We start from the raw sequence: 144179 nt of genomic DNA on the forward strand, positions 1-144179 counted from the left end.
AGGTTCCACGTTAACATCAGGAAGAACTTCTTTACTGTAAGAGTGACAGAGCACTGGGACAGGTTGCCCAGGGAGGTTGTGGAGTCTCCTACGTTGGAGATATTCAAGGCCCGCCTGGACAAGTTCCTGTGTGATGTACTCTAGGTTACCCTGCTCTTGCAGGGGGGTTGGACTAGATGATCTTTTGAGGTCACTTCCAACCCTTGGGATTCTGTGATTCTGTGATTACATCATTCAGTCCTAAAGACATCAAAACTAGTCACCCCATTGCAGGTATAATAACTGACATTTATCCAGAGTATAATTGATAAAGGCATTCATTTTTTACAATAAAAACTCCAAGAGTTGTAAGATTTTTAAGTAACTCATTACATTATCTTTTAAAAACATGAGATTAATTCTTACTTAGAAAATATGTTGAGTTTCAGTCATAAGCATAGCAGGAACCAGTCTCTCCTACATGAGGATTACTTGATGTAATTTTAAATAATGTGAACAGATTGAACTTCTCAGTATAAAGCAGTTTTCTGATATCACAATGTGTTTTGTTGCTATACCTTTCTCTATTGTTTACAGTACTTTACAATGATTTTTTAAAATATTTAACAAAACTGAATATGGTATTCCATTACTGGACACAACTGTGTTGTAAACACAATTCCTTCTTCAACTCATTACTGCTTTATCTATATAATCTCTAAATCCAGATATAGATTGTTTTTTTCCATAATATCCACGCTGGCAACCCTTTCCAGAATGTTTGTCGAGCCTTTTTTACATATGGCAAAAGAAAATTTGGAGAATTGAGAAAAGGAAGAAGTGGAAATTCAGAAATTCTGGAGAAGCAATCCATGTCTGTGTGACTGGTCATGAGAAATAGAAGTACTTCTTAAGAAAAAAATGAGCAACTGTTCAGGCTGGCAGCATAAACCAATCAGAGTGAAGAATCAGCTAAATGAAACAACCGTGACTAGTGAGGGTAGTGAGGGTAGACCATGCAGAGCTCTGGCTAGCATTTGAGCCTTCTGCATCATACTGATAGCTATCTATCAATATGCTATAGGAAAAGAAAGCTACAGAGAGGAAATACAAATATGATCAAAGCAGCTAGGAAAATATTCCTTATATGGGCTTAGAGTTAAAAAAGGGTTCCACAAAGACAGCTGGGAGATGATGGGAAGATAGACATTGGCAGGAGGGGAACACAACTAGCATTAGTGAACTTTGTGAAAGTGAGTTGTTGGCCTTTGCCTAGTTTCCAATTCCACAGCTGCTCAATGTCAGTTTCTTTAAGAAACACTTTCATGGTTTTACAGGAAAAGGTCAACTGGGTGGATGTAAAGCTAGCACTAGGACTCTCTGGTAAGGATGAAGAATTAGACAAAGTTGTGGAGCATTAATAGCAAGTCTGAGCTACTTTTATCATCATATATGCTATCTTCTCTGCAAAGCTTTTAAGCTTTTCACCTCCAAGGTTATTAAGCTTTCCAACACGATTAGTATCCAGTCAAAGTTCAAAAAGAAGTTTAATCCTGAATAATAAACATAAAATTAGACATCCTGCAAAGTAATTAGTACCTTTCCATTTGTCCTCCTATATAGAGCATGTTATTGCCCAGAAGGTGGATTTGTGTGTTTAATTCAGTTTTACAAGGAAGACTGATGGCAGACACTTTATTGCTTAGATTGTTATGTATTCAAAGACTTAAACTTTTTATTAACTTGCAATAGCTAATACAATTATGAAAATTACATTCTTCAAGTACCAAAGATAGTTTCACTTTATTTTTCTGTAAAAAATATTTTCGATCTACTGCATTAAAATCGGATGAAATGCAGCAACTTGAGACATACTACAATCCTTATGTAACTAAAGCTACAGTGAAGCCTTTAGGTTTAAGATATTTGCAGCACATTAGAATTTTTATTTTTACACTTACTTACTATAAATCAAGCTAATTAACTTTTTATAATATATTAGTTATTAGCACAGATGTATTTTTTTAAATCATATTGACAATTGTCTAAAAGCCATTGCTAAATGTTGCTCTACATTTACTTGTGTAGTGATTTCTGTAACTTGCTTTTTAAGCCCATATTAAATTATACTCCCTTCATTACTTCAGTCTCAAGCTTCTGTTGGTATGAGATGATCTCAGATATAAACTTGACAATGTACATTAGATTTCCATTGTAGCTATAAAGGAATAACTTTTTCTACACTTATGAGAGCCTGGCAGTCACTAATGTATTTCAGAATTGACTAGGTAATTTGTTCTCTCCATCTAAAAGCATCGGAATACAGGGGTAAGCATTTAGTGAGAGGAAACCATTAAAATGAATGGGAAATCTTATTTTATAAAACCAATGAGGAGATGCTTTCCAGATTCCTACTGCAATTCCTTTCATTTCATTTCAATCTAAATCAAAGCCTTTAATAAGTAATTTAACTATTAATCTTAACATTGTCTTTTCTGGGCTTATTTTTTTCTTTTTTTTTTTTTTTAAGGTCTATAAATACCTGTGTGCAACCATCCTGGTATAAAAAGAGAGACAGAAAAAAATTGATGAAAACATGCATCAGATATTTTTACTTTTTTTTTTTCTTCTGTAAGGGAAGAGTTCTAATCTGTGGCATTTGAATAAAAAGATGGGGGGGGGCAAACCAGTGTTTTTCTTTTTTAAAAAAAAGAATATATTTCCTGTTTCCTTTTTATAATCAAATTATCAATAGACAGAAAATGTAATTCACTGAACATCTGCTGTTCTTCTCTTAGATCAAATTGTTTAAATAGAGAAAATGACTCTGTATGAAGCAAAGCAGGGGGAGCAGGTGCTGATGAGCAGAAATAGCTTTTCAAGAAAACTGGATTTCTAGATGGGCAACTCTTCTTGCCTCCTTCTTCTCTGTTTGTCAACTTCAATAGGAGACAAACGGGTTTACTGGATTGCAATTTGGGTTGCATTTAGCTTTAAAGCACAGACCAGGACTTTGTGCTTCAGAAATTCTTTGCTTAAGGACAATGCCTGTGCATAACTAATGTACTCAGTAGTTATTGTAACTAGAAACTCTCTCAACACACTTCATACCAAATATATGGAATTATAGTGTATGTATACTCATTTGCAAGCATGAAAAAGACTAATGTTATAGGCCTGTTTGTGCTTTCTATTTACAGTGGCACATAATCGAGATAATTACATTGCTGATGTCTAAATACCTAATCCTGATACTGAATTTCCCAGGGTTATGCGTCCAGCAAACAGAAACTGTCTGAAAGCTTTAGCTTAAAGATCTTAAACTTAGTCCAGTCACAAAAGGGTCAGATATTCCATCCCCACTTTGGGGAGATTACTGCAGTCCAGATATACCATGGAAAATGGCATCCCAGGCCAACAGTGCCCAGTGTGACATGAGAAAGCAGACACATGTACCAGAATTTCAAGGTCATTCTATCTGCAAGTCTCAGTGTTGTTCATACTTGGGGTGTTCTGATTTACTCTGTTCCTAACAGACGGAGAACCACCTCCTTTCCTTCGTGATAATATTCTTTGGCAGAGTAGTAGACAACATATTAGTGCATTAATATTTATATTTGATAGCCTTACTTAAAGTACATCTTTGTGAACACTGTTCAGACTTGCATCCAGAAAATATTTTTAATTTAATTCCAGTTCTTTCTTAGAATATAAACACTTCTCTTTCTACAATGTTCATAAGTTTCATGAATACAAGACCTTTTTCACCTCTGACATTCCTTGTTTTAATACATTTATCATTATGAAGAAAATTAAATATGGCTTACCATATGCTAGGTGCCAGCTATAGACTGAGAATGTCCTCATGTCCCACACAGGCATATTTTAAAACAATGATCTAAGGAAGAACCTTGCAAGCTCTAGACCTGAAGCTCAGTGTTCATGACTGAACTTTCTAGCTGAAATTTAGCTGTCTTTACTCAATACCACAAATGAAGCCCTGATCTTGCTTTACATCATCTTTTTCCAGTTTGCAAAACTATATCCCTAATTTTAACGATGGGCTTTTTCTCCTTAAATAGGCAAGAATTAGTCAAAAATTAAAATCATTGCTGCAGGACAGGATATGTTGTATTGTGTTAAACAAGGGAGATGAAGCTTTAGCTGTGCCTTTTCACATCACTCGTGAAACCTATGTTACAAGTCTCCTACAGTTATAAAAAACAATTTTATGTTTCATTTATCTGATTGTAGATGTTCAGAGGCTTATACAGACTTATCAACTTCTCTATCAAAGGTTCTGCAAGAACTTGTTAAAAAAGGGTGTTGGTATTGTATACATTAAAGCGTTTTCTCATTTAATAACAATGAACATGACAGCCAGCTATGGTTATGCAAACAAAACTCACAGCTTCGTTTCGTAATACTTTCCTTTGGCTGTTACTGAGATCAAATAATAGCTGCTTCTCAAATGATTTTTCTACCCTTTGTTTTGCTATGTGTATCGATACTAAATGATTCTATTACCTTTTACCTCACTTCATGTTGCTGTCACACAAGGCCTTAGTCTTCCTGGAAGGAGTAAGTGTTCTTACCTACTTCCTGCTAGTACTTTTTAGTGCTGTATAAATAAAATAATGCTAAAAGAAAGACCAAAACTATGTTTGTTTTTTTTTCTTGCATACATTGTATTTAGAATAGGACAACAGGTACCAAAGAAACAAAAGCAAGGAACTCTGAAGTATCATCTAATTCAGTCCACTCTCCCAAGACCTAACCAACCATCTATAAAAATATTCTTGATGTATATTATTATAACCTGTTTTGGGGAGTTGTCAATGACATAAATTTTATCTTTGCTAGTAAACAGTCCCATTGTTTAGGTATTTCTAACATTTAACAAATTTTCCTGCTTCCTGACTTGCTGCTTTTCAACTATTTTTTAGTTCTCAGGGTCCTCCTTCTTGCCCTTTTTGAAGACTGGGGTAACATTTGCCTTCTGTCCATCCTCAGGCACCACACCTGATTGCCATGACCTTTCAAAGATGATCAAGGATGGCCCAGCAACAATGTCTGCCAGCTCCCTTAGAACTCATGGATGCATCCAATCAGAGCCCACAGACTTGTGGATGTCAGGTTTGTCTAAATGTCTTTTAACTCAGTTCTCCTCAACCAAGAGAAAGACTTCCATTCTCCAGATCTTTTCCCTGGTTCCTTGGGACAGGGATTACTGAGGGTTTGCCTTGAATTGAAGACTGAAGCAAAGGTGGCATTCAGTGTCTCTGCCTGATGAAGTATGGGACATCACTGCTTCTTGAGAAACACAAAGACCTAACGGTCAGACAGCCACATGTGCAACACCACTTGCACTGACAAAGACCACACCACCACACCTGCCCCTTCTATTGACAGTTTTCTAAAACCCTAATGTCTCCTATCCCCAACCACTCCACAGTAAGACATGACATGAGAAAGGACTGAGAACACCAGGGATGGTTTTTCCTGACCACTTGCAGACTGGGATGACTGGAGGCCCAAATGTGGCCCTTCCCTTACTTCTTTCTACTCAATAACAGGTTCAGGTTAAGTAGGATGATGCAAATACATGGAATTCATGCAAAATGAATCTTGGTGAGTAGATTGCAGTAACTACTTTTGTATGAGGGCAAAAAGATATTAGAAGCTGAAAAAACTGATGGCATGTAAGCTCTGTTTCAGGAACACCCACTAAATGAATCATTGAACAGGTCTGGCAGCCAGGAGATGGAAAAGCAGCAACAGGCTGGCAGAGGCAGCAAGCTTCAGGCACATCTCCTTGCCCTCCACCTTGCCCCACCACTCCCTGCTTGCCACCAGCTCCAAAGCAGAAATCCAGACCTGGCCCAGCAGGACCTGGGGCACAGGGACCACCTGGCTCTTCCTCCTGGTAGCTAAATATGCCACATCCCCAGCCACTAGCAGGCAAATGCGAGACATGCTGTCCAAACACAAAGGATGCTGTCAGTCACTTATTCTGTCAATGGCTACCCACATCCAATGGCAGTTTCCAATGGCAGTGGATGTAACCACACTATGTTCTCCAAAACAAGATAAGACAAGGGGTAGTGGGTTCAAACTGAAACAGAGGAGATTCAGGTTGGGTATAAGGAAGAAATTCTTTACTGTGAGGGTGGTGAGGTGCTGGAACAGGTTGTCCGGAGAAGCTGCATATGCCCCATCCCTGGCAGGGTTCATGGCCAGGTTGGATGGGGCTTTGAGCAACCTGGTTTAGTGGAAGGTGTCCCTGCCCACGGCAGGGGGGTTGGAACTGGATGATCTTTTGGTTCTTTACAACCCAAACCCATTTTTAACAATGAGGGTGGTGAAACGCTGGCACAGGTTGCCCAGAGAGGTGGAAGATGTCCCATCCCTGAAAACATTCAAGGTCAGGTTGGATCTGGCCTCTGAGCAACCTGATCTAGTTGAAGATGTCCCTGCTCATTGCAAAGTGGTTAGACTAGATGACCTTTAAAGGTCCCTTCTAACACAAACTGTTCTATGATTCTTTATTCTGCACAAGAGAAAAAGGTTCAGAAACGATGCATCTCCCCTCTGTTTCCTTATGAGTCCTTAAAGAAAATCTGCTCATATTTATGTTATTATAGTCGTATGAGACATTCCAAGTGTCTTTTTTTCTTGGTCAATTAAATAATAAAGAGACTAAAGTCTTGCTACTGCCTGTGCTGCTTAAACACTGAGGATATTTTAGATTCTCATATAGTTTTCCCATTTGTGTTTTCCTATTATATTTATCCACAGCTCCCCTGCGTCTTAGTCCTGTTTACACATCTGCCTAGTTAATATTGATTATTAACTGGGTGTTACTGGAAACTGATAATCTTAGTTTAAAGCCATCCTCTCATGTTCAGCTGATTTGTGGTGAAAGGTGTTATTTTTCTTCTTCATGATATGACCTCTGTCTATGCTTTTTTTCTTTGATTGTCACTCTTTACTAAGAGAACCAAAACCATTCTCAGCACCATAATCTAAGAAGTCATACATTCATGCTCTATGTTGTGCTTGTCTGCTCCTGGACCTTTTTAATCTCTCACCAGGGGCGGTGATTAGTAAATGGTGATTAGTAACTAGTCCCGCTCGGCCAAGAAGCTGGGTCACTTTCTGAGGGTGAGCAGCAATGGTCCTCCTAGCCATTTATCCTTGTTACTGCTTTGCCATCATTTACACTTTGTTGATTATGTTATGTACTCTTGAATGCTTTCCAATCTACCTTATGCTATTGGTATTTTTACCCCTGCTTCCTGAGAGATTTGAGTAGGAGGCATGTTAGACAGTTTTATATTCTCAGTTTTCATTAATAGAAACCTTTGCTATTAGTGTCCAAAAGCAGACAGAAAATGAAAATTGAGAATAGGTGGGGAGGAAGGGGAAAGAATCACTCCTCTGTGAGGATTCTGTGTTTTAGCAAAGAAAATCTTTGTCATCATTGGCTATGGTGCTGAACATACACTTTGGCTTTTTTCATCTCTGTAGACTTTTCTTTATATTCTTTCCCAAAGCTCCTTTATTGCTCATAGTTTCTCTCCCACTATCTGCTAATATGCTTATGTTTAAGATCTTTTTTTCTTACATCAAGCCCTGTATTTTTGTTAGGTATCACAAATAACCAGAAACAGTGATGACAGCCAGTTGCACCTTGTAGCTGTTCTACAAATGAGTATTATGTCATAATGTGCAGTCATAAGGGAAGAAAAGGGAGAATTAAATTTCAGAGAACACTTGTATTTATTATTTCATAACTTTTGAGCACTGACTTTGTCACCTTAGCTATTAACAAAATTTATAAGTCCAATTGAAACCACTGCTCTCAGTTAATAAAATCTCGTTCTTTTACTGCACAGTGGCTTCGATTACCTTAGAGACAGCAGGTTTTTTTTCTTCTTGAATGCACAAAGATTTGTTCAAATCTTCATCTTTGAACTTGTTTATCCATATAAGGATCATTTCCTTTTGTATTTTCTGACATCTGCCTTCCTCAATTTATTCTAAGCACAGAGATATATTTTTACTACCATTATGACAGTCCTATGCCTACTCAGAATTCTCCATTGAATAAAATTCAAGCTGCTGCTTCTGAGCATCAAGGTTTTACTCCTCCCTACTAATTTAGTGTCCTGAAAGTTATTCAGCCATACCTTAAGACACCTCCTGCTCTTCCAGAAATGCAACATTTGATTACAGATCTTTCTGTTTTCTACAGTTCCAGTTAAGAGAAAAAAAAAATTGAGTTCTTTTAAATTCATCTAACTCATTACAACACCTTTAAAGGTGTTCTTTAAAGAATCCATCAATGTTTTCCTTAAGGCTCATCACATCTTTAAGGAAACAGACAACTCAGAAATGGTAAAGGGCAGTCACATCATTCTTTTGTCCTGTACATATAAAGACAACATATAAAAATAAATATAATCATATATTTATTAATTTATTTGTGTTCTCTAGCTTTTATATATTACATCTTTTTCAGTTTTTTGAGGTTTCTGCAAATACCATTTACTGGAATACCAACTATATATCAAAGCTAAAATACAAAAGTCACAGATAATATGCACTTAGGAATTCCAATACGTTTGTCAATAATGAATTATTATAAAAACCTTATAAGTAAAGTATATCGAACATACTGAAATAAATGCCAATTGTTCCAGCTTCATTAGAATTATCAGAATCTGATCCAAATTAAAATAATTGCAATAAATGTGGAGGAGTAAACATAGAAACAAGATACTTTTCAAGATGTGCTGTATGTCTGAAAGACACCATGTTTAAAAAATTGTATGTGAGAGATCTGGTAGCAAAAATGCTAGCACATTTTAGGTTTCACACAGAGAAGGATTAAGACAGGGAATTAAAAGTTACTTTACCATTACTGTGATGACACTACATGTGGAATAATATGTATGTTAGAAAAATAAAAACATGAACAAACTGGAGAACTATCGACTTTTAAAGTCCTTCAAGCAGGAAGATTTGTAAGTCTTGTAAGAATAAATTAATGGAGCTTTTTTATTCTTTCTTTTTCTTTACTAAGAGCTGGTTAGAGAAAAAGACTATTATTCACAGTTATTCTTTATGTCTAAATGCTTGGAAACAAAACCACAGCTATTATAAATCTGTGCAGTTTACTTGGAAACAGAGTAGCTATGCTGATTTATATAAGTGGAGGACAACGAACCAAGAAGAGAAGCAAAATTTAAGTTGATAAAAGGATGCAGTAAGAGAATTTTAGTAGAGTATAATTAAAAAACCCTGTGAAGAAGAGCAGACTCCAGAAAGAACTGGAACAACGGAGACCACTGTGAATAGAAAAGTGAAAGTGTTATAAATTGTAATTCTTCATGACACAGATGAAGACCATCATCAATGTGACTGTGGCTTTATTTTCCTATTTCAAACTTGTGGGATCAAACTAAAAGATTGAATTAGAAGACTTTAAGAGCATGATGTGTTTTTCTTTCTTTTACACTCATTTTTAGATTGTAATAAACAACACAGATTTGTGGATCCCGGAATTATTATTCCAACGCTTAACCAGACAATAACAGATGAAAAACACAATGAAAATATTTTAAAATCTCACTAGACTGCATCTGATACCTGTAAGAAGTGTTCTGCAGCAGCAGTATTGTTTGCAGCAACCTGAATTCTGACGCATACTAAAAGGAAGGCACTCTCCTCTTGTGACAGCCATGTCATTTAGTCATTTATATTGTACTGCATATGTATTATGTTCTTTTTGATATGCTGCCATTCCAGCTGGCAGACTCACGAGTTTGGAAGGCATCCTCTCTTTCATTCACTTACTTTCTTTCCCTTCTGCCATTGTAAACTATAACTGTTCCTTACAAAAAGGAATAGATGCAACAGAAGAGACTGAGACGGTTCCTCTATGCTGCCACACAAGCACAGACTTCCAGCTCACATTTGAGTTCGAAATCTCTCATTGTGTGCACTCTTCATGCATTGAAACTGACTGTGGGCTCAATGCTCGCATTAGCCAGCTGGCTCAGCAGTAAGGAGAGCCTTACCCCAGAGCGCTTGACAGACTGGGTCACAGGAAGATGTGGGAACTGAATTCAGGTGCACCACATCCTTGCCCTTAAGCAAGAAGATGGTGGAGGTGCCACTGTATGCAGGGCTAAATTCAAGAGGTTTGTTCTGCAAACCCATAATGAGCTGGACTATGCAGAGAAGAAGTGCAGAGGGACACTTTGACGGATGATATCAGGTGAGCAGAGCTACTCAGTCCTGTCAAGAGTGTGGAAGTTCTAAAGGACTCATACCCAAGACCCTCATTCAGGACAGAGGGGAAATTAATCACACACGGTTTATAATCCAAATTTTTAACCAGCGGGTGATGATGGTTATGTGCCTACTAGGAGAGTACTTGGGCTAGTACTCACATTTTTGTGAACCTCTAGGTGAGTGTAAAAGGAAAAACGGGAAGCAGGACCTATGGACTGGCACTGGGACAAGTTGAGATCTACAGCTACAATTGAGGGAGTGTGGCACAGAGAGACAGGAACTTTTGAGGGCTGGAAATAAGACAGGCACAATGCTCTGAAAGTAGTGGGAACAGGGCAAGATGTGGTGGTGACTAGGAAGGTCATCTGAGGAGTTGAAGAAGGGTTGGTGAGGAGGAATGATGTAGAGTCCAGAGGGTAAGACTATATATGGAAGACAATTGTAAGGAAGAAATAAGAAGATGAGAAGAAAGAGAGAAAGAAGGAAATAGAGCTGACTGTAAAAGAAAAAATGGGACTGGGAAGTGAAATCAGTGGTGGGAAAGAGATAGGAATGGTCCTTGCTTCATCTTAGAGAACGCACAATAAAGAAAAGAGATCATGCTTTGAATGAATGAGCAGAAACATAAGTATTCACAAGACATCTTTTCTGAAAGCCTGCATCAAAGCTGGCACAGCATGGGTCTCACTCAGCTTAAACCTACTAATGCTTAAAATTGAAATATTTAGGTTTAATCTTACAAGTTTTCCATAATCAGAATTTCTAAAAGTCACTAACAAAACAGATGTACAAATTCTCTGTTTGTTATTAATAAATGACTGTATTGTGTAGTTCTTATTAAAAATCTATTTAATATGTTTATACAGAAACCACAAAAGCCAGAATGTAGCACAATCTGTTTTGATATACTCTTGGCCAGAGTTAAATAAAATCCCATAATGAAGTGGTTCAGTTCTAGCAATGCAACTCTGATGACTATAAAAGAAATGTTAGTATGCATCTTAAAGGTTTCATTTAGTTTTGCTACAAAATGCATAGCTCTATGTTAGCAGCATGGTAACAGAGGTAGAAATAAACCTTGCCTTAATCTCTCAGATGGCTGAAGGAGAGATGCATATTTATAAGCACTTTTACAGTTTTCTGTCCCTGAAGTCATTTCCAGAGAGGAAAAGCTGAGGATGATTATATTATTCTTCCCACTGCTAATAGGTGTAACTTCCTCCTCCTCTGATATCTGGAGGATATATATAATATATTTTGTCATCTCTGTCTTACGAGGAAGGAACTGAAGTAATTCCTTACGCTGACAACATCAGGAATCTTGGTCTGCCCTCCCCAGAAGATAGTTAGGGACAGAAGCTGTTAAAACTCACCTCAGGCATCTGCACGTATCTGAAAGGAAAGACCTATTTTATTCCTATCTAAATCTATTTATAAAGTTAGATCTTTGGTTTTAAAATTATAATTCTGTTTTTAAGAAGTAAATTGTAGAACTGGCATTATGCTTCTGATTTTATGTGTCATATCTGTTCAGTTTGCAAATAATAAATGTTCTTGTAATTATGCCAGCCTTGCATACTCAGTCTGAAATGTCACACTGTGGGCTTTCTAATGTGTACGTCAAAGAACTGGTGGAAACACAATTTGAAGACTAACTTCAAATATATCCACTGAAATGTGTTTGGCAGGCTTAAGACTAGACCTAGAGATTCCAGTGACAAACTTTACATCTAAATCCCAGCATTTTCAGTAGAATATATAGGTTTAAATAATCCATGAATTTAATAGTGGAACATGATTTTTCTTTTTTGGTCATGATACACAAGATAAATTTTAAATGTGTGTGTCTGTACCCCTTAGGATCCAGTTAGATCTCAATATGCTTGTCCAAGTGTCCAGAATAAATGCAGAAAATAGCCTGACATACAACACAGGCAGCAGCCCACTGGTGTGAAAGATGAGCAGGCTGTAGACAAGAATCAGAATATACCTAGCCACAGTCACAAGATCCAGTGCAAAACACTGTACTTTGTATGTCAGAGATGCCCTGCCAGATTGTTGCTGGTACTCTTTAACACTGTCTTAGCTGTCCTCACACAGCACTGCAGTCTGGGGTATGATTCAATCCATAGCCCCTAAGTAAAAGTACTTAGAATCATAGGAAAACAACATGTGAAGAGGGGAAGAAATGACAAAATGTAATATATTTTATGATTCTATCTTCAAATTTTCATCACTGAATTTAAAAACCGGATACATAATTTGCACAGCAAAACCTATGAAAACAGGTAAAAATTGGCTTTGACATTAAAATAAACATTATTTTCTAATATGCAGAGGTTATATGCATTAAGTGTCCTGTTTTTACAGTCTAATTCTAATTACAAATCTCTCCAGCATCAGTTTCCAGGACTCTGTATTTCTGTGAGTTATACAAATAATAAAATATCGCCAGTATCTTAAACAAATATGTAAACCAACATAACTAATGTCAATGTAATTCTACAGTAACATTAGGAAATCCAGAACCGCAATTTAAGAACAAGCTTTTAAGCTTAATTAGAAGAAAAAAAAACCCATGATGAGCATTTTGCAACACTGCATCTCATTATGTTCACAGTGCCATTCATTGTTACTGAGATTTTTCAGTGCTGTCTATCCCTCTCTCTCTATGATAATAGACATCACAGATAGGGAGGGATCTCTGCCTATGACATCACCAAAACAAAAACGAAGCCCAGCTCACTAGCAAGATTGATCACACAATTATCTGCTGTAAAAATGCTATAATAACCAAGCTCTCCTTTTTCACCCATTTTTCACTCCCCATAATGTCAGGAGTAACAATTCTTATCTATCAGGCTCCTGTCTACCAAGTCTACCCCAAAACTCTCTGCATAGCACTGCAGCCCCCTTCCTCTGAGGCTGTTTCCTCTAAATCACCGTACCACTTCCCAAATTCCTCCTGCCTGCCACATAAATCCCACACACCATGCCCTTGCCTGGGAGGGTCTCTACTTGTCCTCATCTCTAGCAGAGATCTATCTAGTGAAACCTCTGACACCAGGGATGCAGCTCCCAGTGGCAAAAGACAAGGGCTTCTCAGGAGACCACTGAGGACACCAGCCACCTCCACCACCTACTGACAGGTGAGGTTACTGTGGGGTTACTGCTACCTCCTGCAGGATGCTTGGCCAGGCCAGGGAATTGCAAGATGCTGAAACAATTCTTTCTTCTCAGACGAATTAGACAAAAAAATTCCTGGTGAGGTTACCTGTATTAACACAACAACATGAAAAAGATGTGACTACTATCTAGTACCTCATGTTTGTTAGAATTTAGAATTCTTTTGTGTGATTTGTAAAATATCATTCCTCTTCTGTCAGTTTTGCCCCACTTCTGAAATGAAATTAAATATAATAATGTTAAGAGATTTGAAGTTTTTAATGCATCTCCTCACTAGCTTCCTTCATTTAACACCTAAGAAGTACCAGGGAGGTAACTGAACACAAAATCTTTCATTTCTGGCACCATACTACAACCAAAAGTGCTGTAGAGCATTAAGATGTATTTGGAATAAATAATCAAGTTAATAAAGCTAAAATGTTTCAAATGCTTGTCATAGACATCTTGACAGCAAACTGGCCTCTTATGTGAATTTTATATCCTAAAACCAGGAGACTGGACTATTAACAGAAAAAGAGAAGGAAGGAAGATACCAGTAGAACCAAAGATCTATGTCTATTTTCACCACTTACAAAGATACAATCCAAAATGTTTGGGAGTGGGAGCAGTCAAAATCAAAGAGCAGTCATGCAGACACATACATCAGACGTTAATGAGCTTGAACATAGGCTTATTATTTAACAGCTCCATATTTCAACCTGTGACACTGTACAGCCAACAGTACTTTGAATACAACAAGCTTACATCCTTTTCTTCAGTTTCTAGAATGTTCTTTGGCTTTCATTCACAACTCTACTAAGAGCAAGGGCAACATGCACTATTACTCCTTCAGTGTTGACCTTCGCAAGGGAATAGTGGGAAGAAAGAAGATTTGGTAAACACGTCTTTCAAACATTGCTCTGTTGTTGACAAGTAGGCTCTGATCCAACATGGTCTGGCCACTGAAACTGGGGGCATAAAAAAATAACCTTTTCTAAATTATTCTAAAAAGAAAAGGGACAGATTCAATAAGCTGAAGTAAAACTCAGAGAACTGCCATATGCAATTACAAAGATAGCACATGACTGGAAATAAGAGATTTGATATTTGCTCCCTGAACTTCCCATCTTAGCTAACAGTATTTGTAGACCACACAATCATGCTTTGGCTCCACTTTCTGAAGTAAGTTGTGGGATAGTCTCTCTGGTAAATAGGGAGTTAGCCTAGTGTGGCATGAAAAGACATGAGTTCCAGACTTGGCAGCTAGATACATAACATCCTAGGCAAAAAATGTGAAGATTTCATAATCATCTGAATTGCACAATTTCTGGTGGTTTTCTCATAGATTGCTCTTTCATTGAAAGAAAATGTTTTTATGTTTTCTTTCCTAAAACTATAATACGCAGTGTAAACTGCTGTAGTGCCAATCCCTTCACCCAGATTTAGTTAAAAATGTCTTCTGCCAACCGCAGATACAGGAAAAATAATTGTGGTGTTTCAGTGAATATATCAGTACTAGCAAGGTTGTGAGAGAATATGGAAATTGGGAAAATTTCAGTTTTATTAAGCAGGTAGGAAAAACTGTAACTGAACACAAGATACTTTTGAAAGCTCTTGCTTATTCACCTCCTCTTTTTTCAAAAAAAAAAAAAAAGCTGTTTCTCTACCCTTCAAAATACAGTTTTCTACCACAGTCACTGCAGCAAGTATTTTTTGTTGTTTCAGCTCTCATCCTTTGTAGCAACTGCCGTTAAGGATGGATAAATGATGCCTCGGAAGATAGAAGTAAGAAATCTCAAAGGTTTTACTAATGCCCATTGTCACAAAGATCTAGCTAACGGTGAAGTCAAAGTATATGTATGTTGGATATAGCTTCAGAAACTTCTGCTTTTGCTGTTTTCTCCTCTGTCCTTGCCATCAGTAACCATTTTTTCTAACTCCATGGTGACCTGAGATCTAGCCCAGCAGAAAACTAATACCTCAAAGATAAAAATGCAATATCCTTTTGTCAGCTTTGTGAACTGACCTTTTGCAGAGTCAGATGACTACAAGTGCTGAGACGAAGGAGTGGAGCATGGAGCTGGAGAGCATGAATGGTAGGGTCCTAGCAATGCCAGTACAGATTAGCTTTAAAGCTATGTTGCAGCCTTATTCTCCTGCTTGAACTCCTCTGAATGAAATGTCTAAACCAGTTTAACTTGGACTAAATATTCTACCTTTTTTCCCTTTCTTGGGCTGTACAGTGATTTTTAAGCAAAAGTTCCAGGTGGGCTGAAGAAGGCTTGTTAAAAATGTGCAGTCATGTTTTGATTAGCTGAAGAACAAGTTTTTTAGATCAATAGTACTAGGAGAATATTAACACACCTACATGGATTGATCGTACTGTGCTATGCACTTGGAACATATTTGGGAAAAAGATGTGCAGTTTACCTTTTAAAGAAAAATAACAGAGGTTATTAATTCTGTAAAACATCAAGCAAAACAAGATGGTGTACTCTGTACCCTACGTTCAGTCAACCAGTGAATCACACCCCATATTAGCAAAAAGAGTCAGAGATGGCCAGCACTTCTAATACAACTGTTCTCTGGTTCATTAGGGACAATAATGAAAATTGCTGTTTAGGTGCTTCCTAGCATAAATTCAGCAGGTGATTTCACCAAGTCAATTATGGGAGATAGAGAAGGTTTATAAGGAGACTGTAAGGATAGATATAATCGATCCATTTGAAAAAATGTACACTCTATCTTATGTACTTTTAAAACATGTTACTAATTATGTTAAAACAAAATTAGATTGAATGCAATGGGATAAAAGGGCTATAATTGTGTTTTAAAGAGTCTCATGAAGATTCCTTCAAGTTAGGTGAATCCCTAGGGTCCAAGCAGCCTGTCTTATTCTGCTCTTCTGACATTCATTAGCATATGGCTGTGCCTAGACATAGGCAGGATGCTTCTGAAACACAGCCTAACAAGACATACTAAAGCATTTTAAAAATAATTGCCCATGTGCTTCACTCACACTCTTAAACACAGATAGACACTGATGCACTGAACAGTAGATTGCAATACATAGAACCATTTAGCCTGTCTCCAGCCTGGAGCATAAAGAGAAGCTCGGTTCCAAAACAAAGAATTCTAGGAGAGCTTTTAGGGGAAATAATGGTACAAAAGAAACTGAATAAAAAAAAATGTGTTATTTTAACTTCTGGAGGTATATTCTGTTTCAATTCATCTCAGGTGTCTTCATAATGATCTTACTGACAAAGAACAACTCTGGGGAAGTGACCATAATATGCTTTAAAACATTGGCAGCAGCAACAACAGAAAAAAAAAAAGTAATTAAAATTGTGGTCAACTCCAGAAAGAAGAATTACCTAAGAATAATGAAGCCTGTTAAGAATATGCTAAAAAGAGTAGCTAGAAGATGATAAGCTGACTAAAGGAAAAAAATCTCTGCCAGCAGCATGAGCACATTTTAGAGACTTAACTGAAGGTAAAAAGGATATGCATACTTCCTGTCATGAAAGCTTTGAGAAAAGCTAAAGGAAACCAGCATGGCTAAACAACAGTGCAAGAAAGGTTAGTAAATATAAGAAGGCAAGTTTGAAAAAGTTGAAGTGGTGCCCAAATATGGAAACTAAAGAGGATGAAAACTTTGGCAGGTTAAACTTAAAAACACAATAAAAACACACTAAACAACAGAATTTTTTTCAAAGATATCAGCACAGGAAGCCTGTCAGGGAGTCCAAAGAGCCAGCAGATATTCAAAGGATAAAAGAAGCATCCAGGGAAGACAAGGCCATACAAAAGAAATAAAAGTAATCCTCTATTTTTTGCATTCACTCTGGATGTCATGCAAAGGCTCTCAGGCCAGAAACCTCCTTTACTGGGAGCTCTGTACAGGAGCTGACTCAAATGCAGTGGAAAAGGCTAAGGAAGAAATAGATAAAATTAATTATAACAGCTGGGATCAGATGTCATTCGCCAAGAAACTCAAGGATAAAAAAGCTCAGGCAGTAAGTGTGATGTGCAACCTTCGAATTTGAAAAGCCTGTAGACTGGAAAGGAACAGATATGATGCCAGTTTTTAAAACGGGTTCCAGAACAGACCCAGTGAGCTAGGGACTTGTAAGCTTATTGTCTGCACTTGACAAATTGGTGGTAATTACAGCAAAGAACAGAATCTGCAGGCACATGAACAAATATTATATACTGAAAAAGAGCTCAAAGCATTATTGGGAAGGAAGGCTGTTAAAGGAAGTAACAATCTTGTCTACAGAGGACATAAATCTTGTGCTGGTTTTGGCTGGCGTATATGTAATTTTCTTCATAGTAGCTAGTACCGGTCTCTGCTTTGGATTTGCCCTGGAAACGGTGTTGACAATTCAGGGATGTTTTAGGTATCACTGAGCAGCAGCTACACAGGGTCAAGACCTTTTCTGCTCCGCATACTGCCTCACCAATGAATAGCTTGGGGTTGAACAAGAAATGAGGAGGGGACTGTCATGGGTTCAGCCGTAGCAGTCATTTTTCTCCTTCTTGTAGCTGGTGCAGTGCTGTGTTTTGAGTTATGGGCTGGGAATAGTTGCTTGATAGTGAGCACGTTTTGAGGGTGTTTTTGTTCAAGGCCTTTGTTTTTGTTCAAGTGCCTTTTGTTCAAGGCACGTGCTCTGCCGGAGAGGAGGGGAGGCTGGGAGGAAGGAGAGACAGGACACCTGACCCAGGCTAGGCAATGAGGTATTCCATACCATAGCACGTGATGCCCAGGATGCAACTGGGAGAGAGAGAGCGGGAGGGGGGGAGCTCGGGAGGAAAATGGAGGAAGGAGCACGTGGTGCTCGGCCGGGCAGGGTGGAGTGAGTTATGGGTCGGTGGCTGGTGGGGTGTTGTATTCTTTTCGCTTGTTATTGGCTGTATCATTATTATTTGTAGTGGTAATGGCGATAGTGATTTTGTGTTATGCCTTAGCAATTAAACCGTTCTTATCTCAATCCATGAGGGCTACATTCTTTGGATTTTCCTTCCTAACTCTCAGGGAGTTGGGGGACTTGGCTTAAACCACGACAGGGACACAGCCAGGACAGCTGACTCCAGCTGACCAAAGGAATATTTCACATCATATGGTGTCATGCTTAGCAATAAGGCTATGGGAGGTTGGCTGGGGCAGGGTGCTGCTCAGGGACTGGTTGATTGGCTGTACTCAATTGTTTCCATTTACATAATTTGACTTTCTTGGGGTTTATTTCTCTCTGTTATCTTCCTCTTCATTACATTATTCATGTTCATTATTATCTTTGCTTTTTTATATTAATTATTAAACTGTCTTTATCTTAACCTACAAGTTTTCTCACTTTTACCCTTCCATTTCTCTTCCCCCCTCTCCCGTTGTGGGGTAATGAGTGATGCTTAGTTGCCATCTGGGGTCAAACCATGCCAGAGCTGCTGTAGTCTACCTGGATTTCTAAAGAGCATCCAAGAGGGTGCTTCATTAAATGTTCTTATGGGGACTTAGAATAAGAGAGAACATTTGCTCATGAATTAGACAGGATAAAAATAGGAAACACTAGATTAGATTAATTTGATCCCTGGAAGATGGTTTACATGTATGCATGCTGGGACTGTGCTGCTTGAAGTTTTAGAAAATAGCAAGGTGACAGTGTTTCCTGTGACTATTACATTATTCAGTGATAGTAAAGATAAGCATCAGCTATGAAGTGCAGAAGAAAAGCATAAGACATAGTGGCTGGATGTTAAAATGGTAGAGTTGAGGCTATTCATCCTGAAGAAGAGGCAGAAGTAGCAGCCTTTCAGTATCTGATGGGGGCCTACAAGGATGCTGGAGAGGGACTCTTCATCAGGGATTGTAAAGATAGGACAAGGGGTAATGGGTTTAGATATAAGGAAGAAGTTCTTTACTGTTAGGATGGTGAGGCACTGGAATGGGTTGCCCAAAGAAATTGTGAAGGCTCCATCCCTGGCAATGTTCAAGGCCAGGCTGGAAAGAACCTTGGGCGACATGGTATGAGGTGAGGTGTCCCTGCCCATGGCAGGGAGGTTGGAACTGGGTGATCTTAATGTCCTTTCCAACTGTAACTTTTCTATGATTCTATGATTCTATAAGATTCGGTGAAGATAAATGTAAAGTGCTCGCAAAGAGAAAACAAAAATGCTAATGGACCTGTACCCCACCTTTGTATGAAACTGATCAGAAAATACTCCAGTGCCACTCCAAAAAGAGCAAGGAAAGGAAGGAGTAAAAGCAAATTAACAATAATGCAGATGTTATACAATCTAACTCAGGAACGTGTGATTTTGATCTCCTGGGAAAGTACAGGAAGGGGAAAGTAAAGTAGGAAAGCAAGCACTTACTGAAAGAAACCTTATCAAACACTCATTTAGTCTGTGACACAAAGAAAAGAGGAGGAACGGCTTTTGCTTCATTAGGCGCAACTGAAGCAGAAATTAATCATATGAGAGGTGGAACACAAGAAAAGGCACATCAGAAAGAACTGGTATAAAGGAACAACAGAAGTGCATGGGGTAAATCAAGTGCTATTGTTACGACATTGAGAAGTAGCAGGTGAAGAGAGCTGGATGAGAATAGAAAGGAGTTAACAGGAGTGCTAAAAGACAAAGCAGCATGTCATTAAAGGAAGGCCAACAGAGGACTGCCAAGTTTGAATCCTGGAACTCCCAATCCTACAGAAAATTGGCTGTGCAGAATAAAAGCTGGAATGGGCAAATAGTCAGGAGCTGTGTAGAAACTTCAGGTCTGACTGATATTAAGAATATGCCATTTTTTCTGCCATTTCAGGATTTCTGCCATTTTGCACGGAAAGGTAATTCAGTCAGACTTGATAAGGTGCAATATATTAACTTACCTGATTTGGGTTCTCTTGATTGGCTCTCTGTTCAAAGTAACCTGGGCTGGTGAGTGCCTAGAAGAATATGTTTTGTCACAGAAATTGTTGCACTGAGTGATGAACCTTCTTGGCCTTTCCTGGCTGAAGGCTGTAGTCTCCAGGAATGCTAACAGCATAGCTTGGGTACTCTGTGGTACATGCAATGATGTGATTTGCATTCACATCTTGAAGAACATACATACTGCTGAAAGTAGTATATATGCTCTTCACATACCTACCTTCAGCATAGAGAAAAAGAAGAAATAGCTTCTTCTCCTCACATCATACCAGAAAGTAGACATTTCTGTACACACATATGGTTTTTACAGGAAGGACAATCAACAGTATTGCATCCAGAGTTACTCCAACCCAATACAGGCTGGATTAAATCAAAACCCAGCAGTCTTTATTTTGTTGGTACCTGCAGTACTATTAATTAAGGAACTTTTTTTTGTAGACTGATAGTCACACACATAAACATGATTCAGACATATGTGGCTTAGCTCATGAGCCCAATCAATTCAAATTTGTTTTACTGAAGTTGACTATTTTCTCAAATATTTAATACCTTCTTGATATGTATGAAAATAGCTATTAAAATGTTTTGAAGTGCAAAATCTTAACATATTCTGTAAAGTCATTACTCTGCCTTATGGGTCTCACTTAAATGTAAAATATGCAGTACTGTAAATGGCAATACTGTATAGACTTGCTTAGGAAAAGAAAGGCTTCTGGTCTTGTCAAACACAGCACTCTTACTCCTTGCTGTTTCTGAGCTCTAATGACATTTAAAAATTCAGGAATCAGTGCCTTGTCAAAAATTTAGGTCAGCATTTATATTTCAAGTTTGTAGCTATTTCTTTTTCTCTACGCTGAGTAATTATCTTGCTTAAATGCCTTTTAAAAATCATGAAGCCTTTAAAAGATCTATCAAATCTGAGTTTGTGTAAAAAAGAAATTATATAAAACAATGTTAGAGTATTAACTTATTCTACTTAGAATTTAGCTATAAAGCTATATAGTTCTTTTTCTAGAGTGCAATTTCTCTGAAGTCGTTCTATTAGTCTAGTGGTACTTTAAAAATTTAAAGAGTTGTCTTAGATATCACCTAGAACTCTACTGAGAATTACAATAGGCAACAAGTAGCACTCCAGCAGTTTCACCCACTTTCTTAATGTGGTCCTCATGATTGTGTATCCCATTCTGGTACCACTTTTACTAATTTATGAATGTCAGCAACATCAAAGAGTTCTTCACAGCAAAAGGAAGGGTAAGTATTCACCTAAAAATGAAGTCTTATGTTTAAGGAGTTTATATTCAGGTGCACACTTGCACTATGGGGCCATGTAGTGGAAACTGTTAGCAGTAAATTCATCAGCTTCTTCACAGACTCAAAAATTACATTACTTTATATAAATCTACAGAGATAAGGTTCAAATAGAGAAAGCAATAATGCATTAGAATACATCTGTCTCCTATCTTCCAACAATTAGTTGTTCATAGATAGTATTCATGTTCTTTTGATCATTTTACAAAAAAAAACACAGGATGTTAAGTCAAAATCAGTGAAGGACGCTTAAGAGCAGTATCTCTTTTCCCCAAATTATTGACTTTTCTAAGGACACAGTGCGATTTTTCCATTGAAATAGATTGTGAAAAGGTTTTGATAAGCTGTCAAATCACTATGAAGTTGTCATCAAAAAGATCCATTTAGAGGAAACACCATTTGCTGGGCTATAGTCACGTCACCGGTTGAAATTTTATGACATATGTGATACATGACATTACAATGTGAGTTTTTTTCATCTGTGTGTAGACTGTAATGATGAAAATTATATAAAACATTCTATATATAAAAATATAAAATGTATAACATATACAACCTATATGCATATATAACATTTTTAATATGTAATATATGTATTTATATAATGACATGAATTATATAAAACATTCAAAACGGGAAAAACTTTCAAATACAGCAAACAATGCCTAATTAAATACATAGCATAGTATGAGAAATAAGTGGGAAGACAGTGAAAGCATCTGGAATTCATTCACTGGATAAAGCAGAAAATCAAATCAAACATGAAAAAAGTTAAAAAGTTAAGTGTGATTTTATTCTTCCTTCATTTGTAGGTTTTTTTTGGCAGGGGGAGGCTGGTCTATAAGGGGTATGCCATGAGAATTTTGTAAAATAATTGTTATATCAAAAATAATGTAAGTGAAAAATTCTATTTGTTTGTTCTGCATACGCTTAATGTATTTGAATAACATTAAATATAATAACATTAAATGTAATTACCTTCTAGATAAGGACACAAAAATTACATTATTCGTATAACTATTTAGGAGAGAAAAACCAGAGCTATTCAGAAACCAAGGTGCAGAGCTTAATTATCCAGTAAATGAAAATATTATCTTAAAACTTATTGTCTTTTATATTGTGACATGGATTTCTTCACTTCCAACACTTTGAGCTCAACCAATAAGCAAGATTCAAAAGGTACATAAAGTCTATGCCCTGGAGCTTTTTATGCCCAGTGGCAAATTCAAGAACTGATCAAAGTTAGAGCTCCAACTGTGCAATGAAGGAAAAGTGTCTAAAAATGCATCTGTTTTGTGGACTGCTTTTTGTTTCCCAGGAAATGATGGCATGAAGCATGCATTCCCACCAAACAACTCTATAAAACATAAGCCTCTAGGTGTTCCCATGGACATAATCTACCACATACTGTTTAGCCTCTTTTCCTTTTAGCTCTGGGCTAGTTCCATGGAAAGTCTTAAGAGCTCATAAATCTCTCTTCAGGCAACTAAAGCTACATTTTGCATGAACATGATATTCTGCAAACAAAAACAGATTGGCAGACTGAAGCTGCTGATGGCCCTACATCCACATTATGCATTTTTCAGGACTTGTCCTTCTTACTAGATCTAGTCTGATGCCTTGATATGAACATCTTCATCATGCATGTGATTCAAATCTACCCCAAGGATGCTCAGTGGTTTAGACCCCCACTGTGTATTACAGCACATCTGTATATTCCTTGAGAAAAGCTCCTGTCTTAGTTTCACACAGAAAGGTACTACACAGACAGATGCACATAAGTTGCTCTAGAACACAGTAAATGTGAATTGTGGGCATGACTGAGAAATTCAAAACTACATTACTGCACTGAACCAACAAATTCAGACACATGAAGCCTACATCTAATACAGGACTGTCAATGGTCTTTTCATCTAGCTATACACCAGTTCTGTAGATAAACACTAGCTTAAGATTTTAGCTGTGCAAATGAAACCAGATTCTACCTTTATCTTCAGAGCTCAAAATTTACCTTCATATGAGAAATGGACATATGCTATAGACACTGCCCTTCTGGAGGGTGCAGGCAGAACCCTGCTGAAAGGGCTGGTGTGTCTGCAATGCAATCATCTCCAGGGGAGGCAAAGGGGAGTGGGTTTATGGCAGGAATCCACGCTACATGTTCCTCTTCCCACTGCTGGACCTCCCCATTATTTGCATGGCCTCCCCTCCAGCACAGAGGGGACAGGGTAGAAGTGAGTGATCAAGCAATTGCAGGATCATCCCTGCAAGCAGCTATGTCTGCCTGTTAGTGAAACAAGAAAAGTCACTTGGTCCTGTCTAATGACAATGTCTGGAACATCACTTCGCTGTAGCAAGTCATGGTACTTTTGCTCCTGTTATCTCCAGGCATCTAGCCCTATAACAACTCAAAGGGTGTTGCCTGTTCTCCCTAACTTACTGCGTGATATAATTCCATGCTTCTTGGACTACAGAAGTCAACCTGCAGAGAGTTGTCTGTGCTATGGAAATAAGGCACAGGCTGAGTTAATCTGGGGTACAAATGGTCCTGGCAAAGCAGGATCAACATGGAGACTGGGAGGACAATTTAAATGGCGTAAAAGGTAATGAAGTGAGAGCCTCAAATCTCTGGGTCAGGCAGTTCAATTTGTGTTAACAGGCAGTAAGTATTGTTGGGCAGATATCACTGCCACTGTGAAAGAAAACAGTGTGATAAAGGCCAGCTGATAAAATGATTGCAACTGGAAGACTGGATAGAATGAAAGGTAAGGGGAGGGAAAGAGAGCATGGTCATAGAGCAGCTTTGTCTCTTACATTGACTACAATGTTTAGACAAACTTACAATTTATCTGTGAATCTCTTTCCAGGTCAACTGCCCTAACATTTTGTCACTCACAGCCTTATTTAGACAGTAACAAGACAAACACCAAACTGTCTTTCTTAGTATATGACTCCCCCTATTCCTCAGTGCAAAGTTAGCTTAGCACTTACGGGTTTAACCTTGGCTGCAATGAAATTGGAGAAGGTCTCAGAACAAAAGAAAAAAGCGAGAACATTGTTAGTCCCGTCAAAGTGCTTAACATTGGCCTAAACTATTTTTAAAGCAGTTGTTTAAATTTTAAAGCAGTAAGGGATTAAGAACAACACAGGCATTTCTTGTCTCCCTTGTATGTAAGTAATTTTAAAGGTCAAGTGCGGCTTTTTTGGTCCTAAAAAAAAGCCCTCTGCATTTTTGAAAGCTAAAAAACATAGGTCAAATAATCAGTGAATGTAAATTAGCAGAGCTCTATCATAGTCAATGCAGGAGGCCAATTTACACTGGCTGCAGTTCTGGCTGCTGTTTTGTAAAATTCCGTGAGAAAAAGATTACAGTGTCTTTAAAGAAATATAACCTGAAAGAGGAGATGCAGATTACCCTGTTTGAGTCTCTGCCAGAAAGAATGAACTCATAAGTATCATAAATCAAGACAACGAAAACAGGCAGTTAAAGTCCAGTTCTCGCGAGGACCAGGTATACTGTTCCTTTAGGTTTGCAATAGGAAAGCAGGCTGTGCATGCAAGAGCTCTCTCCTGAGGAAGCACAAAGAGCACCATAGCTTGAGGATGCCATTCCATTAATTCCAGGAAACCTCCTGACTTAACAGTCATTAGAAAAGAATCACACATGCCTCTGACACAACAGTTCTCTCAAAAGGTTTTAGAAGCCCTGTTGGTATCCCTTGGATAGAAGTAACAAGTCAGTAGCATGGAGGTCCCAAGAAATCAATCAGGATTTTCCTAAAGCTGACTTTAGAATATGACACTAATCACACTGTTTTCATCAAAACTTCTAACAGTGTTTCTTCTGGGGTATGAGGGGAGGTTTCTGAGTTGGAAAATATAAAATAAATAAAAGAACGTTGTAATTCACCTCTGAGGTGTCTTTTCACTGATTCTTGCCATAATAATGAAAAAAGAGCAGTGGTATTCCAGAGTTGCTCTTTCAGATCTGCAGCTAGTGCAAATCTGAAAGCTGCTTAAGACCTGATCCAAATGCCAATCAAATAAACGATAATACCTGATCACTACAGCAAACAAAATCAATATTATTAACCTAATCCTGCTTGGAGGATTTACTTCCATGGAAGGCAAGGAAGTAAATTTTCAGTGGGAACAGCCTCAAATAGTAGTATTTAATTTAAAATTCCTCATGAATAAAGCATCTTGAAAGATGGTATGAACAAAATTAATTGCTCCTTATTATAAAATTTTGCCATTAAAATCAGGCTTCTAATCATTTTCCCAGTGCTTCATAAGAAGACATTTGCAGCTCTAGGAGAAGGATTTCTGAATCTTCCTTTTCTTCTCTGCTCCCATGCTGTAATTAGTGCAGTTTAAAGAGCATATTCATGTGAGAACACTTTATTTTCTAAATATGGACAACTGATATGTTCGGATGATTATTTTTTTTGAGTGAATTTCTGACATGATCATTCTCAGGAGGTCTGGTATTACAGGCTTAAGTGAAAAGAAACATGTTTTCTTTCACCTTTTCTTTCCCATTTCAGTGCACATAACAGGTAGGTTGTAGTAAGATTTTAACCTACTTCTATACCAGAACTGAGTTTTAATCATAATTCAAGGATCTAACCCAATAATTTTTTATGTGATTACTCTTAATAAAAGCTGAATAGTAGCAGAATAGTTACATAAGCATTACTCCCCATTAATTAAAGTTGAAAAGTATAGAAACAAATACCCATCCTCCATTCCTTGCTGTCTGAGAGGTTTCTAATTCCAAATTTAACAACAAGTAGGGCTAGAGATTAACCTGGTCTGTAGCCCATATATGACAAGTCTTTCCTACTAGATAAGCACTCTGAAATAAGCATAAGGCTGGGTACTGGAATTTAGGCCACCCTAATATAAGCCCTCAATAGAATTATTTAAAATGTCAGTTTTAGTATTTTGCATTTTAAAATCTCAATTTCTACACCAGGATCAAAGTATAGGATTCAAAATTAAAAAACAAAAGAGATGAATATCAACATACAGGCAAGACTTAAAATGCATTGATTTAATAGTCTTTTGCAAAAGAGCACTCTTTTCATGCTCAGGAAACATTTCAAACTGCATTTGACACACAAAGCAATTAATTCCTTTGGGTACATTTATGTTATCATATTCTGTTCTTGGACACCTGCTGTGGTAAAAATGCTCCTTGTTTCAAAAACTGTAAAATGGCATTCAGCTTTGCTTCATGAGGATACCTTTTATAAGGTGACTACTTTCCTCTTCTTGTCTGCTTTTACTCTGTTCAAAAACACTAATAAATCTCTGTGATAATTAACATACTTTAACTTTTTTGTTTGTAGTGAGTGATGCATACTTAGAGACTAGATTAAATATTATATATACACACACAGGGAGGGAAACTATGTTCTGGGCAAAGCATCTTTATTATCTCTGCTCCCACAAGAAACACTAATAAAAAGTGTCACTATATAAGGAACCTCCAGAATTACAAAGCTTGAGTTATCTTTTTAAACCATAGGCAGAGATTACAGCTGTTCTGGCCTGCATTTTCCAGCCTGTGAAATACTAAAGCCAATGCTACCCTGCTTTTATTAAAATATCTTTAGGATGGAAAAGCAAGGACTAAGAAATGCAAAATTCATGTTTAATTGTGCATTGGTCAATCAGGACATTTTATCTCTCTATACATCTGTCCCACACATTAAATGAAAGGAACAACAGTAGATGGATATGTAATATTAGACATTCAATACAATTAATTCATCAAATACATGTAAGTGGCTTCAGCAGACACAGTATATGTACCATTAATTAAATTCTGGAACATTAATACAATACTGTCTAACGGTAACACTTTCTGTAGAGAATTATTTATCTGGTTTTTTTAAAGGAGGAGGGGGTAGAGAATTTTCTTACTAGTAAATCACGTGCCACGTCCAAGGAAAATCCCTAAAGTCAATATTCCAGCACACAAGCAGATCTGAGCTTGAGCTGCCAGTCTCATTTGAATAGCTAGCAGCTAAGGCTGGCTTCTATTCCATGGCAGAAAATGAGCCACTGCCACTACCATTCCAGAAACCCAAGTCCATCCTGTTTCCTTTTCTTTCCCATCATTAGAAGCTTGTGCTTTGCTGAGTTTGGAAAGCAAAGACAATATACTTATGTTTCTTCTTCATCTTCCACTTCCCAATATCATGGCCCTTAAAGCTCCAGGGCACTTAAAGTTCTGCATGTACCTCTGCAGAGCAGAACAGATTCACTTTCAGGTTGTTCATATTCAGCTAGTATTTTAGCAGGTAGTTAAAGTTTTCCTGGGGAATACAAGTTCAAGAAAAGAAACTACATTTTTTGCAGTTTCTAATTTAGACAAACTAAAAGAGCTTCATAAGACTAAGGAAAACACATTTTCCCAGCTAAATTTTCGTAGCAGCCTTAGAGGAGGTATTTGAATATTTAACACAGATACAAGAAAAATGCAAAATGAAAATGGAACATATTAAGCAACCAGGCTGTTTCCAGCTTCCTGTATAATTATTATAAACCTGCTTCCACTCATCCTGTGGATGTTCTGTATGTCTGGAGACAGAGAGGAGCCTTCTTTCAGAATGCAAATTCCCCTTGTATATAATTCTTTTTCTGACAAGTAAGAAACCTAAAGACCTAAAGTGGTTACTGGACACTTATGTGGGCCCAGAATTCCAGAACTGAATGCTGCCATTTGTCTTTTCCTAATTACCATGAATTCTTCCTTTGTGCTTTCAATGGAGATTGGATTAACGCAGCTATTCTGTTTAAAAACCAAACCTCAGCATCGCCACTTGCAGTGCTCTAGTAGCTAAATTTATAGTATCTTATCTTGCTGAGGAATCTTTACTGTGTTCCAGGAGCATTTGTTAATGTCAGCACAGCCACTGAAATGGCACAAGTTCATTACATTGTTATTGTATATACAGCATAACAAAAAACTAAACAGAAGGTCAAATTCTGATCATGTGACTATGTATATAAATCATGAATGTTTCCACGGAGTAAAGTGAAATTGTTGGAATAGCTGGCCAAAGACCTAATTTATTATTGTGACACACACAGGAATAGCAATTAGACATAAATATATGGATATACAAGCAGTGAATAGAATATGCAATACTATATCTTTGTACATTTACATTTCTCTTAAAAAGAAATGGGAAAAGATCAAGAATACAAAGGTTTTTCATTAGTTTACCATGCAAAAAAAAAATCCAATACAGGTCCTGAACTGCCTGAAATAACTTCAGAGGGCTAAAGGAATCTTTCAATAGGATGATTATATTTTGCTTTAACACACTTAGTTTTGCAACTTTTTTTCAATACTCCACTTACCCCAGGAAACCTGGCAATTGCGAATACAGATTTCTTAGAAGTGAGTGCAGTCCTTTTGAATCCTATGCTTTGGCCAATAGTTGGTGCAGGGTTTGTGAAATGAACAGAGGTGAGACCCATTACTAAATCTGTCCCAGAACATTCCCCCCTCTTCCCATACTCCCCCTTCCCCCTCCCTGGGTCAGAGATAGAATCAGTTTCCAAGCCTCTTCTTAGTTCTTCTGTTCTTAGTACCCTTCCAACCTCTCAGGGGACTGAAATAGGCATGACTGCTTGAAGATATCTGAACATGTCTGAAACATCCAAAGCCTGACACGTCATACCTCTGCTAGACAAAAGGAAAGCACACGGAGAAGAGTTCTAGGCTGCTGAGTATCTAGATTACCTTATAGCACTAGCAAAAGATCAGTCACTCTTACTATCAATGTATGGGCATTTCCACACGTTTTGAAAGGTGACTTTTTGTTGGCAGTATTGTTTTATAAAAAGACAAGATATTCTCAGCTCCTTCCAATATTATATATTCCATTTGTAGCTTACCTTTACTATATAATGAGGTCTTTTTCCTGAATCACAGCATGGCAACATATGACTTATGAAGAACTTACAAAACCTACTGATCCTTATAGTAATGAAGAGATGTGCCAATACCTTGTTCAGGCCAGAGAAAAATCTCTTTGTCCTCCTCTGCTTTGTGTCACCCACTACACCCCACATAAAAGTCACATCAGGAGGTTCTATTGCCAAAAGAAAAACCGGGAGGTTATAAAGGCAGCAATGGCTGAGTGGGAAATGTTTCTTATCATTGTAGAGACACATCACATATCTGTCTACAGGGGCATACTTGAGTATTCATTTGTTAGGGAAACCAGAGATGAAAGAATTTCATGCACTAGCATACACTAGACAGTTATGATCACTAGGCCTCTTCTGACAGGACAGCAAGAGGTGGCCTTGGTCTCCAGGTCTTGTTCACTTGCTATTCTCTCCTACAACCACAACATATCACTCCCTCCATACAATGACTTAACTCCATGTAGTTATGATTTCTTCCCCATGCTCCTATCAGAAGGCCAATCCAGAACATCAGTCCTGTGTGGTTTCCTTGATTCCAGGTTAAGCTGTCTGCCAGCCAGTTTTATATCTACATATCCTTGTGTGTATATTATTACCTTATTCCTGCTTTACCTTTATATCCTTGACCTGCACAGAATCACAGAATCACAGGATCCCAAGGGTTAGAAGGGACCTCGAAAGATCATCTAGTCCAACCCCCCTGCAAGGGCAGAGATAAACCATGTCTTAGCCTCTGGCCTACCACACCAAGTAAACCAAGATATTTTTATCCTTTTTCCACAAAAAAAAAAGACACTCCATTCTCCAAAATAAGCCTTCTTTTCTGGTGTTCAAAATGAATAACCTCTTCTTAAGCCAGGGTTAACAGAACTCTTAATCCATTCTTAAAGGTGAGAATTTAGGAGGGCCTCATGCTTTGAAACTTCTCTATCGCTGCAGGCTGTATAGTGGACTAACTACCGTATCTACCTTTTCCACAGCTATAAGTGCCTCTAAAATATTTAAAAGCATAGTTGATCTTGTTTTATTTCATTTACTTCTTTTCACTGAAAAAGTCTTACCTCAAATACTAAGGAAACCCACTGTTTCTCACATTTGTGATTCCTGCCTTTGAGAACTAGATTTAATGTTTCATTTTACAAAGAAAATTAATGCATTGAGAAAGTAAATGTGTTAGAGAAGATGAAGCAGACAGCCCAAATCTGTCTATTTGTCACTAGCTGCAGCATACAGCTGTAGAGCTCCAGGATCACACGCTGCCAAGGGAACAGCAACCAATTTCAGGGCCAGGGCCAGGAAGCAAGAAGTTGGCAAGGATACACTCCTCCTTCTCCTGTACAGACAAACAGACGGAAGGGGGATGGCTAGGGCTCAGTCTAAGAGAGGAGGAGGAGGAAGGGCCATTCAAGCACAGACAGCCAAAGCCCCTGGGGAAAGACTGACATTACAGGCAGTAGAATTTGTTGATAGCGATTTTTATCAGCTGGCTTCTGTCAGATTTAACCACATCATTTCCAGTACCAGCCAGAATTGTGCTGTCCACATCACTATATAAGCTTGGCTCCTGTCTGCCAGAACAAACACACCTTTTTTCAGCCTCTTTTCCACTAGGTAAAATATGATAAAAGATAGAGAATGGAATGTATCTAAGTCATGGCATGGTTTTCCTACACATAGGCACTGAGAAGGTCAAATTATTAATCTAGAGAAAGGTAAGCAGATATGTGTAAGATATGCAACAAATAATGAAGCACCAAAAATGTACTGATTGCTCTTTTGGAAGTTCTACAATAATTAAAGAACACAAGGTAAATAGTTGATATTGAAAGGCAGTTTGTTAAAAAAAAAAACAAAACAACATAGCTTATGAAATTGATAGCAATACAATAATTGAGGAATAACTTCAGAAAAATCAAGTAAGACTAAAATTAAATGGATAACAAAAATATCTGCATTACAGTTTTTCTTTCTCTTGCTTTCCTAATGCTTTCAGAAATAACCATTCACTGAACCTAGGACTAAGGGAGAAAATATGGCAAGTCATCCTTCTGAAACAGCTGAGAATGATAACTGTTAGACAGTATTGCATGATGAAAAGAAAAATGAAAGTCATTAAGCATAATGCTTCAAAGCTGGAAACTGCGGAAAGAGTTGTCATATGAATCTCTCCTTCTAAAAACAATACTTTGAAATTATGTTACTTCATAAATGAAAGCAGACTGACCTGCATTTCCTTTTCATAACTAGTCTTCAAAATTAGTGAATGACTTCATAGGTTGACTATATTCAGTGGAAATTGTCACTGTTTACAAAAACTTAAGGAAAAAGAACAGGAAAATACATCATCCTTTCACTGTGTACAGGTGGCACCTTTTTGATGTTCAGTAGAAGAGTGATGTAGTGGTTAACCTCACATGAAACTGATCTGAGGAATGACTCAGGCTTATGTATGTGTCACAGCTCTCCATTTTGGACTATTTCCAAAATTGGGAGGCTGGAGGAAATCTCTTCCCATTTCTTGATTATCTATCCTTCCAGAGCTCAGGGCTTGTGAGTGGATTAGTACTGCCTTCTTAATGAAACTGCAAATCAAAGCAAAACAGTTTAATTCTGTGTTATGCAAGTAAACACATAGTAAAGTAAACTGAACAGTCAGCTTGGGGGATTTAAACTATTGCACAAATCTAATATCAAACATTTCTCATCATTCTAACTGGGACTCCAGTTCTGAACAGGGCCTTTCTCTACAGCTGCACTGAAAATACCCGAGTCACACTGAGACTTTTTACATGGGGAAAAATCATTAGCTTTCTATCTTTCCTGTTTATCTTTAAAGGGATATCTATAGCAAATCCATGATCTCCACGATCTCCTCACTGCTGGTATCCCCATCCTTTCTTCTTCAGTGGTTCAAAAGATTTAGCTGAGTTTTACTCCACAAGAGCAGACAGTTTCATAATGCACCATAAGCACTTTTTGGCACAGGTGAGAGATCTCATTCCCCTGATGAGCTGCAGGACCAGAGAACCTTCTAGTCAAGAAAAGAATACTTAAACATGAGGTCATTTATTTGTTTTCCCTTTTTATCATGTTAATAGAATGCTTTGATTGCTTTTCCAAACCTCTAAAGGGAGGAAATTCCAGAGTTATGGTTGACTTTTACTGCACAGGTGCTGTGGTTGGGCATTTCCTGAACACCTGTTTAACCAAACCTTTCCACCACCACACCCCCAGTATAATTTGCAAATACTATTTTTAGTGTGTGCATTACAAGAGACAATCCAAACCACAGCTTTAGGCCTGAACCCATTCTCTGGCCCCAGGGTAAGGGGCAGAAGATGGTTTGCATCCACACAGCAGAACTCTTCTTTCCCCAGAAGAGGGGAAAAAAATGCCTGCTGGAAATAGGTCCTGGCTTGTACTCCTCCTCTGGCTGAGCTCAGACCTGTAGAACATCAGTAAATTGGACCAAAACCATGCCAAACCGAGTGCTAAAAATTAAACTCCAGAGACCATTGCAAGCAAATCACAAAATCATAGAATAGTTAGAGTTGGAAAGGACCTTAAGATCATCAAGTTCCAGTCCCCCTGCCACAGGCAGGGACACCTCACACTAAACCATGGCACCCAAGGCTCTGTCCAACCTGGCCTTGAACACTGCCAGGGATGGGGCATTCACAGGTTCCTTGGGCAACCCATTCCAGTGCCTCACCAACCTCACAGTAAAGAACTTTCTCCTTACATCCAATCTGAACTCCCCCTGTTTAAGTTTCAATCCGTTACCCCTTGTCCTATCACTGCAGTCCCTAATGAATAGTCCCTCCCCAACATCCCTATAAGCCCCCTTTCAGATACGGGAAGGTGGCTACGAGGTCTCCCCTCAGCCTTCTCTTCTCCAGGCTGAACAGCCCCAACTTTCTCAGCCTGTCTTCATTTGGGAGGTGCTCCAGTCCCCTGATTGTCCTTGTGGCCTCCTCTGGACTTGTTCCAACAGTTCCATTTTATGTTGAGGACAAGCTGGTCACGCTCCTTTTGATGCAGCCCAGGATACGGTTGCTTTCTGGGCTGTGAGCACACACTGAAGCTGGCTCATGTTCATTTTCTCATTGACCAACACCCCAAAGTCCTTCTCCACAGGGCTGCTCTGAATCTCTTCTCTGCCCAACCTGTAGCTGTGCCTGGGATTGCTCCCACCCAGGTGTAGGACCTTGCACTTGGCATGGTTAAACTTCATGAGGTTGGCATCAGCCCACCTCACAGGCATGTCAAGGTCCCTCTGGATGACATTCCTTCTCTCCAGCTCAACTGAACCACACAGCTTGGTGTCATTGCCAAACTTGCTGAGGGCGCACTCAATCCCACTGTCCATGTCACTGGCACGGATGTTGAACAAGACCAGTCCCAACACCGATCCCTGAGGGACACCACTCATTACTGGTCTCCAACTGGACATTGAGTCATTGACCACAATTCTTTGCGTGCAGCCATCAGCCAGTTCTTTATCCACCGAGTGCTCCTCCTATCAAGTTGATGTCTCTCCAATTTAGAGACAAAGATGTTGTGTGGGACAGTGTCGAATGCTTTGCACAAGTCCAGGTAGATGACGTCAACTGCTCCACCCCTGTCCATCAGTTCCATCCTTGATCCCATGCTTCTGTTTTAAGTGTACTTATTGCCAGTAGGCTGGGCAGAAGGATCAAAAAGCAGGGAATAAATAAAGAAAATAAAGAGCTATTTATGGTAAAGGATAACTTTGGCCCAAGAACAAACATGCATAAATTAACAATGAATATATTAGACTTCAAATTAAATGAAGGTTTCCAACTATGAGGTGCGTCAAATTTCCATAGAAAAGCAGGGGCAAGAAACTTGACTCTATGCTGAAAATGGATAAACTTTCAAAAGGACTGAATAATAGCTTCTCTTAATGACAGGGGTCTCAGCCTAGGAAGTACTTTTACTTCTACCTAAGTTTTAGTCCTTCCTATACTCTTAATGCAATCAGACGTCATCAAATAAAAAGGAATAATATAACATGGCTCTAGAGCCACTGTACCTGATACTGTATCTCTCCCTTTCTTCAGACTAAATGCATGATACAAAAAAAAAATCACAATTTTTCATTGAACAGAAGCAGTTACAGTTTCCCCTGTAAAGACTGAATATATATATCCAATCCCACTTACACAGTGTTTTGTTTCCAAATGAACCCATTTTATCCTTAAACTCTCTACAGCTGTAATTACTGTGAATAAGCTAGGGATGTAATTACTGTGCATAAGCTGACATGGACTAGTGCAAATCAAGAGATGCAGGCAACACATCTGGGAAGTGAGATATTTATTTCTCAGGCATTTATCACTTCTAAATTACTGGACTCAAAGTATGAATATAACAAGGCACTACTTAAGTGTGGTAAAAAAGATAAGTTAACAGAATTGTTCAAGCAAAGTAAAATGTTTTTTTTTTTGAGTTGGTGTAACTACAAATGCATTAGGATACACAAACTGATCTCATGACTGGCGAAGAAAAATATTTTAGATATAATAAACAGCTGTTGTCTTGTCTGGCAATAAACATCTAGTCCCACTGTAGCTGTCCAAGATGATGTATCAATTTAAGTCTGCCTACTTCCAGTACTGGCTGGCTTGGTGACTGTAGCACATAATTGTCTTCTTGTTCTCCCAAAGTGGAAAACAGGGCAATATGTGAGGAAAATTAAAAATCATATGAAAGCTGGGGAAATAATGAGTATTTAAAGCAGTAACTATAACTCCTTCTAATGCTGTAGACAGGGTGTTTTACACTGTCTGCAAATATGCTCCTTGGAAGTATGAGCTCCAGTACTTTTGAGTTCTCATGCCAGTGCCTTTCATATTCCTGTTTAAGAAGTAAAGACAAATCTCTCTGTTACTTTGTAACTGGAAGCCTGTGGATACTGAAATATCCTACAACAAATGTGGGGATAGAATTTCTTTCCTAGAAGTCAAATCAACTACAGCATCTTGAAGAAATCACTATCTGTAGAATAAACAACTGCTCTTTTTCTCATCTAACATGTCAGGGGGCACTCCACAGTAGATGGCTGGTGGATTTCAGGAAAAGAGTACTTATTCTTCAGAGTTAGGACAACTAACTGAATGTGTTGAACAGAGTTGAGCACTGTTTTCCACTCCTCCAGCGAAACCCAGTACAGAAACCTTTGCAAATAAGAGTAAATTTCCCTCCTGGGCTGGGTATTCCATTATTTCAGAAATAGGACAAAGGTGCTGTTTGGACTAGTAAATTGAGCCACGCCAAACACTGTTGTGCATAACCACTAGCAACTACCACAGCATGATGTACTACGGTTACATGCAAATTCGAGGCTTGGAAAACAGTCAATTTGTCTGTCCCAGTATATACTCTAGTCTCTTTCTGGCCAAATGCCATGATGTTGGATGGGCACCGTTCATCCCTGCAACCTCTCTCACCATAGAAGGAAACAGAGACATGCCATCAGGGTGATCACAGAGTACTCTGGCAGGTCTCCCTGATCTGAACAACTGAATAACTTTCAAGATCACACATGTAGGTTAATTCCTCAAAACCAAACATCGTGGTTTTGAGTGCAATCCAGATGAATCAGACTCCTCCTTAGCACACAAGCAAAAAAAAAGACAAAAAAAAAAGATGTTTTAATTGCTGCTGTCCTCTGATCTTCTTGGAACCTCAGTGGCTGCAAAACTTTACAAGAATTTCAAGGAGCCTCCCATGTCTATTAACATCCAGGGGATCATCAGAAGCCAAAGGGGGATTGACAAAGACCACTGATCCAGCAGAATCAGTTTGTCCCCAAATATGTTCTCAATGTACCATTTTTTTCTAGCTGAGAATTTCCTTATTCCTGCGATCTTTAAATGCTCATTTTAGACTGCTTTAAAACTATAGTATGTTCAAAGAATAGGTGAAGAAATGGACATTTATTTTTTAGCAGATACAACTCTTACAGGCTTTGGTTGAGTTTTAACAGTATCAGTGCAACTTCCTATTTTAGGCTTATATTCCTAGACAAAAAACTTTCTGTATTAAAACACATGATCTTTGGCACGCTAATTTTCATTCTGTAAAATCCTAACAGAAACAAAACTGTCATTTTACTGCAAATTAAAAAAGCAAATACCACAATAGACAGAAGCAGGTTTAGGCTTCCAATAAAAAACCTGTCATTCCTTCTCTCCATCAGTATTTCAGACAACAATGGTAGTCAGATGAACAAAGTCCCACTTTCCTTCCAGAAAAAACGAAGGCTATACTCTAGCTTTATCTTTATGCTCTTCTCCATAGCTCCTTCTGGGCAAATGAATCTCACACAAAATCTTGTAACTATAGCCTCCTTCACTGGCACTTCCTGAACAGATTTCCAACAGTCTGAAGCCACCTGGCTCCACTCTTAGGCTGCATTGCTTGCTTCTTTTCCCTGCATCTAGATGGCTTCTGTTTTTTTTTTTTAAGGAAGCATCATAATGTGGTAATGAGCTACTCATGCTGTTATTTCAATAAATAATTGCATTTCAATTCTTTTTTTTTTTTTTGAGATACTTCCATTCATCCAGAATATTGCATTTACCCCCAGCTGGTCTGCCGATCTGTCTGCCAAATGAACTGGCCAGTTAGTGATTTTACCATGTAATAACATCATTATCCCTAAAATTTCAGACTATACTAAGTTATTATGGAGAATCAGATTTTTTTTGCAAATTAAACTTTACAATCAGTTCACCTGAGTGAAAATAATGCACCTAAATCCTTTTATGCACCTAATGCATAAAATGCATAAATGCACCTAAGTCCTGTTCTTTTATGGTGCTCAATGAAATAAAAGTGGCTCCATAGTGGTGTAGGTGTCCCTGTGGTCCTAAGTCATTCACTTATTAATCAGTAATATTGGATAATCACAAAAGTTCTCCCCGTCATCTGTATAAAGCACAAAGGGTGTATAGGACTTACAAGGAACTAACAGTCACTTCAGTAACTGTTAAGCATAAGAAGGCTCAATCATAAATTCAAAATATGTACTTTGATCCAATATTAAAGTATTAATACTCCCTTGTGATTATGCTCTGAGATTAGAATACATTAGTTCTCAACCACAAAGTAACACCTAGTATATTTTGTGGTATCAAAGATAGGGATGGTCTCTTAGGGAGATAGTTATCTCAATGTATTTCTTTAATATCAAAGTAATTCATATGATTTTCTGCACATCTTGCAGGTTTGCAAGATTTTTCTTTTCTGTAGAGAATTGATTCCTCTATCATCAAATAATTCTGTAAATAAAACCTAAAGAATCTCAAGGCTACTTTTTGAGTTTCTTGGCTCTATATAACTCAGTTTTAACTTTCGTTTTATTTCTATGTGCCTGAAATAGGTTAAAAAAGCTTGTACTTCTTACTGTATGTCCTTAAAAAAAGTCAGGGGGAAGAGGAGTTAACTGAGCTAACACTACAGACTAGCCCTCTGTGCCAGAAAGGCCTACACATGCTCCGAGTCTGTAACAGATGAGATGGGATTAGTTTGTTATCTTTCTAATATGTATACACTGGTGTTTGCCTTCACAGTTTAGATGTCTTCACAAGAAAATTCCTCAGTTTTCTGAGCTGGTGAAGCAAACTCAGTGGCTTGGGCTGAGTCTGATTCTCCATATTTCCAAATTCCAGCCGTACCAGCCAGCTGCCAAGCTATTGACATGCTGAGTGGGGTCATTTCTCTCACGGCTGGAGCTACAGAAAGCACAGCAGATATTCCATAAAATTCCAGAGCAAATAGCTATTTCTCATCTGCAGAAGATGGTGGAGACTCCTCCATTCACACTAGACTGGAAAAGCGTCATTTATGCTTCAGCTGTTACTATTTCTATATATGCAGAACAGTATTCCTGGTGAAGGACGATCCTGCTGAGCATGTGGAACCAAATCCTGTGAAGAGCTGGGATGACCAACACTGCTTTCCATAGCTTCCCTGTGAATAAATTCCTGTCACAGAACCATGACAGGAGCATGCCTTCATCCTTAAGCATTTAGAAATGCAATTGAGGTAGGCCACAAAAAACCGAATGCAGTTTGCAATTAAGCTCTGGAAACCCACCATTCAATGTGCTGCGTGGTTTAACCCCAGACAGCAACTAAGACCCCCACAGTCACTCATTCACCTTCCGCCATGAGATGTGGGAGAGTTTAGGAAGGGTGAAAATGAGAAAACTCATGGGCTGAGATAAAGACAGCTTAACAGGTAAAGCAAAAGCTGCAGTGTTTTCCATAAGGTAGGTAACTGCTACAACAGACTGCTCTTTCACACTTTCCAGGGCTTCTCCCCAGGAGACTAAACCTGTCATCTGTTCTAAGGAGGAAAGATGCCATAACATTTTAATTCCCTGGCCCTGTTTGATAAATGCGTAGACTGTGGAAGCAGTTTTGGTTGATCACTGCTAGGTGATATATGAACTATCCTTTCAGAGAGTGGGGTCCTTGAATTTTTTCGTTGTTGCAGGCTTCCTCCTTTTCACTGCTTGCCTATTGTTCAAATCATAACCTTTTAGAGGAAGAGATTATTACTGTGAGCATATAAAACAGTCTGACAAAGCTCAGAGGGTAACACAAGAACTCCAAGGTAATGCAGCACAGTAATAATCAAGAAATGCAAAAAACTGTCATGAATTCATCAGCTGTGTCATGTTGTAAAATATCAACCCATTTTTCTGGATTGGATGCAGAGGCACACAGACATTAGACATTTATCTGCCCTACAATGAAACATAAATACACAGTGGAGCTGGGGATGGGCTCAAAGATCTTTCTGTAGCTGAAGAGCTCACCTTTACTTTGGCAGAAACCTAGTCTTTTGAAAACTTACCATTAATTAGAGGCTAAATCTAGACAAACTTTTATAACGAAATACCTCACTGTATATTCCAAGTATAGGTAATCTCCCTTAGGAAATAACTGCTGACTTGGGCACATTGTTCTTTCTTCAGTTCGTGTTAATGTGCTTCTTAATTTATACCAAAAATTGCTCTCTCAGGAAATGCTAGTTCCATAAACTGCTCTTCTTCCCACTTAATACATGCTCAGGAATGCACGCCTGTGTTAACCTGACAGCTGTTTTATCTGAAGAGGACTCAAGTTCTGTTGCTTCTGCTGGGATGGATTTGCCAGCAGGACTCCACACAGCAGAAATCAATCGTCATTTTTCTATACCCGGCACTAATATATTATTTACATAGGACGCAAATTGTAGCAGCATATTTGAAGACCTGCAGGATCACCTCTATGCAAGCATTAGGAGGCACTGCTCAACAACTTTTCCACGGCTGGAGCAGGTAAAGGGAGTTTTCAGGCTACAGGTGAAACGCTCGTTCCAGCACCCGACTTGTGTTCCGGCTTTCCGATTATGGAAAGGCAGCGCTGAAATGGAAATCGCAGATCCGGAGTTGCCTCCCTGGTGTGCGCGCCGCTGCCGCAGCTACGTGCTGCGCTGAAAATACCGGGCAGCGCCTGGGAGCCCCGCCAGCGCGCAGAGGCCGCTGCATCCCCGCCGCGGGACGAGGCGGCGCCCCAGCGGCGGGAGGGGCCCCCACAGGGACCCCCCCTTCTCAACGGCGTGGGTGGGGGGACCCAACCCAAGGGCTTGGCTCCCCGCCGGCAGCCCAATTGTCCTTGAGTGCCGTGGCCGCTACCGGCGCCCTCCGTGGAGCAGGCTGGAGACCCCTGCCCCGATCCGCCCCACTCGGCCAGGGTCGCCTCTCCAGGACACTGCCGACTCCCCGGGCATCGAGCGGGATAAGTCTGCTCCCACACCCCTTCCCCCCTTGCCAGGGCCGGGGTACCGAGCTCCCCCCTTTCGGCACCTCCTGCATCCCTCCTGCCGCTCCCCCTCTAGCCCAGCGGCGGACGCGCTTCCCTCGGTGCGGGGGTAAGGGCAGGCCCGGCTTGTTCCTGCCTCCAACTTCCTCTAAGTTAACTCGGGTTTCCCCCTCTCTGCAGGGTCTGCCTGGGCTCTCGCTCCTCCAGGAGGGCGGGAGGGAGGGGAAAGGCGTGTCTTGCCTGTGCTGCTGCTGCTACCGCCGCCGCTGCTGGAGGCAGATCGGAGATATAAAAGACCTGGCCAGGCGCCGGGCGTGCCTCCAGTCAGTGCGGACGCTCACGCCGCAGAGAGCGGGGCGTAGTGGAGCGCGCAGAGCGGCGGCTGGGGGCAGCAGGGCAGGCGGAGGCAGCGTGGGGCTCGCCGTGGGCAACCCCAATGCGTGGACTATCAGCTGCTGCGTTATGCTGGAGATACAGTTCCGCTGAAGGGAGTTTGCGCACGGCCGGCTGGGCTGGACTGCAGCGCTGCTGTTCCTTATGAAGAAGGCACAAGTAAGTGAGGCCGGGGGGCGAGGGTTGCCGGGGGGCAACGGCAGGACCGACCTGTAGGGCACGGTTGGACCGCGGGTCCCTGGCAGATGAAGGTCCGCGCTGCTGGAGAGGAGAGCGGTGCGCGGGTCAGGAAGCCGCCGGGCGAGGAGTGCGCACGAGTGTCCGCGGGGGTGTCCGCGGGGAGCCGGGAGGTGAGGGGCGCCGGGGATGGCGACCGCTGCCCTTGGTGAGCGGTTTGGGAGAGCGGAGTGGGAGGAGAAGAAAAGATGCCGCCCGTCTTGCTGTCGTCGCCCGTGGAAAAGTTGCAGCAAGCGGACTGATCGGTGGCTGAGCCGTGGGAGAGCTGAGAAGGCACTTGGAAAAATTGCCTTAATAAATCAGTGGCCTGTGTTACACTGACAAGCTGAGCGCGAAAACGGGCACTAATGGGAGGCGGCGGTGGCGCGGCTGCTGCCGTGCGCGGGGCTCCATCCGAACCGCTCCGTCTTGCGGAGCCGAGCCGGTGGGGCGGGCAGCTCCGCATCCCGCCCCGCGCACTCCCGCACCCGCTGCCAGGAGCCGCTCTGCACCGTGGCGGGCGTCCTTGCCGCTGTTTCTCCAAGTTCTGTAGAAATACAGAACAGTGGTTGAGCTGTGCATTGTTTTCTTGAAAGGATGGATGGGGACAGACGTGAGTGGAAAAAGTCACCTTGTAACAGTACACAGCTCAGGGAAACTCCAAGAAGTTGAAGGCTTGACTTTAAGAGGTGCTGCCACCCTCCATCCTGGCTGACCTCGGGACTCGGTGCCAGACTGAGCTCTCAGAGTGAGCAGTGCAGCGGCTGCTGTGTTGAGGGCTTTGCCTTCACCTCCACTTATTGGTTAGGAACCAAGATACTATCTGCTTTTACCTATTTCTTGGCAGTTACTGCGTCCCCTGTATGCTTGCAGCCCCTAGGCACTTCAGCATACAGTCATTGGAAAAATCACAATATATATATATCAGTTTTTTAAATGGTGAAGACCTTACTGGAGTCTTTGGGGCAGTAAAACAATTTGTTTTCAAGATGTGACAGGAATTATAAATACTTGCTTTCTGAAATATCCAAATTTCAGCTGGCCCAAGCACTGGAGAATGTACCATGGTTAAGAAGTTATAACTTGGAGGCTTAATTTTTGTGAGGCTGAGGTACAGTTAAATTATCAGCTCTGAATTCTAGCAGCGTATATCCATTGTTGTTACTTATTCCCTTTAGATGACTAAAGGTGCCTTACACCGCAGAGCTGTTGTTTCGGACCTTATACACAAACTTGGTCAAATATGCTGAGTACATTATTAGATTGGAATGGTCTCTTAAAGTGTAAAAGACATATTTATGTGTGCTTAGGTATATGTGTTCATTTAGTACTGGAGTGGACAGCAATAAAGTCACAGGATGTTATCCTAGCCCATGGAAGCATATACATAGGGCTCGCTCCCCAGAGAAGAAAAAACTGTTCAGCAAACAAATGAGGATATGAGTGCAAGCAGTCAAGTGTTTTATTTCACATGTTCTGTGAACTTTTAAAGCCAACAGAGTACTTTTGCAAATTCAGACCAAAGCAGGAGCAATCTCTCTTTCCCTGTAAACTGGGAAAGACAGGCAGTCTTGGCCTTCGGGACCATATGGTTTGACTCAGGGGCTCACGAGCTGTAGCCTGTGGAACAGCTTCTTGTCATGGTGGTGAAGCATCTGTCAGCCTTCAAGCAGTTACGCTTCCTGCTTTCTGGAGGCAGTGACAAGACTCCTAGCTCTCCAAAGGATCATTTCCTATATTTTAAGGATTAGCAAACAAATGTGATACTAGACAATTAACATTCCAAGGGGATCAGAGCAGGAGATACTTCAAGAAGGACTTTCCACTAAAGCCGCAAAGACCCTTGTGCAAAGAGGGAGCAAGTGAAGCGGATACATGATGTAGGACACTCAGCACATTAGAAGCACATTTTAACTTATATGCTCTCCTGTTGCTACTTTTCGCATTGTCGAGACTGGTAACTGGCATAGTGAAAAGGATTGGGAAGCCAGGAAAGAAGTTTCCATTTGTTATAATAAACTATTCTGCAATAGTAAAGAAAGTGAGAACCATTTAGTCGTACCTGGATAGTACTTAAAATAAATCAGGGATTTTGATGTTTGTGGTAATGTTACACAGGGATAATATATAACTAGTGCAGTTGAAGGAGCAGCTGAGTCATACATCAGTGCAACGAAAGTGCTGAAAGACAAGTCATGCTGAACGCCAGACTCCAGGTTGGTCAGTTTATTTAAATCAGCCTTAACCTGAGAAACCACAGGAACTGCAGAAGCATGTTTCCCAGCAGTGTCAGCCCCAGAAGGATGGTTTCTGAAACTAAACAGTTTGATAAGTATATAACCCCTTGTTCTGAGTGTATCAACACCTCCTGTATTTTTTATATTTTTTAAAGTAATAATGCCTTTAAAAATCTGATTAAGCATTTGGGATCCAGTCATACAAATCTTTCTTCAATTGGACTATTTCCATGAATTAATCTTATTGAAGGATTACTTGTATGAGAGGATTTGCAGGCTTATATACTTAGTAATTATGACTATTATCAGAAGTGAGTTTATGCTCATATGCATGCATGCTAGTATTTTATAAGTAATATATCACTGATGTGATATTTTGAATAAAACAGAATGAGTGGTGCTAATGTGATACAATCATGCAAAAACATGGCAGATTTATGATTTGCTTGTTCTTTGTATGATTTGAAGGCAGTCTAAATAGGATTAAGTTACTAAGAAATATGCTGCAAGGAGGAGTCACCCTTGGGGCTATCTCAGAAAGCTGCTGATGGTAAAGTATCACAAGTACTTTGTTCAGCAGTGGATTAGATGCACAACCTATTAGAAACCTCAGTATTAGAAGTGTCTTAGATCTCAGCTTGGCTTTTTACCTCTGAACATGTGCATTATTAATAGTAGTTAAACGACGTTCTTCTTAGGTTGTCCTATCCGTGGTATATTTGTGTCACTGAAGTGGGAGATTGTAGAAATAACTGTGGAATAGTACCTGGAAAAAGAATTAGTATACAAGTTGCCTGGTCCAATTCTCATATCAGCAGGCTAAATCAGAAAAGCAAAGCAGGTATCTGATACCTTTGTGTGAGCTTGCAGTCATTGTTATAGGGGAAATAGTGAGCTCTGATCTCCCATCTTTTTTGCTCGCTTCACGAAAAGATGAACACTAGCTGCTGTAAGACATTTGGAGCTCATAGATCTGCTACTCGTAAGAGAGAAAAAGAGAACTTGCTGGAGCCAGAAGGATGTGCTGTTCACATTGAGCAGTGGACTAAGGTCTCTTTTCTTCTTTCCCCTATTTTTGACCATGCTTAGGGGAGGGGAAGCCAGTTTGTGAGTACTACAGCTGGAAAGAACATCCTGGAATAAGGTGTCATATGGAGAGTAAGCAGAAGGTGACCTGGAACAATTAAGGGTGGGGGGAGCGTTTTGTAGGCTTGTTTATGTTTTTTTTTTAGTTTTATTTTCTTGGTGTGTTTGTATTGTGCTCCTGTAGGTCTTTATTTCCGTGAACTATACAGCACTTGGCTTTGTAGTTTAAACTGAGGCAGCTAACCCAGTCTGCCTCTGACCCAGTTCTGCCATCACACTGAAATCTAGTTTCTCCCTTTGCGCAGTGCATGTCAGTCATTCAGGTGCAGTTCTGCAAGCTGGCAGTGCCATTTTCCAAGTTTTGTTATGTGACTTAATGGTATGCTGGCTCATGTTATCGCCATATTGTATGAAAGTTAAGAGTTGGCAAGATGCAGCCCTTGGCTTCGGGTTGGCAATGCTCAGTATGCAGTATGTAAACACAACACCCATTTATTTGAAGCAAGGCAGGAAAAATCTCCCTACGCAATTCCATTTGAGCAGTGTGGAAGCTGACAGATGAAAATGAAAGCATTTGCTCGCATCCTCGTGTTTGGTATGCCAAACCTGAGGTTAGCCAGCTTTTAACTGGATTTGCAGTGTCCAGATCCACTTGGGTTTGTTTGTTTGTTCTTTTTCCCTGTGCAGTTGTGGGAAAGGGAAATGGACAAATGCAAGATGAGTGGAGAGGGGTAGTGCTTCTCTTTATTCTTGTGGGTTGGCCTATGTTTGCATTGCGTACTGAGTCATATGTAAACCTGCAAAAAAAGTGTTCATAAATATTATTGATGCCGAAATAATTGATGGTGGGGAGCATGGAAAATAGCAGTTTCATTGCTGTATAGTTTTAGTTATTGGCAAGTGTAAATAGTATGAGACATTTATTAGTATGAGAATGAAAATGTGTTACAATTAAAAATAGAAAACAAAAATAGGTTTTTTAATTTGATTAAAGCTGGTACCGTGCATATATCTGAAGTCTATGAAGGCAGATACACTAATGGACATGTTATTTCTACTGTCTGTCTAAATAAAAGCCAATTTAGGAGTTCAGATTAATGACCACTTGGGATCATAGTAATGTAGGCAGTAAATTATTGTCTAATTTCCTATTGTTATCTGATAGCCATTGGGTTAATGTTTGGTTGCTGTTTCTTGTTTTAAATGTTTAAAATTATACAAGCTAGATGGATGTGATAACCATTTTAAATCCAATTAGGAATTTTCTACTTTATACGTATTTTTGTGTTTTCATGGCTGCATGGAGCACACCTAAGTAAGAGTGCATGGTGAAAATAGCATCAGATCTAAGAGGTATGTGCAGGTATTGCCTCAAGGAGGCCCTTGTAGACCTCTGCTTTGCAGCCATGCCATGCTTTGGAACACACTGTTCTGCAGAAAGGGAGTAAGTCAGTCCTGAGGTTCCAGCCATTCATCAGCACTTGAAGTGACACTATAAGTGAGACCAGTTGGTGCAGGCTTGGCGGTTTGAGTGCAGGTTTCCCCCTGGCAAGGCCATTAGCTGACCACTGGTTGACAGTTGTCAGTGCTCCTGGAAAGGATCTCTCAAGCAAGTCTGCCTTTCAGGTACCTTCTAGCCCCAAACCTTCACTGCTGTGAAAGAGCACTTGTAAGCGTGCAGGAACTGTAGTATTTGGTTATTATTGGTTTTCTTTGTTTTTTCTGTAAAACATACTGGATAGAGAAGATCAGGTTCAGGAATGATCCTCAAGATTGGCCTCAAGAGCTACCTCTTCTACCATTTGGCACCTGTATAGCTGCCATTCAAATGGTACTTCTTAATGTCTCAGTGAAGAGTTAACTAGGAGTCAGGCTAGGTATCTCACTTGTGCGCCTTCACTGGCTTCTCTCCAGTTTTGGACAGCAGAGCTGGGCTATCAGAGGGGTGTGTGCTGGCAGCCTTGGACTTGGGGCAGAGGTGGGCTGCACCCTTCTGCTCAGGCTGATGTTCAGCAAAGCCTTGTTAAACTGGGCTGTTGCAAACAGATGAATGTATGGTCTACAAAGACTACCTCTGGGTTGGTGAACAACCTTGTTTCAATCCAGAGAAAAAGGCTAACCCAAAAGAATTCGCCTTAGCATACTCACTGGAGTGAGAAAGGCACAGTTCACATCTTTTCTTGGGTAGAAACTTAGGTCTCCAGGAAAGGCCTATCTGTCTAATCTGTCTTGTTGATACTGTTCTGTGGCAGGCTTATTTGTTTAATCTTGAGAGTGGCTGACACATTAAATAGGAATGGGAGGCAGGGGGGAGGATTGTATTTCAGGCCACAAATCCAAATTCACAGATTGCAAATCATGTCAGCCTCTGAACCTGCATTCAGAAAGATTTAGGCATCTGCAAATCAATCTGAAAACATTGGTCTGCCAGTCCTATCTGTGTAGTTTGGCCAGTCCCACATGACTGAGCCTGGCTTCAATGCAATCATGTTAACAGTTTCAGTGGCAATAAACCCTCATCCAGTGTCTTATCCAGTTAGTCTTCTGCCTTTCATCTGTTCTTCTGTCATCAGCTCCAGGGACATCAGTTCAGTGACAGTTAAGGCCAAAGAGAAGTTTAGTCCAGTTAGCTCAACCATTTCCTCTTTTGGTGTACCATAAGAAGTTTTCAGAAGCACCCTATATACAGCTTTGTAGATATGTTAAGTATGTGCAATATATTTATAGTATGATAGGGCCTACATTCTACATTAGCTTTGGCTGACATCTCTCTACTTGGAGGCAGGATCACTTGTGCTGCTAGTCTTCCAGTATCTTTCCTCCCAAGTACATTACATGATTTTAATTTTTACCTTGCAACTACAGAAGCTGGGAAGGAATCCAAATGCCTCACCCCGTTGAACCAATGCCCACATACATACAGGGGAGCACACACCATGCAAAACCAGCTGTATATATCTAGTATTCTCTAAGTGGATGCGGGCATATGTTTGTGCACAAACTTGCATGCAGTGAAGTTTCTAAGTGTGGTGTGCAAGCCATGGCACAATGGCCTTACCAGAATGTCCAGTTTCAGCCTAGAATAAAATATGCACAGAAATGTGTGTATTTCCTTTACAGTAGCAACATAATCTGTGTGTGAATTCACACCGTGCTTTTTCAAGGCAGAGGACAACACAATAGAACCTTCTTGGAAATAAAGGCTTATCTGAGTCCTATACAGAACAATCTTAAACCATTCTTGTCGAGTGGATCTATAGGTTTTTCTTTGTGCATTTTTGTCCTTTATGTGTAACTCGGAATTCAGTGACAGGTATAGTTAATTTCTCCTTAATAGTGCTCAATTATGTTTTTGAAATGAGTTTTATGATGCTACGTGGTACGTATATGCATTTTTATATTAATTTGGAAGTATGAGGAAAATATGCAGATTTCTCTTTGCTACCTTGCTTGATAGCAGCAAAGTAATCTGTGTCTTCCGTTTATGTTTGCAGTATGATACATCATTGCTAGATGGATTTTTTTGGTCTCTCTAGTAACATGTGACCTCTAGTTACTTTTAGAAGAAAATTATTTGGGCAATATAAGTCAGACTAAAACTAAATTGTGCATGTCCTGACAATCTGTTTCTGTTTAGAATGGAAAATGAACTTTGTGCAAATCATGCAACTCTCTATAAGAGTTGCTCCTGGACAGAAGAATGAACTTACTCATGTCTAAGCACATACTGAAAATGCAGAGTAATACACTGATGTGCAAGGTTCATTATGTTAAAGTGTGATTGTTTTGAACAGTGTCTGTTAATGTGGAGATTTTGAAGTGTGTAAGAAAGTTTCTTCCTCCATTTCATGTTGATCCAAAAAAGTCCTGTTTATGCAGATTTCATAATTGTGTACAAAATGGGAGTAGGATACCAAGGGGCTGACTTTTGTGGGCTATCTGAAGTAATGGACTGAAGTAAGGCAGTAAAGAGTCAGGTGTGATGCATTTGAATTAATAATATGCTGCATATATGCAAAACAATTTACTAAATGAAAAGTCAAGTGCTTAGAAATTTAGGGAAGTTGAAATTTAAACATGCTAATGGTTTATTGTAAAGAATCGTAGGTTCCAGCCCTCTAATTTCCATCCTCCATTTGCTCATTATTAAGTGAACTCAGCAAAATTTGTCTTTTGCATTAAATGGCAAGCAGACAATATTATGCATTATGTCTTTAAACTGATATAGATCTAAATGTCAGCTCTTCCTGAGATTTGTTTTTCTTTTACTGCTTTGAAGCATGCAGGAATAGGAACATTACTCAGCCAAATGAATTTAGGAAGCTTGTATAACTGCTTGGCACTCTCTTTTATTCAGATTAAAAAATATGTTCCTGAATAAACAGAGCTTTTTGGTGGTTATTTTAAAAAGGAGGAAAAAAGAAGTATCTTCAGTGCTCATAATTTCTGTCTTTTTCAAATTACTGTGATTCTGCAGTGTGTGGACTGTATTTCTATTCTAATAACAAAACCTATCAGTACTGTATTTAACATGAGTTAAAATGGTTCTGATGGGTATTGCTTTATTTTCAGGGAAATAAGAACCTTATTTCTAAATTGTGAGTTTAAATGCTGTCACTGAAGCTGCTTTGATCTGTATTATAATCTCTGGCAAAGAATGTACCCTAGATTTGCCATGCAGTCTCCAAATCCATGTCCTTTAAAAAATCTGGCTATAACCATAGTCTGTTCCAAACTATTTAGATAAATTTATTCAGTAATTGTTCCTTTAATAGCATAATGCTGGGCAGTGAAAGCCCTTTTATTGAGGCTACTAAAATCAGTGAAAATCTTGCTATTTTTAAGAATTGAACTCCATTCTCAAGACGGGCAGTATTCATAAACCTCAATCAGTTTTCTTCTGCCCTAAATACAGGTGGTCATCGTTCAAGTTTCTCTGTCCTCTCCCCTTTCAGAGGCAAAATGTCCCTCCTTTCTGTGTGCATCTTTCCTGGCTGTGTTTAAGTCAGCATCCTCACCTCTGATAATAAAACTTCAGCACTTTTAGCATCCTAAATGCTGAGGGTGTCTTTGTCACCATCCTGTTTCCTTCCACACAGTCTAAGCTTCATCTCTGGTAAGCGTTTTCTAGATTATTTGTAGTAGTTTGTCTAGTGGTCATTTTTCCCATTATCTGTTTGAGACCCATTTCAAACATTAACCTTTGAAAAACCTGGTTTTAGTGTGCTTTATCTCATATGTAGAAACTAACCATCTCATGGTTAGAATGAATCCACTGTTCTGTGGAATATGTTATTTATATGATGACACTCATTAGTTATTACAGTTTCAAAGTGCCCTCTGGAGTATTTGTCTGCACTTTCTATAGGCAAAATACCCTTTCTTCTGTAGTCATTAATTTTCTTAATATATTAGGAAAATCATTGCACTTTTTTCCCCTTTTTTACTTTTTAAGGGTCAGATACTTATTGAGACTTAATGAAACTCTTTTAGAATTAATTGTTATTGCCTTTTCCTGTATCTCTCAGCTTTTTTTTTTGCTTAAGGCAGAAAGAAGTACCTGATTAGGTGTTTTCATTTGCCCTTTAAAAAACTTTGGCCTGAGTGAATTTCCTGTCTTTCTTCTCTTTCTCCTCAGCACATTTAAAAAAGATTCTTCTCACACACAGGTTTTAGTGATCAAGTAGATATTTGCCATTAACAGTCAGATCGCCTACAATACTTTTGGTTATTTCCCGCTGTAACAGAATGTTGTTGACACAAATGGTTTGAGACATGTGTGAAGTTCATCTGATTTTAGCCTACTAGTTTATTCCTATTGAAACAAGTTCCTCTTGCTTTGCAGCCAAGAACATTATTTCAGTTATTGTTGTATTTATACCTGTTTAAAGTGCTAATTGTCAAACCATGATGTGCTTTTTGGCTTTATTTTGATAGATTCTTCTCAACATACGCACTCCATTACTTGTTTCAGAGTAAATGGCACAATTCCTACAAAGCTGGGAAGAATTTTTCTCCTGTACAAGTATTACTTAAGTAAACTTGGAAGACACTGCATCACTTATGAAAATACCAAACTAGTTTTACTGGAATTTTAGAGGGTAGGCATTGAAAAGTATACACTCTGAGGAGATGTGCATTAATCTTCTTAATGAGGGGTTATAATTTCTGTGAGATTCATTACAGAAGCCAAACAAATTTTATGATAGGCCAGGCAACTTAATGTGTCTTCTTTAAGTGCAATTCTAGAAAACTTTTGAGAACTAGGTGTAAAAATAATTGAAGAAATCATACTATATTGTGTCAGTATTTGCGTGAGTTTATCAGTACATCTGAAACAAGGATGCTATTGAACATGCATCAGAATAGTTTCACTACAGACAACTGAAGTTCTTTAATTCACATGAGTACTTTTGACCAGATGTAAATCTCTACAGGATGTAAACACAATTTACAGCTGTATTTTTTTATATGTAACCCCTGTGAAAATCATCAGTTTGAGGGAAAGAAGGATTTGGAGATTAAAAGCAAAGTGTAGAAATGAGTGTAATTTGTAACATGGCAAAAACCATGTAATGGTTTAAAAAACCAGGTAATGTTCTCTAATTGTCAGCAACCTCATATAGTTTAATTGGGTAAGAGGGTTCAGAGACTGATGGCAACATGTGCAAGCTACATAAATTACTCAGGTTAATTGAACCTAAAGGAGATTCTGAGGAACTTTGTAAAGGTTTAGAGAAGATAGGAGAACAGATGGCATGATGGCAAGTGGAGTTCATTGTGTTGAAGAGCAAGGGGGGTGCATTTTGGAAGGAATGTTTTGAACTAATTGTATCTACATTAATAACATGAGTTTTAATTAGTTATAGAACTACTTACAAGCAGGTTTTTAATGTTCTTATAGCAGTACTTGGTCAAGAAAAATGGATGAAAAATCTCTGTATTTTACTTGCAGTAAAACAAATCAACTAACATATTGAGATGCAGTAGGAGCAGAAAGACAAATGTAAAAGGGGGATCCTTTTATGATGGGGATAATAAGCCATCTTGAAAAAAACCCTTCTGATTACCCTCATGGAAAAAAGAATGTAAGAGAAAAAGTGGTCCTAAAGTGGGCAAAAGCATCGTATGGAACCAGTGTGCATATGAAGGAGGGCTGGAAGCTGAGGGCAAGAAATTACGGACTGATAGGCAAGAATTAGTCTAGAGAGCAATTACTGGTCATGACAGATATTTCTTGATACAAAAGTGAAGAAATATTTAACACAGTTGAAGTCATAAGGTGCTAAAACAGGCAATGCTACCTTCACACACAATTACCAGTCTGGAAAGGTTTTTGACACTAGATATAATATGACTTCAGTTGCAGCTTAATATATGTTAGAGTGAGTCCAAGAGGTCATTTCCATCGAAAACAGTAGTCCTAGTCTTCTCATCCTTGCACATCTCCACTCATTCCTTAGGGATTAGTTTTCTGTCTCTGAGTTGAATTAGCTAGTCACTGTGAATTTACTGACTTGCTGAGGGGTCGGGTGAATGTCAGAAAGAAGGAAACTACAGAGAATGAGATGCTGAGAGCCCTCTCTCAGCAGCAGAGAGCTATTAGATTGCTTCAGACCATCTCATTAACCTTGACTGAAGGAAAAAGGATTATACACTTAAGTAGGTAAAAAGCCATAGTTACTCTAGTGTACACTCTGAGCACGAAAGGTTGCTTATCTTCTACTTCATGCAAGATATTTTCCCCTAGACAATACATTCTGTAAGTGTGAATGAACAGGTTTCTTCACTTTTCTGTGGCCACCAGACTAATCATGTGATGATCTGACACTTCTCATTTTCCAAATCTTCATTGCCTTAATTGCACAAGTCAGATTTGGCCTAATTATAAACTTAGTTTCATATACAACCATCTGCCAAAATTACCATCTGTAACAATTCAGCCTTTACTTTTGAGAAAGGGAAAGCACTTTGAAATATATTGTAGCTGAGCTCCAATTACATGTGAAAGTAATGACAGCTGAGACATTTATGAAATATCTTTCTTTGAAGATGTATGAATGGTTAGAACTCAGAAAATTTTATGCAGTGTTGACACATTGCGTGGCTTTAGCCATAGAAAGACAGCAGAGTTTCCATGGACCATGCCTAAGAGATATTCTTATACAGGACTTCAGTATCAACAGGAGAAGGCATTTAAAAGTATGTCCTCCCCTTGGAGGTGTGCATTGGAATTCAAAATATACTTGAGTTTCTGACTCAGTGATGGAGAGACTGGCTTTTTATGTTACAGGAAGCATTTTGATCTACCTCATCCCATTTTTGCCATCTTCAACTCACATTGTCCTGGAACAACCTTATACATTGCTTCAGATTCCCAAAATGGCCATTCTGGCAATTTATGTTCTTTATAAAAGAAATAATGCATAAGTCTCAGGAAAATAAATTCAGGAAGAGCTTTTAAAATTAACAATGGCATGATATATTTTAGTAAATCTTGAAAAAGGCATTGATGTTCATTTTCTATGTTCATTGATGTGAAGCTGGAATGGTAATAATCACTAAGGTATTTTTGATTTATGGAAATGTTTTCATTTTAGAACAAAAACTTGAAAAAAAATATAGTTTATTTCTCCATGGTAATATACCAATTTGAGACAAGGCATCATGTATTTGTAATTCCAGCTTGCAAAGGTAAATGGCTTATTGCCTGCCCAGTGCTTACGTTGTCTTGCAAGCATGCTTAAATGATTTGAAGATTAGTTGATAATTTGATATGTCATTTACCTGCAGTCCCACAAGCTATAACTTCAAGGCATTTGAGATTAATCTCATCCATTAGCCTATCACTTTGGACAAATACTATTTTCACAGAAAAAATATAGATCCATTCTTAATGTACTTGTATTCCAATAAGAGTGTCAATGTAAGACTGTGTTATTCTTTCGCAGATCATTACTTTAAAGCTAAATTGTTCACTCTGGTTTTGAGCATGTATAGGAAAGCATATGATTCAACTTATGTAGGAAGTAAAATAATGTCTAAGAGCTTCGAGCATTTTTGGAAGTAAAATTATTTACTTGTAGCTTTCATAAATAAATATGAGAAAACTGAGTTGAAATCAGGATCTGGAAAAAAATATGGGTTTTATTCCAGTCAGAAAATGGATTTAAATCTGGTTTTGCTTTATTCCATGTTATTCAGAAACAGCTGAGATGAACTCGAATAATTCTCATACGTTTCTTTGTGCACCACTAAAATGTACAGCTCAGCTTGTCAGGTACAGTGAGAAGAAATACAAAATCAAGATCTACTGAACTCTTGAAAATTAATAGGTTTAAATAGGTTTAAGGAGAACATAAACCTAGTAATATTGTTTCTGATGGGCTCATTGAGACTTGATTTGCTGATTGACAAATGTGCAGTCATAACCTTGAAGTGTTTAAATGGTAAGGTTTAAACTTATACATTTCCCAGGGAAATATCCCAACAGACCTTTTGGTTAGCTAACTGCTGTATCAAGAAATGCTATGTAAATGAACAAAGAACAATAGGAATTTTACTGTGACAAATAAGTTCAATGTGCTGAAAGTCCTTAGGGTTTTTTCTGTATCTTCTGATAAAGAACGATGAAAACTTATCACCAAAGCCAGCAGATACAGATTTCACTTTACACTTTTGTTGGGTTTTTTTTTTGTATGCTGGCTTTTAAATGGCTTACCTGTAGGTGCTTTTGATCGTTTCACCTAAAAAATTGTCTTCTAGAAACCTTCTGGAGTTTTTGTGAAAATTGACTACAGATTATTGTTTAAATGTCTGCAGTGGTTGTTAAGAGAACAGAAGCTGACTTCATTGCCTAACAACATGTGTTTTGTTGGAAACAGAACATGATGTGGAAAGGGTTATATATTTGTTTTAAAACTCAAACAGTTTCTAACAAATGAGGTGCTGTAACATTAAATTTTCCTCTAAATATTCACTTATGGCACATGCTGGGTCTTCTGTTGACTCACTGTAGTGTTTTGTGTATAAGATGCTTGTGAAACACTGCATTAAATCTGTAAGTCCACATTTCTAAATCATGAATACTGTACAGGTACATTATTAATAGACATTATGTCCAATGTAGTAGATTTCTCAATGAAATGACAAACAGTGAGAAGGAGGAGAAACTCAAGCTTCACTATGGAAGACCATGACCTGGCTCACTTCCTGCAGCCAAGTTGTGTAATGGCACTCTTACATCCTACAGTAGAGCAGTGTGTGAAGAATACTTTTGATCTTTATTACGTGCCTCAGGGTAATAATGTAGATTTAGATTAGTGCCAGAGGCTTGGCTAAATACCTCATTGGTTTGGGGTTTTTTAATCTCTCTCCTGGATTTGTCTGGGATAGAGTTAATTTTCTTCTTATAGCTGGCTTAGTGGTTTTTATTTAGTATCAGAATAATTTTGATAACTCGCTGATGTTTTTAATTCTTGCTAAGTAGTATTTATACCAAGTGAAAGACTTTTCAGCTCCTCATGCCCTGCCAGTGAGAAGGTTGGAGGGGCACAAGAATTCAATAGGGGACACAGCCAGGACAGCTGACCCCAGCTGACCAAGGGATATTCCACACCATATGATGTCACACTCAATATATACACTTGGGGGAAAGCTGGCCAGGGATACTTCTGCTTGCAAACTGGCTAGGCATCAGTTAGCAAGTGGTGAGCAATTGCATTGTGCATCACTTGTTCTGGATATTCTAATTCTTATATTGTCATTATTATCATTATCTTCCATTTCTGTTCCATTACACTGTCTTTATGTGAACCCAGTAGTTCTCTCACTTTTACATTTCTGATTCTCTTCTCCATGTCAGGGGGGGCAGTGAGTGAGCAAGTGAGTGAGCAGCTGTGTGGGTCTTCCTTACCAGCTGGGGTTACACCACAAAACTTTTCAAAATGCAAAATCACGTTCCTCACCAGCATTGTACAAGAGAAAAGTACATGTTACATCACAATTTGAAACGTTATCAACTGAGGTTTTGGGGATCAAAGTGAAAACTTCTCAATTCTGGTGCACTGAAATTTCTTGTTCCAAGCCTTTTAAGTTGATGCAGGTGCTACTGTCTGGAGTATATCCAGAGAAACCAGCTTTTTTGTGAGTAAATTTGGAATTTCTTTTATGTCAGCTGTTACTTATCAATGGGAGAAACTACTTTGACTAATGCAGAATGATCCCTTTTAAAAGTTGCATGACTTAATGTTGATTATAAGTTTTTTGCTCCTCTTCATTTCAGAAGCAACCACCTGGCTATATACTGCATCCATTGTAATAGCTCCAACAATGCTCAGTAAGAGGTAGGGTAATCCTCTATTTGCATTTGCTGGAGAGCAGAGCCTGTGTGAGACTAAAGTACTATAGAGGGTAAATAAATAGGATTTATCCTCTGAGAAGAGGTAAGAGAAAGCGAATGCTTTGCTTATTTCCCATGAGGTTTTGGGGCTTTTTGTTGCTTTTGTGTCATGAAGCACTGGAAGTCAGATGGACTTTTTAATTAGGCATAGCAAAGACTCAAATAGTAGTGATGGTCTTCATAAATACATGAAAAGAACAAACCACAAAGATGGGAGTACAATTACACAAGCAAAAGAGCAGTGTTGCCATGAGAACACATTGATATAAATTGCTGTCAGTACATTTAAACTGGACAGTACAAGACGGCTTTTAACCATCAGAACAGGGAAGATCTGGAACAATTTCTCAAGGTTCATCTCCAATACTGTGTTTAATTTTGGGCCCCTAACTACAAGACATGAAATGTGTCCAAAGAAGACAAACGAAGCTGGTGGTGGGTTTGGAGCACAAGTCTTATGAGGAGTGGCTGAGAGAACTGGGGTTGTTTAGCCTGGAGAAAAGAGGGATTGGGGTGTCCTCATTGTTGTCTACAACTACCCGAAAGGAGGCTCTAGTAAGATCAGTGTTGGTCTCTTCTCCCAAGTAGCAAATGGCCTCAAGTTGTGCCAGAGGAGGTTTAGGTTTGATACTAGGATAAATTTCTTCACCAAAAGGGTTGTCAAGCATTGGAAGAGGCTGCCCAGGGAGGTGGTTGAGTAATCATCCCTGGAGGTATTTAAAAGACATGTAGATGTGGCACTTATGGACATGGTTTAGCAGTGGGTTTGGCAGTGCTAGGTTTGCTGTTGGACTTGATGATCTTGAAGGCCTTTCCCAATGTAAACAATTTGATGACTCTGTGATATTATTCCCTCCACTCCCACTTATTCCCTCCTCTTCTGCTTTACTCCTCCACTCTTTGTTTTTATCCTGTTCCATTACAAATCTAAGTTGCTTGTGGCATCAAAGGAGTGGAATATAAAAGAACTCTTATCTGGAGCCTGCCTATCCCAGGAGTTAACCACAATGACTTTGAAAACTGATATCTGCTGTGGAATGCGGCAGATAATGTCAGTCAAGAGATTGATGCTCCAGGAAAATAATTTGTTTGGGTTTTTTTTTATTGCCTGTTGAGGAGGACTAGCTAAATCCATCCCTGTATGTTGGAATTCAGGTTACCAATATCATTTGCCTTATTAGTAGATGATGACAGAGCTTTTCTGGATGGACTGCAGATTACCACATTTGCTTGATATTGGTCATGAGATCTTCACAATGGCAGAGGGACTGAGAAAAGCTGATGGAGCTCAATCCCATGATCTTTTTATTATGGTGCCCACCACATTACTTATGCAGCCTCTGTTTCTCACCTTATCCTGAGTGTTCTTGCAGACAGACCATAAATGTAGCTGTAAAAAGTCAGGAAGTTAATAGTATCACTAATCTCACGATACATAGTACATACTGATGTGAATAAATACCATCCTTCAGCACTGTCAAAGCTTATACTGGTGCTGACGTATCCAAGAGATCCAAACAGTGTTCTTTAATCACATGTAAGCTTGTAATTGTAAGGATTACAGTTAGTTAGGTGGATGAAACACACTTAATATTGACTCTAATTTTAGTCTGCGTTCAGCAATTATACTTCTGTAAATGAAGTGTCTTGTATCAAGCCAGTCAGCGAAATTAGATCTGAATTTCTGTCCCTGTGAAGATACTACAGGGCCTATCAGGGATGTTATCAAAGATGTTCAGAGTTTAGAAATGGAACAGGGTCTTTATAAGGACATGTCTTTGGTTTAAGACGAAATTGACCAGTCTGTGATTTATATTTCAGAAATCATCCTCTGCTTATACAAGAAAGTATAAAAGGATTGGAAAGAAAAAAAAAAAAGAAAGAAAAAGAAAAAATGCCTAAAAACTTTTAATTTTGTATCAGAATATTTTTTCTAATGCTCCCTTTCCACAGGCTCAAGCATGAACTGAGAAATCTTCAGATTTATAATACAGTTTAATTTCTAGAAAAGTTCATGTGCATGAAAGAGTAAGAGTATACTTAATCTGTTTTACTTCATACTAAAATGAAATACTAGGGAAGACAGAGACATTTTCATCATGTACGTGAGTCTCATTGTATCCCAGGTATCAAAACAGCTAATATTTTCACTGTTTGTGGTTTATATATGTATATATATATATATATATTTTTTAATTTCATCATTGTAACAGTTCTCCCAGCCCAAGTTCCATGTACTTTTTAGTGGATGGTTAGAATTAAAAATCCACTATGGAATTTCTGTAACAACTCATATTCCATTTCCTTTACTGGTATTTGAAGATCTAAGATTAAATAGGGTGACTATGCATACATTTCCATTGTAATTCAAAAGAATATTCAACATAGTGAATTTTTTTTAGCACAGACTTGGCAAACAAGCAAGACACCTGAATAGATCTTTAAAAACAATCTTTAATTAAATATTTTATGTAAGAAAATGTCTTTTCCCTGAGGAAATCAGATCATCCACCTCCATACAGTGTGAGAATCTTGTCCTCCCTGCCAAGATAATCTTGTATCTTACTTTGCCTTCCCATTTCAATTACTTGAAATTACTTTGGATTTATGCAAGAAAATTCTTTTGTAATTTCCCAGGAGGGAAGGGGGGGAAAAAATGTTTGGAGTTTGTGGGAGGTTTTGTTGAGTCAACTGAAGTTTGGTGTTCTGCATGTTTCTATTTTGATTGGATAGGGATTCTGGATCTCAGTGTCTCTGTTAACAAAACAAGTAAACATTGGTCTTCATCACTTTAAAGTGTGATAGAAAAATGTCACAGAATGGTTTGGGTTGGAAAGTACCTTAAGATCATCTGGTTCAACCCCTCTGACACGGGAAGAGTGTCCTCACTCTGGATCAGGTTGCTCAAAGCCCTGTCCAACCTTTCCTTTAACACTGCCAGGGATGGAGCATTCACAACTTCCCTGGGCAACCCATTCCAGTGCCTCAGCACCTTTGCAGCGAAGAACTTCCTTCTTGTATCTAACTTGAACTCCACCTGTTTAAGTTTAAACGTATTGCCCCTTGTCCTATTCACTGCAGTCCCTAATAAAGAGTCCCTCTCTGACATCTCTGTAGGCCCCCTTCAGATACTGGAAGGCTGCTGTGAGGTCTTCCTGAAGCCTTCTCCAGGCTGAACAGCCCCAACTTTCTCACCCTATACGGGAGGTGCTCCAGTCCCCTGATCATCCTCGTGGCCTCCTCTGGACTTGTTCCAACAGTTCCATGTCCTTTTTATATTGAGGACACCAGAACTGCACAAAATACTCCAAGTGAGGTCACACGAGAACAGAGTAGAGGGGCAGGATCACCTCCTTTGACCTGCTGGTCACGCTCCTTTTGATGCAGCCCAGGATACGGTTGGCTTTCTGGGCTGTGAGTGCACACTGCTGGCTCATGTTCATTTTCTCATCAACCAACACCCCCAAGTCCACTTCCACAGGGCTGCTCTGAATCTCTTCTCTGCCCAACCTGTAGGATTGGGATGTGCCTGGGATTGCTCCGACCCAGGTGTAGGACCTTGCACTTGGCATGGATAAACTTCATGAGGTTGGCACCAGCCCACCTCACAAGCGTGTCAAAAGGTCCCTCTGGATGGCATTTCTTCCCTCCAGCGTATCAAGTGAACCACACAGCTTGGTGTCATCACCACACTCGCTGAGGGTGCACTCAATCCCACTGTCCATGTCAGCGACAAAGATGTTGAACAAGACCAGTCCCAACACCGATCCCTGAGGGACACCACTCGTTGCTGGTCTCCTGCTGGACATTGAGCCATTGGCCACAGCTCTCTCTGTGCAGCCGTCCAGACAGTTCTTTACACACCAGGTGGTCACCCATCAAATTGATGTCTCTCCAGTTTAGAGACAAGGATGTTAAATGGGACGGTGTCAGCCATTTTGCACAAGTTCAGGTAGAGAATGTCAATTGCTCTGCCCCTACCCATCCGTTCTGTAAATAATGAAATACTCAGTATCATATGAATACCATATGAGTACCATATGAAATTTTATTACCAATCCTCGATGATCATAATGGAAGTTGCAAGGAGGAGGAGGGTGGAAATACCTTTTGCCAGTGTATATTTCCTTAAAAGACTGTGCTAACTGCAGGACCTCTGAAGGTCCTCATAGTCTGATTATGACTTAACAGGAAGATTTCTTTAAAAATATTTGATATTTTTATTTTTTCCAATTGAAACACTTTGTCCATAAAATTTCTGGTTCTTCATAGAACTAGAATTTCACCTGATGGATGGATGATTATCAGTAAATATTTATTTGGACATCATTAACACAAGCTCCATAGGCAACATCCATATATAATTACCCATCTCTTGGTAACTTCATTTCCCAGTGTTTGGGAACTAAACAAACTGGCTGTTATCCAAGAAATGGATAAATTGTCGTGGATTCATATTTAGGATGCATGGAATCTGCCTGAATCCTGATTGTCAAGTGAGATTAAAGAGTGGTCATAATTTAAAATGGATTGAGTAACATTTTTAAAGAGCAAATGCAAACATTACAACATTGTCATAGCAAATATTTTGCATTAGTAGTTTTAGAGGGGTGGAAAATAAATACAATGATTTGCAAATTAAAAGCACTGTTTTGTGCTTTACTGAATGTAATTACAAAATACCTGGATTGCCTTGATTTGCAAGGCAAACTCTATATCAATTTGCACTTCTTCTTCCTTATCATGTTCATCTTGGCTCCACCTGAAACACAGAAACCAAATACAGCAGGAGTTTTCTTGCACCTTACTAAGTGCTATAGTAGCACATTGGCTGGAGCAGCCTACTGCTTCTGCATCTGTCAAGGAGAGCTGGAGGGAGTAGAGGATGGTAGCGATTGACCTAAGTTATCATGAAATTGAATTGTCATACAGTCTAATAAGCTTCCTAGTTTTCCCAAGATCTGGATGGTGGGAAGAAATAGTGTGATTCCTCATTTTCTCAGCACAGTAAGACTGTGCATTTTTAATTTATCTATCTCAGGAAAAAGATGTGTGTAACCTGGCAGAACTGGAGAATGGTTTCTCCTTCCAGCTGAAGAAAAAGCAGTTGTGCATTAACGTTTAACAGGTTTGTTATCCTTTTTTTTTTAATCCATTAACCTGAACAGAGTTAATTCTCATTCAATAAGAGTGTGCCTTAGAAGGGAACATGTTCTGTAAGCATCTGGATACTGGGCTTTTTCTTTGCAACATACGGCTTGCAGAGTCCAGCAGGTACCACTTTGCTTTAGCATTCTGGCATAAAACGAGAAATTACCTGAAAAATCTTGTTCTTGTCAGTCATCATTAGTCATTCCAGAGGTCCCCCATGGGAAAGCAAGTTAAGTGTGTAGAGATTAGAAGGAATTGATTCTTATGGTTGGGAACAACATGGAAAGGCAAATACAGAACTGTCACAAAAAGATGAAGCAGCCGTGAAAGCAGGTTGCCCATTGAACTCATTTGAGTGCAGGGGGCAATGGCAACTTTCCCTGCTTATGTTTGCAACAATACCTCATCAACTTCCTTCTCCCTTAGCCCAAGAATTACCCTCATGTTATGTATTTTAGATGTCAGATGCAGAACTGTTTTTACATTGCAAAATGTACACATCTTGTAAGTAACTGAATCTATGTCAAATATTTCATGTCTAAAGTACTCCAAAACTTCCTCTGAAGAAGAGTGACCAGCTTTCCTGTAGTCTGTTTAAATCAGAATGCAAATAAATCACTCTGATACTCCCTGATAAATGTTTACTTTTATCATCATTCTCCCTGCTACACATCACTGTTAAAAAAAAAAAAGAAAAGAATAGTATCAGTCACTAGAAAGGTATGCATCTGCTTTTTGTAATCATAACAAAGCTTATAGGGTGTGATCCAGAGACTTTTAGGTGTCTCAACCTGGTAGGGTGATTCACTGAGCTGGAGTTAGGCTCCATATTCAATCGACCGCCAAAATGTTTAAGAAAACTCACATGTTGACTGGGGAGCTTCACAGAAGTTAGGGTGTCCAGATGGAGGAGCATGTGTGAGACGAGGATACACATAAACGTTCTGATGCCTGTGCAGTGAACAGGCCTTTTTTTCTATGTAATGGTTTGCCAGTGTAAAACGCATAAATGTTATGAAAAATAGGGGTCAGGAATACCAGTGTTCCCCTATTTTACTCTTTCTGTCCAGGAAGCCATCATTGGTGGGAAAGTACCTCTGGTGATACAGAAGTAGGTGTTACAAGGTAGATAACAGAGGAACAGATCCCTGTGAGTTGGAATTAAAGTTGGAATTGGTTAGACAAAATTTAACTCTCTTGTTTAGTGAGCACCCTAGCTGATAGGCTGTTATGTTCAGTAGGATTAGTGCCAGTCTTTTGAAGGACATTGATGAATGTATGCAGGACTTACTGTTTTAACTACAAGCTATTCAAAGGTTCACACAGTGGTTCCTCCAACTATACTAAAATTATCTCCCAGGGACCTGAGAGCATATAGAGACCTTTCCAATTCCATATATGCTTGCCAAAATACTTTACTGGCATCCAGAACTAGGTGGTCATGGGTGGGTGACTGTTTTTTTCCACATTTAACCATTTTATTGGACTTGATCGTATCTAGCATTTCAGAAGTATTTAGGCTTTTAGAGTACTAAAGTTAGTGCTGTAATTTGTATGGGTGGAGATGTTGCTGAATGCCATGAACATGGGAATGAGATTACATTCTGTATAAATGCTCTTCTTTCATTTTAAATTTTTTCCACACTGACAATAAATTTCTTAAGCGGTGAAAGACAATTCTTACATTATTTTAATAACTAAATAAATTGATAGACATATTAAAAAATTATTATGCTTTTATTCTTCCTTATGATTACAAAAATAAAGGCAATAAATATCTTTTATTGCTATTCTCATTTTCTTTGAACCTTCTTTCAAAAGGCTTTTTAAGGCATAAGTATGAACATTAAGTTAGCTATTCGTGACTGACCAACCAGTGTCGTTTATGGCAGAAGTTCAGAAGCTGTGCCTCCACAAAGCAGCATGCAGACACTGCCTGAGGAGCCATCACTGAGAGATGTTCCTACCCCAGCATTAGCAGAAGTGAAAACTAAACTTTGGAAGCCTGGCCTATGGTGAATATTGTTCCACATTGTCAGCTACTGCAGCTGTGGCTTAGCTGTGGTTAACTGGATGATTTGCTCAAGAAACTGGCATGAAAAATTCTTTGGCTAACATGATTTGAAAGCAAGAAATTTTATAATGAAGAACCCATTCATCTGCATAGTTACTACCTCTCCCAGCAGTTAATGTTTTTTTGTGTGTTTTATTATTTGTCCCAGTCCTTTTTTTTTTTCTTTTGAATTTTTTTTCCTACTTATGATTAGAAGTTTTATCAGTAACTAGATACATGGAAATGCCCAGAGTTTCCAGTGTTTGGTTTATTTAGCAACGTGGTATTCCCCTTGCTGCTTTCATTTAAGGAATTAGCTGAACATTAGAATCATAGAATCATAGAATAGATAGGGTTGGAAAGGACGTTAAGATCATCTAGTTCCAACCCCCCTGCCATGGGCAGGGACACCTCACACTAAACCATATCACCCAAGGCTTCATCCAACCTGGTCTTGAACACTGCCAGGGATGGAGCATTCACAACCTCCCTGGGCAACCCATTCTAGTACCTCATCACCGTAACAGTAAAGAATTTCTTCCTTATATCCTGTCTAAACCTCTGCTGTTTAAGTTTTAGCCTGTTACCCCTTGTCCTGTCACTACAGTCCCTAATGAAGAGTCCCTCTCCAGCATCCCTGTAGGCCCCCTTCAGATACTGGAAGGCTGCTATGAGATCTCCATGCAGCCTTCTCTTCTCCAGGCTGAACAGCCCCAACTTTCTCAGCCTGTCTTCATATGGGAGGTGCTCCAGTCCCCTGATCATCCTCATGGCCTCCTCTGGACTTGTTCTAACAGTTCCATGTCCTTTTTACATTGACCAGCATGACTGAATATCTTTGATAACATACTGTGAGAAAGAAGCTAAAGCACTCATTCATAAGCCTTTGCCATCACTCCAGATCATAAGTGATGAACATAAATGAAAAACACACTAGATCACTAGATAAGCCTCTAAAATGCTGTTAACTGAAATTATAGATTGTGACTTACAAGCTATAGTAAAAATAATTTGCAGAATGATCAAAAATTATATACTTGAAATCTTTAATTTGAATTATCCTTTCCAGTCTGTTCATTATTATTTGTCTTTCACAAAAGCAACTTTCAAATTCACTACTTAAGAGATTTCAGAATGTAAAAACAACTGAATAATTTTTGAGCTCAAGATGGGAAGAGGCCCCTTGGTGTACAGGTCTGCCTCCTGTCTGCTATATATCTTCAGATGATGTGTGATTAAATCCTGTGGCCAGCTTTGAAAATCCCATTTTAGCTTAAAAGTAATTATGTATGGAAATAAGTGATGAGTGCTGTGTGGGTAGCATTTATGCTTAGTAAAGTATAAAACTGGAATCTGTATTTACAAAGCTGTTGTTTAAGGTTTGCTTTTGTTCTGTCCGTGATTTAATTCAGTCCATTCAAGTTTTGCTCAAACAGCAGGTTTGGTCATTAGTAAATAACACAAAAATTGCTTAGCTCTTTGATCTATATGGTCCTGACATACAATGTGCCTGTAGGCATGTGTAATATAAATATTTTGTAAGTGCAAATAATTAAAAGATTTTGGATAATAGGCATGTTGAAACTAGCAGTATTTTGCAGATTTTCAGTTCCTGTTGGATGACATACAGAACAAATAAGCAAAAAGAACCTCAAATAATCTCAAAATTTACAAAGCATTTGTTTTTAATAGCAGCTATAAAAGTTACTGTGCTTTTTAATCACTTATCTACATAGGGAAAAAATGTATTCTTACTGATTTACATAATTATGTGTAGTGATTTCAAGCTTCATGATTTTAAGCTTCATGGATTTTCTTTAGATCCAGAACTGTGAAGATTGACAAGATGTGTCTTAGTTCTGGTTTTATTTGGAGTGTGGTGCTGTTTTTATTCATATTGTTCAGTTGAATTGGCAGAAAAAAAGTGTTTCCAGTTCTGTTAGTCTTTTGATTATTAGACTGTTAGGTTGAATATCATTCTATGACAGTGACACAAGTCAGTGAACAAATCCATATTCCTTTACTCTTCAATATTGAGGAACCCAACAAAAAAATTGGGGATTTCTGTCATGGATTCTATCTCCAAGGAACACATCAGGGAAATGTGCTGTGAGTGTAGCTGCTAGTGTACTGTGTAACACTGAAGGTAGAACTACTCTTTTTTCAGCTCTTGAAAGCATTATAGTTAGTCCATTTTGGAGCTGGTTGTCATCAAGTTTTTGCCTTTTTTTAATAACAATTTCATTTTTAAAATTTCAGTGAAGAAGTAGTCTGTTAACTTGTGGTCCCCTTTGGTTTCCTCTGTGATTCCAGAACTTATACAAGGCAAGGGAGATGTGTCTCTGACCACCTAAAGCTAGGTGCACTTATACACTGCAAGGAGTTCTCAAAGATCCTTTCAGAGACTAGTAGCATCTTCATTGTGTCTCCCCAAAGCTTAAATTGTTCATGTAACTGCAAAACTTTGTGAGGCATAAGACACAGAGGTTTTGTAAGAAAAACTAAGTACCTATCTTCAAGTTAAGTACTTATTCTCAATTCTTCACAATGATTATTTGTACAGATATTAAAAGTATTTCTAAATGCTACTTATGTTGATCAAGAGGCATTCTAAGAACACAACCTGCATACTAAATGTCCACCTTGCTTGGAATATTTTCAGTTCTTTGCATGAAAGAAGTCTATCCATCTGCATGATCCTGTGGTGTCTGAAGGTACAGTTCAAGGAAAGCTGAGCACAGGCTCCTCTGAAATAGGCTTGTCTCATCTGTAACGGAGTGTTTCTGCTGTCTCAGTTACCTGGATCGGAAAACTAGTCTCATCAAAAAACCTGAAAACATGGCACAGGGAAAAAAAAAAACAGGAAGTTGCCTGCCTGCAACAGCTGGTTAAACCATCTCAGCAGTGCTACTGCAAGAGGTAGCAGGGGAGCCTGAATTGTTTCTTCCAGCAGCAGCCCACACTGGTTCTACCTAAATCATAGAATCATAGATTGATTTGGGTTGGAAAGGACCTTAAAGATCACACCCCGCACCCCCCCCACCACAGGCAGGGACACTTTCCACTAGACCAGGTTGCTTCAAGCCTCATCCAGCCTAGCCTTGAACAGTGCCAGGGATGGGGCAGCCACAGCTTCTGTGGGAAACCTGTGCCAGTCCCTCATGAGCCCAATAGTGAAGAATTTCTTCCTAATATCCAACCTAAATCCACCCTCTCTCAGTTTAAAGCCATTAGCCCTTGTCCTGTAACTACATGTCCTTGTAAAAAGTCCCTCTCTGTGGGCGACATGACTTAGAAAGCCATATTCTAAGAAAGCAAATGACCAGTTTTACTTGAGATACAAAGATAAATCCAGGTTTTAAGAGCTACAAGAGGTTTACTTGTCATGTAGCAGCTCTAGGTAAAGTGCCTGGCACTGTTCCATCATGTTTATGTAACTCATGAGAAATCTTTATCATTATACTTCCTCAGCCCCTCTAGGTTACTGTAATGGTAATCTGTTAAATCTGTGATTTTTCTCTCTCTGCTTTCCTAGAGAGCTTTGTTTATGTTGTTTGATGTACTTTGGTATAAAGTTGAAAGGCTGGGTAGTGTTTGAAGGCAAGGCTGGAGAAAGGAGCTCTCTACCTATAGATGGGGCTGAGATGCATCTGGGTTTGTGCAAAAACAAATTCTGGTCTCAGTCCTGCCCTCATGGAGGCTCAGAAGCCTGCACAGGCAAATTCCATACTTGCAGGAAGTGTACACCATCATCAGCTCTTCCTGACAGCTTCAGTCAGCTGGCACAAAAAGCTTCACAACCCGAGGCAACTTTTGATTATCCATAACTTAAATGCTTTAACATTTTGGAAATTAAGATCTGCAGCTTAAACTTGGCATGGGGCTCTGTGGGAAACCAGCGAAGCACAAGGAACAACAGAAGGCGAGGAAGTTCAGGCAGTGTAGCCAAGGAGACACCCAGGTGCATCATGGCTAGTTATCTGGTGCTCTTCTGGCAGAGACTCACAAGCCTGTGTGAGTACAGTGCATTGCAGTTCCAAATAGGATTTAGGAGGGGAATGTAATGCCAAAGCTAAGCTGCCACTCTGAAGAGGCCAAGGCATGTCACTTAGAGAAAATACATTGTATTGATGCTTGAGATGTCAGTATTTGGGCAGATTCCAGTTGTGGTTTTGCTTGCAGTTTAAGTACCCAAATGTAATGGCTGCAATTATGAACTTTCTGTTTTTATCTTGCTATGGTCAGGTATCATTTTGTTCCTTATCAACCATTATCACATTAGAAGCACAGGTTTATCAGATACCTTATCAGGTGGATGGCAAGTGTTTAATTAGCTTTATGGTGATGATGAAGAATATTGGAAAGTTGGTCTCTTTTTCTTCTTTGGTATCTGTAGATGTTGCAGAAACTCACCTAAGTAGGATCCTGCACACATAATCTCATAGCTCAATACCAGGTTTTCCATTATTACTCTAAAGGTACTTGCTTCCAGAAAAGATCAAGTAAGTGCATTTCTGTGTATTCCTGCCAAGAAGATTATATAATAGTAGTACGAGTACATCTCATGAAAGATGAAGAGTATTGTTGCATCTAGAGTTCCTATATGAAAAGCATTACTGCTATCTGTTGTTACTTCACATCTGGAGATTGCTTACTTGGGGTTTCTTTCTCTCTTTGTGTTTGTTTGTTGGTTTGATTTTGTTTGTTTTTTGTTTGTTTGTTTTTTACTAAATAGACTTGGATTATCACTTGCTTTTGTCTTCAACTGCTCCTACTTAATCCTCTTGTCAAAGCCCAGAGTTCCTGCGGGAATCCAGTGACAGATGATGTGAATGACATTACAAAATTGGTAAGTAGCTTTTATTTAAAATTATTCTTTATGTTAAATAATAATTAGTGACTAATAGTACTTGTATTTTTAAGCAAAGTTAGAAAATCTATATTAGAACCAGGGCTATATTAAAAAAAAAAAAAACAATGTCTATCACATGATCAAAATCAAAACCTTTATTGCAGAGACTGGTGAATAGTGTCAGAGTTCATTAAAGAGGTGACCTTCTTGACCAAGGTAGAGTGTATATACATATGTGTTTTCCTCCCTCCAAACTTCCATACAAATTGTCAAAAGTCTTGATTTCATCAGACATTGTCTGGGTTTAGATTGATTTCCATGCAGATGAAAGGTTATTGTCTTTGTGTTACTGATTTGCATGGAGCAGACTGGTGGCAAACACATCTGAAATTAATCAGAAGTTTTTACCTTTGGTATATAGGAAACTTGTGCCTTATATAAAAATAGAATGATACTATAAATCATAGTAGCAATCAAGGCAATAACGATTGAACAGCACTTACAGTCTTTAGGTGTGAGTGGGCTACACTCATTATGTGTTTCTCTCTCTACTTGCTGTGCCTAGAAGTTTAAGTCTGAAGGACTCACAGCTTCATACAGGAACTGAATTCAAGTACATTTTAATTTTTACTTAATTGAACATTGCTTTAACCTGAAAAACTGTATCTCCTTGTGTGAAGTTAGTTGGTATTTACCTTCACTGAAGTCAGTGGTTATGCTAACTTGCAGCAGTGAAGGATCTAACACAAAAGTTTTTAAGAAATAATATATACTGAACACTTAAAAAGTATACCTTCATCTACAAGTATATACAGGTATATTCAATATATACAAGTATATCTACATCTACTTCAGCTGAGAAGTGTGGTTTCTTTATGGAAAAACAGTTGCAATACCAGCATTCATACTACCAAACACTTAATTTGAAGTTTCTTGCATTTGCTGCCAGTGCAGTGTTCTCAACTTGTTTTCTTTGGGCATTGTTATATACATTGGCATATAGTATAAATCTCTGGGGGTGCTCTATATTCCTACTCAAATACTTAGTGCTTTACATTAGTGCCCAGAGGCAGAATTCTGAACTATTGGCATGTTTATTCAAGATAATATTTAATTTCTTGAAGGAGTATTAAGCTTTGATTTAAATGTGTTGAAAGCATGACAGAACAAAAGAACTCTTGTGAGGGCTGATGGAATTGTCTAATTTAACACTAGCAATAACTTTTTGTCAGTTGTGTGTCCTTAGAACAAAGGACCTTTCCCTTTAGTACAGTTTGAACTTCAAGAATGTGTAAATGCAGATAACAAAAATTTGCAGCTTGAGTAATCACACTTTGCTTTTGAGATAAATTAGGAAAGAAACCTTTCAATATTGTGTTCCTGCATCTTCCTTCAGACTGGTCCAGCAACTGCAGTTCTTGCACATAGTCCTTGCATCACTATGTTTCCATACCCACACTCTTCTCCACATCCCCTCTTAGCTCCCTCCCATGCTCCCTAGCATGATGCCTACCTACCTAAGCAATGTTTTGAGCACTTGTTGGATTTATATCCCCTTTTGCTTGGGCTGCTGGCTGGGCTGGAAGTACTTTGTGTGGCAACCGCTTGGTGTATGTGCTGCTTTTCCTCATAAAACCCTCTGCCAAGTGCTTAGGTTGTACTGTGCTTCTGCTGCCAAGCCTGAGCAGAATGGTGTAGGGCTGAGCTCCTCCACCCACTGCTCAGTATGGATGCTGTACTGTCCTTCTGACTTGTACTCATACCTTTCAGATCTCTCTACCAAATGCAAAATTTGGATGAAGTTAACTAGCAAGTTCAAAGATATTTTGAGTTGGAGAAATAACAGAGAGATGGAAATAATATAAAGCCCAGATACCTGGATTCTCTCTGCTTTGAGTTGTGCATCTGAGAATGTTTTTAGGAAAGTCTGTATCCCTGTCTTGCCTGTCTGTTATTATTTGTGGAAATAATTTCTATAAATCCACTTGAGAATTAAAAAGAATACCATGGAAATAAGTTTAGTGCATTACATTTACTGTGAGAACCCTCGGGTTATATTAAACAGACTGCATTGTAAATTGGTCTTTCTCTTTTGAAATGCTGTACCATTACAAAAACTACTAATTAAAAGGGTTCAAAGTACTTTTGAAACAAAATATCATCACCTGACTGAATACAAGAAGGGTGAAATTCACAGAGAATATTGACTGATCACATTGCTAAAAAGTATATTTTTAATGCTATAGGGAGCAGTAGTACACATAATAGGGACTCCAACATGATACTGCTTGAAAATATAGCTCAACTCTTGTAAATTACTGTAGAAGTTTTTCTACTACTTTTGCTTTTTGAAAACAAAATATGCTAATTGAATTAAGGAATGACATTCTGATGACATGCAACATCAGAATTAGATATAACACACGTAAGTGTTTGGGTTCTTTATTGATCCTACTGGCCTTCAAAAATTCTATTTCTCTGCTGATCCAAAGAGTTTGTGACAGTAGGACATAACGTCTTTAATAAATGTCCTCCCCTTTCACACTGAGAACAAATTGTAATGTTGACAGTTTTGCAGAAGTCAGTGTTACTCATACAGTTATTGCCTGTCGCTTTTGTGATGTTACCCACAAGCTCTGTTGTGCTACCTGAGAGTGGTATGACAGTTATTTCTGAAGGCTTTATTCTTCGCCACACTGTCATGTTCTTTTAAACCCTTTTGTTCACAGTCATGAGTATAGTCCCTTATCTGTGTGAAATAACTAGCTGTTCAGCTGTACTACAGGACCCATCATTTAACTTAGGATATTGGCACTTCTTCCTCCTGTCTCATCACAAATGTTCACACATCAGCTTAGATTCAGGATGGCCTGAATCCTCCACTGAGGAAGATTATGATCTCTTTATCTCCCAAAAATATTAGTCTTCCCTGGGCCTTTTCTCCTCTCCGTAAAGGTATGTCAATATCTCTCTTCAACCATTAAGGTGTATAACAAAGGTGTCCGTTTTGGCTCTTGACGCTTAACAGACCCTTGTAAGCAAACCTTTAAAACCTACATTGTTTTTCCTGTCATAACAGGAAAAAGCAGTTTTGTAGCTCTCTGTCTATATAAATTCACATTTCTTCCAAATTCTTGATAGTTAAAATCCAGTCCACTAAAAAAAAAATCTTTTTCTGGCTTTAACTTCTATAATTTTGTCCTTCTATCTCTTAATTTGCTGCTCTGACCCTGTATCTTCTACTTACTTCCTTCAACCTCTTCCTTCTTTGTTTCATTTTCAATGACAAGCTTCTTGGTTTTGTCTCCAAAGGCACTATTAACACTGTCTGTGATGTCTTAACACATGGTGAGTTTGCCCTCTTGTCCTAACTTCTCCTCATTATTTCTGTAGTATCTGTTAATGCTGTTCACAGCTGCAGGAAGGATGCTCCTTGATGAACTCCAGGAAGATTTTAATCCTCTTACTATCTCATGTTGAAATTCTTTGCAGCATGAATCCATGTCCCTCCTCTTTCTTTCCTACTCTGTTCTTCCTTACGTCTACTGAAGTTCACCTACTGCTTGCAAAAAAGTGCTAGAATTCCCTACCAAACTCTTTTGCATCTAGCTTGTTGCAACCTAGCCTTCATTTATTTGGTCCTGAGCTTCCTGTTCCAAGTACTGTGTACTCCCTATATCACTGGTAAAAAGCCCCTGAGCATTGCTGGGGCTGTGTTCTGCTGGACTGTATTGTATTCTAGGAAGATGAGAAGAAAATGCGTCAGTCAACACTTTCTGTGAATATAGATCAGAGATGTCAACTTAAGCCTAAGCTATCAGTGAATAAATAAGGCATGCTGTGCAGTGCTTGAAAATGTGGGTCATTTGCCTAATCAACTTTGTGTTGAATAGTAAATTGAGGACAGATGTACAAGTGTAACTTGTTTTCAGTGGTGTTAATCTGGATTTTCACTAGCATCATCCTAGTCTCATACCAGAAGCCAGAATTGGAAAGAAAGAGCAGATTCAATAACAGTAAGGTTTCTGAGCTCTCAGACCAAAGCACACTAGTCTGTTCATACAGAAAAATAACTTTTTTTGTATTTTCTGTAAGATTAAATTTATGCAAATCTTTATAATATAATTTTGTCATGTGAAGAATGTGTCCTAAGTAAAATGATTCGAAGAAGCAAAGAACAATTGAACAATCTTTTTTGGGGTGGTTGGTTTTTAATAGTGAGAACTTTAAATGAGCATAATTCCATACTGATAGAGAATGAAAGTATTTAGAGATTATTCACCCTGCATTACTAATCACTTGAACTCCTGCTTCTTTTTTTAATTAAGATATCTAGAGGGAAGCACATTACTTGATGAACAAATGTTCTGTATTATGAAACTGTAATTGCAGCACCTGTCAATAAAGCCTGTCCCCATTGTTCTTTTCAGCACAGTAAGTCAGCAGAAAGCTGCATTACTGTAATTATGATTCTGATTTTGTATAAGAATTAGGAATCTATTGTATATACATTTGTTAAATATGATCAAACCTACATATAAGTAGAATTTTCACTGAACATATAAGTAGAATATTCACTGAGCTGTTCAGTATGTATCTACATATTTCAGTTTCATCCATTAACAAATCTAAGATACTCACCTCTTCTCCCATGATCTACTTCTCTAAAGCCATTTTTCTTCTGAATATTGGATGCCCAAACAATAGTCAGCATTTACCAACCAGGTTGCTTGCTCAAGACATGCAGTTTCAAACACTTTGCCTTCACTTTGCATCTTTGCTGTAAATGTGTACTTTACACTCTCTGCAGCATTTTATTTTTATTTTTTGTTGGATCTAACTCTCAAAACTGAAGGGGTTATAAAAAACGATCCAGTGTTGTTATCTTGCAAATGATCTGCCACTATGGCTGTAAGAAGTGTGAACGGAAATTGTTAACATGTTGTCTTAAGCCAAACGATGAGGATTTTATTAACTGCTTCATTAGCAAATGAGATAGAGTAGATTGCAGAGATGATGGACAGAAAGTGGAAGCTCCTAAAGAAAAGCCAAGGATGCAAAGAAGGGAGATGCAGAGGTATTAAGGAGTATGAAAATGAGAATCACAAAGAGACAAGTGGGAGGTGGAAATGGTAGCCAAAATGAAAGTGTGTTTTTTCCCATCATACACCGAAGAGTAAATAAGATATCACTGCTTTTTACTGCCATTAACTTACTTTCTCCTTGATCTGTGTAAAAAGAATATATGTATCTATGCTTGTTTCCTTAAAATTTTCAGAACAGTCACAATAAAGAGAATTCCCAAGAGCAGTTGCTCTCTTTTCAAAGTGCTTTACTGCAGAGATATGTCATGTCTTCTATGTTTTGCTCTTCCAATGAAAGCATAGCCTATAGAACCCAAATAGCTTTTACAGCATCCCTCTTTTCTCTCCCTATGTGATCATGAACATACTTTAAAATTATATTTGGGTTACGCAATGTTAACAGTGCTGTATTAAATATTCAGACCTCCGTATATATATTTCCCAGTCTAAGATTTTGTTACAACTGGGAATACAGCACTTCATGTTAGTTTTATATGGATTTAAAAACATAAGTCTAGATTCCCTTTTCTTCACCTCTTCTCAGAGCCTGGTATGTTTTTTACAACCACACCTCCTCCCCCCCATTAAATCAGAGAAACTTTTTGTAGCATTTTAATTGCAATGCAGGGTTCTTTTAGCTCTATACATTACTTTCCAAGATTATCAGTTGATATTCTCTATAATCATCAGAACTGTTACTTTTGTCTAAACCAAGGCAAGACCTGCAAGTAGGTGTTTCATTGCCCCAGATTTGTCGCTGTTCTTAAGAAGTTGATTACAGGACTCAAAAAGGCCATTCCAGGACTCAGGGAGTTTCACAGGATGGTCTCTTTCCATTCCACTTCACTCAGGCAACTCAGAGTCCTCTTCTCATCTGCTCCTTGTTGGGAGCTGCAGCAGTCAGGCACCCACACTGACTGTGAGGATGCAGAGTGTTTTCATTCCTTTCAGGATCATTTCAGCAGTTGAAAATCAAGCGGTTAATTTTGGATCATAGTCTTGAGTGGCTGGAGCTAGATGATCTTAGAGTCCTTTCCAAACCTAACTATTCTGTGATTCTATGAAATTTCAAGATTAATTTCAGGAAAGCAAGAGAGTATAAAATGCAGAGATTTAGTACAAACATATCCTTAAGCCTTACTCTACCCTGTTTTCTGTGTGTGAGTTGGGAAGTTGAACTGGGAGACAAATCTGACTCCCTCTCTTTGAACTCCATCGTTTACCATCAGCAGAGCATCTGGCATGTGGAGCTTAATCAATAAAACTTTAACAAGTTGTTTTGTCTTGAGGCAGGACATATATTTTGTGTTTGACACCCTCCCCCCAAGTGGTCTTAATTTTTAGTAGTAAATTCAAAAATATCTTTTCGGATTCACAGTCTGTCAAGGAGAAAAATGACTGAGGCTGAGATGCATTCTCTGGCTTTGTCTGAGAAGCTGTAAGAGCTCTTGGACAGTTAGGGTTTTTTTAACTGTGTGTGAAAAGTGCTTGACAGGCTCTGATGCTGGTAAAGTAGATTGTATACATAATGCATATCAGTTCTTGTAGTGTTCATTGATTTGGAATAAATGTAATCTTCCAGTGACCTTTCTTAAGGAACAGTACTTTTGCTGACGTTGCTAAATATTGAATTACTATAGAGTATGGGAAACTTTGCACATAAAGTACCATCTTCACTCTCTTTCCTGCTTGAAGTGCTGCTAATCCTACCTCTCTGGGCATGCAAAGGTAGCTGGAAAAGAATGTGGATTACTTATTAATGTGTCATGATGTCAAGATGCTCTTTAGAAGAAGGAAAAATATATAAAAACTTATGGATGAGAATTTAGAATGGATTAGATGCTCTAAAGAAAGAACAAATGTAGTACTGCAACATTTTCCAGTACTTATAGCATCTTGAATCAACTCCCCCAAATTCCAGGTAAATGGAAATTGATACAGAGAATTTTAATGGCACCCCTGCTACTGCTGCTTTGGGAATATTTAAGTCTAAAAATAAAAAATAAATTTGATCCATGTAAAGGAATATACCAAGATCAGTTGTATAAAATTGCTTTTTAAAGCTGTAGGAGAAAGCTAGATGTCGTTGAACTGAAAGATTGTGGCTCAGCCCATGGTGTAAACAAAAAAATGTTTGGAATTCACTAGTGACTGACTCTGTATAAGTATTGTCCTTGATCCTTTCCAGAACCATAGCATTTTGAAATTGCTGTATTAATTTTAATTGAAACTAATTTTCAATTAACAAATAAAACATTCTGTTGTGACAAACAAAATGCTACCTAAAAAATGCACAGGAAAAAAGAAATTCATGTGCTGGTTGCTATAGCAGCAGAATCAAAAGCAGCCATAACAGGGTGATCTTTAACCTGAAGAAGTAGAAATGCTTTGCTGAGCAAAGTATAAATTCTGGTTTACCAAAGGAATTATTTATTGCTTATTGTCTTTTGACTTAATGGATTATAAACCAGGATGAAAATATCAACTGTATTTTTCACTGATACAAAAGAAAATAGATTTGCTGTATCATTGTTTATCATAGTATTGGTAAACCTTTTGAAAAAAGTACTTCAAGAGATTGCAGATTGTGGCAGTATCTCCCTCTTCATCTCCCTGCTCAGCACATTCACAAGGCTAATAAACACATCTCATGGTAGTGCTGGATTCCATTTGTAGCATATTGCGTTGTATAATGCAGTGAGAGCCCTTCCACTCCTTATCCTTGCTTCAGCACACCCTGTACTCACGCACATCTGCAAAGCTGCACTCATCTTACGTGTGTAGAAGTCCTCCTTTGCCCCCAGCACATTGCTATGATATAACTGTATTGCTCATCATTAGTAAGAAGCACATTTTCAAAGTTAAAGTTGTGCTCAAGTGTTTTCCTGACCTGGTATGTAACTGAGCACAAAGCAGGTAAGTATTTCTTTAGATTCAAATGCTTGCTGAAGTTGGAAATTATTTGAAGGAAAAAGGCTTAGAGACTACCAGGTCCTTTACAGTTTGGAGTGGTTGGAGTTACGTAGAAATTGTCATGTAAACACTTCAAGATATGCCATTAAAAGATGAAAATGCAGTGGAGTTTCTGCAGTAGCAAATAACCTCAGATCAGTTCTCACTGCTTTAGTGACTGTTATTTTGCTGGGAATTCTTAGCATTGAACATGATCAAATAGGTTTGGGGAATGTTACAGAGGTGTGAGCAATGGGTGTAAGCTGGAGCATAGGAGGTTCCACGTTAACATCAGGAAGAACTTTACTGTGAGAGTGACAGAGCACTGGAACAGGTTGCCCAGGGGGGTTGTGGAGTCTTCTACGTTGGAGATATTCAAGGCCTGCCTGGACAAGTTCCTGTGTGATGTACTCTAGGTTACCCTGCTCTTGCAGGGGGGTTGGACTAGATGATCTTTCGAGGTCCTTTCCATCCCTTGGGATTCTGTGATTCTGTGTGGAAAGATGCTTCACTTGTGAGCAAGTAAGTCAGTAGCATTTCGAAAGGAAATAGAGTGTGTAAGCTTTTGCACCCTGGTAGGTTCTGGAAATGTATGTCGTATATTTGATAGATTTCATTGAATACTGTGATGAAATTAAGTCTCACTTCATGTAGTCAGTAATAACTTTTTTACTATCTGTTTATTGTAGGTTGGAAATCTCCCAAATGATTATATGATAACCCTTAAATATGTCCCGAAGATGGATAGTCTGGTATGTACAACCACTTCAAGTTAATGCCAATAAAATAGCCCACTGGAACCAGTGATGTTGTACGTAGTTCTATGGCTTAGTAGATTACAGTTAAATAATGGTTATTTCACTTTTCCCACACTTCACAAATTCTCATTTAAAAGAAATATAAATTCCTGCAGTCACTTAAAACCTTTTTAATTACAGGTATCTTACAAAAATGTTTCTTCGTGATAAATTTTTTAACACTTTTTTTTTCCTGGAAAATTTCAAGCTATGGTGTCACTTCATTGTGTCAACTGAAAATAGTTGTTTTCTTAAATAAGTAGTTTCTTTCTAATTGTGCTTTTGAACATACTGCAGTGCAACATTCAGACAGTGGAAGTGCCATTAAAGCATAACAAATACTGAGTAACCAATAAAGAGAACCCAGCAAATGGTAGCGTCAGTAACTAAAGACTGGTAGAAACTAAGGACATTTCATTCAAACATGCTTTGTGTTGTTCTAGCTATATAATCCCATGTATAATACATAGTGATACTTTCAAATAAGCATTATATACTCTCTTTAAAAATTTGTAATATTTTGTATTAAAAACATTTTCTTATCATCTTGTTGCCTATTCTGCTACAACTTTTCGTGCTATATTGTACTGTATTTGTGTTAAGGAAAGAAAAAAAGTAAGAAAAGGACTAGTTTGTCAGTTAAACTGAACAATATCTTGCCTGTCTTCTTAAGAATGAATCATTGTACATATGCATCAGTGACTGGAAATCATCTGGTAGATGTAGGAAGCTGGGTTTGTGTCTGCACAAAGTTTTCGTTAGGAAAATCTGATTTGTGTGTGATACATGTAAAACCGCATTCTATCCTACAACATTGTAGCAAATATAGCAAAATTCCTTATTGATATTGGAGAACAATACTAGAAGAAGCATTCTCTCAGCCCTGAATAAAAAGATGGCTGGAGGAAAAGAAGGCTGTGATATTGTAAGGGCCCTGAGCTATGATGTTGCAAAGCATTATGGCAGATCTGGCAGTGTTCTTGAGTTTTACTGGAAGCTTGAGGTTTTTACTAAAACTTATAGTACTTTAGAAAACCCAGTTTAAACTTGATTACTTAGACATAAAAACTGCAGAACAAATACCATGGAAGTCAGATACTAGAGCCTATATAATATAATTAAAGCTAATGGAAAAAAATTCAGTTCCTGAAAATAGCCAATATCCAGAGAACAGGGAAGTAAGACTGGCTGCCACCATCCCCTGGCTGTGGTACTTTTTGAAATTCAGTGGTTTTGGTGGCTGATGTGATGATATTTATGTCTGTGGAGCTGTCACTGAGCTGTAGCCTCAGTGCTGGTCCCTATCCTCCAGGATGAGTTTGGCAGCTAATGGGTGAGAGCTGGGCTGGCTTGGGGCTGTTCCCTCTGATGCGCTTCTGGGGAGGTTGGTGCTGCAGATAAATAAGGCCAAGGAGCCTGCTTCAGTGACGAGTCCTGGTCATTCTCACTGCTTAACTCTAACCTATCTCCATGGTTCAGTTTTGGCTGCCAGCACACAGTTTCTCTTCTGTAGTTTAAATGCTTGCTGCGTGTCATCGTGCTGCACGTCATCTTGCTGCATCATATCCAGAAACTTAAATCCAGTATATGTTTACAATGAGCAGCCAAGAAATAAATAGGAAGAAGTTCAGAGATGGGATTTCCATATTGCCTTTGTTCAAATGCCGCTTTCAGTGATGGTGATGGAAGGTGTAGCTCTTGGCCACATGCCTTCACATGAGGAAGTATTCAGTGGTATTCATATCTCACTTTTCCAAATTCCTCTCTGGGGATTTCAGGTTGTTTTACACATAACAGAGCAAAGGCTGGCTCTGGGTTCTGCAAGGTCCCTGCAAGCTGGGAAACACGGCTGTGCATAAGGTGAATGCCCCTTTTTTAGCTCTGAAAGGACTGAAACAGCATTCTGCAGTTTTTTTCAATAGATCTTCAGTGTGTGCATAACATGGAAAATGTGCCCAAGGTAGCAAGCCTCAAATATAGATGACTAAAGGTAGGAAGGCAGGGTGAATACAAAGCAGATGGGAAGCCAGTGTAGTGCATGTAACAGGAACAGACTGACCCGATCCATTAAACAGAAGGGTTGTTACATTATGCACTAGCTCAAGGCAGCTGAGTGGTTTTAAAAGTATTCTAGCATAGAATGAACTGTATAGTCTAACCTAAAGGGTAAAAAGGCAAAGATGACAGCAGCAGGGGCTGAATGCAGAAGAGGAGATAAACTTTAAACTTTTAGATAGGTGTAGAAAGAAAAAGCTAAACGAGGTCTACCTGGCAGCACAAGGGAACTCAGGTTTGCAGGTGCCCTAAAATGTGAATCTTAGTCAAGGTTTACACAAAAAAAGCAGATTTTAAACCTCCAGTTCTCCTTGCAAACAACATCACATTTCTCATTTTCATCAGTTTCATCCCTGTGTTTGGTATGTATGGAGCTAGTAAGTGATTGCGCAGCTTGATACTACTGAAAAGAAAATTTCAAGCTCTCGTTAAATGCAGCTTTGTAGGTCAGAATGGTTCAGTCAGAGGAGACTCCTACACACATGCTAAACCACGGGAGTAACAAAGCAGACTCCCTGCTGAAATCACCAAATGCTCACTAAAGAAGCAGCAAGCTTTTGCTAGTCCCTGCCAGAGAAGAATGTACACCCACAAAACCTCAGAGGAAAAGGGTTTCCTATTTTGCAGCTCAGTGAAGCACGGGAGCTCTGTGTCCGTGTTCCTACACCAAAGCAGAGGAAAATGCGTTGTCTGTCTCATGAGGGCAGTGGGACATGGCACAATGTGTGCTGCTGGAATGGAGTGTGTTTCAAGAAGCTTTCTCTGATTTATTTGTTTCTGCCTCTCCTCTCCGGTTGTTGTTCTTGAAGGGAAAAAGGGAGGCAGGATCAAGCCAAACACCATCCATTTCACAATTACAGAAGGTGATCATAACTGACTTACAACGTGTCTGTGTGTGAAAGAGTTGTACACAAAAGTGAAAAGTTAGGTGAAGCTGAGCAATGTATTTACATTTAGTTCTTTAGGCCTGGGAGCCTAATAGTCTGGTTAGTCTTCAAAAGCATGAAGTGTATTTCTCCTCATCAAAAACATTATACATCCAGGCAGAGCACCACCTCTGTCACCAAGAAAGTAATTTGTTGCGGAGTGGTGATATTGGTAGTAGTAGGGACAAAAAACAATTGAATAAAGGATCTGTATGAAGGTTTATTGCAGAAAATTAGTAAAATGAGATTACGTCTAGAAGCAGATACATCGGCCAAACATTTACTGTGTGTTTGCACAAGGTGGAGTGGATGGATTCAGTGGATGCTGCCCATCCACTGGCAGCAATTGGTAACTGGCTTAAGTGATACTAAGAGTACTTAGGAGGTGCTTGGCCAAGATCTTTTTGTCTAGCAGGGTTTAGTGATCCTGAGACTTTTTTAACCATTGAAAAAAATAGTTTCACATGTGGAATAAGTTCCCATAACATTTATCATTAAAAATCCAGCTTTTATTAGGGAGGGACTTCCAGGTACATGTTGCAGTGTGACTAATGCATTACCTGTACTTTTGCTGATTGTATTAAGTTAGGGGGTTTTCTGGGCTGGGTGGCTTTTTTGTTTATGTGATTACTGTGTGTAAATGTAAGTAAAAGAAGTTAACGACTCCCTTTAAGGAAGCAAGATGAATGACCAGGTTTCAATTACATGAGTAGCTGTACAAACTTTGTCTGCAAACTAATTGCATAGGTGTCAGTGAGAGGATTTGAACTCTCTTCCAGTGGCACAGAAGTGGCAGACACCACCATGGGCTGTGCAGAACCCTTTTGTTGGCAAAAACTCAGGAAAAGAAAGACTTTCAGATCTGGAATCTGTTCTGAGGAATGGCATCAGGTGGAAAAGCTCAAGGGAAGTTAACCAAGCTAACTCTTTCAAAGGTGCATAACAGCATACATGGGTTTCATGCAAAACATTTCCAGAAACCTTTCTCAGAAGAGATTTAAATCAAGGATCTTTGTGGTTAACTGAGTCATGTATAGTAACAATAATAAAATGAAAACTGAGATTGGTTTAAAGAAAGTCTGGATAAAATTGTTAAAGCAGTAGTTATTTTTAAAAACTAAGTAGGTTAATGAAAGCATAGACTAGAGTTAGTAGTAGTATGTCCCAAGGCTCAAATTCTCAACAGACTGATGCTTAGTATTCATTAAGAATTTAATGAAGGGATGGCTTTTAACAGACAAGCATAAATATGTCAGTATCAGTGAGAATAGAAAACTTACCAAAAGGACTGAAGAGAAAGTTGGCCACACTAAAGAAGACAATTTTAATTTAGACTTTCAAGGTAATTTGAATTGGAAAGAGATTCTAATCTACTTTTGCACTTTGAGCTGCTTAACCAGTTTTTGCAAAAGTCTGATATTTAATCTACCTCTTTGTTTCTCTTTTTGTCCCCTGACAGCCTAGTCACTGTTGGTTGCATTTGATGGTGCCTGAATTTTCAAGGAGTCTACATAGTCTTCTCCAGAAATTTTCAGATATTTCAGATATGTCTGATGTTTTAAGCAACTATTTAATCATCAATAATCTCACAAGGATAATTAATGATCTTATGGCATGCCTGGCTTTTGATAAAAATAAGGTAATCGTATACAGAGTTTCTGCTTTTTTTGCTGGATTTTTTTTACTTGAACATTCTGTTGCACAGTACTCAATAATTGCTTAATGTCCAAAGCTTCATCAGATTTGTTCTCATTTGTGTTCCTGCACATCTGAAATCCTACTCTATTTAGAAAAGCGTTGAGTACACTGAGCTTAGAGTTGGCTAGTTGTTATCTCCTGTGTCAAAGGAAAATGTCTTACAAGGAATTACAGTATATACAATGACTTGTATACAGTCAGTCAAAAATGTAACCTTCATCTTTAAGATAATTCATTCTGGCCTGTTTGAAACTGGCAGAAATCTTCCTTGTGCATCCAGCTTAAATTACTCATTTTGCTGGTGATCTTAATGTAAATTTAAAGATGATGTAGTCAAAACTATCAATATACTTTTAGTATGGATCCCACTGTGTGAAGCTCCAAAAGCTTCATCATGGTTTAATGATCATTTTTATGCAAATACACAGCAAAGACTAGGGGATGTCAGCCCATTTCCATGTGTTTCTGGATTCCAACAGCAGCTGGAAGGATTCCAGGAGTCTCACTCAAGAGACATATGATTCTCTTGTGTGAAAATTATGGGGTGAAAAATATAACTTTCTAATCCCTTATCCAGCTCTAACCAGTTCTGTTGTCAAACATGTTGTCCCACTGAACAAAATAGACGAAATCTGTCATGTTTTTTAGGGCAAGGATTTCATCTTCCATATACATTTACTTCTATTAAGTAAGTCCTAAGTTGTTGTAATTGAACCTTTTTAACATCCAGAATGAATTAAATGGACCAAACCGCTGAATCTCATTTAGAGTAGCATAACCGTGTAACCTTGTTGCACTGGCAGTACATTGCTGAGGGTATTTAGACATTCCCTACCTACCTTTCCATTTCAAACTGAATTCTGTCCAGTCTTCAATGTATATTTTCTATTCTTGTCCTGATGACGCAAAGCACTCAGCTGGGATGTGGTTGGGGAAGAGTAATTTTGTTTTGTAGAATGAAGAATTCAATATCCTGTAATCCAGAGAAGCAACCAGCTATTGATTTTGTCAGAGAGGAATGATCTTAGGTCTAGTACTTTCAGTATTAAACATAAAATAATTTTGGAGCCAAAAGTGGAAAGTTTTCCTTAGTGCATATTTAAACCATGTTCTTACCACTGTTGTCCTTCTTGGGAGTACAGAGTAACCCCAGGCCAAATTTGACCTGCCGGCATAGAAAACAGTGGTTATGAAAGCCAGAATCAGGTGGAAAGAGAAAAATAAGATAACCATCAATGATCTTAATGTGAACCTCAATCTTGTTGTTTAGTCTGGCATAACACACTTGTCTTTTAGACCTCAGAGAGTAAGTGGGCTTCCTTGTTTATAGTCCTGCTCTTATTTTTAGATACATTATCAGGAATCTCAAACGGCTTCTGTGCAATAGTTTGTCCCAACTATTGTATTCTGTTCCTTGTACTTTTATGATAATAGCTATGATTGTGTTGTGTTCCTGTGCTCAGATTAAAAGGATCATGGGGAACTCTCCAAAATAGCATTAAATAGAGGTAATTTTTTTAATGATGGAAATAGAAAAAAAGTCTCTTCATTTTCAGTATAGGGTGGGAGGCTGCCTTTCATTCCTTGGCAATTTCCCAACACTATATTAATAATTTATTTCTGTTTGCAAAGCTAAGTTGAAATCCTCAGATCAGAGGGCTTATATGATTTATGAAGATTGTAGACAGCAAATTTGGTCTTCTGCAGGTTAAAAATTTAAACTATCTTGTGTTACCTTTGGATATTTTTATCATCCATTGAGGTTTTGAAGTGAGTGTCTCTCTTGACCTTCTTTCAAGCTAAATTCTGTATTTTACCCTAGGATTTTGTAAAAGAAAATGGTCACCTTTATGAAGAAGGTCGCTTCATTCCTGAGGATTTTTTTAGGCATTTTAATAATACCATTGAGGTCTACAAGGAGTTTGCAGATATATTGGATAAGAATGACTGCATTCTACCTTCAACAGTAGAAACACCAGAGAATGGTAAGATGGCCCTTATTTTGGGCAACAGAATCTAAGTGATGTAAATGGGTGATTTTTCATTTGATCTTAGAGATGCTAATGATCTGCTGCTGTACCTCCATGTCTCCTTTTTACTGCCAGTTAAAATTGCTACCAACACCAAAGATTGTATTTCATTTCCAAGTTGAGTTCTATCTGGCAGTAAAACTGGTGCAGTCATACCTACTGACATAATTCCTTAATAAAATTCAAATAACCTCACAATAATCTGCTCTGTTTCTTTTCATCCCAAATATATCCTGGATCACCTTTTACATTGTTCTTCTTCCATTCATGCTCTTAAATTTTATAAGGCAGTAGCAGAGCCTAAGATTGCACTACTGAAGTTGAAAAGGCTCATGTTTACCTCATTTAAAAAATTTAACAAGCTCAAGTCAAGCTCTTGCAGTTCATTCTTAACCTTGCACTAAATGGAGGTATTTTCTTTCACTCTTTCTAGTGACAGCTACTAGCTTTTTAATTAGTGCAATGCATCCAGTTGCACAGTTATACCAGTAGTAACTAGAAGTAGGGTAGTTCCATAACCTAAGAACTTGTTCAAGGCAATTGCTTTCCCACAGTACCTATTCAGCAGCAGCTCAGTGTGTAGACACATCTGCCCCTTAATAAGACTGCCTTTTTTGGCTTAATCAACTTTGTAAACAGCCCTGTACCCAGGTTTTTAAAGCAGCCCCACATCAGAGTAGCCCTACAGCCCATCATCTTATATGGGGGGAACTGTATTTTACGTTACGCAATGCTGACACACTCATTTTCTATTTAGATTCCAGAGTCGCTGTCACAAAAACATTTTTGTTTCCTCCTGTTGCTGCCAGCTCCCTTAGGAATGACAGCATTGGCAGTAACACTAGCAGTAACAGTAAGTACAAGTGATTGAATTAATATGTGTCTCCATTTTGTTCTGGTAGCTGGTTGTTATGAGAGTTCAGAGGAAAAGAATGTCATTAATTGTGCAAATTAATGGGAAGTTACTTGTGCCTGATGGTGTACCATGTGTTCTCAGCTGTCATACCGAAATGCAATGAACTTATCTAATCAAAATTTAGAGATGCTATCAAGTTACAATAATGTGACAGCTCTCTACAATTTGGAGAGGGCAAGTCTCTTCGTTTTGGCTGTCATGAGGTCTCACTAGTCATATGGCCTCAGCAAACTTGGCTGTCCCAGATGCCTCATTTTAACTCGTAAAAGGAAGTTGCTCCAAACAAACAGAATAGGTGAACTATACTGGGCCCAGGGTACCCACATGGACAAAGAGCTTACCGGTACACTGCATTTTGAGAGTACTGTCAATCCTAAACTTGACACCAAACCTGAAGACAGTCCCTTGTTTGCTTGCTCTAGTCACAGCAGGGCCAGCTCCACAGTCAGCATGCTTTTGGCTGAGGTCAAGTACAAAGTCACTACACTTTTGGCAGGCTGTAACCTTCTCTGTGGCATGGCCATCTCTGTGTTTCTCATCTGGTTGGTCAGTGTACTACATGACTGATCACTGATGATAAGAGAGCACAGAACTGCTGCTCTAAGAGCCTCTACACTACATTATCCCTCATGAAGTCAGAAGGGGTATAGTAATCTGAGGTGAAGAGAAGCAACAAAGTTTCAGGGGCTTTTACTGACATCATATAAAACAAAGTTAATACTCTTGTGAACATAAGAAGGGGATTTTCCATAGAGATTCTTGCTTAACCATGTTGTTGTTTTCCTTGTTCCTGTTTCCTGGACACATCAGGATGACAAATATGTCTCTTTTATAATTTCCCCCTTTCAATTCACAAGCATCCATGCTAACTGAATGTGTCATGAAGTCTGTGGCTAGTACTCCTTGTGTTTAAGAAAACATGGACCAGGAGGCAGCCTAATATTGAGTTTCTTCTCATGAGGTGTCCCTGCCCATGGCAGGGGGGTTGGAACTAGATGATCTTGAGGTCCTTTCCAACCCTGACTATTCTATGATTCTATGATTCTATGCTTCTTGGGAATGTGTAATCTAGTTATTCTCTGGGTTTTTAGCACCATGAATGCTACCTCTTAGTTGACAAACATTGCTGTCAGATTCATAGCCCTTCCTGATTGCTTTCTAATTAAGAACCCTCTGAGTACATGGCTGGAACAAAAACTGCTTTCACCTCCTGGCTGCCAGCTGGCCTCTCTGGAAAAGGGAAGTCTCACGGCCATAAATTCCTCACCAAGAGGTCAAGGAGCTGACTACAAATAACCTGACGATAGTGGGGCCAATTATGAGGTACCAGGAGGGGGCTACAGAGTGCATATCTGTCCCTCAGGTCTGAACATGATAATTTTTGCTGTCACTGCTAGAGGCAGAATAGTTATCTGCAGCCTGCAGCAATGGGAATGGATTAAGTAGCCAAAAAAACCCAGATAGATTACAGGAGCAGTTCAGATGAAAGGAGTTTTACCCGGTAAAGTAACAGGAGAGAGATGCCAGCGAGCACAGTTGAGTGTGGCACCTGTGTCTGTACTGTGGAAGGGAGTACAGAAGCAGGTCTATCAATCTTATTTTATAACTGGAACTGATAATGAAGTAGGAAAAAAAGACTAATTAAAATAATGAAGTAAGCCAAGGCAATTGCTTGTCTGGCCATATGCTGTACAGGTGTGCTTTAACTGATTATCATTCTCTTAAGCAATTTATTGGAAAATTGGATATCAGTTAACAGTCTTATGTAGAAATGACATGAGGACTGCATGTCTGAGGCTGGGGACAGTTTGAACCCCTAATCAGATTAAATTACATTAGCTTCTAGATTGAATGCTGACTGGGTACTCTTTAGGTATCCGTTTGGAGTTTTTTACAGGGAGAGACTTGTGGCATCTTTATTGGCATCTCTGTTTTACTCCCTGAAAATGGCCTTCAGTGATTTTAGTTTTGTCTTGGCTTTATTGCTGAGTAAAGTTTTCTCTTTTACTTCATTCCTACCTTCTTGAAAGCAACGATAATGAATAAATATCATTACTTACCATGTGAAAACTCCCTGGCACAGGGGACCTCTCCACTGGCTTCAGTACTGTTCTCAGAACAGCACCACTGTTCAGCACAGCTGCAAAAAGGAAAGCATGTGGAGAAGGAGGAAACATGAAAAAAGCCTTTTCTGGCACAAACTACTGAAATATGTTTTATTAAATGAACCTCTTTAATTTTAAACAGATTTAAATTGAGCAATTTAAAATTAATGGTTTCTAGACCATTTAGAAGCATTCACTGTTTGCAAAAGAACCCTTCCAGATTAATAATAAATTTTTAATCTATTAATTATGTCTGTGAAGTCAGATGACTTGAACTGCTCCTAATTCTAAATTCAACTTAAGACAAACCTTAAGTGCATCATCTAATAAAATCATTTGTGAAATAATTATAATAGAAATTTTATATAATACAAATTAGCTAAATTACATTTTTTCATGTTGTTGCTACATTTGTGGAAAGAGTCATATTTCATGACTCCATTGTTATTACACAACAAAATTAAACTACTATAATACAGTAGAATCTTGACTAAATCTACAACAAAATTCTTACCCCAATTAAGTGTAAAATGGAACAATTATCCTGTTTGGGGTTCATTTGTTTGTTCATTTGTTTGAATGGCAGTAGTCCTGTTTTCATCCTAGTAATATTGAATGTAGATCTGGGGAGTGTTCCCACTCCATCTTTTCCCCCACAAAATTATCAAAACACCACCACCAGCACCTCCAATTTATTAAGGCTGGTTTATTTTCTTCACTTTATATTACATGGTTGTAGTCCAATTTAAATTGCAAGTAACAGCTTAAGTACCAGTCTTATTGATATTTCTCTGAATCATTATACTACGATTTGTCTAGAGAATTCAAATGAGATTGTTCCTATGTAAAGAACAAGTGTCAGAATAAGAAGTCTTGAGTTCTAATCTCCAGCTAAACAATAAATAGTAGTCTCTTTTTTCCCCATCAGTTGAATCTCATGTTGCTGTAATTAAAGCTTGAACTTACAAGCTGTTACTAACAGTTCTCAATTTAGTACCATGGAATTATTTATATTTTCATAACAAGTTCTTTGTTTTACTTTCTTCCGTTTTTGCATATGATTTCATCACAATAATTTAGCTTTATTATTCAGTACTTAACAGTTTAAAACTTTCAAGGAAGAAGGTCTCCTTTATTAATTAAGTAAAGAATAACGTAGTTTAATTCAGTAATTGCACAACAAGTCACCCATAGCTTACTACACATGGTGTTGCCTTTGTTCCAACTTCAGAGTGAATGGAAAACCCTAATGAACAAGAGAAAGCTGCTCTGCATTTTTATAGATAAGATCTTGTGGTAATTGTGTTGAAGCTGAGCAGAGGTAAACTGAAAAATCCTTTGAGACGTACACAGCAAAAGATTGAGCCAGTGCTTTGAAATATAATTGGTTGCTAGACCTACACACAGGGCTCAAGGTGGAGAGCAGCTCAATAGCTTCATTTTGTAGCTGAGTTGCTTTTAATGTAAATATATTTTGTTCACAGCTTAACATCCCAACGCCCATAAAGACTATACATAAATCAATATCAGATGTGCTTGCTTCCTTAGGGAGTCTTCCACACGGTGGAGAGTGAAATCTCTGAGGGATGCTGGCCTGCTTCCACTCCCGTTTTGCACCTTGCTAGATAAGAGTCTGTTTTAAGTGAATAATATACTAACTGCAAAGCCAGTAGTTCCTCTGGAGTTGCCCAAGGAGTTTACAAAGTTACTGGTACACCTGGTTCTTCCTATTCCTTCTCTTACTTTTCATTTACAACTGCTGGGAATAGGAATCTTTCAGTGTAAAGCTCTAAAGTTTCTAATAGAGGAAAACATCTGTATGGAAGGAATAAAAAGCTATTAGCAGCCAGCTTGCTTTCCTTATCTCCCTTTTCTTCATTAGGACACAGATCACCGCGAGGTTCCCCAGGCTGAAAATTCTCCAACCTACTCTGTCATAGATATTGTTATGAATAAAATGCACATGAAGAAACCCACCATGACTCATTTAATTCTTTCCAGATCTTTCAAGAAACTTTTTCAGGACTTGAAAGTGAAATCAAATAATCTGTTGTAGTTTGCTTTTCAAGCTAGTTATGGGTTACTTAACTTTCAGATTAATTCATACGCTATAAAATGATGGAAAAAAAATCTATTGTCATTTTTAAAAGATAGGCTGGGGATGGTGTAACAGTTCGACTGTATGTAGGCTCGCTCCCTGGCTTGCAGGTCCCCACATGGAAAGCTAAATGTTAATTCCTATCATTTTTTCATAGCTGCTGAGGAAAATTATCTGCATTGGAGATACTTTCTCAGAAATCAGATTTTTTTTGACTGTTAGATACTTCATTGTAAAGGGACCACTTCTGTTGTCTAAGACTCTCTGAAGTTTGTGAAAAATAATAGTAAAAATGAGGGTGCTAGACTATCACTGATTGCTCTGCATACAGAGCATTTATTTAGACGTTTATGTAAAAATTATCATGCTTGCCATGACAGGCTGCTCAGCATTGCAGAGAAGGCAGTGAATTTTTCAGGTTATGCACTCCCCTGTAACACGTTATCAAATAAATTATACTCTGTATGACCTGAAGAATTTTTCCTTTGATTTTTATTTCACTTTTCCAATCTGAAGTTTTTGGGGCAAAACCCAGAAAACATGACCGTAATTCAGTTGTCTAACTGAGCAGCCTGTCACTGGGGTGAATGACTAATGGTATTAGGCAAATCAGTGTTTCATTTTCCTTGAGTAGAGCACAAGAACAATGTAGGAGTTTTCACCTAAGAGTACAGTTCAGATAAAGTAATGTCAGGAATTTCTTTTTTTGAGCTCTTCAGGCTGGGTGTACCCCATTTGAGGTTGTCCAGCTTTTTTTGAAGGTCAGTTGTGCAAGCAAACCTCCCCCATGCATTATCTGGGACAATCAGGTGGAGAAAATATATACCCCTCCAATTAATTTCTGCTCTTCATTTTAATGTCTGAGCAGACAGAGGGAGACCAATTGATAGCCTCTCCTCTTCTGCTGATGTTCACCTCCATAGAACTTAGATATCTTTCCCTTCTCTGTAGACATATTTCTTTCATGGTAAGTGCATCTGTTCTGCTTGATGTTTCCTTTTCGTGCGCCAAGTCTATCAGATGTGAGTAAAACTCAAGACCCTCAGTCAGAACCTAGAGGTTGCATGTTTTGTATGGTATACAGAAGTACATGTAGTATATAAGTACATAAGATACAGACTTTTTGTTGCATTACTTTTTAGCTCTGTCTGTGACTGTGACTCTATAAACACAGCTGAATTTCAGAAATAAAAAACATTTAAAGAACATTTGTGTAAAAACTTGCAAAATGTCAACTGGAAAATCTCGGAGAGTTGAAGATGAGCTACTACTTAATTATAAGAATGCTCCTTTTTACACTAGAGAGTTTTTTTCTTAGAGGCTGTTTAATAATGTACTAAATGCACATTGCTTGACCCAGTATCTCATACTGTACGTGCTTAGACGTTTGCTGTTTGCATGAGTCGCACAAATTTCTAGTGCTTTCAGTCCATTTTCATCTGTATCTAATCACCTACATTTTTTCCAGTGCTTACAGTTTGGTTCTTTTCCTGTAATCTGACAATGCATCCACCATTTGAGTTGCAGACACCAGATCTTGAAATGAACCAAAACTGGGTGGATGGTGTTTAAATAGCAGGCTCCTGTGGCTCTCTTTGCATTTTGGAAGGTGGATCCCAGGGTGACTGTAGGACTTTTTGACACCTGTTCTTGATTAAATAACTGGAGGGCCACATTCTAGTCTCAGCATGTGACAGGAATAGAATTACTTGTGGACATAAAAGACTAAGATTGGAGCTCTTCTGTATAAAATGTAAAAAGTTATCAAGAAATATTTACAACAAAATAACACAGCAGGATTTCAAGATACAAGGTCTTATTCTTACTGAAGTCAGCAAAACCTTTCCAGACAGACATTAGAAGTGAAATCAGGCTTATTTTGTTAAATTAGCCTCTCTCTAGAACCCTCGTGTTGGTAATCCATTAGCAGCAAGGCAGAATGTCTATCTGCACCCAGTGTCTTATGGAACTTAAGCAAATGTACAAAGATGCATGCTCTTCCAAAAAATTACTTTGTGTTACAGAATAAACAATTAAATATCAATTAAAAAATTGATAAACCCCAAACTTAGAAGTCTGGGAAAGAGAGGAAAAACAAAAAAAAAAAACACAGACAAAAAGCCCAGGAAGAGAATTAGTGCTAGAACTATTCAACACAGCTGTTTCAAAATGGGAGAAGTGTCTTTGTGGTCAAAAACTTCCTGTGAGACTTTGTATGAAGTGCACCTCATGTACACAGCACTTCAAAGTATCTATTCTGCTATTTAAGATCTTATATAGGTGGTGAATAAAAGTGCTCTTGATAATAGTGTTGCCCTGAAGATTTTCTGCTATAAAAATGTCTTTTCTAATGTAATTACAGAGGAGGCACTTGGCTTCATTAGCAGCTCCAGCCTGCAAGGGATCAGCATAGCACTGACATCATTGCTGTCTCTTCTTATGGGCTTTATTTTGGGAGCAATATACTGGAAGGTAAGAAATATTTCATTTAATTGCTTAAATAGAGATACTACATTTCATAGCTATGGCCAGGCAGGAAGAACAGAACCATTCTGCATTTATAAGCCAGAGACATCTCTTTTGATTTTCACTGAAATGTGTGGTGTGCAAATGGAAATCTGTGTTGTCAGATTCTTGAAAACCACCACCAAAGTGCAAATCCTGTCTAATCAGCCTGATAGCTGTCCAACTGGAAACTAAAATTACAGGATTTCCCTAATTTCCCAGTTCTCCTATTGCATCTTGAGAAGAGAATTCTTTTGCTTTTTCCCCTTTTGCCCCTGTCTACAATACAAAGGCTTTAATGGTAAAATTATACCTGCAGCAGATGTATATTAGAGGACAAGATTTGGCCTACATTTTGCAAGATGATTGATATTGAAAATTTGAAGCAAACTGAAACATACAACATTTTTTTAGGGAGTGGATAAGGAAAGCTTTAGAACATTTATATTTCATGCATGTTCTTCCTAGAAAACACATCCCAAATCCAGACCAGAAAGTGGTGAAACTACGCAGTGTCATGACTGTCAAGAGGAAAATGAGATAAGGTATGTTGTTTCACTTTATATTCGTATATACAAATATAAGTTTATTTTTATTGCAAAGATAAACTTTCTGAAGGTTTCTCTCCAGCTCTAAGACAAACACAAAAAACATCAAACACAAGGTCTTGCTGTAGAAGCAAAATGTATTCTGAGGATGTGTCCTTTAAAGGAGCTTTTAGTTTAAACATAAGAATTGATATGGAGATTTCTGCATACAAAATGTTACTAAAGGGACATTACCTTTACTTTATTTGTCCTTACTCCCACTGTGAGAAAGGACTGCTGAGACCTATATAGGAAGCAACAAAAGAAAATTAATTGTATTATTTGCTGTGTGGTGTAAAGGTTCATGTTATGTAACTAACTAGAAAACAATGTCTTCCTGGCTGTGCTCCTATAACCTTCTAAACATTTTTCACTGGAACATTTTTTGTATTATCTCACTCTTTTACTTTCCCTGGGGTATGTGTATATAAGCATCTATGTTTTCCAGGGTTTTCTTGATGTTAATGAGAACTCATTCAAAACCTGATAACTTCCCAAGATCATACTGAAATGATTTATGGCTCTATTCATACTTAAACACTGTGTTACCTGATTTTTAATGAGAAAAAAAATCCTGTGTAACTCAGTCAATCAAATATACCTTAGGAATAATGCCTGAAGACATTCAAAGTTGCTTGGACATGACTTGGGCAAAGAAGTTAGTGAAATTCGAAAAGGACTTAGGGATATTTTAAGTTAGAATAGTTCACGCTAAAGCATTTTGAGAGCATTACTTAACCTTGTATTTCAGGGTGTTTGGTAAAATTTTAACTACGAGGGATTAAGGGACAGGTCTGATGAAGGTGGCAGGACACATCTTATCCTGTAGGCTTCTCAGGCTTTGTGAAATGCCTGGTGCTGCCCACTGTTGAAGGCAGAAATAGACAAAGTTCTGACCTAGCAGTTTGGTCACAGGAGAGGAAATCTTCTGTGTTTAAACTTTCTAGAATAATACATTCTTAAAACAAATTTGATTTGTGTGCAGTACTTAGAATGGAAGACTATGTATTCATCAAGTATATTAGTTGCTACTAATAACTCATCCTGTACTTCATCCTCATACTAAACTCCTTTTTATTGTAACTTATTGGTAAACCCTTCCATTCTATTTTCTTGAAACACTAGCACTGTAGTAATGAAGTACCTTTTTATTTCAGTGTGTTGCAGCAAAAAGAAAAGGAACATCTACAAGTGTAGCTGTTGGTTTTTCTCCCTCAACACTGTTACTGTTTTGTGTACTGGTAAGTTGTTATGGTTGAGAGTCTTATCATAGGCTTAATAACTTTTGACTGCTGAAATATAAAGTGATTCAAAGTCCATTTTTTGGGGGAAAAAACAAAACAACAAAAACTTGTTATAAGTAGGCTTTGTTTATGCTTAAAATCCTTAGCAGCAAATGTTAATTAATCTTATATCATTAATTTAGACATTTGACTTTTAACCTGAAAATGTTACAAAATGAAATATGCCAGAATTCTCAAATGAAGGACAACTACTGCTTCTCCTTCTTGGTGCAAAAGCTGATACAGAGAAGTCTTCCGCTGTTGTCCTACAGCTGCTTCAAAGCAGCGTAATCTAAAAACCAAAATCATTAAACTAGCAGGTGAGTGCAGGAGAACAGACCAAGTAAAGCTGAGCATCTGTTAATTGTTGTTTACTCAGCACAGCCTGCAGGCTCTGTAGCCCTATCAGATATTCTTGCTGTAGTGTGTAAGAGGTAGCAGCAAAGGCAAGTAAGCTTTCTCAGTCCCAGCTGGTGCTCTGCAGAATGGTGCACGTCTCTGGCAAGAGTCTTCTTACCACAGGAGTTGTGCTATACTTAATCCATCCATCTCTGACAAGGGCCTGGAAGATTCAGGCAGTGCTGAATACTTCATTTAACATGAGCAGAAAGAGCAGCCTAAGAGTATAACCAGCAATCCAACTTTTGCAGGTCATCCCGTAGCGGTCACTTTCAAATATATTTCAGTTTGTTGTGATCAAGTTAGTTACAACTTCAGAGATTTCCAATCTCCTTAACTGTTTTGTTCTAACATCTGCTCACTGAGAAGGGCAGTCATCACTGAACAGGACAAGTTGTCTGATTTTTCCAAAGATGTAAACTCAGTTTGGTATTGGCTTCTCCAGATGACTTCAAAGGGAAGTCTGCTGCCAGAGATTGCCAGATAACCAAAATGCACAAACACAGTTCTGTAAAACAATCAGAGTTGTTTCATCACCATAGATGACATCAAGGAGCTTTTGCAGGCAAGTGTGTTGTTGGACCAAGAAAGTGCATCTTATAACAATAGTTATTCCTTCAAGATAAAGGGATATCTATGGAAAAGTTGTTGAATTTGTCTATTTCCAAAATTACAAGAAAAGTTGTCTATGCTGTATGTCTGTGAAAAGCTCTGCTGTTTAGCAATGCAGACAGAGAAACTAAGCAGCAAAATTATAATTTTTGTTTTTCTCTTCAGGCAGGTAACAGTTCCATGTTCGCTTCATAAATGAAGCAGCTTTAAGCACATTCGTATTCCTTCTGGAGTGACAGACTGAGTCTGCATCTGTTGTTGCTGCCCATGACTCCATAGACATGCTATAGAAATGAGGACAATTTGTGTTTGTTACTGTGAAACCAACACTGAATTGACGACAAGAAGAGTGTGCACTTAGCAGGACTGTGTCTATGTGAACCATCTACCTTGTTTGGCATTTGGGGATTTGTAATTGCATTGAAACTTGCAGCTGACTCTGGCAAACAAAGTACATGTCCTGAACAAAGAGCATCTTTCAAAATGCCTCCAACTGTGTGTAACCATTGAAAATCATAAATACTTTTGCATCCTTAATTTAATTTCTGTGTCCTCTACCTTACCTTGGTGTCTTCAGGTGGAGTTTTCTGAACTGAGGGAAAACAGAAATGGATACAGATAACATACTCTTCAATGTTGTATGTAAAACTTGAAAGCAAAGTCATGCCATGGACCTGTGTTCTAGCCTTTTACTTATAAGGAGTGTTTTTTGCCTGGCAAAAGTCACGTATACAGCAACATGTGGTCTCTGTTGTGTGCCAGGTGGCTAGTTGCTCACCCCAGAAAGCCTCAAGAACTCATCAGCCTTGGTGGTCTCTGTTTAGGAGAAGCAAATACTGGATGAGGACAAAGTAAACAGGAGGTGAATGTACCTAATGGAGCTTCAAAGTGTTAAGAGTAATTGCTGGGTATGTGAACACTGGTGAAATTTCCAGCCATGCCAATGGAAGGGAAAGAGTCTGAATTGCGTTCAAACATCAGAATAAAGACAAACCTATGAAATGCATTTTAAATGCTGAAGATGCATGCCATTTGTACCTTGTCTTTAAATGTATAGCATAGAAAATCTGACAGATCCTGAGTGTATTTAGCTTTTACTTACATCAGCTGTAATTAATGTTTGCATTGTGTTTTAAGTGTTTAGTAAGCTTTAATATCCTGTCATTCTCCACTCTTAAAGTTAATTCTCTCGAAACAGAAGAGAAAGGCTTTATTTCCCACTTGTCTTCTGCATCTTTTGCTGTTATAGCATCCATGGAATCTGCACAAAACTGATGTACAGACATGCATTTTCAAGTAAATCCAAAAAATTCCATGCTAAACATTACAAATGTAGTTGTGCATCTTTTCATCTTGATTCTTTACAGATAATGGATATGAATTATTTATCTGTATCAGGGGTTTGTACTTCAGAGGGTAAAGATGGCTGACTTGAAATGATAAACTGCTGTCTGTTGTCAAACTGACAAGGTCAGCAAGAGGTTTAGTGTAAGTAACTTAAAAACTTAAAAAAACACTATCATTTTAATATTTCACATAAAGTTGGAGTCCTCTTTAAAGCATAAAGTTACTTTTGTTAAGATTGTGAAAATTTTAATCATCTGCTGAATTTTCTGAAAACCATGCATAAAAAGAATATGACATATAATATATTTGTGTGTGTGTGTGCATGTGTGTGTGTGTATCATTGGTAGAACTGATTCATCTTTCATACTTCTGAAAAAAGAAAAAAACTCAGAATCTCACTATGTTTGATGACAGAGCTTATGTATATGTATGTATGTATGGAAGTATGTATGTAGCCACTCTGTGTGGAATTTTGACCCTACTGAGATCAATGTCAAAACTTCTCATGAATTCACTGACAAGGATTTCTTCATGTGGAACTATTTTTTATTTATACGGAGGCCTTTTTGCACTTCCTGTGTGTCAGAAAAGGGTCCTCAAGTCCTGCTCAGCTGGTACAAATTAGCATAGTTCTATTAATATTAACAGAGCTTTGGGGGTTGCATCATGGAAGGAACTTAGACTCAATCAAAAGAAGTTTAGCATGAGAATTAGGCTTTCATTTTTATTCAGAAGTTGCTGGAGCACTCACCACTTAATAAGAAAATAATCAGGGTTTCTATCACTTCTAAAAAGCAGTGCATTTCAAATTTTAGCTCTGCAAAAGTCAAACAGAATTCTCTATCTACAGCTGAGTCTCATTTGATGTTGTGTAGTTCTTTACTCACAAGGCCTTCAGACTTCATGTTTTAAACTTATTTAAGAGTTACCCTAAAAGAAATGCTAGCATGACCTAATTTATGGGAAAATTGTACCTTGTTGGTAATGTAGAGAATAACTGCATATTGGTTTTGACTGAGCGGAAAAGAATCCACAATAGATGGAAGCAATTATCTTTGTGTTGCTACAGAGTATGTTCTCAAAGCAAGCTTATACATTTGAAGCTTTACAGTATTTTTCTTAGATTCAGTTACACAAAAACATTGTATTTATTTATATTCTTTGTTCATAAGAATATTAGTTTTCCTAAGCACATTTTTTTCCAGAAACTCAAATGCATAATAAAGTTACACGTTGGTATTCTCCAAATTATACTTTGATATTCAAAATACATGATGTTTTCAGCTCCTGTTCAATATCATAAAAATTATTGATTGTAAATTGAAACATACATTAAAACCAGATAGACTGCTGCAAAATGTTCAGCTTCCAAACATAACATCTTAAGATAGTAGCTAAGTGACTTTCAAATAACATCAGAAACTTTAATCTCTTCTGTGGAGCAAGGCAAATTTAAGGCTACATGAGAACATGTATAAACTTTACAACTTCATGTTGCATATATGCGCCAAAATAGTATGACACATGGAGTAGAAGAACTGTTACTGGAACCTATGGTTTTCCTCTTCTCTGCACATCTTTTTGAGAGATCTGAACAAAGCATTGGGTATTCCTAATCATCTTGCAAAGCAGAAGGACACTTCTAGACATTTGTGGATACAATGGATGGCATTGTACTTGGAAACATCATAGCCCAATTTGTCTACCCACTGAGGAGGCCCTAACTTTGGACATAGTGATGTTTTGAAAGACTACTGACCCGTGAGACATCTTTGAAATCAATGGAAATACAATATGTTGCTGTTCAGTGGGAGCAGGTATGACAGGAATAGTCCTTTATTTTCTTCATTATGCAGTAGTAAGCTATTTAACTTCTGAAGAGTGATCAGTTTTTCAGTCTTCTTTTTTGGGTAGACAAGAGTCCATGCATTAACACAGTTAGAAAATTAACTCCCTTTCTCTTAAAATTGGAGAAAAGCAAGTGGTGTATTCTTTATACAAAAGTCAACCTAATTTGGTTTAAAGGTATCTGTGGGTTTGTGAGAAACTAATATTTTTAGGTTTCCTTGGAGTAGTTGAATTTTGCATGCGATTAATAGTGACCTTGTGAGAATAAAAAGCTAGTGATATGCTGAGTAACTCAGTGTGCTACTTTAGATGTGTGTTTACTTGAATAAATTAATGGTACTTATTTTGTCACAAGGTCATCTTATAATTAAGCTTATAAAATGTGCTATACTATGGAGTATGTGCGCAACCTGCACATTTTTTAGATTCTGATCTTCACCAGCTATTTCTCTGTTGCTCTCTCTTTGTAATATGCTGAAACTGTCCAGTACACCTAATAGAACTATATAAATTGAAAAGCCAACTGTATATATAAAATACAGATATTCTGAGTTAAATTTACATTTAAGAATTATCCAACATTCTTCAATTCAGGAATCTGATTCAACTGTCATTTTAATACAGATACAGTGATGGTGGCATGTTGCTATTATCAAATTGATGGAACGCGGAAACTTCAGACTCTTTAATGGTAGTGATGCAGATATTTGCTGATTGTATTGTGGGCAAAATCATTTATTTCAGTGTAAATGTCAGTACAGTCTTACATAGTTACATTCTGACTGAAGGTAATCAACAAAGTTTATAAAATGTGATGTGTATGTATATATGTGTCCTCTTAAAAATAGATGTTTTCCCAGATCCTTTTTTATACCAGTTCAAATTTGGAATTTACATTATATACATATACTTTATTGTTCTAAATAAAGATATTATGCACTGCCAAATAATTAGTATATTGCATTGTGTCAGTCCCATTTAAGAGCACTTAAGTCCTGTCATCTCCTTGAAGAATTTTCTGCAAGAATGTAAGCTACTAGATGCAGACTCCTTCATAATGATTTCATTTATTAATCATGCATTTTGAAGTCTTATGCCACCTTATATGTCCTCATTATCAGCCTTCATTGCTGAGCCATAGTTTATCTGTGATTATGAAAATTATTCCAGCCGCAGAATTAAAGGTTTTCTGTAGCTTCTTAATGAGCTTAAATTTATTTGTGCCCTGCTTTAGGCAATTTTCACATTCCATTCATGCTATTAGCCGCATACTGGGGTTTTAATTTACCAATAAAAAGTTTGAATGTTGTTGATGCACTTCTTTCACAGTAAGTGGCATTTACCAGCTCAAAAATTTATTACAAATAACAGGGCTTTTCAGCTGAGGTTAGAGCTTATCCCGTGAAGATAGCATTTGGCTTTTCAGGTTTCAGCAGCTTATTGCGGCTTTTCACTAAGAAGGCCAGGACATGGGATCAAGTTGGGAGGAAAAATAGCTGTTCAAGGAGCTCTGGCATCTCTGCATTCCTGGAAGAGAATGAAAGGATGCCAGCCTAGGACAAAGAGATAAACCTGCTAAGGCTTTCAACCTACCTTAGAGAGGGATAAGAAGAAAGAAAGACAAAGATGCGGTAGGCAGATATAGGAGGGGTTACAAATAGAAACGAAGTACAGGCAGGACTGATGAGAAAGAGCAGAGAGCAGTGTTACTGGGCTGGCTGGGAGTCTGTGGAACAGGATTTAAGTATGGCTGAGATCTGTAGTTGTTGGTCTAATCACATCAAGAAACACAGAGCTGATGGGCTTGAAGAGGGTCACAGAGCAGTGGAGCTCTGCACTGATGGTGCAGGAAAAGTCATGGCCTGGGGAGCAGCACTGATAGCTCTTGTGGATTGGGGGTATAATGGGCACTCTGTTCACCTAGGGCTAGGTAAGCCCCATGTAGCTGCAGAGGATGGAAATGAGCATTCTTCATGTGGAAAGTAGCCTTAATGTGACAAAAAGGAGGATGGCGTGATCCAAAAGTTCAGGAAGGCAGAATTAACAGCAGGGTACCTGGAAACAAGATGTGAGATCTCACTGAAGTCAGTTTAGTAGAACCTGTTCCAAGGGGTAGTGGTTTTAAACTAAAAGAGGATAGGTTCAGACTAGGTATAAGGGAGAAATATTTTCCAGTGAGGGTCATAAAACACTGGAACAGATTGCCCAGAAACATGGTAGATGCCCACATGGAAACATTCAAAGTCAGGTTGGACAGGGCTCTGAACAACCAGTTCTAGTTGAAGATGGCCCTGCTCATTGCAGCAGAGGATTGCAGTAGAGGACATTTAAAGGTCCCTTCCAACCCAAACTTTTTTATGATCCTATGAATTGTACATAGATGGAGTGAAGGGTAGGAGTGAAAGGCTGGGAAAACAGATGTTAACTCTTCAGCCAAAGAGACACCACCATAACATTTTTGGTCTTCTGACTTAGAATTTTTGTTGCCTTACATAATGCAGACCAACTACTGCCTACCACTGCTATTCAATCTGAACCCTGGAGACTTAAATGCACCAGGGACTGAGAGAAATGTTTACCTTCAGTTTTCCAGTTTTAGTGTGTCCAAAACAATGAATATAAGCATCTCATTCAGTGGATGGAAATTAAGGCAATCTTTTTCCAAGGCATGGAGGGCATTAATAATAGCACTTTCCTATTTCTGTCATGCAGAAAAACAATTATTATTATAATACAATACTGATTTGGGTTTTTTTTAACAGCTTAACGCTTCTGTGAAATGACACTATTTGTATTAGCTGGATATATTTCCACTCCACACACACTACACATTACTCTCTAGTGTATTTTTATTCAATGGTAACAAATATGCATTACTAAATATACTCTTGCCTGAAGCTTCTAATTGGTAATACATAAGATGCTTCTGGTTTTGGCAAGATGGGTTGTTTCAGGATTTCACACTACATTAGCGAATTAGAAAACCACTTCCTTTACCACTGCTCATGTAGCCATTGATAAATTTTCTTCTGAAGTTCAAATATTTCTAAATTGGATTAAGTTCCCAATAACTACACTGAAGCATGTGCTTACACAATCAAGTTTTTTGTTATACGTAAAAAGAACTATTACATGCTGGTGCATAGTAGAAAATAAGGCTAAATTACAGCAGACTGCTGAAACTGTGAAAAGTAAGGGAATGGAGGTTTACCCCTCTTTCTCCTCCACCATATCCCAACGAAAGTTATTTCAACACGTAACAGGAATAAAACCCAAATGCAATTATAGTTTTTCTCACTTGTGGCCCTTTCTGCAAGATCCCAAGATAAGAAGCAGGAGCTAAAAATACAGATTAGACTTTTTCCAGGCAGACTTGAACCTTGGGCTTCTGTCCAGTCACAAAATACAGGGACAATTTTCATTCTTTTTTGGCAAAAGAGATATTTTCTTGTGCTCATGGAAAAATATTCGACTGAGATCACAAAAGCCTCTTTGTTTGTCACCAGTTCTGCTGCTCAGGATAATAGCATGATAGTAAAATTGGCCCAATTAGAGTAAAGAAGCTGCAAAGCAGCATGTATAGCTTTTGTCAGTTTAAGTGACTACCCCAAGTGACAAAATGTCATCTTAGAAATTTCACCTTGTCATCTCCTACATTGTGAATGGTGATTATTAGGACCCCACAGGTTATTTAATCTGTCATGTTCTTAAAGTTAAATATTTTAGACCTTCCTTTTTCTCAGCAACGCTGTCATCATTAATAAAACACAGAACAGCCTTCACCTTTAGAAATGACAAAATGGGTATGTGTCTCAAAACCAATTAATACCATCAGTGAAGGCAGAGACACAGCATCTAAATCTTTTGAATCACATTCCAAGAATAATGCAATGAGTTCTTTCGGGCAATTACTCATTTGCCCAAAGTTGAAAAGAAAGTATCCTGTCGACATGGTGGTATCACTCAGCAGTTTGTTGTTCAGTCTTGTTTCATACTGTTCCAGAGGAATCCAGTTGCCTCAGTCAGTAAGCACTGTGTGTTCTTGATTTGGTTTTAAATGCTTTAACCTTTGGTTCAAAGAATTGTGCATATGGATGATGCTGTTATGTGTTATAATTGAGTACTTGCTACTTTTCAAGTAGAATCACTGATACACAGAGAATTTTTAAGCAGGAATACTGATGTACCTGTATATGCATGTGTGTGGGATGGAGGGTGCTGGTAGGGGTGAGAAGGTGGAGGTGTTTGGATTTAGTAAAATTTATAGTTAACACTGTGAACTTCAATCATACACCCTGAAGGAATTCCTGCATGTTACAGGTTCTCTTCAAACATCCAACCCTTGGCAAGAGCGAGTCTCAGGGTTGCCAAGTCCTATGTACTGATCAAAAGGCTCACTGGGCACCCCACCCTGCACCCTGCCATCAGCAGCTCAGCACCGTCACCCTTCCTGCTCTGTGGCCACACACGCCAGAACCACATACACCTACTGAGTCCCTGGAGGCACCTATAATGAATCCATCTATATTTCCATATAGGCCACCAAGGTTACTTCACTGAGAGTCAAAATCTGACTGCAGGTTGCACAATTCAAACAGATCTTTATTTCAACCTGGACCATAAGCGGAAACTCCCCAAAACTCCAGGTTTTCTCTCTTGCATACTTACATTTTTGTGTCCTGTTGCTATCTAGTCCTTCCTTCAGCCTCCACTCCAACTCTCCATGCTCTCCTGTTGAGACATACTCTGCAATTAAACCCTCATAAACCCTTGCACTTAGCACCCGACAATTAGCAGTTTTTATGTAGGCAGTAAACATTTGAGTTAGTATTTAGGAAGAAAACACTTCAAATTGTTTAGCAAAAGAAAGGACTTCTAAAATTGTCCCAGATGGCTTAATCTCAAAAATGGCCGTATTTGTAACTTGGATGACGGGTGAGGTCACCCGGACCACCAGATGCAGACATGGTACAGCTTTTACTGGGGTACTGTCAGTCTGACTGCAAAGTGTACTGCACAGCTGTATGCATGCAGGCTGCAAGCACAGAAACTCCCTGACAGTTTTTCCTTAGAGATAAAAAAAAAGTTTATGCTGCATAAATATATGTTTAACTTGTTTACCCCTAAAAGTATCCGCCCATCAGATTTGAGATAGCAACAGCTGGTCAAGTTAATCAGATGCTTGTTTGTGCACTTAGTTCTCATAGAGTTCCTGCTGATAAAACTTACTGATGCCTAACCTTTCCTCCTGGTGAACATGTTGTTGGTCTTGCTCACACTGATTATAGCCTGAGCTTATTTTTGTGGGTTTTATCTTGCAATCCCACCACGTTCTGTGACCCTTGTCTCTCCACCCACAAGTCAACTCAAGCCCCACACTCTTCTCACCCCTAACTCCATGTCTGTTACCAAATCTTGCCGTGTTGCTCAGGTTTCCTGACCTGGGGCATGAAGCACACCCAGACAAGCACCACCTGCACTTTCTTATGGCCATCCAGTAGGCAGGCTTGCATGCTCTGGCCAGTCAGACAACAAGGGGGAAGCATACAGCCTCTGGGGGGCAAACAGTGCCCACTGCCTCTTCACCCTGCACCAGCAGCACTGCTTCACAGTATGTGGGAAGTCATACCATACCTGTCTTCACTTCCCCCTGCCCTGGCAGCACTGCATTATATTTTGCACAGCAACCCAGAGTCAAAGGGAGAGAGGAGCATGGTCTTGCCCCCAGTCTGGGGAGCAGGTGATTGGTTGAGAAGTCCTTTATTTAATTTTCCCTCCTTCCCAGGTAGACACTTCAACAATAAATCTATTGAGTAGCAGGAGGAATATCCATTGTTTTCTTTGTATACTGTGATGGGGAGGTGTGTGCCTGATCCCTGATATTAATAAAAAGAAGCAATGAAAATAAAGCAATTTTTCTTAAAAAAAAAAAAAAAAGAGAAAAAAGGAAAGAGAAGTGTAACAATGCAGGAAGTCAGGATGACTTAAACCAGCCTGAGATTGTTCTCAAATTTCCTGATGGTTTTGTAAATATCATGTCAAAGTGTCATGATGGCAGATTAAAAATAGATAGCAAAATTTGACTTTTCTACATTTTTAGGGTTAGAAAATTGTAATAACTCTGAGAAACTGTAGAGCAGTAGAACAGTTAAAGAGCCTTCACAAAAATGGTAATGCTTTAAATTATACTAAATTTGCCTACCTCAGTATATAGTGACAGCAAGCAATCCCAAAAACAGGAAAATCAAAAAAACAAGTCGTGTTGTGCAGCAGCTGTAAATTCAAGAGATCGGGTTTTAGAAGCTTGCAGATAATTATTTTTTAAGGAAAACTTATTTCCAGGCCCTGGAATTCTATAAATCCTCTGGAAGGCCAGAATAAGCATTATAAAAAAAAAAGGGGGGGGGGGAGTGGGGTCTGAGAACAGCAAACTATTAACTCCCATTAACCAGTTAAGCATCTGAAAATCTTGCATATAAACCACAGAATTTCACACAGGGATTCCTGAATTTAATCTGCCAATTTATAATTTACCTTGTACATTACAAATATCCATTTAGTATCAACAGAAAGAGATATGAAAACAAATTTACTATGCATAAAACTATTAACCATCATTATGTAAAAACAATTTCATTTCCACTTCAAACTTTTCTCTGTGGTTCTATGAAGTGATAACGGTGTTCTAATAAGGGCAAAGTTCAACTGCAGGAGACAGAGGAAGCCATTCTAGGACTCTGGCAATTAAATAAAGCATTTGAAATACCAGAATATGCCATCTACTTAATAAGATGTTACCTTTCTTGAAATGTAAAAAACCATTCAAGCAGGAAGCAACAAACAGGAAAAACAAGTATCATGGAATCATATAATGGCTTGAGATGGAAGGGACCTTAAAGATTATCCAGTTCCAACCCTCCCTGCCATGGGCAGGGACACCTTTCCCTAGACCAGGTTGCTCAAAGCCCCTTCCAGCCTGGCCTTGAACACTACCAGGGATGGGGCAGCCACAGCTTCTCTGGGCAGCCTGTGCCAGTGCCTCACCACCCTCTTGGTGAAGAATTTCTTCTTAATATCTAATCTAAATCTCCCCTCTTTCATCTTAAATCCATTCCCTCTTTTCCTGTCACTACATGCCCTTGTAAGAACTCCCTCTCCAAGTTTGCCATAGGCACCCTTTAGATACTGGAAGGCAGCTACAAGGTCTCCCCAGACATTCTCTCCTCCAGGCTGAGCAAGCCCAACTCTCTCAGCCTGTCTTCATAGGAGAGGTGCTACAACCCTCTGACCATCTTGGGACACACTCCAACAGCTCCACGCCCTTCTTGTACTGGGGACCCATAACTGCACACAATACAAGTGGGGTCTCGCAAGAGCAGAGCAGAGCAGAGGGGCAGGATCATCTCCCTTTACCTGCTGGTCATGCTCCTTTTGATGCAGCCCAGGATACGGTTGGCTTTCTGGGCTGCAAGCCCACACTGAAGCTGGCTCATGTTGAGCTTCTTGTTAAACAACATCCCCAAGTCCTTCTCAGGGCTGCTCTCAATCCAGTCACCACCCAATATGTAGTTGTGTTTGGGATTGCTCTGACTCAAGTGCAGGACCTTGCACATGTCTTTGTTGAACTTCATGAGGTTTGCGTCAGGCCACCTCACAAGGGTGTCAAGGTCCCTCTGGATGGCATTCCTTCACTCCAGCATGTCAACCACAGCCACACAGCTTGGTGTTGTCAGCAGACCTGCTGCGAGTGCACTCAATCCCACTGTCCATGTTGCTAACACAGATGTTAAACAGTCTGGTTCCAGTACCAACCCTGAGGAATGCCACTGATTATTGCTCTCCACTTCGACATCAAGGCGTTGACCACATCTCTTTGAGTGTGACCATGCAGCCAATTCCATATCCAGTGGATTCCATCCATCAAATCCATGTCTCTCCAGTTTAGAGACAAGGATGCTCTGTGGGACAATATCGAATGCTTTGCACAAGTCCAGGTGGATGGCATCAGTTGCTCTTCACTTATCCACCAACATTCCAACCCCATTATAGAGAGCTACCAGATTTGTCAGGCATGATCTTCCCTTTGTGAAGCCATGTTGGCTGTCACCAATCACCTCATTATTTTCTATGTACAGTAGCACAGTTTCCAGTAGAATTTCCTCCATGATCTTGCTGGGCGCTGAGGTGACACTGGTTGGCCTGTAGTTTCCTAGATCTTTCTTTATTCGCTTCTTAGAAGTAGGGGTTATTTTTCCCCTTTTCCAGGCAGTGGGAACTTAACGAGACTGCCATAACTTCTCAAATATGATGCGTAGTAGTTTAGGTACTTCATCTTCCAGTTCCCTCAGATGTATCTCATCAGGTCCCATAGACTTGTGCACCTTCAGGTTCCTTAGATGAATTCAGACCTGATCTTCTCCTCCAGTGGGCAGTTAATTCTCTCAGTCCCTGCCTTTGCCTTCTGTGGCCTGGGTGCTGTGGTTGGAGCACTTGCTAGTAAACATGAGTTCTCCATATTCCAGATAACCAGGTCTCCTGTCTCCTCCCAGAGAGGCCCACATTTTTTTCTATTTATCTTCCTTTTAGCACAAAAAAAAAAACAACAATCCAGAAGTTGTTTTTTTTCTTTTCCTTTGGAAACTGTAAGATATCCTTTCCATTCACAAACTTTTTTATTATCTTAAATAATTTTTTGCTTTATCTGTATGATATGTAACTTGCTTTCAAAGCTGCTTAATGCATTTCTAAACTGAATTTCATTCGTGACTAATTTTTCATGAATTGTTTCCAGTCTCATTACAAGTTCCTTTCTGTTTCAACACGTTTTGGATCTTAGCACTTCTGGAAATCAACCAAAGCTACAGCTCTAGTAAGAAATTATTGCAGAGAAGTCTCTAGAGGTTGTGTGTGTTACAATTTCCCACAGCACTTCTGCCTGAGGTTACTGCTTTCAGAGCAAAGCTGGCAGAACAGCTCAGGTAAGCATTTCTTACCCATTTTCATACTAAATCAACCAGACCAACTTGAAACACTTCAAAAAAAAAACAGTTATTTAACAAATGAAGCTGAGATAGGCAATAAAGCACTGCAAGGGATGAGGTCCTCTCTCATCATACATTTTGCCAGCTCTGGAGGGATAGACATTGTCCAGCAAAGGACTGCTGATAGACACATCATAGCCAGTGGCAACCATCTGACTACAGTCTGCTACTAAAAATAGACAAGCTAACATGCCAGCAGAGTGAATTAGCAAATCACCCATCCAGAGAACAACTGTGTCGCCTGAGAACAGCAACACAAAAGCTGATACTTGATCATACCATATGATCTTCAGAAACACCAAAGCACAAGCTCCAGTTTTGAAGTTACTCCCTAGAAACCAGACTTATGATAATCAGGAAGATGAAGCCTGCCCTTCTTGCCTAATTTCTAGCTATATGATGTATACTTAGTTCATTCTGGGCAGTGTTTCTCAGTGGCAGCCAGGATCTCAGAGCACCAGTGAGGCAAAAATAACCAAATCTACAAGCTGTTGCAGATGGAAGCAGTTATAAAAGGGAAAGGAATTTTTAAGTACTTTTTATAAAATGTTACTTCTCTGAGTTCAAAAAAATGCTTTGAGTCATTGGGTTTGTTTGCTGCAAGTACTAATATGCAGAATTTATTTCCCAGTGTAACCTTGAGGACAATGTTTCAAGTTTTTGCCCTAGAAAAATAACACCAGTTACATTTTGTCTGTCTATTGGGAATATTTACTTTACCATGTGCAAAATTGATTGGTGTCTATAAAAAATTTCCATTTAGAGTTCAGCCAAGCATAGTATCTTTATTGTTTATTCCAAGGACTATGGTACTTTTCCTTTTTTTTTTTCTCAACAATCTGTTGCAATCTTTTTTCCTTTAAACTGAAGCCACATCTGGTTGTTTCTCTCTTCAACTCATGTTCGACCTTTTCTGCCTACTTCTAGGAATAACAAACTAGAACATTTTGTCAAATGGAATCTTTAAAAAACATTAAAGCATTTTCAGAAAAAAAAAACTGTTATCCCATATTTTGAAAAACCTAGAATTTAATCTTATGTGATCCGTCTCAGGTTTAGTGTGCTACAGTGGGTCTACATAAACCTCATTATGTTAAGGAAGTAGCTTAACAAAGATATAAAAGATGAGTAAGCCTCATAGTAATATGACAGTCATTTCAGCTTGTGAGAGATCGCCTGTTTTCTTCCCCCTGCTTACAACAATTTGTAGTTCTCCTCTCCCATGTATCTAGAAATGTGAACTGTTTTATCAGAAGTTCTTACTATGTCATAAAGCCTTAAAATTAATCAGTATCCCTTCTTTCTTTTTAGGAAAACAGGCTAGAAGCACAGCCCATCCTCCACCAGTATAGAGTTAGTGGTATCTTTGTCAGTCCTGAAGCAAGTTGTTCTTACCTGCCAGTAATAAAGAGCCTGTGGTTGCCCTGGTATACTCAGAACATCAATCTTTATTCCAAAAAAATGTCTTTTAATGTCTCAGTTATAGCTTCCTTGCTGCACTGTGTTACTTATTTCCCTGGAGAATGGAGGACATACAGCTTATTCTCTTTCTCTCTTCAGAAGTACATTTGAAGTCTATTAGATTTGGTCTTTTCAGCCTTTTTCAGATTAAGCCATCCCACTTACTTCAGTCCTTCACAGGCCATGTTTCCAGCAAGCTCCACTTGCTGTTGTCCTCTGGACTTTCCAGCTTCTTCAAATATATCCAGAAGGTGTTGTCTTTAAATAAACAGTGTATTCTTGAAGTAGCTGCTATTTGCAACAGGATTAAAGTAATTACTATTTCTCTGTATTTGATCAGTAGATGCTGAAACACTAGAACAGAATCTCTCAAAGATTTTACTTTGCTACAACACTTTGCTACAACACAGATGTGATTTAGCTCCTGTTGCTTATATATTTTCTAGGTCAGATACTTTTTGTGAACTCTGTCACCTTTTGAAGAACACAGAAGCAGGTGTTCCTGTTTGGTTTTATTATTTAAAGTATTTTTATCTAAAAGAATGAAACTTATTTTTTATATTTTGCAACTGCAGGTGGCTCAGGAAAAACAACTTGTGATCACTGAAAACAAGAAAATACTATATCAACAGTCAACAAGTGAGTCCAGCCACAGAGTGGGTTTGATCGACAAAATTATGTTTTATTCTGAAAAGCTGTCTTTATTGAGTAATTATGATGAAATTAGACATAGCCATTTCAGATTGGGTTTCAGCTGGGAAGTCACTGTGAGCCTCAGCAGTCATACTGCAGGCTACTCCAAACATTGAATAACTGATGTGCTACTGAACTTTTCTGTTAAGAACCCATCATACATGTTGAACAAAAATGTTCACAAGAATTTTTTCCTTGGTTTTCTTATTTTTCTTTTTTTTAAATGGTAACTGTTTGTCATGTTAAAACACAAACATTTTTCAAGTCGTGCATAATTTCCCTAGAGAAGGAAGTTCCATCTCTGTCTTTACACAAGGATAAAAGTTTGACTGTATGGGAGTTGCTCCTGAACAGCTACAGGAGTGGGCCTTCTAAATTTGATCTAATACTGCCTGCTTCTAAGTAAATTAATCCATTTTGAAAAGGGATTAAGTTCTTTTGGTCCAAACAGTCTCATTTTCAGTTAGGATGTCCAATATAATTTAGAAATTAACTGCATAATGCAGATAAAGAGGAAATGGGGGTTTTACTTTAATTTAAAACTTGCTTTGATGGAAATTAATTTTTCTAATAAACAAGTCACCAACAAAACCACATTTCTGGTGCAATACAAATGCCAGCAATGGAAAAGTGTCAAAATCTCTTAGACAAAGAGGTTGTACAAAGAAGGAAGAGGTATATTATCTGGAAAATATTCATCCAACTTTCTAATGTATTTGCTTATTACAGAACTTTCTCAAAACATTAGTATATATCATTCCACCATCTTCAATAAATTATATAATTTATATATCAATTATATCTCTAAATATGTATTTATTTAAGTAAAAATGCTATCAACTTTTGGGATGCAGTCATTACCACCATTCTAAGTCATCAAGATTTATATCTGCCCTGGGTTCAGCAGTAGCAGTCATTTTTCTCCTTCTTAGTAGCTGGTGTAATGCTGTGGTTTTGACTTTCAGCCTGGGAACAGTGCTGATATCACTGATGTTTTTAGTTGTTGCTCAGTAATGTTTACTCTGACCAAGGACTTTCTGAGCCCCATGCTCTGCCAGGGAGGAGGGGAAGCCAGGAGGAAGCAGAGACACCTGACCCAAACTAGCCAAAGAGGTATTCCATACCACAACACATCATGACCTGGATGTACAATGGGGGCTGTTACTTGGAAGGGCAAGTTCAGTGCTCGGTCAGGCTGAGTATCAGTTGGCAGGTGGTGAGCGGTTGTATTCTCTTCCCTTGTTATTTCCCTTATTTTAGTCTGAGGTGTCCCTGCCCATGGCAGGTGGGTTGGAACTAGATGATCTTAAGGTCCTTTCCAACCCTAACTATTCTGTGATCCTATGATTCTATGGTTATCGGTTGTTCTTACTGTAGCAGCAGTGGTTTGTGTTACACCTTAGTTTCTGGACTGTTCTTGTCTGAACCAGTGGGAGTTACATACTTCCTATTCTCCCCCCCATACCTCTGGGAGCAGGGGGGAGGAAAGATGGGAGAGTGAGATAACTGGCTTTGTGGCTGAGTTGCTGACTGTGCTTAAACTACGACAATATCTGTTGGCATAAAATCAAAAGAATAGAGAGTTCTCTGAGTCATACAGAATGAGATCTCTAGGCACTGGTGTTTTAGCAGCAGACAACTTCAGTGAAACCTATGCTTTTAGACATAGGCTTTACACTCAGTTTCTCACTTGCTTAGATAAAGAGTCATAGAATCATAGAATCATAGAATAGTTAGGGTTAGAGAGGACCTTAAAATCATCCAGTTCCAACCCCCTGCCATGGGAAAGAACATGTCACACTAAACCACGCCACACAAGGTTTTGTCCAATCTGGCCTTGAACACTGCCAGGGATGGAGCATTCACAACCTCCCTGGGAAACCCATTCCAGTGCCTCAGCACCCTTACAGTAAAAAACTTCCTCCTTATATCCAATCTAAACCTCTGCTGTTTAAGTTTTAACCCATTACCCCTTGTCCTGTCACTGCAGTCCCTAATAAATAGTCCCCCACCACCATCCCTATAGGCTCCCTTCAGATACTCGAAGTCTGCTATGAGGTCTCCACGCAGCCTTCTCTTCTCCAGGCTGAACAGCCCCAACTTCCTCAGCCTGTCTTCATATGGGAGGTGCTCCAGTCCCTGATCATCCTCGTGGCCTCCTCTGGACTTGTTCTAACAGTTCCATGTCCTTTTTATGTTGAGAGCACCAGAACTGCACACAATACTCCAAGTGAGGTCTCACGAGAGCAGAGTAGAGGGGCAGGATCACCTCCTTCAACCTGCTGGTCACAGTACTATCAAATGATAGTCATGTACTATCAAATGATAGCATCAGATTCTAGCACCCTTTTGAGCACTAACCTATTAAAAGCACATTAGAAATGTCTTTAAAAACATGTCTTGTATTTCTAATCACATGCACACATTAGGTTTGCTTTTCACATAAAATCTCTCTAGCCAATTCTGTTACAGGCCAAAAGCATAAAAGAAGATCCTTTTGAGCAGAATTTAGGTCACACCTTGGTATTATTACATATTCAAAGTGTTTCCTTTTCTATGGGAAGCCACTTAAGCACAAGGTGGTGGGTGAAGTGTTTCAGACTATTTTGTTTTTGCTTATCTGCCACTAGGAACCCAAAACTGATTCAAGACATGACAACAGAAGACTTGGCAGATAGGCTGGTGAACTCTGTATCTGTATGAAGTTCTTCACTGCCAGTTGCAAGTGTTAGACATCACACTTTTCCTACAGAGATTATATAGCAAGTCTTCAGCTTCCTCTCTGCTGTGACTTCTGAAGAAGCTGGGTGTTCTCTTTTTTTTTCCCCATAGACCCACCCATGTGTGTGGCACTGGAACAGGCTACCCAAAGAAGTGGTAAATGCTCCATCTGCGGTAGTGTTCAAGGCCAGGTTGGACAAAGCCTTGGGTGACACGGTCTAGTGTAAGGCATCTCTGCCCAAGGCAGGGGAGTTGGAACTATATGAACTCAAGGTCCTATCCAACCTTAACCATTTTATGATTCTATGTTTGAGAAACAAGTAAACAGATCAAATGATGGGAACTGATGAAGCACAGACTACCTTAACATAGATCAGACAGATCAGCATCTTCACTGTGAAGACCTACCTGTGTGGGTCTCATGTAAGGGCATCCCAGTGGTGACGTATTCACTTTTGTGCATGATGAAGACATTATGGTAGGAATGCTTCATCCTTCCCACCACCACGTTAAACCCAGCTTTCTCTGAATTCATTTGCAACCTGCTCTAGCTGTTTCTTTTTTATCTCACCTATTGAGGAGCTGCTATCTGTAACAGTGACAGGAGAACAATACTTTATGTAAATAACTTACAAGTGGAGGTAGTCATTAACACAGACAGTTCTGAAGGCAAGTGAAAGAGCGTTCGGCAGGAAGCACCATTATTGAGACTGTCTTTTAGGACTGTAGTCTGATTCAGAACATTCCTTTCTGACTTCCTCATTTTTCACTTATTTTTCAAGAATGCAAACCCCCGAACCATAGTTTTTTTTTCTACTGCAGCACATATTATTTGGGGAGTCGTTAGCTTCATCATAGAGAGGAGATAAGGAGCAAGCATGTGCAGGTTTGAATGACAACACAGGAAGGAGAGAGGTGCTCAGTATCCATTATTAGTCTATAGACTGTAGGTTACCAGCCTATGCAATATCAGACTCAAGCTTAAAGCTGTATCTATAGCCACATGTATGTAGCTCCCAGCATTCAAAATTCGAATAGTGTAATTGTTGTGGGTTGAGCTTGGCTGGACACCAGGTGCTCACCAAGACACCCAATCACTGCTTTCCTCAGCAGGATGGTGATCTTGGGAGGCGGAAGGCAGGGAAAAGGGGAAGAAAATAAGACGGAAAAAATCTTGTGGATCAAGAGAAAGGTGGCTTACTAAAGCAAAAACAAAGGCTGCACATGGAAGTGAAAGGATACAAAGATTTATTGTCTACTTCACATCAGCAGGACATGTGCAAACACTTCCTGTGAAGCAGGGCTTCAGTACATATAGCAGTAGCTCCAGAAGGCAAATGTAAAAATGAATGCACTCTCCTCTTCCTGCTTTCTCTTAGGTTTTATTACTGAGCAGACATCATATTGTTTGGATATCCCTTTGTGAGGGGTCTCCTCTTCTCTTCCTGCCCTAGCACACACTCACTCAGACACACAAGCACAGCAGAGCACACAAGCATATTTCATCTGAACAAGCAGAGTCCCATAAAACATTCTTGTGTAGATGCCAGCTTACAATGGCTGGACAAAACCAGACTGAAGGCGAGAAAAGGCAGAGTCAATTGTCTCATGCAAAGGATTTTAGGAGAGGATGAAAGAACAAATTCTCCACTGTTGCCAGAGGCACTGCAGAATGTTTGGTGATAGGTATTCTTTTGATTTTGATTCTTTTTCTTATAGCACATTAGGGAAGCTGAAAGTGAAAGACTACAAGGGAAGCAAGTGAACATTTTTCACAGTCAGTTATTGCCATACATAACCAGTAGCTGACCTATAAAAGGTACAGTTGAGTCCCCAGATTGAGAGAATTGGCTGGTCCATATTGCAATGTCCATATTTAAACCACAGTATGAAATCAAAACTATAGGATGAGAATGTAGTTTGGAAGGGGTGCCTGGAGATTATCGGTTCTAATGCTTGCCAGCATTTAGAAGCTCTATCACCAAAGTAATAGAAGGTATTCTAGCCTTTCAGAGAAGATTACAACTTTTTGGTGTGGGAAGTGGAAATTTCAATAGTAGCATCTGAGTTACATAGACAGGATAACTGAAAGGGGAAAGTATACCTAAGTGAGGAAAAACACAGTGGAGAAAGGAAATTGGATGACATGCAAGAATTAATAAAGAATAATATTCACACTTTCTGAAGGGTACCATAACCACACAATATCTTCTCGTTAGAATCTGTTGTTCTCTGTCTCATACTGTGTGACACTGTGCCTTTCATTAAATGTGTGGTAATTAAATACACTCGGTAATTGCATCCTTCCAGTTTCAAAGGAAATTTGTTGGAATATAATGCACAAAATCAACATTTTTGCACCTCTCTTAGGAAGAAGAGCTGGCAGTCTCAGAGTCAATGCACAATCTGCTTTACCCTGAATTGAGTTTTCTATGGGGTTTGGAATATTCCTTTTGCATTGGCATTGAGACACGACAGGATTTTCTGTAATTTACTAGGGAGACAGAAAAGAAAGTGCTCTCAGTCTTTTGAGAGAGTGAGTTAATATGGCATTGTGGCAAAATATTATGCTGTGGATGACCGGAGAGTGAACACGCAATGAAGCAGAAACCTCAACCTGGAGAGCTTGTACTTTTTTCCAGATATTACCTTATTTTTCCCAGGGAGCAAATATTCCTTTCTGGCCCATCACAGTGTAGAAAGCATAGAAAAGTTTAACTCTGCATCCTTACAACAGAAGTATATGTTCTGCATTCCTCTAAAACTGCTGTGGTTTCAATGTATGTGCTTAATCTCTGTGGAACTTGGTTTCCATTCCTTTCTACTGGACAGTGAAAAAAGTACACAAAACCACACAGAAATGGAAAACAAATACTATGATGGGTGATGTGGAAGGAAAAGGAAGAGCTAAGGGAAATTGTTTACTGGTTTCAAAGTAGCAAGAAAGACTGAAGTTGTCTGAACTGAGTGATCCCTCATGAAGAAAAACTGAGAAAATGTATAGCTTATATGATGTGGAATTTTCCTAGAATAATCACTGGAAAATTATCTTTTCTATATCAGCAATTCCATGTATTCTTTATACAAGTGAATATCTTGTGTCCTCAGTGGAAACTATTGGAGTTTCCAATATTCAAACAGAATGTCTGCATAGAAAGCCACTTTAGAAATGCCACCACAGAAGAGCTCGTACCAGAGTTTATATTCTGATCAATTTTACTGTGTTACACAACATTCAGTTTGGTATTGGTTGTCTATGTTTATTTACATCTTGTTTTGCAGAAGGGAGCAAATGGCTGCAATATGACACGAATCTTGTACCAAAGGGAACAGCTCATACAGCCAGTGAGTTTCCCAGCCACACATCATCAGGCTCAACAAAAGATCAACTAAGCCCTTTTGAATATTAAAACAACAACTAATTTTGAAGGAAATGCCAGAGTACTGACTTGTTAGACACTAACACTCAATGAGGATTTTCATAAGTCTCCATTTAATTTGGTGTTCTGTCATGACTGCACAACAAGCCCAGAATAAAATAAGCTGCAGATAAAAAGGGCTACTGTTCAAGCATCTAATCATGATCTTTTTCCAAAGCTAGTCTAGGAGCCAGTGTAGGGGTGACAGCATCAGCACCAACTGAAGTTTCGTGAGAGGACAAAGTAGCAGCTGGGGTTAAAACATGACATTAGGAAGAAGGAAAGAAGACAAAGGTTTTTCAGCGAGAAATTCACTCAGGTCGCATACCTGAGTATCTGAGCAACAAAAATGTTTGATTGATGTTTTTCATCTCTCTAGTTAGGCAAGCAAGGCAAAGTGTTTATATTGTGAATAAAGATTTTACTAAGCATGTAGCTGTTTCATGTAATAAATTTTTCATCCTAATAGAAAAAAAATAGCAGGGCCCTATTTGGGGCTTTATTAATGAAGACCTATTTAAAAGACATTAAATTGTTACTAGTGTCAAAGTTTCAGCAAAATTTTCAGGTGCGATGTTATTTCACAAAAGGTTAAATTTACTTAATTTCTTTTGTGCTTAAGAGAACTAGAAACACACAGATACATCTTTTCTATAGATGCAAATATATTAAATTACAATATCTCAATTAAAAGGTATTTAAATTTACCACATCCTACCTGCCAAATGTGGTCATAATACTCATCTTTTAGATACTTAAAAACTGACTTAGTTACTGAGCATCAAGAATACCCACTGAAGACCATCAATAATGTTCTCCATAACTTCTGAAAAGCAAACCTTGATGCAAAGCAGAGTTTAGAGATACTGAGCTGGGTGCCTTCACTCAATCTATTCACATTTTAGTGTATTTGTAAACATGTAAGTTATCTGTCAGTTGAAGTTCGAACATTTTCAGGCAAGAAATGTATTTTGATTGAAATAAAAAATATGTACTGATCACCTATTCCCAAAGACACAACAAGCACTGAAGTAGGACAAACTCTAAAATGGCAGTACATTTATAGGTGAGATAGGTTGTAGGCCAGGGGATCTACAAATTGGCAGTCTACTTAATGAGACAACACCGAAGTATCAAGAGAAAAACAAGGCCTTTCTCTGATCTTGCCCTGTCTCCTGCCTTCTCTAAGCTTACAGGATCAAAAGTACATTTCAGGGCAGCTTAGCAGCAGACTTCAAACACAAAGACAGAAATCCATTCAAGCTGATGTTCAGTGAAAGCTGGGAGAAAATGAAACCTTTCCATGGCAATCAGGTCATAGAAGCAGTTGGAAGAGGGCTGGCAGAGCTCTTAGATAGTGGGGACACCAAGCAGTCATAGTGTACCCTGGGCTCCCAGGATTGCTCCTTCCACAAGCAATACTGAAAGAGTCTCAGAATGTTTCTGGCAGGCTTTCAGTGACCGTATTCTGCACTGTCTATAACGGTGGTGTGCCCAGCCCTCAGCCCTCCCCCCTATATCCTACTGTCCCTAACCACATGGTCCTGCACATCTCTACTCCTCCCTTTACCCTCTTCTCCTTTGCCTTCCTCCCCACCTTGTTCAGTATTCAATGCCTCAATTACGTCCTCCCACTTAACATTTCCTAGCTCCCAGAAAGTTTCTCTTCTCCACAGTGGAAGAGCAGTTGGGTCAGGAAGTGGAAGGAAGCTAGGAGGACACAGCAAGTCCCAGAGGTGGCAAGTCCTTCCCAAGCAGAGCTGGGTGTGGGGAGCTGGGGATGAGAAAGAGGCTGGATTAGGAAAGAGCCAACCTCCATCTGCTCTGGCAGGCTGCTAGGTCCACTCAGTTACCTACAGACATGCAGCTTCAGCCTAGGGGGATGCAGGGATAAGGTCCTGTAGACTTTAACAGGACTTCCTACAAACTGCAAGAATTATGTGACATCAGCAGGTTAAAATGAGCCATGTTAGGCTAGGTGGAAGAGGAATACCCAGGTCCATTAACTGCAACCATCACACACAGCATCCTGTTCAAAATCAAACTAAATTTTTCTGCAATGGAATTTAAACTGGATTAAGATATGGTATTAATGCAAATGGTAACTATTGTTTGTAGAAGACTGTTCATTTAGGGAGTTAGTTATTCATAAACTCTGTATATGAATGTCAAATCTGTATCCTCCCTGCAGAGAAATAATACAAAATAAATAATAAAAAAATACAAAGGCAAAGTCCACCACAAAATACTATTTATTCTTCAGAAATCTTAGTGTCAAAAACTGATTGCATTGTTTTTTAATTATTCTGACTGATGGCTTTTTCTAATATCTGATAGCATTACTGTCCTTACTCTTTCCTCCCTGCTCTCCCTCCCTCAGGGAACCTGCTCTTTTGGCAAACTTTAGTTCCCAGACCTGAAGGACCAAAAGCTTAAAATTATGACAGAAGATTCTCCATCTATTTTCATCCTCCTAGTTTCTGGTTCCCTCTTAAAAAAAAATGTATCAGATGTGCTTCATTCCATATGGAACATTTCTGAAATACTGTGAAGAACAGCCAACAGTAGCCACTTCAGATATATTTAGCTTATTAACTCTTTTTTTCCCTTGTTCAACTGAAGGATTAGGTATGTCGATACAATGAAAGTATTTTTATGTATAAAACTGCAATTTTGCCAGTTTTTATAAGGAGTTATTTTTTAAATTAACAAAATTATTCTATGAATCCATAACGTGTTTAACTGGCAACTGAAGAGAGAGTGTAAATATCTTACTCAGTTGGAAAGGAAGCCCTCAAATGACTAAGAAATTACTACTACACTGTTCCCACCCTCCCTTTCCCATCCCCCTCAGAAAAACCTTTATGAACTTCCCCTGAGTGAATGAAGCAGTATAAACTAGAGCACAAGCACACTAAAAATAACTAGGTCTCAAACTGAAGTAACTTTTTTTATTCAAGCATTACTTCCTATCAAGCTAGATCAGATCATTTTCATCAGAAGGAGTAAAAGGGTTGTGAAGAAGCTCTTATTTTTTACAGGGTCTTATTAAAGAAAAATCTCCGCATCATACTAACAAAACCCGACACCCTCTTTCATTATATGAAATTTAGCATTGAAACATACAGAAGTACTATTGGATATGAAGTTAGTAGTGTTTCAGTCACTGCTTGAGTGCTTCTGCATTTGAAATGCAAAATCTACTTCCTGTTGAAGTATATTGGCTATTATTTTGAGTATGTCAGATGGAAATAATTCCCTCATAATCTTAGGAGAACTCAGAATTCTCATCAAGTATTCACATGCACATTGATTTAAACCTAAGAAATAGACATCCATGGAAGTTTTATAAGATTAAATTTAATGTCAGTGGTACTGAAAATCAGAGAGAAAAAGAAAGAGGACAGGCTGGCCCAAATCCATTTCATTAATGCCTAGGGAAGGGAGTATTAAATGAAATTATTCACCTCAGCCTACAAGATATGTTTCACTGAACAAAATCGCCTCCCTTATGCCTTTATTTAGTTCAATCAGAACTAACTTTTCCTTTTCTGTCTGTGTCTCTTTCCTTTGTGGGAGAGCAAGAGATTAATAAAATTCGTAGAAAAATGTGCTTTGCCTCCGTTAACCCAGCTACACTTAATATAGGGTTTGTGCTTGCTACAGGTTAGGTGGTCATAAAAATTAGTCATCCTAGGTTCAGTCTCCAAAGATCTGTGTTTGTGTTTGAGGCATAGGGGCTGCTCTCCGTTGCAGCAACTGGCTTTTGCTACCTGTGAGTTTGACATTTTGGGCCATGCTACAGTGTGCATGTAGCCCCAGCCCATATCAACCGAAACTCTGAAGCTGCACACAAAGCAACACTCAACTTTTTAAGGAGTATTTTTCTCTGAGACCACACATTATCTCTACTGGATTGTGACTATACCTATGCTGCCAGTGACATTGTCCCCTGGGAGCATTTGCTGAAGTCCAGGCCAAGTTGCGCAGTGTGGGTCACGTTCTCTTTTCAGACTCAGGTCATGCTCTTTGAGGCACACAGTCTGCGTGCACACTGAGTAACACTTGATCTAAAGCCCTCTTCTGAAAGTCCTCTGTATCTCACCACTGAACCCTGAAAGACCTACTATTCTGTTGCAATTTTTATGTTGAAAGTACCTAAAATAACACAGACAATGTTGCAGAGCCCAGCAGGATGCTAGGATGTCGATGGTAGGCATTGCATACAGTGAGAGACAGCTAGATCTGCTGCACCTGCTGGGGTGATGTTAAAGGCAGTGCTGACCAACATAGAGAAATCATTACTGAAGCAAAGCATTTCCTGAGCTGCATCACAGAGAGAGAACTGATTACTTTGTTCCAAACAAGAATCTAGGAAATATTAACATATTTATTATGTGATAAAGAAGATGGGACCTGAGGAGAAACTAGGGTGAAGTTACTGTCAGCTTGTCTTCCTTCATGACTGCTTGTTCTGCCCTAAAGGTAAAATTTCCATATTCCAAAAAGTGAACCTATCTCTTATCTTGACAAAACCTGGTGTTGTGTAACACAGTCTGAATTACCTGTAACAATTCCGTTTTATGTTTCTACTTTTAACATATTTATGCATAAAAAAACAAACTTTGCAGAAAGACTTCTGCTGTTACTGTTTTGCTTTGCTTGAGGGAACTTTTCATACAGAATAGTCTTCTGAGATTAAATAGGAAAATTGCTTTTAATTAATAATCATTGGGCAGCTTGGGTAATGAAAAAGGTGGGGTTTTTTCAGCTTGGCTTAGTCTTACTTAGCTACATTTTCTACTCCCTGGTAAGGGATTAAAAACTATCCAAGACTATTTGGCAAAAATGGGGTGAAAAAAGCCACCATCATCCACACCACAGCCTGTATCTGTACCTTCAGAAGACTGCGTGGGTGTGCCAAGGGCTCTCAAGCCAGTTGGCTTTCAGGAAAGCACTGACATAGTTCATGGCTTGGGTCCCTAAATCGTATTCCAGGAATAGATTTCTTATCTCAACTGTTGCATAAAGCAGAGGTAATGCTGCAGCCAGGCCCCTGAAATCCTCTAAATATTCTTTGATCTCATCTTAGCTCTTATTGTAAATACTTAGATTGTCAGCATTTGAGGCTCGGCAGAATCCTTCCTATTTATATGAGCCCTTAGACCTTGTGGCAAAGGCACACAACACCAGCTCCTGATCAGTCTCCAAAGCTCTTGGCTGTTTAAATCATGTCCCTCTGACCCATGCCCTATCTCTGACAAGGTCTCTGACTGCTCCACAGGATCAAACTGGCATTTGTGCCTAAGGGATCATCAGCCTTGCCTCTATTTGAGCCATTTCTTCTGTCTTTGTCTTCCATGACTGTGGTTTTTTTTTAGCAAGCTGGCATTTCTCCTAGTGCAGGCAATACTTTTCAAGAAGCAGCTTGAAGTCTTTCTAGGTTTCATAACTGCTTGGTCTCTGCTGGTGGTGTTTTCATGCATTTATTTTTATAAAATGAATAAAGAAAATACATAAAGAATTATATTTGTGGAAAAAATGCAGTATTTTTTCATTATCTTTCTTCTGCATGATTTTGTAGTAAATGAGGCAATCTAGATTTTGAAAGACCTTCTGTATGTACCCTGAAATAATCCCAAACTTTTAAAAAACAAGTTTCTTCTCACCAGCTCTAATGATCACAACCAGAAGTTAGCGAAAGACATGAGGTGGAGAATGTCTTTCAAAATTCCTTTTTGTTCCATCCACATCCACTTAATATACAATCTCTCAGTCTGCTTTGGAAAGTACTTGTAAGCTGATTCAAAATACTAATGTGAACAATTCTACTGCACTATCAAATGTCATTAGCTTTGAACGAAGTGTTATTAAGTGGGCATCTTGAATTAGAGCTGCTTTATTAAAGAAGGTTAAGTAAAATAAGTACTAGAAGGTGACTCAAAGATTTTTAAAGGAACGGAGGTTGGTGACCTATTCACACCGAACTGGGACACTGGTGTATGATTTCTCTTTGGAGAAAGCAATTTCATTTTAGGTCATGCTGCAACTGTTTATGATTAGATTTGGACGGGTTTTATTCATGTACATTACTTGTAGTACATAAAGATTAAACAACAGAATTATGATGATACATGTTTCTATAAAAAGAAAGGAAGAGACTTACTTGTTTGCTTTTTTTGGTCTGCTGGCAATACAATGGTGGGAGCCAGTTTATTACAAGTTTTCCCACAGGCCTGCCCTTGGGAATAGCTCTCTATAAAATCCCGTTCTTGTGGCCCTACAGAAATAGAATGTAGTGCCTTTTTCAACTTGAAAATTATTACACCAGGCACCCTACTGCAAATGTGGTAGAACATGCTGTGTCCTGTAGTGTGATACTAATGCCTCTGAATAGATGCATACACTTTCATAATGGAATATTTAGGGAAAGTGGCACAGCCACAAAGTATATAAACAAAGAATAAATAGATGTGGCATTCTCAGCATTTTTTTAGTGTCCTAAATGGAAGTGAATTTTAAAATGCAAGCAGCCTTTATTTACTTGGCCTTTCTGATAAGTCTGTCACAATCCGCCTAACTGAGACATGAGATACCTATTCTCCACCTCTAATGTTTAATATAATGCAAAAAAAGTATGAAAATATTTATATAGAATCACAAAACATCCATCAACACACTGGCACAAAGTGTATACAATTCCCAAAGTAGTCTGCAAGGAATAGAAAACCTAGCCAAACCCTATAGATGTTAATGTAGATTCCTTAGGATTCTGTAGATCATCTTCTGAAGCTGCAGAAATGTTAGTGGTTTTAGATAATACAAGGAGCTTGCCAGAATTTAGCAGGGGGACAGGAGAGAAAAACATCTTTTCACACAGGAAGTTTAGATGATATATTCTAAGTGACTTTTATCAGGGTAAGGTTTTTATAGCCTCCTAAGACATTCTGAGTAATCCCCACAGACCACAGATTTTCTCAACATTTAACCAAGGGAGATAATTGAATTGCAGCTCTCCCCAATGTCATTCTGTTTGCACTTGCATATGCAAATTGCTTTCTGCCTGAAGTTCTGCAGAATCTGCTAGGACCTTGTAAGGAAAGAAAAAGACACAAAATAGAAGAAAAGCAGATGGAAAAGTATATGCAAGTTTTGCATAGGTTGCCACTTCTCATTTCTGTGAAACATATTTATGCATAAACTGCTAAGCCCAGGGTTGCAGACAAGTACTCAGGCATACTGTGATGGATGTGGAGATCAATTGTTTGTGAAGGCAGAAAGGGTTCTAACCCAAGCTGATACTTCTAAGTTAAACAAATTATGTCACCTTTTTTAACATATCCGGAATGCTTACAAATATTACCTGCTCATATGTTATAGTTCTTTGTTTTCCACAGAGTCATAGTCTAAACTAGGTTAACATTGTTTACTATGAAAACCCAGGGCTGTAATCAACATACATACTTTATTGTCACTTCTTCCAAAAATTCACTGACAGTGTTATAGAAAGTGTTTCCCAAAGCCTGCAAGGACAACTGAATTGTTGCTCCACAAAGTTTCATATAGATAATGAGAAATGAAGAATGAGGCACAAATTATTTCTCATTAGAAACTCACTGTATCAGCATAACTTGTCAACCTGTGTAGTTTACTCTGGTGTTACAAGGAAATACAGTTGAAATCCACAACCACACAAAGTGATCCATTAATGTTATGTCTGTTGAAACTGACTTGCAATCAAAAGTCAGAAAAAAATCTGTACCATTACTACAATGTATATGGCAGTATAACATGTGGCTGTCCAGTTTCTAGAAAATATCAGGATCAATGTGAAGAGATATCATTCATTGACTTAGGAAGTTAGAAATGCTTTTGCCCTGCAGTAAATGACTTAGCTACTTGCTCCGTTCACCTTGAAAATAAACTTTCATTTGCTGGATGGAAAAACAAGGTTAGCCCTGGATCATACCCAAGAGACATTAACTTTTCCAGGTTAGATAAAGCAGATACTTTTCAGATGACAGGAAAGTTGAAACTTTGCCCAAAATCCTGAGTCTTGCAGAGGGAATTTTAATTCCGTTAAACCTCAGCAGGAGAATTATTGTATTTGTGAAGTAGTAACAGCAAATCTAGGATCTACTTTCATGAATGCAGTTGGACAAAGTCAGGTTGCTTACAAAACAGGTTTCAGACAGGAAGGCTGTGAAGTATCTGTCAGCTTCGTAACGGATGTCTGTAGGGTGGAATGAACCTTGAAAGCCAAAATGATAGGTAGATATATGTTGATTCTTTTTATTTCTGAATGCTTACAAATATTGTCATAGATTTATACTTGGTAAATAAATCCTTCTTTTGTTTATTCTTATACAGCCTGGCTTGAGATGAAAGCTGATTTAAGTGTGTTTCCTGACCTTCCAGCACTCCATGCTTAGTGACACAGAGAGCTTAAAAGCAGCTCCTGATCCAGGCTGACAACACTCAGTTCTTCAGAGCATTTCATTAAGGGATCCAAGAGTAGTAAGACCATGCTTCCACTTAAGCTGAATAAACTGATTTTAAAGATGTTAATGCAGATGTCTGAGAAAAAAAGAAGAGTCTCTTCTGGTGAAGTGCTAATGTAATTTGATTCCTACCGAAAGATAATTTCTTTCATGAATTATACCTCAGCTTTATTGTGATGAACATGAATATTACTGAGTGCAGTGTTAGTCTATCAATGCAAATTAGCCCATCAATGCAGTACAATAAAAGTGCCATCAATGGTACTTGCATTATATGTAATTTCAATTTCCCTTTATCACTTACGTATTTTATTATCCCATATTTTTATTACTATAAATAGAATTAGTAAAAAATCCCATACGTTTTTTATCTATTATACTCATCTGATGAAATCCTCAGTTGGTATTACTAGAATTGTCATAACCAGAAACAACTTATTACTTCTCATTTTGCAGATATACAGTCAAGATAATATTCTCTAAACTTGCTGTTTAGGAAGCTGCTTTCTAAATGTATGCATATTATTGCAAAACCATTCTAGGAATGCTCCTCAGTGACAATGTCCTGGGAAAGGGATTCGAGCTGTTATTGCTGATGCCTAACAAATATAGTGTATTTTGGTACTGAGACAAAACCAGAGCTTTAGTGATTTCTTTAGAGAGCTTGTAAGAATAAGACACATGTCACCTGCTTGCATGGCTTTTTTTAAAACAAAACAAAACAAAGCAATTTTGGTTTTGATCAAACAGGAAAGACAAAGACTGGTGCAGAACACCTCTCCAACAATGAAATAATCTCACACTAAAGTGTGTGATTAAAGACCCTCATCCTTAATGTGAAAAAGTTTGTCCCCCAAAATGACCTTTTCAAAAGACTTACAAATTTTATGACTTAAAAAAACCAAGGCCATAAGTGTCACCAAAATTAACTACTTATTTTAAGAGTCACTGCAAGAAGCGACTTTAAATAATTATGTGCAAAAAATAACATCTTCAAATTTAAAATAAAAATTTTATATCTCCATACTTGTAAGTAGTATAGGTATATAGATAACTAAAGTTAATAATTGCTCTGAAGCAAATATCCACCTTCTGTCACTTTAAAGTGCTTGCGATGCTAACATAAGACACTGTTCCTAAACATGAAATAGCATAGCTTTCTTGTGCCCTATTTAGTTACTTTCTTAGGTGAGCAGCCAAAAGCATACACAAAAGAAAGAAATTTGAAACAAGGTTTTGCAGTTTACCCAATGTACAGGATTACATGTGTCCATCCCACAACACTTCCACACCTGAGCTGCTCTGTTTGACCCCTACCACGTGCTGCTGCTCTCTCCTTCCAATCCAGCAGACCTGCAAGCTCCCACCAGCCTGCTTTCCTTGGGACTTCTATGAGTATGGAAGGACCCAGCACTCACCCAGACCCTCCCACAGGCATGTGCACTATGCACACTCCATAATCCTCTACACCCCTTCCAAACAACTCTGCTTTCTCATTCTGACAGATTTTTTCCTTTGCCTTCTCTGCCTCATTTGCCTTCAGAGGCTTTTGCTTTGTTGCCATCAGAATTTTTTAAGACTTCTCAGCCCATGCAGGTCTTCCCTGTTCTCTCTATCAAAACAAATCTCTTATTTGTAAGTAAGTGACTAAAATATAGCATCACACCTACTTTCTTATGAATTTTTTTACTATTCGGTTGCCATGGTACTGAAAGCTTGTGGGGGCTGGCTAATCTTCTGTCCCTTGGTGCTCACTCCCCAGGTTCACATATAGCTGCACTGTACCTTATTCTCCTAAGTACATGACTTGAAGGTTGTATGAAACGCTCCCCAGCAGGAACAGAGCTCCTCTTTGCTCGGATCAAGGCACAGGTCAGTGGCTCTTGCACTACACCAGAAGTGGAGATGAGGTGTGGAAGACAGAAAGCTAAAAGCTCTCTGAAGTCCAGAGGACACAATGTTTTGAAGTGCAGAAATATTTTCTTATTGTCAAGCATGAAAACAATTTTTATTTTGGCAAGTACTAACTGTGTTAGCCTCGAAAACAAGTCTGTACTTAACAGAACTTCAACGACTCACTGCCCTCTTGGAAAACTAACAGAAAACAACAGAGAGAATATTTACATCTAGGCTAGGCCTTCTTACTGGCCAGGACACATTCATCAAAATACAATGAGAATACATCAAGAAAAGCCACCCTTTCCTACTGAGGCCATCTGGACTCTCTCAAAGCTGTGGCATTTATGTGCCCAGAGGCTGTCTTCAGGCTATGGTCTGGGAAGATTGCTCAATGGAAACCATGGCATACACATAGAGGCAATGCTTCTGCTTGGCCTTTCAAGGCAGCTAAGAAATAAAGTTTGCCTTCAACATTAACTTGTGGCCAAAGAGCAGTTAAAAAAATTAATGGTTGCTTCTCTGTAGGAAGTTAAGTGTCTATGGAAACCACCAAGAAGAATGGTTTGTTGGGAGAGGACAGAAAAATCTGATGGACATTTGTTGTCCTGTAAAACCGTTCTGCCAGGCATCGTTCCTGAACACTCCTTTGTCTCTTCCTGCCTGTTATAACAGACGTTTCTTTATGCAGGAAGCCTCTGCCAGCATTGCTGCCATTCTGATTACAGGCCAAGGCCACATGAGCATGGACATCTGTGAAACTGCCCATAGAGTAGATATATGAGAATGCCTCCTCTGTGTTAGAACTAGGGAGAACCACTCTGGTCTGGCTGGATTGCCAAATATTTGGAACTTAGTACTCTTTAATAATGTGAGACAAGGTTGTCATTCCTTCAAGTCCTGTGTCATGATTTGGTCATGCCCTGGTCATAAGAAATGCTGCTGAGACAATGCCAAGTTATACGTCTTGGAGACATCTTACTGGTGTCAGATGATGGCACTACTCAGGCTACTGGATATTCCATTTCATCTGGTGTCACAAAAATATGAGGCCTAGGTATAGTGTCCTTTTCCACATCAGAGTCAGACCTTGGTGTTCTTTGCTTGCCTCCTCTTTCTCCTTTGCAATGGGACAGACTTTCTTTTATCTTCTGAAACTTCTGAGGAGCATAAAGGCATTGCTACAGACCTTCCTTCTATAGACTTTTTACCCTTAGGTTTCCTGCTGTAAGTCTACTTGACCTTCTCCAGTGTGAGAAAGAAAAGTTCCTTCGCTGTTCTTCCTCTCTCTCTGCTTTCTCCCACCTCTAAACAGTTGTTCACATCTTTGATCTTGATGAAAATGTGTTTCAAACTTCATCACTACTGATCTCCTACACTGATACAACACAGCTAACCATCTGATCAGACGTGTAAATAGCTGTAAAGAGCCTTTCAATCATTTACATCCTTCTTCTTCCATGGAAAGGAACACACGTGCCTCCTTGATTCAAAACACACAAGGTGTCCATTTGAGATAAGTGCTATTAGATTTAAGTGGGGTCATTCAAAACTGTGTCCATCATCCAAACTGTAACTAGTTTCTAAAAATACTATGGAGGGCACAATAGCTGAGGTCCTAATATTTTACCTGTAGTAAAATCAACCTATTATGAAAGGCATTCCAAGAACTGGGAAATGGGAATGTTCAAGGTGTTTAGCCTTTAGGATGACTGTGCTGTCATTGTATAAAATAGTGTGGCACAAGCCACTTGTGTCTGGGTGATCTTGTAAAATGGAGTATATAAATATGATGCTAATTTCAAGAGTTTAGCCTTCCCATTTGTGCTACTAAGGAATCTGACAACAGTCATGCTGTGGCATCATTCTCAGTCTGGTATCATGTATCTCTCTCTCTCACACACATTCACAGCTACTCTGTCACCTCCATGAACTAGACAGTTTGATCTGTGGGACTATGATACACAAGAGAAATCAAGGTCTTGCACTTCATCTGAGAAGCATATCGCATTGTGAATTTATGAGCTTTATAACAGCCCTGATAGAAGAAACCTGAACAAAGCTTAGTGCCAGATCCTTCCTTCATTACATAAACTGATCTAGCACATACTCTCATCAGAGAGTGGAGAAGTGGCAGCTCCCTATTTATGTTGCCACAGCAGTTGGTACTGCACTGTACGCTGTAGCTAATGACAAACTTCTTGAATAATACATTACAAAAAGCTGCATATAGATTCTTTATGCAAAGCACTTCAACTATTGAAGTCAAGGGAGGTAAAATAAGATGACTGTGTTGTTTCAATTTGAAGATTAAAGAAATTATTTATAGATAAGGTCAATCCATATACTTTTAATAGGGTAAGAGATTGTGAAGAGAAGTTGAAAGATCTGCATGTCTTTTAGTACATCAGTAGGTCTAAACAGGAGCACAGGTTATACTGAAGGGCTATGTCTGTGTTGTTATCAGATGTATAGAAGCCAGGATTTAAAAGATTGACATAGTAATAAGCTTAACTCCAAATGAATATAGCTAATCCTCTAAAACACCATTAAATTATATTCCTTTCCAAAATATGCTAAAGAAAAAAATAACCTACTTTGCTTCTGTATAAAGCAGCCAAGTCGTTAAAATATCATATAGTATTTTATTCCCTAATAGATTGGGTATGCAAATAATGTCATGGATAACTGACAGCTTGAGTGTGTCAGGTCATATCTAGAACAGTATGTAATACAATTAAAAGATGTCCTGTTGAGAAAGACAGGTTATAATGGGAAGTAACAGTTATGTAGCTAATATTTACAAAAGCTATCCAAATTAATAAAATACTTCCTTACAGTATAAGATAAAATGTAATCTAAATGTATTTCAATACTTTCCAGTACATGACTAACTGGTCGAGTCAGACAAAAAATTTGCTTACATTTCCAGTGATGTTAGGTATCAAACAAAGAGTTTTCAGTGGCAATTATGTAGAATATATTAGCCTACCTGTGAAATTAGCAGTAGTCAGCCTGATCAGAAGAGTTAATTAGAAAGAAATTCCAGTGACTTAAATGGAAGATAAAAGTGAGGAAAATTTTGGGTCAAAGTTGTTTAGCTGAGGATGATAATGGTGGTGATTCATTTTTTTAATGGGCTTCTTAGAGTAAAGGAGATTAACAGTAGGACTTTTAATCTGATTAAAGGAAATATCTTGTTACTAATCTGGTCTGATTACTTTTTAGTTAGTTAGAAATGCAAGAATTAAAACTTTAACTAGAAATGTTGATGAGATTAACGGTAGTGCATATGATTCGCCTAAACAGAAAACTCCTTGTGGAAAATCAGAAATATTCTCAGTTCCCTGATAAACATGTGCTTTTTAAGCACAGACATGTGACTAGATCTAATGAACTTAGCCAGCAGAGGAAGATACTTATCCTGGAAAGTGAGAGAAGTCTTCTTTCTCAAATGAAAAAGAGAATTAAATCTTGACTTCTCACTTCCTCTGCATGTATTCTAACCGCATAAGAAATAACTTCTTTCCTACCATTGTATTTCTAGGGGAGAGGGATCAATAGACTAACTTTGAGAATAATCCAAGATTAGTAAAGCACTTTCTATGTTGGCCCACCACTGTATTCCTTCTATCCAGTTTTTGGAAACCCATGTTCAATTGCTTTGGTAAAGACCATACAGTATGTTCACAACAAAATTCTGTTGTGAAATATGCTTAGGGCATCATTAGGTCCAAATGGAAGGGGGAATACCTATGTACCTACTTTCATGGCTGGATTGCTGTTGAGCATTTCAGGTGACAATTTGGCATTTATGGCCTTTAGTTGATCTGTCTCATAATTTTGCCACTTCCTGAAATACTACCATCCTGAAATGGTGCAGTAATTTTAAAATATAATAGTAAAGGTGCACATTTTACAACAAGGGGAATAAATTTGATGGGACAGGAATGAATGTGAGACTGCAGGAGGGAGGAACACCTTTAGCTGTGAGAGAAAAGCCAAATGGCCTTTATGTTTGGGGATTCCTTTGGCACACTCTCTTAAATGGACTGTGAGTCAGATTAATACCAGACCAGCTAAGTTGTTATATTTCTGCCAGATCTGGCAAGTAATTCTCAGAGTTCTAAAGTGCCTTGTTTTAAAAAATTATTATTTTTTTTAATGAAGGGCCTGATTCTTTGTAGCTATGACTTGGCACAGTTCCACTGATTTCAAAAGTATATAGCTGATTTACACCAGATGAGAATGTGGACCCCTGAACAATGCTACAAATAGAACACCTTGAACAAAACAGTCTTGAGTCCACAACTAGGAACATGATTATCCCCATTATTTCTTTGAAATGCCTGTACTCAAGGTTTCCAAGATATTTTGAAGCACTTCAGAGTGCCCGAAGCCTTCCTCCTATTTTGAGTCCTAAGAAGGGTAGTTCCCAAGAGCTCACAAAGCAGATGACCATTGAAGCTAAGCTGTCGAAACTGTGAAAACACGTATTTAGCTCAGCACTTCAGGCTAGCATAGGTGAATGGAGGCTGTGTAAATTGGTCCAATCGATGTATCAGGACAACCAGTCTCAAGTTGTAGCATCCTGCTTAGTGCAGAGACTACCTAGATACTGTATTTGTAGAAGGGATGTGATGGTGGGCTTCAGCCTTAAGCAACCAGATAAGATTCTGTAGGAACACAAATCAGACACTACTACCTAGAAATGCCATGCTTACAACTGAGTGCTCTTCCTAAGGTGAGGAGATAACAGTGTACCAATTATGATCACACTCATCCCCGTAATGTGACAAAGAATACAGGTTATGTTATGCAATGCTAGCAGGGATGCTATACTTCCGTTAACAATTTTTTTGATAAATTAAGGTTTGCTTTTGTTGGCTCAATAGGTGAAAACATTAAGCCAAGGAACCCATCAATTCACTTCAGCAGCTATGAGCCAACCTGAGAAGGAAGAGTATTGCCAGAAGCAGGCATTTACCTGCTAGCTTCCTACATCAGCCCACTAGCTTCTGGTCGTTTGGCCCTACCAAGCCCCAAGAGAAAGGCTGCCAAACAGTGCATGATTTCCACTTGGTTCCCACATGGTTCCTACATCCTACGGCAGGCTGAGACTGCCTTGCAATTTTGGCGATATCCATGTAGCTCTGAATATATATTGGAATGACAATATTGTTTGAAGAAGAGTCTGAATATTATTCTAGAATACTTTTTTTTTCCCCCTGATCTTTTTGGCCTAGAAAGTAAATATACAGTAAATCACTTGGATTATTTTGAACATGTGATGGGTTCCAGAAGTCAGAAAGACTGTGTACAAATGTACGCTTTACTGCACTACACAGCAGTGCTGAGTGACTGTAGACAGAGGTTAGTTTCAGACAAGTCTCGCTACGATCTTTCTCTAGTTAATTGAAAGAGATGAGCGACTCCAGGAGTAGTTCTGAACATGAGAGATTCCGAATTGTCATCTGAAATAACCTCTTTCTCTCCTTTTTCCCTTTTTTCAAAGAACCTCCTATTCTTTCTAGGGAGAATCCATAGTCTTTGGGCCTGTTCCCTTTCTCCCTTGAAAAAAATCCATTCACAGTGAATATAGATTCTTCCCTAGTCACCCCTCTTAGGAAATTAAATTTCAGCTTTATCTTCCAATCCATAATTCATCTAGAACTGACATAAATTTTTGTATCTCCTTCCTTCCTTCCTTCCTTCCTTCCTTCCTTCCTTCCTTCCTTCCTTCCTTCCTTCCTTCCTTCCTTCCTTCCTTCCTTCCTTCCTCCCTTCCTCCCTCCCTTCCATTCTTTTTTTTTTTCTTTCTTCTCTTTCTTTCCTTTCTTTTCTTTCTTGTCTTGGACTTTCACATAACTTTGCCCAAACATGCCTAAACGTCCTGTACTTTACTCTCCTACAGATAATCAGGGGCAGAATTTGAAACTCTACCAAACATACTGACTTATTTTACTAAGTCAACCAAGCAAGTATCACACCTTAGCAGAATTAATCTTTCACAATTAAAATCAATAAAGGAATTTTTCTGTGAAATAATTCTTGTTGAAAGATGCTGATTGACTGAAGCCAAAATTTTTATGAAGTTACTCTGTTCTGGGATGAGATAGCTGATAATAACTAGTCTAACTCAGCTTATAGCTGTGAAGCTCTACTGACTCTAGCTGATTCTGCATTTAGTCATTTGTTCTATCTGCAAATTAAAACTGATAATTGGATCTGCTCCATTTTGTGACTGGTTGTTTCATATAAACAAAATAAAAATTTCATTAACTAATGCAAGGCCACTCCTTCAGTCTGTGGGAGACTAGCTTCAAGTTCTACTTCTAAATTAGACAGAGATGGGAATTAAACTTGGCTATGACACAGTTTATATGAATGGTTTGACTACTCAGTAATTTCCTTTCTTGCAGAGGTGTGAGAAATTTCTGAAACATCAGTTTCAGCTGTAGAGAATAACCCCAAATTCCCTTAAGCCACATTTAAACATGACACAGCCTGACTTTCACCAAGCAACTTAAAATTGTAGGTTCTGATGCTCCAAAACCTCTAGTGCATTTTCTCCTATGCAAAACAATGAATAGATGTTCTTCCAGTCCTTACTGGCTTTTTTCCCATAGTAGGTGATGAGAGGCAAGCCTGGAAGGTAAGAGAGTTGGGCAAATTATTGCACATTACTCCTATTTCTAAATAGTTGTAAGTGAAAATTGTTACCAACTTTTAAGTTGCCCTCAAATTAAGACAAAACTTTTTTATCTTTATACGATTTTTCCTTGTATTTGTAATGTTTTGGAAAGAAATATTTTAGAGGGAGGAAAATAAATTTGTTTATGGAGTGATGGTGTTTGTCTTATCAAAGCTTTGCAAAATATTAGGGTTGCTAAAGATATTCAGCATAATCAGTACCTGCCAGAACACAATGGTGCCAAAGCAAGTGATGCGTCCTTTTTTGGTATAACAACCATCCTTTCAAAAGATTTCAAGTTTCTGGATTTTCTACCCTCTTAATATTGCAACAAAATAATTATATTACAAGCCAGATATGTTTCTGTTTTCATTGTACTTTGGCTTATAAATGGTTTAATTAATTGCCATTTATCAAAAGCCCTCATGTGCAATGTTTCAAAGCTGTTCATACTTGATGTTCCTCTTAAAGACCTATTACAGGCATATAGACAAGAGCTGTTGGAGCAAAGCAAAACACACTTAGAGCTTAAACCCAGGATTATATACACAAAAGATGTAAATGGCAAAAGTTGGAAGCAAACACCCAGGTCAAAACCCTCTAAAACACATATCAGTTATTGCTCAATTCTCAAGGCACTAAAATATGAAAGGCAGATAGTTTTTGCAAATAACAACACTGAAGTCCGGCCTCTGAATATGACCAGGAGTAATGTATCTCACCTTCTGCTAGGCAACTATCTTATGCGTAAGCCTAGTCAGAATTCAGAGAGAGGACATTTGTCTTCTGCTTTGTGCATCTTATAGGCAGTCTCACTACAACCTAATAGATTGCAGCTGGAGAAAGTACATCCAGTAACTTCAGTATTGTTTGAGATGCAAGAGATTAAAGGTCTGCTCCTTTCTCTGCTGCATGTCCATCACTATCTCCCAGAGAAATCACCAAACAAGCAATTCCCAAGCCTTTCGCAGCCAGTTATCACATAAGAAAACTGGTATCTCTCTGTGCCCCATCCACTGTCATGCTAGAGTGGCTGTCTCTGCTTCTTTACTTTCCTCTGCCCTGCCAAGAGTTGCTTCCTACTCCTTTACCTCACCTCTCTGTAGATTTAACTATTACAATTTTCATTTTCATCTTATATACTTTCATAACACCCATCTCTGAGGAAACCTTTTGCTTGGATTGCACCTACTATCTTGAGTGAAAATTGTGGTTATATATTCAAGAACTAAATTTCTCATTAACACCTGTGTGAGCTATTCCACTTTACACAGTAGAATTCAACATTCATGAGACAAAACAATGTAAGAAAGAATGAAAACCTAAGAGCATTCACCTGGGAAGAAGAACTGAATTACAAAGTCTGCTCCAATTAATATTTTTAATATTAAAAAAACTATTCTTTTCTCTGATTCAATGAATATTTTGCCTGCAAAGCTGAACAGCTCCCTCAGATGTGTTTCAGAAAATCACAGTCAAGAGTACTTCCTAGCAAAGATGAGAAAACCGCCAGCCAAGGTTTGTCTTCTTATGTAGGAAACAGACAGTTGTTTCTCTTGGGTGCCCTTCTTCCCTTCTGGGGCTGTGACTGCACATGCCACAAGACCAAAACCCACGTAACAGTAAAAGAACCTGCATATAGCTCCAGGTGCCAAGGAGACAGTAGGTCAGAAGAATGTGTACCTTACCTGTGGTTTCCGAGTTAATCTGATTACAGGATATTTCTGGTTTTGGTAATATTGTTAAATAAAATACCCAGCTCTTTTTATTTTCAAGAAATAGAACATGGAAATCGATCAAAAATATTAGTATGAAAAACAAGATGAAGAGACAATAGAACAGAAAAATAAAGTATGAGATGTGATAAAGCTGTCTGTGATTTTGACTGCTGTCAATGAAGCAGGTCAGGAAGCCTTTACTTTGCAATCAGTGACTGTAGTGTCATGCCAAAGACATTCTTACTTTTCCTAACTTCTGCTGCAAACTGAATTATGCCAAAATTGTATCAGACATGGGAACATAACTAAGGCATAAGACTCATCACCACGCAGAATAATTTGCTTTCTGCTGGAAACAAAAGAGTAATTGTCTCTACTGGGAAACAGTATGATGAGTGCCTAATAATATATTATTATTTAACAAGCCCCATGGGTGCTTTTAAGTAGAAGAATGGTACATAGGTTGCTTCATAGCAGTGTTTTTTTATTGCTTCCCTGATATTACGAGAAGTTGTTCTTTAAAGTTTATGCTAAATATTACTTTTTCAGTTCTTATTGCACCTAGAGGAGTTAAAGTTTGATCATTAATACATGAGAGAATTTTGAGAATGAAACTGTATCTTGTTTTATAGGGAAAGATGAGATCAAAAGATATTCTCTAGGGACGTATATTATCTAATTAGCAATAAAACAATGACACTTATGCCCTGTTGGCTTAATTAATGATATTCTTCAGTAAAATTTTTTACAAGAATACTGTTAATAACAACAAAACAGGCTGTGAAGGGCTTCAGTGGGGTATTATAAAACAAAAGACTTGCTGGAATATGAGTCACCATTCAACCAAAAATATTTTTATTTCAAAGAGATTTATTAGAATGGCCAAAACTCATAAAAGGAAGACAGCAGAACCAGGCCTAAATGTACGACCAACAGCAATACAACTCTGGTTTCCCCGTTCTGTTACAAAATCTTGTTTTGCAAAATCCAACCCTTTTCATATATTTTCATTATTTTACCCTCCAAAAAATTATGATCTCATTTTCAATGCTAAAGATTTTTTGTTCAGCTTTAGATGGCTTACAGCAGATGAGATTTTGAATCAAATCAGAAACAGTTGCATTTTTTGGCTGACCAGTTCCAGCTGACCTGTTATCTGCTCATTGAGTTAGCTTAATTAACTGCACCTAATTTATGTTAAAAGCAATAGAAATTATAACAGGCAAAAAAATTAGATACTCGGAAAACTATATTTGAAGTTAAAGTTATTATAATATTCCCTGCTTGTTCAGTGTTATTATTTGCTAGAGTGGTTAGCTGGAGCCTGGTGACTTCAGAAAGTCTCCTTTGAGACTGACTTCCTGTTTATTCCATGTTTAGCTATAAACATCCTTTAGGTAGTCAAACCAGAGCTCTGAGAACAAGTATCAACTATGACAAATTTGTAAGTAGACATTACAGTCTGTTGTGTATATAAATCTTTCCATACAGTAGATGATACGCTGTGCTTAGAAAACTGCTTCCCATTTCAATCTTCAGATTAAGTGTTTGCAGAGTATTTCAAAACAAGCTTTCAGGGATGGGGGAGGCGGGGAGTGGGTGGTGTGGGAAAGTCCACAACACGGTAATTGTTGGACTTTCTGATCTTATAGGTCTTTTCCAAACTAGCTGATTCTATGATTATTGCACAAAATAGATTCAATTAGGGAGAAGCCACAATACTTACAAACATATTTTCCTGCCCAACTTTTTAATGATGGAATGGGTGGGAAAAGAAAGCAGTGCAGTTCTCTAGTTATTCTTCACTTTCATGGACGTTTTGTTCCCCAGCCAAAGATAAAATCTGATATGCCAAACAGTTGTCTGACTTCTCTTAATATCTTGAAGCCATGAAAAATGAACAACCCAAGGTGAACTTTCCTGCAGCTCACACTTTTTTTACTGGGGACCGTTTTGTGCTGTCTACTGCTACTGTAATTTACATTTAAAAAAATCTCTTTATTTTGTTTATTTTTACTGCTTTCTCCAGTAGATTTCTCTCTGGATTCAATATACCATTTGCTTTCAAGAATTCACTGCACATCATTTTTCTAAACTTTGATCATGCAGCACCAGATAGCACAGACCTACATCATGCATTCACAGAAAATACTTTGATTTATTCATTAAAGAATGGCTTCTGTCTTTTTTATAACAATAGGAGAGATTTACCTTATTTTCAGCAGATGATTTACTACAACTGTGCATTCTGCGCTGAAGTACTTGTGCATCCCCCATTGAACTATATTTATACAGCAAAATATTTCTCTATGAAGATAGATTTTTTTTTATCTTACTGATATTCATCATATTTTTATCAGACCATTTATCAGATTTTTCAAGATTATCTTGAATTCTAAATTTGCCTCAAAAATCCATGCGTCCATTCATCCAGGTCACCAACAGAAGTGCTGAACCCTCATAGGTACAGGGCAGATTCCCACAGAAACTTATTGTATTTAGCTGCTAGTCTGACAGTGGAAGACAAATTACTGTTCCTCTGGATATATGTTTCCAATTAGTTGCGCAACTGCTTATTCCAGTTGTCATTTCCCTAGTTACCTCATGACAGTGCCTTTTAAGTAGTACCAGACAAGACTGATACGTTCCAATCCCCCCTTGCAAAAATATTAAAAAAAAATTAAAAAAAATAGTAATCTAGTGAAAGTAAGGGAATAATTTTTTTTAAAAAGTAGCATATTTGGAGAATACCACCTTGATTGGTACTCATCTCCCTGCTGTGTTCTATTCGCTTAGAAAATATTTGTGGCGTTTTTTGTTTCAGTAGGTTTGTTTGTTTTGGAGCTGAAAATAAATGGTCTAATCTAGATCACTAGTTCCTTGCTTTTATTAAATACATTTGGATGACTCTGTTAGGCCTTCAAACTATTTGCAGTTCATCCAGCTGTTCTATAACTTATTATTCCCTTACTAAAGCAGTGTAACCCCTTCTTTCTCTGCTGCACCTGTATCAATTGGTGACTGAAGCTGAATTTTTAAGTGAAAAAAAAAAAAGAGAACATGAAGCACATGATCAAAGGAAGATAATAGCTGTCTATCCTGCCTCCGGAAAAATGTTTCTCATCTGAGTTAATATTAACCCGTATACCTCTTGTTTACTTTGCACTCTGGACCTTATGACTGTGTCCCTTTATGTCTGTGCAACCATTTATATTAATCTTTAGCAATATCTATTAGAATCTACTGTCATTGTTCTCCCATCCTGTTTTCAGGGGGACTGAAACCTTACCCAATCATGAGCATGACAACTGATGTAAACCTGTATCACATAAATCAAATTGTGTGTTTTGTAACAGAATTGTGGCTGGGCAAGAGAGAGTCTCCCTGGCCTGCCTGCCATGCTTTTGGTGCCTCCTTCTCTAGAAAGGAAGAGGGAACAGGAGTGTGCTCTCCTGAGATCAGCTGAACATATCCAAGTGCAGAGAAGCCTTGGGCAGCAGCAGAGAGTGAGCATCCAAGGGCACAGAATAGAATGGGAGCATGAATCATTGAGATAATCAGGAGTTTTGCTCCTGAAAGGAGCAAGGGGTCTTTCTGAAGCAATAAGTTCCAAAGTTAAGACTCAGAAGCAAAAGAAAGCAGGACACCCAGAAGGAGCTGTGTGCAGTTCGTGGAAACCAAGGAAGCTACAGGAAGTTGCTGGAAAGAGCAGCAATGCTGAAGAAATGGATGTGTCTTTACAATAGCACAACTGGCAGGGTACTGGTTTGTTTCAAACCTTTAATTTCATGCTCCTTTTCCCAGGAGATTTGAGGTTTTCCCTTATAAATAACCACCTTGTGGAGGTTTCATATTTTGTGTTACAGTAATACCAAACTTAAGACACTGGTTATATTTGTGTAAGGAAAAAAGGCAAGACAATTATACCTCAGCTTCTCCTTTTAGAAAATTCAGGATTTTCTCACACCATATGTGGGGACCAAGTTCAGAAAAAACTTCTTGCAGACTTCTAGAGCTGATTAAAGACACAAGATAATAAGTACTCCTAAGCAAGCAGCAAGAAAAGTAGGAAAGGGAGGAATCACCCAAGACTTAAGCCATGTTTTGGTGTTCTGTTTGCAGTAAAAGAAAACTAGAAAACCTCCAGGTATGACTTAGGAGTCCACAAGCCACAAAACAACACCATAATTGAAAAGCACTGCTGAGTCAGTCCCTTAGTTCCCCCAGATGAACTATGTTAATAAGGGTCTCTAAACCAGTGAACTGCCAAGACAATAGCCTCTGGAGCAATGGAATAAGAACTGCAGGGGGAAGAACTGGCTATTCAGAAAGTTCCTCCGTTTATTGTCTGTGACTCTGCATTAGGTGGCCTTCTCTGCAACAAAGAAAGGAAGGATATATTAAGCATCATTGTGAAATCCTTTAGCTTATCTCCATTAATAATGACATACATAAGAATAAATTATTATATGAAATTATCCAACTATAAATTTCAACTTGAAAGAAAAAAATCCATGGATATTTTTGTGGAGTTCCCCCTGCTCTCTCCACCAGACACAATGTAAAAAAGCAGAAAGCAGTGGAAATGAGCCAGCAGTTTCATGACTGGTGAGAAAGAAGGTTCCTGTAAGGTGGAACATTCAGCATTATTTCAATGGGATGGGTTGGGATTCTATGTAAACAACTTTGCCTGCATTTCGTAGGTTCTGAAGGGCAATATTTGTGATGGGTTGGTGGGTGAGTTCTTGCCAGTTGATACACATGTGCTGGGTTTAGATGTAGCAAAGCTACATTTTACAGTAATCTTTTCTGTTTCCTGGAAAAATTGGTTCAAATAACTATTGATCTTTTGTAAAAAAAAAAAAAAAGTGACCTCCCACCTGGTAGTTTTTGTCTTTCAGAAGTCAATAAAATCTCTTTCTTTTGAGAATCCCCATTATCCAGAGAATTCCAAACAGATGTCAAAGCTTCAGAGATCCACAGCATTCCGAGTAAGCTTTAGTTCTGTAAAGACTCTGCTGTTACACCTCCTTTTTCAGTCCCAACAATTATCTTCTCTGGTCCTCACTTTTTCCAAATGTCATTTTTCATACTGTACAGGGTTTAGGTTAGTTGCACTGGACTTCTAGGTTTATCGTGATTTAATTTCAGAAAGCAGGTGGAGACCATGTAACTGAAGTGACTACTTTGCCAAGACGTTTTGTGTGACAGACAGACTTTGACTATTATTGATGCTCAGCTCTGAGAGATACTGTTACATATATACCAGACCAAATTTAGGATTATAACAGTTATAACCTGCTGCCTAACTCCTGAAAGTACACTTTCATGGAAAATGCATCTTTATTATGCACTCCTCCATAGCATAAATAAAATGTATTTTACATCCACACATATCCTTATTGAATTGCTGAGATACTTTTCTAGCTTTAGCCTGTACTTTAAGAACTGTTAAAACATCCAATTTAGAGAAGGTGCAGACATAAAAACAATCCAAGTACTAAAAAAAGCATAATGTGAAGGGTAATTGAATTCACCATTCACCCAGAGAACATGGTGTTGCATGGTTTGAATCAAGGTTGTGCATATCCACAGATTGAATAAATCCTTTCTGCAAAATAAGGAAATATAAAAAACTTTAGATAAACATATCTTTAGCATTTAAAACCTATTCATGTAGTCCTAGTAGATACATTTTAACAACTTTTTCCAATATTTCTATAGGCATATCAAAGGAAAACTTAGTAATCTTTTAAAATCTAAATATACTAAATTGCGTTTTTTTTTTTCTACCAAGCTGGGAATTAAAGAGAAATAGAGAAAATAAACAAAATACTAGCTACTATAAACAAGCAAATGAAGGTTGCTTCTAGAACATTTCTCCAGTTTTAAACTTCCCACCCCAGTCATAATACCAGAAGATATTTTTTAAAGAATTTTAAACACTGTTGAAAATAACTCAAAGATTAAGAAGAGTTTGACATATAGGATGAGAAAATAATAGAATTACAGAATGTTTGAGGTTGGAAAGGACATCTGCAGTTCATCAAGCCTAATCCCCCTGCTCAGTCAGGGTAAGCTAGAGCAGGTTGTCCAAGGACTGTGTCCAGTCCAGTTTTGAATATTGCTAAGGATGGAGGCTCCATAACCTCTTTGGGGCCTTCTGCATAGTAAAAGAGTGTTTTCCTGCCTTTGGATGGAATTTCATGTGTTTTAATGTGTCCATTAGCTCCTGTCCCATCAGTGGGCACTACTGAGAGTAGTCAGTGGCTCAGTCTTCTTCATTCCCTCCTCTCATATTAGTATACATGGATAATACACCTCTGAGCCTTCTCTTCCCAAGGCTGACCACTCCCAGCAATCTCAGTCTCTCCTCTTGTCAGGTGCTCCAGTCCCTTACTCATCTTCATCTCCCTGCATCACGTTCACTCATGTAGGTCCATATTTCTTGTACTGGGGAACTCAGCTTTGGATTCAGATGTGGCCTTACCAGTGCTGACTACAGGGGATGGGTCACCTCCCTTGACCTGCTGTCATCACTCATCCTAATGTGGGCCATGAGGCTTTTGGCATTCTCTCCTGCACGGGCACATTGCTGGCTCATGGTTAGTTTGTTGTCCACAAGGACACCAAATTCTTTCACTGTTAGAGCTGTTTTCTACCTCATTAGCCCCAGTTTGTACTTCCTTCGAGGGAGCAGAACTTAGCACTTGACCTTGTTGAACTGAATGGGGTTACTGTTGGTCCATTTCTCCAGCCTGCCCATGGAGGCTGCTCAGGAGGGCAGTATGACCCACTGTTGAATTACCCACTGCTCCTAGATTTGTGCTATCTGCAAATCTGCTGAGAGTACACTCTGTCCCATCATGATATGATAGATGCGAATCATAGAATAGTTAGGATTACAAAGGACCTTAAGATCATCAAGTTCCAAAACCCCTGCCATGGGTAGGGACACCTCCCTGTAAACCATGCCACTCAAGGCTCTGTCCAACGTGTTGAAAACAATTTGTCCTAGTATTGACCCCTGGGTGCACCATTAGTCACTGCTTTCAATCATTGCTGATAACAATCCTATGATCCCAGCAGTTCAGTCAGCCCACCTCACTGACCCAGCCTGTATTTTACCATTTTTTGTATAGGGATGTTAATGGACACAGGGTCAAAAGCATTGCTAAAGTTGAGATAAACAACTTCCACTGTCCTGTCCTCATAAACTAAGCCACTCATCACAGAAGTCTATCAAATCAGTCCGGCATGAATTCTTCTTCATAACTGTATGATGGGTAGTTCCCATTACTTTTCTGTCCCTCATGTTAGGAAATGATTTCCAGGAGGTTTTATCTCTATTACCTTCCTTGTATTGAGGCAAGGCTGACCAGCTTCTGGTTCCCCAAATCCTGCTTCTTGCCGTTTCTAAATATCTAATTGATCATGTAGCAATGGGTACTTTTAGGTCTTTTTATCTTCTGCATACCTAAAGTGCATGTAACTCCTGAATTCTTCTTAATTCAGAAACTATAGCTATTATTTGTTTAGAACAACTCACAATGATGAAACTTGACTCGTTATACCAAGATCTATTATTCAACCAGTCTCAGACACTTAGAATTTGGATAAATTGGGCTATTTTTATCCTGAATTCTACAAAAGCACACTCATTCTGGTCAGTTTAGTCAAAAGTTGAAATAACAGAGTTTATATGAAACAAAAAAAAACAAACCATTGGCTAACTTCTTATTAAGTGATTTTTAAAGCAATCTAGCTGTTGGTTTCAGCTGAACAGGAAAATTTGAGAAAATTTAAGTATCAGAGGAAAAGTATTTATAATTGGCCACTGTGGCAGCTAACAGTGCTAAATTAATATCTTCTGGGATTTTCCCTTTTTGTTTTAAGTGTAAGTGGAAAAATGGTCAAGAAGGTTTTCAATTTTGCAACAATGGATTTCACATTGCATATGGATTTCAACCAAAATATTTTCCTTATCCAAATTTAACATTTTACTAGTAGTTCTTTCTCATACTCAGACTTACAGTACTTTGTAGGGTTAAATTTCTGTCAGCATTAAAGTGCTGATGAAATGGGGATTACATGACAAAGAAATACATTTTTTAATTAATCTGTCACATAAGTCTCATTAATGCAGAGTCTCATCACAGTAATTGCTTGAGAAACAGGCATTAGAACATCTAACAGCTTTAAAAGACTTCACTGTATTCAACCTAATGTTGCATAAGTGTATTTGAATACATTTTTTATCTCCATATTTACTCCTGACAAGGTAAAAATGGTAGAAGTAGAACACAGTATAGAATAATGAAAGTATAAGAAATAAGAAAATAGTGGAAACACAACTTTAACAAATGGTATTTCTAGTATTTAGTTATCTTTCTTTGCAGCAGACTTAATACCAAATGTCAATCACCTGATTATTAGATTTTGCCCTTTTGAAATGCTTTAAAGACTAATTATGTGGACCAGACTGATGGATATCTCTTGCAATATCCCTGTGGTGATGTCTGATAATAAAATGGCTTTGATCATGTACTTGTCATATTCGTACTTCAAGTCACACACAGCATATCTCTAGAGGAAAGGCAAATATTGCTTCAGCTTGATTGTGCTGCTGTCTGGGAAGTTACCCAGTGAGACATAGATTATTGTTAATTTTGATACTCTGAGTGGATGGATTATTAGACTTTCACTGTATCTATAAGATGTAATGGTTTTAACATTAGTATTAAAAAATTATGGCTCAGAAAATGATTTGCAGAAGGTATCCCACGTGAGATACTATTTTCTTAGGAAAGCTTCCCCATAGAGCAAAGTAAAACTTCAAATACATTGAATTCTCCCAGTAACAACATGGAGCCCTGTTAGGAAGACAGGAAAGCTCATTGAGTTAAAAAAGCTAAATTAGTGACAAACTGTTCGAGATGACTCTAATATTTGATGACAAAATATTTTATATACAAAATCAAATGTTTGGTGTACAATATATATTGTGTATCCCAAAGGGAGTTAGGAAACTGATAATACTGCTACAAAATTCTTGTTGTTAAAGACACCAGGATGGCAACCCCCTTTGTAGGGTTAATCCTGTGATCAGATTGTTTTCTTAAGAAGTCTAGAAGAAGTGTGATCAAGCTAACACTGTCCTAGAGAGACCCTTTTTTTGAGAAGGAGTATCAGGCAGAATATTTATGAAGATGTTAGTAGGACCTTATAAATGACTCCATGGAATTGAGGAACATATACCCAGAGGATACACTCTGGGGAAAAATGCCTTTTTTAATCATCCCAGTGACCTGTTGTTTGTCCATGAGAAAAAGTCCTGTGTTGTTCAACAGGAAAGTAGCAAAATTCTAATTCAAGGATAATTTCCTTAGTCTATTGCTCTGTACTTCTCACATCTCTGTGTCCTTCTGTCTGCTCCCCCTTCTTTTTCTATGAAAGTCATCTATTTATATAACAATAAAAAAGCTTATGTCAGGACCACAATTACCTATACCTTCCTCTTATCTTGTCTCCTTTAACCTTAGAAGATCAATTCTTACCTTCATTCAGCACAGTAAGACCAGCTTGGGATCTCTGTAAATATGCTCAAAGCTACTTCCTTGTTCCTCTTTACATTCCTCTTTAAAATTCTCCTTTGCATTGATGCCTACATCACCACCCATTTGTCAGTGTTGATCTGACATCTGTACTCCTGTGTTTATAGGCACTGTCTTCAGAAGTTGCCAATATTTTTTTCTGTATTTATCCAGTATCTAAACAATCAGTACTGGTCTGTCACTAGTGTTCTTCAGCTGCATACTAGGAAAGTCATGAGTAACAACTTCATTAGTCTAGATCTAGAAGTTTGGAGGAGGGTCAGCATTTGACAGAATTTGAGGATCTGAACAGGCTGATGGGGCACAGATGAGAGAGGACCACCTAAACCTAATGCATTATAACATCCTATGGAGTGAACAGCAAATATGGATGAAGAGGCTGGTGACAATCAGGAATTGCTACAAGACAGCTTTTTTCTTCCATCCTATTATTCTTTTATATATGAGTACTATTGTCTAAGACAGTAAGGGACAGAGCCTGCCAAGGTTTACACCCCGAAGTAGAGCTGGAGACAAGCAGTCCCATCAACATAAAATATCTTAGTTACTTATAGCTAAAATGCACCAAAAAAGGAAAACAATTATGTTCATGTAATCAACATGTCTCTTTCTTGTGCATTGTCTCATTTCTTAGTTATTAAGAAAACAAAAGTATACAGAAAGAGATGACAGCAACTTATTTACAGGTTAATTTATAATCTAAATGATTGCTTGGAACATTCTCATGTTATGGGTTTTGTCTTAAGTGGGGGATCAGAAACTAAACGTAGAACAGAACATTTAACACAAAGAGTATTTAATTGTGGCTGCACATCTGGCCCATAGCATTTGCCATTCCAGGCAATGTAATTTTATGGATCAGATTCTCATAAAGCACATTTCTACACCTTGTGCACTTCTGATGATAATCAATTTATTCTTTCAAAGCCAAAGTCTTTATATACTAATAAACAACATGTAGCACTAATAAAATAATGATTTTTTTTTCTCATCACAGCTAAATAGGTTGGGCAGAACCTCGCAGTGATACTGCCAAACAGTTTTGAACAGGCTTCCACTGCTGTGGAACATCTGTTTGCACTTGACTGTGTCAGGTTGCCAGAAGTGCAATCAAGCTAACTGTGGAACTAGGAACCAGTGTCAGACACTCTAAGTTGCTGTAAGCAGCTGATTTTTCCTAATTGCTAAGAAATATAGGGTACATAATACGAGCTTACATCTTTTGAAGAGATTAACTCAGGTTAACACCACCTTTCCTTGGCTTCTCCAAAGGCTCAGCACTATGAAATTTTAAACATTTTTCAAGTGTTATTTTTCTGTG

The 144179-nt window shown here is 38.5% G+C and overlaps 1 protein-coding gene across 1 annotated transcript; it reads left to right on the forward strand.

Moving 5' to 3' along the window:
- Positions 1 to 40789: 40789 nt before the first annotated feature.
- On the forward strand, positions 40790 to 98047 carry KITLG (KIT ligand). The gene is made up of 10 exons (XM_031047950.2): positions 40790 to 41021; positions 67742 to 67855; positions 76584 to 76646; positions 81132 to 81311; positions 83193 to 83355; positions 84158 to 84253; positions 90882 to 90991; positions 91493 to 91569; positions 92769 to 92852; positions 94071 to 98047. The coding sequence occupies exons 1-9, from the start codon at positions 41007 to 41009 to the stop codon at positions 92806 to 92808; spliced, it is 858 nt and encodes a 285-aa protein (XP_030903810.1). The 5' UTR covers positions 40790 to 41006; the 3' UTR covers positions 92809 to 92852; positions 94071 to 98047.
- Positions 98048 to 144179: the final 46132 nt, after the last annotated feature.

This window comes from Melopsittacus undulatus, chromosome 5 (genome assembly GCF_012275295.1).
Source record: "Melopsittacus undulatus isolate bMelUnd1 chromosome 5, bMelUnd1.mat.Z, whole genome shotgun sequence".
Lineage (NCBI taxonomy): Eukaryota > Metazoa > Chordata > Aves > Psittaciformes > Psittaculidae > Melopsittacus > Melopsittacus undulatus.

Excerpts from the sequence above, each read along its gene's own strand:
- KITLG (XM_031047950.2), top strand. Across the intron at positions 67,856-76,583 it reads TGAATGACATTACAAAATTG|GTTGGAAATCTCCCAAATGA; the intron begins GTAAGTAGCTTT and ends TGTTTATTGTAG. Across the intron at positions 76,647-81,131 it reads TCCCGAAGATGGATAGTCTG|CCTAGTCACTGTTGGTTGCA; the intron begins GTATGTACAACC and ends GTCCCCTGACAG.